At 56.1% G+C, this 137,467-nt stretch overlaps 6 protein-coding genes and 1 long non-coding RNA gene across 11 annotated transcripts in view; 2 read left to right on the top strand and 5 right to left on the bottom strand.

Moving 5' to 3' along the window:
• LSM7 (LSM7 homolog, U6 small nuclear RNA and mRNA degradation associated) overlaps positions 1 to 839 on the bottom strand; it is a 7,329-nt gene extending 6,490 nt beyond the window's left edge. The window contains exons 1-2 of the mRNA XM_003277004.4: positions 757 to 839; positions 583 to 673 (exon numbers count right to left, since the gene is read on the bottom strand). Of these exons, the coding sequence (XP_003277052.2) occupies positions 583 to 673; positions 757 to 831 (166 nt within the window). The 5' untranslated portion in view covers positions 832 to 839. The remainder of the gene's footprint in view (positions 1 to 582; positions 674 to 756) is intronic.
• Positions 767 to 25,813, top strand: SPPL2B (signal peptide peptidase like 2B). 3 transcript variants are annotated; one of them, XM_030795912.1, is made up of 15 exons: positions 767 to 976; positions 6,429 to 6,548; positions 10,063 to 10,245; positions 12,880 to 12,969; positions 13,196 to 13,335; positions 13,958 to 14,097; positions 14,207 to 14,303; positions 15,017 to 15,133; positions 17,215 to 17,296; positions 17,966 to 18,040; positions 19,139 to 19,201; positions 19,330 to 19,429; positions 20,023 to 20,100; positions 22,497 to 22,657; positions 23,959 to 25,813. In XM_030795912.1, the coding sequence occupies exons 1-15, from the start codon at positions 830 to 832 to the stop codon at positions 24,220 to 24,222; spliced, it is 1,857 nt and encodes a 618-aa protein (XP_030651772.1). In that variant the 5' UTR covers positions 767 to 829; the 3' UTR covers positions 24,223 to 25,813. The 3 variants fall into 3 exon arrangements, with proteins under 3 accessions (XP_030651772.1, XP_030651771.1, XP_030651773.1); XM_030795911.1 differs by having other exon boundaries at positions 13,955 to 14,097; XM_030795913.1 differs by having other exon boundaries at positions 13,955 to 14,097; positions 22,497 to 22,720.
• LOC115830862 (extensin-like) lies at positions 10,154 to 12,450 on the bottom strand. 2 transcript variants are annotated; one of them, XM_030795914.1, is made up of 2 exons: positions 10,791 to 12,450; positions 10,154 to 10,515 (listed from the first exon to the last, which is right to left on the bottom strand). In XM_030795914.1, the coding sequence occupies exons 1-2, from the start codon at positions 12,271 to 12,273 to the stop codon at positions 10,229 to 10,231; spliced, it is 1,770 nt and encodes a 589-aa protein (XP_030651774.1). In that variant the 5' UTR covers positions 12,274 to 12,450; the 3' UTR covers positions 10,154 to 10,228. The 2 variants fall into 2 exon arrangements, with proteins under 2 accessions (XP_030651774.1, XP_030651775.1); XM_030795915.1 differs by having other exon boundaries at positions 11,154 to 12,450.
• Positions 25,814 to 58,738: 32,925 nt separating the features above from the next.
• On the top strand, positions 58,739 to 92,757 carry TMPRSS9 (transmembrane serine protease 9). Its single transcript, XM_030795890.1, has 17 exons — positions 58,739 to 58,880; positions 65,488 to 65,615; positions 67,721 to 67,862; positions 70,637 to 70,678; positions 71,764 to 71,877; positions 74,387 to 74,558; positions 76,426 to 76,700; positions 78,624 to 78,760; positions 82,084 to 82,402; positions 83,350 to 83,521; positions 84,216 to 84,487; positions 85,636 to 85,772; positions 88,603 to 88,996; positions 90,676 to 90,844; positions 91,591 to 91,856; positions 91,958 to 92,094; positions 92,542 to 92,757. Exons 1-17 carry the CDS (start codon positions 58,739 to 58,741, stop codon positions 92,701 to 92,703), a joined length of 3,180 nt encoding a protein of 1,059 aa, XP_030651750.1. The 3' UTR covers positions 92,704 to 92,757.
• A 5,977-nt stretch (positions 92,758 to 98,734) lies between these two features.
• On the bottom strand, positions 98,735 to 100,083 carry TIMM13 (translocase of inner mitochondrial membrane 13). The gene is made up of 3 exons (XM_030795940.1): positions 99,589 to 100,083; positions 99,431 to 99,499; positions 98,735 to 99,220 (listed from the first exon to the last, which is right to left on the bottom strand). The coding sequence occupies exons 1-3, from the start codon at positions 99,706 to 99,708 to the stop codon at positions 99,122 to 99,124; spliced, it is 288 nt and encodes a 95-aa protein (XP_030651800.1). The 5' UTR covers positions 99,709 to 100,083; the 3' UTR covers positions 98,735 to 99,121.
• A 253-nt stretch (positions 100,084 to 100,336) lies between these two features.
• On the bottom strand, positions 100,337 to 129,774 carry LMNB2 (lamin B2). Of its 2 annotated transcripts, none has more exons than XR_004026372.1 (12): positions 129,478 to 129,774; positions 117,492 to 117,628; positions 109,910 to 110,066; positions 109,700 to 109,825; positions 106,190 to 106,360; positions 105,982 to 106,107; positions 105,489 to 105,709; positions 105,037 to 105,316; positions 104,593 to 104,669; positions 103,929 to 104,048; positions 103,695 to 103,805; positions 100,337 to 103,103 (listed from the first exon to the last, which is right to left on the bottom strand). XR_004026372.1 is itself a non-coding variant. In XM_030795910.1 (12 exons), the coding sequence occupies exons 1-12, from the start codon at positions 129,739 to 129,741 to the stop codon at positions 103,062 to 103,064; spliced, it is 1,863 nt and encodes a 620-aa protein (XP_030651770.1). In that variant the 5' UTR covers positions 129,742 to 129,774; the 3' UTR covers positions 100,337 to 103,061. The 2 variants fall into 2 exon arrangements, 1 of the variants encoding a protein (XP_030651770.1); XM_030795910.1 differs by having other exon boundaries at positions 104,562 to 104,669.
• Positions 129,775 to 131,744: 1,970 nt separating this feature from the next.
• On the bottom strand, positions 131,745 to 134,982 carry LOC115830869. Its single transcript, XR_004026377.1, has 2 exons — positions 134,778 to 134,982; positions 131,745 to 131,908 (listed from the first exon to the last, which is right to left on the bottom strand). It is a non-coding gene; the product is annotated as an uncharacterized LOC115830869 (long non-coding RNA).
• Between the last annotated feature and the right edge of the window lie 2,485 nt (positions 134,983 to 137,467).

The following is a 137,467-nucleotide window of genomic DNA, read 5'->3' as shown; positions in this document are numbered from 1 at the left end:
TTCAAGAGGCTGTTGAATAAGTGACGTGTTGACTGACTGCTTACTTCCTGCTGAGAGCTGCCTCAATTACATTACATGCCTGTAACCATTCATTTTCACCACCCCCTGTGAAGTGGGTGGAGTTAGCAGCCCCATTTGACAAATGAGGAAACGGAGGCTCGGAGAAGGCAGTTCACGTGCCCAGTCAAAAATGCTAGGCTGGGATGGTGGCTCATGCCTGAAATGCCAGCAATTTAGGGGGCTGAGGCAGGCAGATCGCTTGAGGCCAGGAGTTTGAGACCAGCCTGGCCAACATGGCGTCTCTACTAAAAATACAAATATTAGGCGTGGTGGTACACCTGTTAATTCCAGCTACTCGGGAGGCTGAAGCACAAGAATCACTTGAACCTGGGAGGCGGAGGTTGCAGTGAGCTGAGATAGCACCACTGCACTCCAGCCCCGGTGACAGAGCGACGCTGCGTCTCAAAAAAAAAATAAATAAATAAATAAAAGAGGTGCTTCCGCATGCATCCTCATCATCTCTGTTGCTGGGTTTATTTGAAATTTTTAAAGGGGGGGTAGCGACAGCGGGAGCCTCCTCACCTTCGCGGCCTCCCTGGAACTTTACCCGGATCGTCTTGTCGATGTACTTGGACAAGTCCAAGATGCTCTCCTTTTTCTTCTTCTCCTTATCCTGCGGGGAAAGCAGAGCGCGTGAGGCCTGGAGCGCGGCCCAAGCCCCACGCCCCCCGGCTCCAGATTCCGCCGCGCGCTCACCGCCATCTTGTCGCGCCGTGTGGCTCTCCGCAGGCACCGCCCCGCGCCCTTTGAACCCCCCCCCCACACGCGCATGCGCGGCGCATGCGTGGCCCGGGGTGTCGGGGCGTTGCTGGGAAACATCTGCCGATGGTTGCGGCGGGCACCGGCCGACATGGCGGCGTCGGTGGCGGCTGCGCTGGCGCGGCTTTTGGCGGTCTTTCTGCTCCTCGCGGCCCAGGTGAGCGCGGCACCGGTCCCGACGGCACCGCAGGCTGCGGCCCTTCGGCCTCTCGGTCCCCGGGCTACGCGCAGGAACGACCCCGCTCGGCCCGTCTTGGGGGTCCAGCCTCGGGGATCCGCGGTCCCCGCGTTGTCGGCCGGCGGTGCCGGGGCCCGGCCGTGACCTTGCGGGTCTGTCCCCGGCTCCTCTCCCTTCCCCGCCTCGGAGGCCCTCCGCCGCTGCAGCGCCCCTCACTTCCCACCGGGTCTGAAGTTTGTCTTCCGGTTCTGCTTCTCCATTTCGGGGTCTCCAGCTGCCGCCGGGGACGCCTCTGTCCGGCTCTGAGGCCTTGAGCAGGCGGCTGCCCACCCCTCTCCGAGCCTCAGTTTCCCCTTAGGCGAAACGGGCACGGTGCTAAGCTAACCTCACCCTAGGGGGTGCGGTGGGGGAACCCAGAAGGGTCCCGCGCGTCCCCCAGTGACCGGCAGCATCCTGGAGTGGCCAGGAGCCCAGCCCGCACGGGGGTCGGATCGCCGCTCCATCTTTTACTCCGTGACCTTGGACGAGGGAATTCGTCTGCAGAAGGAGGGCCGACTATGGTGTGGATTCTGGAGGTTCTGCCCGGGGTGACCAGCGCCCAGGGCCAACAGGCCTTCATTACGTTCATTGTGTGTCATTTGATGTAAAGAGTGTCAGGCTCTAGTGGGGGCGGTCTACGAGATCGCACCGTCAAAACTGCATCTTTTATTTTCTTAATTCCAAATCTTCCCTCTCTCCTGAGTTTGGTGGCTTAGGCAATGGAACCTGGAGCAGCCCCACAAATGCAGCCCTTAACCTTCACTCCCCCCTCAGAGTTCTCACTCTTAAGGCGTCGCCGCCACCCGGCTCCTCAGTTTCCACTCCTCCAGCCCCACCGCTATCCCTCTGCTGTGGCTGCCCTTGTCCCCCACATCCCCAGTCCATCCTCGACACAGCAGGAGTGACCCTTTCAAAGTATGTCAGACCATGTCGCATCCAGATGAGCGCGCCGTCCAGTTGTGACCTGGCTGCTGGGGAAGCCTGCAGCTCATTGCAGGCGCTTCACTCTCTGGTCTTTTCTCTTACCCTGCGATGCCCCTGGTCTCTGCAAGGCTGTCGGGCCCCCTCAGAAGCTTTCTGATAACCCCAACGCCACCCCCAGCTGCTCTGTCAGCCCCCTTTGGACTCCCCCCATTCTGCGGCCAGGCACCTAGAGCTCCCCAGACATTTGGAGGGAGGGGGAAAGCCAGAGGTGGAAGAAAGATCACAGAACTCTGTGGAGGGAGGGACTCAGTTTGCCTGGGAAGGCTTTTCCGAAGCAGATTTTTTTTTTTTTTTTTTTTTTTTTTGAGACAGAGTCTCGCTCTGTTGCCCGGGCTGGAGTGCAGTGGCATGATCTCGGCTCACTGCAACCTCCGCCTCCCGGTTCAAGCAATTCTGCCACCTCAGCCTCCCGAATAGCTGGGATGACGGGTGCATGCCACTACTCCTGGCTAAATTTTTTTTTTTTTTTTTTTTTTTTTAAGTGGAGACGAGGTTTCATCATGTTGGTCAGGCTGATCTCGAACTTCTGACCTCAGGTGATCCACCTGCTTCGGCCTCCCAAAGTGCTGGGATGACAGGCGTGAGCCACAGTGCCTGGCCCTGAAGCAGGTGTTCTGAATGATAAGTAGGAGTTTGCCGGGTCGGCAGGAGGGGAAGGGTGTTGGAAGCACCAGAAGCAGCATAAGCGGGGGCTGGGAGGTGTGAGAGCTGGCAGGTTATTTGGGGTTGGCAAGGGGTGGGCTGTGGCTGGAGTGTAGGGTGGAATAATGCTGGAAGGAAGGGTTTACACCCTGAAAGATGTCACCACCAAGGAGGCCTGGGGAGTGGGCCGTGGAGGGATGCTGGAGCAGGAGCACAGAGGAGGGGGCAGTGGTGCGAGTGGCCCCAGGCAGAGAGTGAAGGCAGAGCATTCAGCCTCCTAGTCTGGACGACAGGCCGTCTGGTGGAAGCCAGGCCGTGGAAGGCGCTCGGTGCTGGGGAGCGTGGACTTTAACCTGGACGGGCTGAGGAGTGCGAGCTTTATCTGGAGGGTGGGGAGTCAAAGGACGTGTCAGAGGGACGTGAGAGAGCAGGTGCTCCTTCCCCTCCCAGAACCCTGGTTGTAAATACACCCTGAGACACCTGTCCCTGGAGCGGGGCGGTGCTTCGCGGCAGTGGAAATCTGAGTCCGATTGCCCAAGAGTGAGACTTGCTCTCAGGGCAGGCGCCTGGTTGGTGACAGTCCTCAACTCGCTCGCTACCATTCTGTGACCCTGAGCAAGGAAGTCAACCTCCCCAGTGAGACACCTCCCCTCCCCCACCCCACGGAGCCCGCTCCTCAGCAGATCTGAGCTGGAGCTGGTGGCCCTGGCTGGACCCGGCCCGGCTCCTGGAACTCAGTCTTCCCAGAAAGGAGGCTCTCCCGGCCGGGACTCACTGGCCTGTTTCAAAGGCCCTTGACGTGGATGCTTTCACAGTCACTTCGAAGCAGGGTTTCTAAGCCTAGTAGTTTCTAAACCTGTGTGCAGTTGCAAAGCGTTTGTACTGCAATTGTGAAGGATTTGGAGGTCGAGGCTTGGGCCTTGAGCCTGTCCTTGTAGCCTGAGCTTTTTCTGCTCCTCCAAATTTTGGTGGGTCTGTCTAGAACTCAGGGCCCTCTTAGAGCTGTGGCTGTTGGAAGAATTGTTCCCCGTTCCTTTAACTCAGCAGGTGAGGAAACTCTTCCCAGTGAGATGCTGCGTTCTCTGGCCTTTGATAGAGGCACAGGCTTGTTTTTTTAATGGAAAACCAGTTTTACGAATTGTGGAGAGGAAAATGCATGAATGTGCCTTTGTACTTTTAAATGACCCTTTTAGAGACAAGCAGAGAAGCAGTTCTATCAGTTCCCATTTTACACAAAAGACACTTTTCACCAAAGTCCCTGATCCCATAGAGCAGAGCTCGGCAAGTGTTTTCTGGGAAGGGCTGGACAGTAGTTTTGCTGGGCTCTGTGGCGCACGTGGCCTCTGGTTTGGTTGCTTGGTCTCTCCTGTTGTTCTTCCAGAGCCGGAGAGCCTTCCTTAGGAATGGGCTTGGCTGTGTTCCAATAAAACTTTATTTACAAGCACAGAAGGTGGGCGGGACTGTGGATTCTTGGCCTCTGCCGTGACCCATAACATCCGTCCTGGAGTAGGAGCGAGGGGTTCTGAACACTGGGGGGCTGTGTTGGAAGGGGCACCCTCCGGGCTCGGCACCGGGGCCAGACTAAGGGGTGCTCTCAGGGGCAGGCAGTCTGGTGGGCAGAACTGGAGAGAAAGGGCTCCTGACTCTGCCTGGGCTCTGGGGGAGGTCACACGGGAGGTGCTTGGAGTTGGGCTGGGGCAGCTGTGGGAAGGAAGCAGCATTAGCCAAGAGCTATGAGACCCCCAGTCGATTGTGGGGACCGGGGCTCTGTGAGCTTTCACCATGCTGCCACCCCGAGGTCACCAGGGCCTTGACCCAGATGCTCCCAGACCAGGCCGGAGCCTTTGCTTGATTTCAGTGAGGGCCCGGCTGTTGGAGAGCCCATCTGTGCCTGTGTGCTGGGGTTGGTGTCTGGCACCAGGGACCTTTGGGACCTTTAGCCAAGCCAGAGCTCTCCTTCCCCAGCCCCAGCTTGGCAGAGCTGCGTCTGCACTGGGGGCCCTTGTGGCGTTGTGGTGTCGGCCCTTTTGGTGCGCAGCTCAGCGCCCGTGCAGACGTGGCTGCCATCCTGTTCCTGATGAGGCAAGTGGCTGTGGCCTGTTTGTTTCCATGGCAGGCCCCCTGGGGACCAGGGGGTGCGGCTGTCTCTCTGTCTGGGAGGTTTACAGCCTGGCAGGAGCCCTGCAGCCCCAGAAGGCCTGGCCCAGGAGCCTGCAGCGCGCAGATGAGCCCTGCAGCCCTGGAACGCTGAGGGCTGGGCGCTCCTGAGAACGGGTGGGCCTAGGGCATGGGGTGGGTCTCCTTGGTCCCTGGCACATGGTTTTTCTTCTGGGACCCCTCCTCCCTGTGCAGGCCGGGCTCCCCTGGGGACCCACACTGAGGGTCTGCAGTGTGGCACAGCAGCTGGGACCTGGGCCCCGTCGCTGTGAGACCCTCTGGTGACTGGTGTCCTGGCGAGATGGAGATGTCTTTGTCCGCTGCTGGGTGGGGGCCCTGGGCAGGGGAGCAGAAGGAAGGTGGGGATGGCAGGTGCGGGAGGCTGGACTGGGCTCTGCTGGAAGGACTGTGGTTCTGCCTAGGCCAGAGCCCTGCAGTGTCCGCCGTGGTCCCTGCGGTGGGAGGCGTGGTGAGCAGTGCCAGCATCCTGCGTGTGGAATCCGTCTTTCCTCATAGCTCCATCCTGCTCTGTTAAGCATTTAATTGAAGAGGCGGGGGTTGGCCCTTCTGGTCCAGGCCCGTCTACTCTGCGGCCCTCCTGGGAGGCGTCCAGGGCTTTGGGGCCTGGTCCTGCCCCCTACTTCGTTTTGAGAGCGTGGCAAGGGCCCCGGCCCGTTCTGTCCTGGGTGCAGTGGCCACCACCCCAGCTCCTCTTGGCCGGCTTTGGCCCCTCGTCCCCGTTCTGTGTCAGGGACTCCTGCCGGCGGATCCAGGCCTTCTCCCTGTGGCCTTCTCTGAGCCGCTGCTGCTGCAGGCTGGACAGCAGGAACTCGAAGCCCTGGCTGGCTGTTCTTTCTCCCTCCTGCGAAGTGGGAGCTGCTATGCTGGACTCTGCTGGTTTGGGGCTTCGTGGGGAACATGACACTGTCTGTCCTGCTGGTGGCAGCGTGACCTGTTGCAAACCTCAGCCTGTCCCACTCAGGACCCGGTGCCCATAGGCCCCTTGGCCCACCTGCTTCCTGCTGTTCTTCCAGTGGGAGCTGAGGGGTGCTGACCTGGGGATCCCCCTCGTCTGGGCCCCACCATGTGCCTGGGCCCCCGTGTGCCCTGGAGCACCAGCCAACAGGCAGTGCCCACGGGGCTGTGGGTCAAAGGCCACCCAGACCTGAGGGGTGCGGAGGCTGTATCCAGGCCTTCCGCCCAGGCCCAGGGCCAGGTCTGCTGGGGCCCTGCCCTGCTTCCCTGCTCAGGGCTCTGCCTGCGGCTGTCATTCTCCCACCGTGCCCACTGATCCTGGGAGGCCCAGGAGGTGGTGCGATCCTTGTTTTTTGGTGCAGAAACTCGGCAGCCACAGAGGGGTGACCTGACACACTCATGGTCACCAGCCTGGGGCTCCCTGAGGAAGGTGAGCCAGTCTGGGTCTTTGCTATAAACCACGTATGGTCACATCCCTATCTGTCCTGTCGAGAGAGGGAAGCATCCCAGACCACCTGGTGAACACAGGCGCCCTTCCTGGAGGCGTCCTCCCCTCCTTGGGCCTGTTTCTCGTGGGGCGGTGCAGCCCCGCATGTCCCGTGCTGTGGCTCTGACCGCCGGCCTTGTCCTGCAGGTGGCCTGTGAGTACGGCATGGTGCACGTGGTCTCCCAGGCTGGGGGCCCCGAAGGCAAAGACTACTGCATCCTCTACAACCCACAGTGGGCCCATCTGCCGCACGACCTCAGCAAGGCAGTGAGTACCCGCTGGCCGGGAGAATGCGGGGGCCCCAGGGCTCTAGAGACACATCCGGCTGGGGCTGCAGGAAAGATCCAGAGGCAAGAGGCAGGCCCTGACCAGGTCTGGGGGACCCTCAGCTGGCCCCCAGTTCCCCTGGGCCTCCCCAACCCTGGTCATCAATGCAAGCTGTCCATGGGGCCTTGGGGTGCAGATCCAGAGGCACCGGCCGAGCTCCATGTGGTAGATGAGGGTCTCTACTGCTCCATGCCGGGGTCCCTATCCAGTGGGCCCAGACAGAGGGGTCCTTGGAGGAGTGACAGCAGAGGGCACAGTGGGGCCCCAGGGACGAGACCTGTTCCTTTCACCATCTTCCCGACTGGGGCACTAACACGTGCTGCTGGATGGGTCCCTCCCTCAGAGGCCCCACCTCCTTTCCCACTTAGTCCTCAGGCCCCACCTCCTTTTCCACTGCATCCCTCAGGCCCCGACTCCTTTCCGACTGCATCCTTCCGGCCCTGCCTCTCCCACTGCATCCTTCAGGCCCCGCCTCCGTTCCCACTGCATCCTTCAGGCCCCGCCTCCTTTCCAACTGCATCCTTCAGGCCCCGCCTCCTTTCCTGCTGCATCCTTCAGGTCCCGCCTCCTTTCTCACTGAACCCTTCAGGCCCCGCCTCCTTTCTCACTGCACCCTTCAGGCCCCGCCTCCTTTACCACTGCACCCTTCAGGCCCCGCCTCCTTCACCACTGCACCCTTCAGGCCCCGCCTCCTTTCTCACTGCACCATTCATGCCTCGCCTATTTTCTCACTGCATTCTTCACTCTCTGCCTCCTTTCCCAATGCATCCCTCAGGCCCTGCCTCCTTTCTCACTTCGTCCCTCAGGCCCCGCCTCCTTTCACACTGCATCCCTCTGGCCCCGCCTCCTTTCCTACCACACCCCTCTGGCCCCGCCTCCTTTCCCACTGTGTCGCGCCCCCTCCTGGAGCCCTCGAGATGTGCTGGCGAAGAAGCACTAGCATCTTCCTGTCAGCTTTATGCATAGTGTGTGCGTGTGAGCACGTGTGTAATCAGTATGTGCTTGGACGTGCTCATGTGTCTGCATGTTTATGTGAGTTCACATCAGTATGTGTGCATGTGCCTGAGTGTTTTTGTGTGTGTGTGAACACACGTAATAGGTGTGTGTCAACACATGTAATAGGCATGTGAACACATGTAATAGGTATGTGTGAGGACGTGCCTGAGTGCATATTTCTGAGTGTGTGTGTGCGTGTGAGCACGTGTAATAGATATGTGCATGGACGCGTGCCTTAGTGCGTGTTTGTGTGTCAGCACACTGTGTGTGTGAGCATGTGTGTAATAGGTGTGTGGGGGCATGTGCATGGGTCCGAATGTGTATGTCTGTTTTTATGTGCACATGTGCGTGTGAGCATGCGTGCAATAGGTTTGTGTATGGATGTGTGAGTGCATGTGTGTGTCTGTGTGTGTGGTGTGTGTAAGCATGTAGCTATGTAATAGTTATGTTTGTGGATGTGTACATTGTCTGCACATGTGTGCGTGTGTACATGTGTAATAGGTGTGTGTATGTGTGTGTACATGTGGGTAATAGGTTTATGTGTGGATGTGTGTGTGCCTTTGTGTTTGGGTTCGTGTGTGTGCATGAGTGTGTGAGTGCATGTGTAATAGGTATGTGCGTGTGCTTCAGTGTGTGTGTTTGTGTGGTGTGTGTGCATGCATGTGTGTATAATAGGTGTGTGTGCCTGAGCATGAGTTCACAGGTATGTGCTTGTGTATGCACGTGTGTGCCGTGTGCTCTGGCCTGGCTGTGTGTGCATGTTTGTGTGCATGTGTGTAATAGGCGTGTGCTTGAGCATGAGTGTGCATGTGTGTGCTTGCGTGTGCAGGTGTGCCGTGTGCTCCAGCCTGGCTGTGTATGTGTGCACGTGTGCATGCGTGTGTGTGTGTGTGCGCCCCAGGTTGGCTGTGGGTGCGTGTGTGTGCACGCTGGCCTGGCTGTGGGTGTGTGCATGTGTGTGTGTGTGCACTCCAGCCTGGCTGTGGGTGTGGGTGTGTGTGCATGTATGCGTGTGTGTGTGCATGTATGCATGTGTGTGCGTGTGCTCCGGCCTGGCTGTGGATGTGTGTGTGTGTGCTCCGGCCGGGCTGTGGGTGTGTGTGTGTGCTCCGGCCTGGCTGTGGGTGTGTGTGTGTGTGCTCCGGCCTGGCTGTGGGTGTGTGTGCGTGTGCTCCGGCCTGGCTGTGGATGTGTGCTTGTGTGTGCGTGTGCTCCGGCCTGGCTGTGGGTGTGTGTGCGTGTGCTGTGGCCTGGCTGTGGGTGTGTGTGTGTGCTCCGGCCGGGCTGTGGGTGTGTGTGTGTGCTCCGGCCGGGCTGTGGGTGTGTGTGTGTGTGTGTGCTCTGGCCTGGCTGTGGGTGTGTGTGTGTGTGCTGTGGCCTGGCTGTGGGTGTGTGTGTGTGCTCCGGCCGGGCTGTGGGTGTGTGTGTGTGTGTGTGCTCTGGCCTGGCTGTGGGTGTGTGTGTGTGTGCTGTGGCCTGGCTGTGGGTGTGTGTGTGTGCTCCGGCCGGGCTGTGGGTGTGTGTGCGTGTGCTCCGGCCTGGCTGTGGGTGTGTGTGCGTGTGCTCCGGCCTGGCTGTGGGTGTGTGTGCGTGTGCTCCGGCCTGGCTGTGGGTGTGTGTGCGTGTGCTCCGGCCTGGCTGTGGGTGTGTGTGCGTGTGCTCCGGCCTGGCTGTGGGTGTGTGTGCGTGTGCTCCGGCCGGGCTGTGGGTGTGTGTGCGTGTGCTCCGGCCGGGCTGTGGGTGTGTGTGCGTGTGCTCCGGCCGGGCTGTGGGTGTGTGTGCGTGTGCTCCGGCCGGGCTGTGGGTGTGTGTGCGTGTGCTCCGGCCGGGCTGTGGGTGTGTGTGCGTGTGCTCCGGCCTGGCTGTGGGTGTGTGTGTGTGTGCTCCGGCCTGGCTGTGGGTGTGTGTGTGTGTGCTCCGGCCGGGCTGTGGGTGGGTGTGTGTGTGTGTGCTCCGGCCTGGCTGTGGGTGTGTGCGTGTGCTCCGGTGTGGCTGTGGGCGTGTGCTTGCATGCATATGTATGTGTGTGTGTGTGTGTGTGCGCATGTGTGTCTTGGCTTCAGGGGGTGTGAGGCCCCTGAGAGTTAGGGCCTTGTTCTCTGCACACTGGAAACCCTCCCCCTTCTCACAGGTGCCTGGCCATGGTGGGGCTGTGGTGGGGACCCACTCGGTCTTGCTGAGTGATCTGTGACGGCTCGCGGGGTGGCTCAGGTGTCAGGGGACAGCCATGTCTGTGAGGACTCTTGTCCCGCTCAGATGAAGCAGCCCAGCCCTCGCCCAGGGCCCGGCTGTGGGAGCCGCAGTAGGGATGGCTCTGCCCAGGTGGGCCGAGGCCACGCGGGGCTTCAGGTGAGGGCCGGGATCTAACTCAGCGCAGGCTTCAGGTGGGAGAAGGGGCAGCTGGGCCCTCCTGGTGACTGACATCACGTGAGACAACACCGTGCCCTGGCCCTTCCAGTCTTTCCTGCAGCTGCGCAACTGGACGGCCTCCCTGCTCTGCTCTGCGTCCGACCTGCCCACCCGTGGCTTCAGCAACCAGATCCCGCTGGTGGCGCGGGGGAACTGCACCTTCTATGAGAAAGTGAGGCTGGCCCAGGGCAGCGGAGCACGCGGGCTGCTCATCGTCAGCAGGGAGAGGCTGGTACGGACCTGCGCGTTCCCCGCCGGGCTAGCTCTCGGGGGCAGGAGGGGGGTGCAGGAGGCAGAGATGGCAGCAGCTGGGGCTGGTCTTCCGACTTCTCGCTAAAGGCAGGCCCCTCTGTGGGGAGGATCTGGGCCGAGTGTGACCGTGGGGAGGATCTGGGCCGAGTGTGACCGTGGGGAGGATCTGGGCCGAGTGTGACCGTGGGGAGGATCTGGGCCGAGTGTGACCGTGGGGAGGATCTGGGCCGAGTGTGACCGTGGGGAGGATCTGGGCCGAGTGTGACCGTGGGGGGATCTGGGCCGAGTGTGACCGTGGGGGGATCCGAGTGTGGGGGGGGGATCTGGCGGTGTGGGGGGGGGATCTGGGCCGAGTGTGGCGTGGGGGGGATCTGGGCCGAGTGTGACCGTGGGGGGGATCTGGGCCGAGTGTGACCGTGGGGGGGATCTGGGCCGAGTGTGACCGTGGGGGGGATCTGGGCCGAGTGTGACCGTGGGGGGATCTGGGCCGAGTGTGGGTGGGGGGGACGGCCGGTGGGGGGGGATCTGGGCCGAGTGTGGGCGTGGGGAGGATCTGGGCCGAGTGTGACCGTGGGGAGGATCTGGGCCGAGTGTGACCGTGGGGAGGATCTGGGCCGAGTGTGACCGTGGGGAGGATCTGGGCCGAGTGTGGGCGTGGGGAGGATCTGGGCCGAGTGTGGGCGTGGGGAGGAACTGGGCCGAGTGTGACCGTGGGGAGGATCTGGGCCGAGTGTGACCGTGGGGAGGATCTGGGCCGAGTGTGACCGTGGGGAGGATCTGGGCCGAGTGTGACCGTGGGGAGGATCTGGCCGAGTGTGACCGTGGGGAGGATCTGGGCCGAGTGTGGGCGTGGGGAGGATCTGGGCCGAGTGTGGGCGTGGGGAGGATCTGGGCCGAGTGTGACCGTGGGGAGGATCTGGGCCGAGTGTGACCGTGGGGAGGATCTGGGCCGAGTGTGGGCGTGGGGAGGATCTGGGCCGAGTGTGACCGTGGGGAGGATCTGGGCCGAGTGTGACCGTGGGGGGGATCTGGGCCGAGTGTGACCGTGGGGAGGATCTGGGCCGAGTGTGGGCGTGGGGAGGATCTGGGCCGAGTGTGACCGTGGGGAGGATCTGGGCCGAGTGTGACTGTGGGGGGATCTGGGCCGAGTGTGGGCGTGGGGAGGATCTGGGCCGAGTGTGGGCGTGGGGAGGATCTGGGCCGAGTGTGGGCGTGGGGAGGATCTGGGCCGAGTGTGACTGTGGGGAGGATCTGGGCCGAGTGTGGGCGTGGGGAGGATCTGGGCCGAGTGTGACCGTGAGGGGGATCTGGGCCGAGTGTGGGCGTGGGGAGGATCTGGGCCGAGTGTGACCGTGGGGGGGATCTGGGCTGAGTGTGACCGTGGGGGGGATCTGGGCCGAGTGTGACTGTGGGGAGGATCTGGGCCGAGTGTGGGCGTGGGGAGGATCTGGGCCGAGTGTGACCGTGGGGAGGATCTGGGCCGAGTGTGACTGTGGGGGGGATCTGGGCCGAGTGTGACCGTGGGGGGGATCTGGGCCGAGTGTGACTGTGGGGAGGATCTGGGCCGAGTGTGACTGTGGGGGGGATCTGGGCCGAGTGTGACCGTGGGGAAGATCTGGGCCAAGTGTGGGCGTGGGGAGGATCTGGGCCGAGTGTGGGCGTGGGGAGGGCGGAGATGAGTCGGTTTTTCCTGTGTTGCTGGCTGGGGCTGTGGAATTTTGGCCGTGGTCTTGTTGGGTGCCTGTCCTAGAGCAGCTCCCAGTGTTGACGGAGACCACACCCTCTGTGGGGATAGGATTGGGGTGGCTTCTGAGGAGCAGGTGGCCTGGCCCTGAAGCTGGTCCTTTCTGGGTACCCTGGTGCCCTTGCCCTCTAGCCGATGGGGCCGTGCTCGCCTGTGTGGTCCTAGCCAGGTGGCCTGAAGCTCGGCCCCTTTTCCATCTTCTGCAAAATGGGGCTGTGGTTGAGAGCTGGGGGCCTGGCAGGGCTGGTCACAGCACAGGGACATGCTGACTGCTGGGCTGGGCAGGGTGCACGGCCGCCCCTGCAGTGTAGTTTTGGGGTAAGAAGAAATGGAGTTCAGGAATTCCCTCACAGCCCTGCCTGTGGCTCTGGGCTGCCCCCGCTAGCGTTGCACCCTGAGCCTGGCAATCCATGGAGGCCAGGTGCGGGGGCTCAGGGCCGAGGGCAGAGCAGGCTGGGCAGAGCCGAGGGTGCCATCCCCATCTGCACGTGCTGCCGTCGTAGTTGAGAGAGGCCCTCAGTGGGTGCGGGGCTCAAGGTGGCTTAGTGGGCAGGCGTGGGCTGTGACAAGTGTCACTCAGGATGTGTATGTGTGGTTTGGGAGTCCTACGGCCGAGGGAGGGATTGGTGGCGCTTTTAGGCCTAGGGCCCTGTTGTCAGGTGAAGAAGGCTCGATGCCCTTTGGCCTCCCTGTTCTTGGGTCCTCCTGGGAGGCCGGAGGCTGCCAGCTGCAGAGGGGGAGCCGGTAGGCACCCCCAGCCTGACCCAAGCCTCGAGTGAGGGTCCCAGGAGAGGAGGTGAATGGGCACAGAGCTGGGGGCCCACCCACTGCTGCGGGTGATGCCTGCCGCTCCCTCCTCTGGGCCCCCAGGTCCCCCCGGGAGGTAATAAGACGCAATATGATGAGATTGGCATTCCCGTGGCCCTGCTCAGCTACAAAGACATGCTGGACATCTTCAGGGTAGGTCTGTGCCGGCTCAGACCCGCGCTCTCCAGGAGACGGGGCAGGGGGCTCCGGGCTGGCTGCCGGGGGGGTTGTGCCTCCGTTGGTGGGATCAGGGTGGTGGGTGAGGCGTGGCCCCTGCAGGCCAGGGTCTCCAGCTCCAGCCCCACAGCCCACAGCTGCATGTGGACCCCTGGCTGGCGGGTGGCTCTGACGCCTGCCTCCGGTGTGTTCCTTGAGGCAGCGTTTCGGCCGTGCGGTGAGGGTGGCGCTGTATGCGCCTAAGGAGCCGGTGCTGGACTACAACATGGTCATCATCTTCACCATGGCCGTGGGCACCGTCGCCATCGGCGGCTACTGGGCCGGGAGTCGGGACGTGAAGAAGTGAGTTTCGCGTCGTGCGTGTGCCGTGACGGGGGCGGGCGGCTCTGACACGGGCCAGGACGGCCAGTCCTCCCGTCCAGAACGGCAGCGAGCACTTTGGCCTTGGCAGGGCCAGCTCGCCCTGTGGAGCTCTTCCTTTCTTCCTCAGGAGCGCCTGGGATAGAATCAGGCTCTTTACCTGCCAGGGTGGGCTCCGGGCACCCAGTGGGTGTGTGGGGCTGGGCAGGTGTGGATGTGGCAGGTACGGGCGTGGCAGGTGCGGGGCTGGGCAGGTGGCTGGGGCTAGCTACCCTCTCCTGCTGAGCCACCCGGGGCTGGGGAGGCCCCATGTCCAGGGCTCTTTATGCAGATCCAAGCTGCAGTTGTTGCCCGCACGGCAGCCTCTGGCCTGGCCTAGTGGCTGCCCCAGCTCAACCCAGGGACGCGGGCCCAGCCACCCTCTGCTGTGGGGTGTCCTCTGCCGTGGGGACGTTCGGGGCGGTTCCTTGCGCTTCAGAACCCCCCCGGGTCCCCTCTTGCTCCCGGGTTTTCTGCCCCGTTCCCTCGGGTGGCTGTGGGCTCCTGGGTCCGTGTCGGCCAGCCGGCCCCAGCGCCCCACGACCCCATGGTGTCTCCCAAGAAGGTACATGAAGCACAAGCGCGACGACGGGCCCGAGAAGCAGGAGGACGAGGCAGTGGACGTGACGCCGGTGATGACGTGCGTGTTCGTGGTGATGTGCTGCTCCATGCTGGTGCTGCTCTACTACTTCTACGACCTCCTCGGTGCGCAGCCCCGGTCGGGTGGGCCGCGGCGTGGAGATGCAGCCCGCCCTGTGCGGAGGGAGGGTGGCGTGCGGGCCTGGCCCCCGGCCTCACGGCCCTGCCCCTGCAGTGTATGTGGTCATCGGGATCTTCTGCCTGGCTTCCGCCACCGGTCTCTACAGCTGCCTGGCACCCTGCGTGCGGCGGCTGCCCTTCGGCAAGTGCAGGTGAGTCTGCCCGGCTGGCCCCGACGTGCCTGACTCTGTGCAGTGATGGCCACGGCCCCTTTGCCGCCCCATAGCCCCCCATGGTGCGATATCGCTCAGAGTCTACAGCAGGCACTCCCTCAGTGCTGGCCTGGGGCTCCTAGGTCCGGGAGCAGGGTGGAGTCCGGGCGAGCTATCAATGGAGCCCGCCAGCAGCCGGGCGCCAGGGGTGGCGGGGGGAGGGTGCCCTTGTCCCCAGGAACCCTGCCCCAGGTCGCAGGCTGGCGGGGGCACGGGAAAGCACCAGGGTTCTCTGGGGAACCCAGAAGGTTCCCCACAGCCCAGAGCTTGGCCTGGCTCTTAGGGGTAAAGGGAGCTGCGGGGGGGGTCTCCGACAAAGTCACACCTGGGTCTAGGAAGCGGGGCTCATCCAGGGGGAGACCTTTTTGTGTTGCCATCCCTGGGTGAGGAGGTGGGAGGTCTGGAGCAGGCAGGGCCTTGGGCGAGGGGCTCTGTGGGTGCAGCCCATGGCCCCCAGCGTCTGCCCGGGTTGGGCTCTGCCCTGCCCTTGGGGTGCCTACTGTTGTCATCATGCGGGATGTGTAGTTTAATGAGGAGAACAGAGTGGGGGCTGCCACTCTGGAGAGGGTGCCTGGGCAGGGCCCAAGGGTGGTGGGCAGTGGGATGAGGCCGGGAGCTGTTGGGCTTGGCTCTGACTGCCCCGTGCCCCCCAGGATCCCCAACAACAGCCTGCCCTACTTCCACAAGCGCCCGCAGGCCCGGATGCTGCTCCTGGCGCTCTTCTGCGTGGCCGTCAGCGTGGTGTGGGGCGTCTTCCGCAATGAGGACCAGTAAGTGCTGCTTCCCCCGAGCCCCGGCAGGCAGTGGCGTCCTCAGACGCACCAGGGCTCCTGGGGCCCTGACTCCCTGCCCTCCCTGGAGGCCGCCCCAGCCTGGAGCTGCTTCAGCACCGCGTTATGAAAAGCCCTGGCCCCGGGCTGCCCTGACAGTGCCGTGGGGTCGTTCCACCTGGGTTTGTCCGGGTGCCATGGGAACCCTGACTGGAATCCAGGAGGAGAGGCCGGAGCCTCTGTGGCCGGGAGCCACGTCATCCAGCCTGGATGGGACTCCTTTGTGGGGCGTCGCTGCCCAGGGCCACAGTCTGTCCCCTGCTGTCCCTGTCCTGGCACCCACGTGCACACCGCAGGTTCGAGGCCCAGGGTGTGGGCACCAGGGCATCCGATCCTCTTGGTCATGACTGCTGCAGCCTCTGAGCAGCGATGGAGGTGGGGCAGGCACTGCTCCCCCCATGCTCACCTCCCACACAGCCTGGACTTGCGGCTGCCTCCCGCCGGCCGGGCCTCCCCCATGAGGCCGAGTGCCTGGCGCAGTGTTGGGAGGACAGAGCTGGCCCGTCCCCGCCCGGCCCCCACCGCTGTCGCTGATACCATCTGGCGCTTCCTCCTGGCCTTCCCGAGGCAGCCAAGTATGCTTGGCTTTGGTGTGTATTGGAGCCACGGCACGTTTAACTGGCAGAAGGAAGACGTGAAAATATTTTGAATCCTTTGTACACAAAGAGAAAATGAATCCGTTCAGTTATTTCCAAGCCAGGAAACTCGCTCCGTCACATGAAGTTTGAGCAGGCCTCAGTCAGCTGGGCGCAGGTGCTCGTGCCTGGGATCCCAGCATTTGGGAGGCCAAGGCAGAACGATCACTTTGCCTGGGAGTTCAAGACCAGCCCGGGCAACAAGTGAGACCCCCTCTCTATTTAAGAAATAACATAAAATTAGAAAAAATAACTGGCCGCAGTTCTCTGGGTGCTTGTGGCGCGTGGCGCCTGGAATTGGCTGTGCCAGCATCTCCCATGGAGGTCTCTGTTCTTAGCAGCCGCCCTGCCCGGGAGATGTTTTTATCCCATTTTCAAATGAAACCTTTGATGTTTGAGATGCTGAGGAACGCTGGGGCACTCGTCCAGCAAGTGACAGGCAGAGCCTGCATGGGGGGCAGGGGCCAGCGGGGAGGGGACACTGGGGCTTCATGGGGCCAGGAGAGAGCTGAGGTTGCGGCTGACTGCAGGGGCCGTGGCCTTGTGCAGGAGGCGGTTCTGTGCTTTGCCCCAGGGCACCAGCCGCATGGCAGCCCCACCCACTGTGGTCCCGGAGGTTCTGTGAGGAAACCTGGTGTGGCACAAGTTTTAATTTAATAAACAGTTTGGGCACGGGGGCTCATGCCTGTAATTCCAGCTCTTTGGGAGGCGGAGGCGGGCAGATCACTTGAGGTTAGGAGTTTGAGACCAGCCTGGCCAACATGACAAAACCCCGTCTCTACTAAAAATACAAAAAATTTGCCTGGCATTGTGGTGTGTGCCTGTAATCCCAGCTACTTGGGAGGCTGAAGCAGGAGAATTGCTTGAACCTGGGAGGCGGAGGTTGCAGCAAGTCAAGATCGTGCCACCAAACTCCAGCCTGGGTGACAGAGTGAGACTCCATCTCAAAAACAAAACAAAACAAAACAAAAACAGTTTGGAGGGGTCAGTGCCCAAGCCCTCCCGCACATGCACCCTCTGCCTGGCCCCTGCCTACAGCCTGTGACCCCTGCCTACAGTGTGACGCCCACCATCCAGGGACAGCGACTGAGGGGACGCAGCTGGCCAGGCCCGTGTCCACCATCCTGGCTGCAGAGTGGTGGGCTCCTCTACCTGCTTCCGCAGGGTGGGCCCTGGGGTGGGGCCAGTGCCGCCAGCCTTGCTCCAGTTGTAACAGCAGGGGTCCTCCCACAGGTCTGGGGTCCTCAGGGTCATCCCCTGGGCAGGTGGAAGGGCAGCGGGGCCGCGTGCTGGCTGAGAGCGAGGGCCCTGTGTGGCTCATGGGAGGCGGTGTCCCAGGTGGTCAGCCAGCCTCCGCCCCGGTGGGGATGCTGCTTTGTCTTGCAGATGGGCCTGGGTCCTCCAGGATGCCCTGGGCATCGCCTTCTGCCTGTACATGCTGAAGACCATCCGTCTGCCCACCTTCAAGGTGAGCGCAGGGAGGGCACGGCTGCGGGGCAGCGTGGGTAGCCGGGGGGACCTTCATCCCAGCCTGGCCCGTGCGGGGCTGTGGTCCTGCTCACTGCCCTGGGGATGGCCGCCTAGGCCCGTTGTGAAGGGTGGGGCTTGAAGATTGGGTCCCAAAGCCCCCGCTGAGGCGGCCTGGGTGGGTGGCTGCGGGGCGGTTCCCGGCAGGGGCAACTCATGTCTGGATGAGGTGGTGGGGAGAGCGGTTGAATGGGGCTGGAGGAACTGGCCTCAGGCGGTACCGGGAGCGCGGGGATGTCATCAAGTCCCAGGCGGCTGCACTCCCGTGAGGGCCCCACAGGACCCCAAGTGAGCGGCATTTGAATGCCCGGGATGGCCCTCTGTATCCCCAGAGCCGGCCCTGTGTGGCACAGGCCTCTGCCCTCCCGTCCCTGCCTTCCTGTTACGTGGAGACTCTAAAAGCCTGACTTTTGTCCTTAAATCCCGACCTGGTGTTGCTTCCGAAGCTCCTCCTGCGTGGTGCATCGCTGGCACTGGGTGCGCTCTGCTCAGCTTCCCTTAAAGGCTTCCTCCCGGGAGGAGGCGCTGGGCCTCATGACAGGGGAGTGGGAGTAGGGAGTGGGGGAGGCACGGGCCGGCGGGGGGCCGCCCTCAGCCATGGGCTTCGCAGGCCTGCACACTGCTGCTGCTGGTGCTGTTCCTCTACGACATCTTCTTCGTGTTCATCACGCCCTTCCTGACCAAGGTAGGCGACCGCCGGCCCCCTCCACCCCACCACCCCGCTCCCCTCATCACCCTCCACCCCACCACCCCGCTCCCCTCATCCCCCTCCACCCCACCACCCCGCCCCTCATCCCCTCCACCCGACCACCCCGCTCCCTCACCCCCTCCACCCCACCACCCCGCCCCTCATCCCCTCCACCCCACCACCCCGCCCCTCGTCCCCCTCCACCCCACCACCCCGCCCCCTCGTCCCCCTCCACCCCACCACCCCGCCCCCTCGTCCCCCTCCACCCCACCACCCCGCCCCCTCGTCCCCCTCCACCCCACCACCCCGCCCCCTCGTCCCCCTCCACCCCACCACCCCGCCCCCTCGTCCCCCTCCACCCCACCACCCCGCTCCCCTCATCCCCCTCCACCCCACCACCCCGCCCCCTCGTCACCCTCCACCCCACCACCCCGCTCCCCCTCGTCCCCCTCCACCCCACCACCCCGCTCCCCCTCGTCCCCCTCCACCCCACCACCCCGCTCCCCCTCGTCCCCCTCCACCCCACCACCCCGCTCCCCCTCGTCCCCCTCCACCCCACCACCCCGCTCCCCCTCGTCCCCCTCCACCCCATCACCCCGCCCCCTCATCACCCTCCACCCCACACCATGCTCCCCTGCCCCCACCCCATCACCCCGCTCCCCCTCGTCCCCCTCCACCCCATCACCCCGCTCCCCCTCGTCCCCCTCCACCCCATCACCCCGCTCCCCCACCCCCTCGCAACCCCCGCCCCATCACCCCGCCCCCTCATCACCCTCCACCCCACACCATGCTCCCCTGCCCCCCACCCCATCACCCCGGTCCCCTCATCCCCCTCCACCCCATCACCCCACTCCCCTCATCCCCCTCCACCCCATCACCCCGCTCCCCCTCGTCCCCCTCCACCCCATCACCCCGCTCCCCCACCCCCTCGCAACCCCCCCCATCACCCCGCCCCCTCATCACCCTCCACCCCACATCATGCTCCCCTGCCCCCCACCCCATCACCCCACCCCCTCGTCTCCCTCCACCCCACACCATGCTCCCCTGCCCCCCACCCCATCACCCCACTCCCTCACTCAACCCCCTTCTGTGCAGAGTGGGAGCAGCATCATGGTGGAGGTGGCCACTGGGCCCTCGGACTCGGCCACCCGTGAGAAGGTGCGTCTTCTGACCGCAGGGTCTCAGGTTGCCGTGGGTCAAGGTGTTGCGTGGAGCGGAGAGGGCTCGAGGCATCCCACGGCCGAGTGAGGGTCCTGGAGGACGTCGTCCTCTTCCTGTCTTTGCAGCTGCCCATGGTCCTGAAGGTGCCCAGGCTGAACTCCTCACCTCTGGCTCTGTGTGACCGGCCCTTCTCCCTCTTGGGTTTCGGAGACATTTTGGTGCCAGGTACTGAGGCAGGTGGGGCACACGGGTCCGCGCTGTGGGGCAGGGCCCCGGGCGGCTGAGGTTTGCCTTTGGGAGTGAGTGGCCCGCACACTGTCGGCTGGAGATACAGCCCTGAGGGTCAGAGTCGGGCAGGTTGGGGCCGTCGAGGCCTGGGTGCCTGGGCAGCGAGGGCATTGCCTGGGTGGGGTAGGGACCCCCTTGGTTCCTAGGGAGCGGGGAAGGCCCCCGATTGCAGACAGCCTCACCCCATCCTGCTCGGGGTTGTGCAGGGGTCCCTGCTGGGGCCTGGGTCCCGGGTCTTAGTGAGCTCATGTTGCTGCAGAAGGCAGAGACTGTACCCTCGCAGCCTCAGTGTCCCCAGGGTCCTGCCAGGTGTGTCTGCCTGGACTTTGCTCTCACTGTGGTCTCAGTTGACCCACTGAGAGTCATGGCAGCCCTGTCCTGAGTGAGCGTGTGGCCTGTGAAATGACAGCAGCCACCAGGCAGCGAGAGGCCCACGGCGCCCACAGGTGCTCAGGTGCCCGCCCTCCCAGGAAGCCCTTGTTCCGAGGCTCTGCGGGCCCGAGTGAGCCTCCACCCCGTGCCTCCCCCAGGGCTGCTGGTGGCCTACTGCCACAGGTTTGACATCCAGGTACAGTCCTCCAGGGTATACTTCGTGGCCTGCACCATCGGTAAGTGCCTCGGTTGAGCCCGTGCTGGCCGCTCCGGCTCCAGCCCTGCCCCGACTCAGCCTCTGTCCTGACCCTGACCCCTAACCTCAACCCCAACCCCAACCCTAACCCTAACTCCAGCTCTAACACCGTAACCATAACACCCTAATCCTAAAACCGTAACACCCTAACCCTAACCCCCGGCCACTCCGGGAGCTGGGCTTGGGGGGCTGGGCCTGTGCCTGCATCCCCGTCTTTCTCATTCTCCCTGGGCCTGTGCCTGCATCCCCGTCTTTCTCATTCTCCCTAGCTTCCATTGTTCTGTTCCTTTCCTTTTCTTTCCTGTTTTCCTCTTTTTATCTTTTTCTTCTTTACCTTGTCTTCTAATGTTTCTTTTGTTATGAACGTATTTACACAAAGTGCCGTTATCTGTTGACCCACATTGTTTAAAAAAAAGTCCCCCACCGCAGCCAGCCCTAAGGAAAGAAGCTGCAGTGCTTTCTGGTTCCTGGGCACACGGGGGCGGGCCAGGCCGCCTCTGCCGAGCCACGCCCCCGACCCCGCCCTCCACGTGGCTCCCTAAATGGGCACTCCCAGGGCCAGGAGAGTTCAGGCCGGCCTGCGGTGCCTTTGGTTTGTGTTGGTCCCCTCACACCTGCTTCTTGCAGCTGCAGGTGCCCCTGGCTTTCCCCTCGCCCCATTTTACTGTCTTCATGATTATCCTTTAAAGTCACGGCTGAGGCCGGGTGCGGGGGCTCATGCCTGTGATCCCAGCATTCTGGGAGGCTGAAGTGGGAGGATTGCTTGAGCCCAGGAGTTCAAGACCAGCCTGGGCAACATAGTAAGACCCTGTCTCTGCAGAAGAATGCAAAAATTAGCCGGGCATGGTGACATGTGCCTGTAGCCCCAGCTACTCTGGAGGCTGAGGTGGGAGGATTGCTTGAGCCTGGGAGTTCAAGGCTGCAGTGAGCCATGATCGTGCCACTGCACTCCAGCCTGGGCAACAGAGTGAGACCCTATCTCGAAAAAATAATAATAAAATGAAAGAAAAAACAAAAACACAGCTGCAGAGATTTGTCTCTCCTGAAGCATAGTTTGTGAAGTTGTCCCTGTAATTCCTGAGACTGAAGCCGCTGAGGTTTTTTAGGTGCCAGCCCTCTCCGTTTGTCTCTGCTTCTGTCGATGATGGCTGATGGACACGTGGATGGTCTAAAATGGACCAATAGGGACGCTCCCTGTGTTGTGGTGTCAGAAATGCAGAGATGAGTGTCAGAAAAAGTGCCGGGAGCAGTGTGCTTGCCGGACACAGCGGCTCTTTTTTTTAAGAGTGTTCTAGTAAAACATTAATTTTCTCAGAGCTTTATTTTGAAATAATTTCAAATGACAGTCGCAGGATCGGTACAGAGAACTCCTGTGTGCCCTGTTCTCACAGGGACTGGTCATTTCCTCACATTCGCTTGATTCCGTTCTCTCTCTGCACAAACACACTCGTGCGCTGTCCTGTGTACTGCAGTTGGCCCTCCCTAGCCATGGGTTCCGCGGCTGTGGATTTCACCAGCTGTGGGTTGAAAATATCTGGGGAAAAGAAACTGTATCTGTACTGAATGTATGCAGATTGTTTGGGCCAGTATTCCCGAAGCAATGCCATGCGACAGCCATTGCCCGCGGTGACATCGCATTTGTATTTGTAGGAACCTATGGTGATTGATGGTTTGGCAGGACGCGGGTGGGTTCTAGGCAGACACTGCGCCAGTTTACATCAGGGACGTGAGCAAGGGGGGTCCTGGCAGCCTTCCCCTGCGGGTGCCAAGGGTGGCCATGCATGCGTTTGTGTACTTACACGCACAGCACACGTATGTAAATCAGGCTGTGTTCTCAGGGGACTGGGGGCATGGCCCCAGTGGGTGGACACCATGCCCTTTGACCCCAAACATTTCACCAGGTGTCTCCTGAGAACATACTTTATACGCCCACAGCTCAGTGTTCAGGGGTTTTCTGGTCAGGCATGTGTGTCACCTTCGGCTGATTTTCTCATTAGAGGTTCATGGAAACGGTGTCCCAGACAGGCCTCGCAGCCCCCCTCCGCTATCACGTCTGCCTCCCGCTGTCCTGCAGCTGCCCGGAGCCTGCCCCTCCCTGTCCCTCTCCTCGCCCTGGCCCTTCCATGTCCTCGGTGACCCTGACGCCCCTCTCACTGGCTCCGGTGGGGTCAGGGTGGGAGTGCGGCCCAGGAGGTGCCGGAAGGATCCATGTACTTTGGGGAGCCTGTGGCCCTGCCGGCTGAATCCCCGCTCTACCTCTCCCGTCCTCGCACACCCCTGCCCTGCACCACCCCCAGTCCGCTCACGTTCTTCGCAGGGAAATGGGTGGTGGCCCTGGCCTGCCTGGCTGAGGTGATGCCTCCTCTGTCCCCACAGCCTATGGCGTTGGCCTCCTTGTGACATTCGTGGCGCTGGCCCTGATGCAGCGTGGCCAGCCCGCTCTCCTCTACCTGGTGCCCTGCACGCTGGTGACGAGCTGCGCCGTGGCGCTCTGGCGCCGGGAGCTGGGCGTGTTCTGGACGGGCAGCGGCTTTGCGGTGAATACCAGTTTGCTCTGACTGTGAGAAATACTCGCCTAGTGAGCCCTAACTAGACTTAAAGTTGAGTGAGACCTCCAGCCACAGCCAGCCCCGCCGCCGCGACGGGGCCCAGGGTCCTGGCACCTTCTGCTTTGGGTGTTGTGCGCGTGTGGCGCCAGCAGAAGGACCTGCGAGCAGCTCCCATGCTGGGTGGGACCCGGGGGTGCTGGGTGGGACCCGGGGGTGCCATGTCCTTTCTAAAGTTGCTTCCCCCGAAACAGTCACCAGCGCCCCACCTGCGTGGGCATCGGGCATCCATCTCCTCTCTTGCCAAGAGCGAGGCGCCCGACTGGGGGTGGGGCTGCAGGGCCCTGGGCAAGGGGAGCAGGCCAGGCCTGGCTGTGGAAGCCCTGTCTCCTGTCCCCCTCCACAAGGCAGGGGGCGGTTGGCAAGGGTTAAACGCGCGATGCAGGGAGGGCTTACGCCATGTCGGTTCTACTTTTGTGATTTTTGTAAACAGGAGCGGGTGGGACCCCCCTTCCAATGTGCCGCTTGGGGTGACTTCCTAGGTTCCTGGGACTGAGGCACATTGCGCCCGAGAGCTGCCCCCGCCCCTCCGGGCAGCGCCTCTCGGAGGCCATGACTGCCCAGGGAGCAGCCCTGCGCCACAGGACGATCCTCAGGCTGTTGGGCATCGGTACAGCTCCTCCCGTAGCTGGCCTCCCTCTGGGGGAGATGCTGCGCTTCTCAGTGGTGCCGGCCACGCATGGGGTCCTGCGTCATGTTTTTGTGGAGGTTAAACCACACCCGTCCCTGCCGCACTGGTGTGATGCATTGGGTCGAGCTGTGGTTCCAGTGCCGAGCTGGACTCATGGGTCCCACAGACGGGACCATGGCCTGAGACCAGGCCCAAGGGAGAAGTCTCCTGGGGCTAGCACCCCCACCCCAAAGGTCTCCCCATTCTGATGGGCATTTCAGAAGGTTCAGGAGAAGCCGGGGACCAGGCCCAGGGGCAAGAGACGGTGGTCCGGGCTTTTCTTTGAAGAGGCTTTGCACAGCTCCCAGCCTCTGCTGGCCTCAGATGGCCCTCCCATGGTGCCTGTGCCGATGGACGGGGTCCTGGGTGCCCGTGGGTCATGGAGCCAGCCCCCTCCTTGGGACACCTCTGCTTGTCCCAAGCCTGGGTCCAGAGCCTCTGGGGATGGCACCTCATTTTGACCCTGCCCCTGTGGCCTGCGGGTGCTGGGCGTCCTGGCCGCTGCCAGGGCCCTCCTCTGGGTCCCTGTCTCCACCTCACCTCTGCCTCCCTTCTCCTGTAGAAAGTCCTACCTCCATCTCCGTGGGCCCCAGCGCCAGCCGACGGCCCCCAGCTTCCCAAAGACTCTGCCACGCCGCCCTCCCCGCAGCCGCCCAGCGAAGAACCAGCCGCGTCCCCCTGGCCTGCTGAGCAGTCCCCAAAATCATGCACGTCCGAGGAGATGGGGGCTGGAGCCCACATGCGGGAGCCTGGGAGCCCAGCTGAACCCGAGGGCCAGGACCAGGCCCAGCCGTCCCCGGTAACCCAGCCTGGCGCCTCGGCCTAGGGGAGGGGTGAGACGCTCGCTGCCGTGCCCGCCACACCAAGATGTTGGGGCTGCCTGGTGCCCACTGGAGACAGACAGAGAGACGCCTGTCCCCTGGGACTGAGGCCTGTGCTGTCTCCACCCGCCCCAACATGGTGCTCATCCTTGCCGAGACCCCTGCGGTCCGTGCCCGCGCCCAGCCCCGCTGCCCCGGCTGCACGCCTGCTGCTCCAAGCTCGCCCGGCTGCCACAAGCTCTCTGCGGGTCCGTGCTCCCCACTGGGGTGCGTCCTCGCGGCCCTGCCTGGCCTCTCTGCAGACCCTCAAGCGTCGTCTGCATGAGTGAGCAGGCGTGGGTGGACTCTGGCCGCGGCCACACTTGGTGCTCACCAGCTGCTTCGTCCTTCAGGTGACCTCCTTCCCCACAGTGTCCTGTTCTCCGGGCGGAAGAGCAGCTTTCTGTCTCCCAGAAGGCATCGCTTCTCCCTCTTGAGCAGATCGGAGCCCCTGGGAGGTTTGGAAGCTGCCTCCAAGCCTAGGACACGAACTGGCGGCCGGGGCGGCCTCTGGACCCTGACGCTGGCTGAGACAGGCCTGTGGGGCAGGGTTTCGGGGCGTGAACGAGGCTGGCAGTGAGTGGACAAGCTGCTTCCCTGGCTAAGGCCCTGCCCTGCTCTCAGCCAGAGGTGCCTGGCCGTGCCTGCACACTCCTCCCCGTTTTAATAAATGGTCGCAACTTCTAGAAGTCCTGCTGGTGCCACCTGGTGGGGTGGACGTCTCTCAGACTGCCCTTCTGACAAGCAGGGGTGGGTGCCAGGCAGGCTGAGTCAGGCCCTCAGGGGTCCCTGGAGCCCTGGGAGGGAGGGACTGGGTCGTGGGAGGTCCCGGTAGCTCCCGGCACCCGACCTCGCTTCCCGTGTGGGCCCTGTGTTGCTTTTCCACTGAGAGGGGCTTGGGCCTCAGTTCTCCCTGTGGCAGCGGCATTGATGTGTGGGTTCTTAACCCTCTGGACCCAGCAGCTAGGAGCTTCTGGAACCCACGAGGACATCTGCCACTGGCGTGGTCTACTCACGGATGGGGTCCTCCTGACTCCAGGGCAGAGACATCCGTGTGGGAACTGACCGAGGCGTGGCCCCAGGCCCGGGCATCCTCCCCTCGCTGCACATGGTCACTTCCGAAGCAGCGCTCCCTGTGGCCGCAGAGACAGAGCCTGCACCCTGGCTGTCTGTGGTGCCAGGGCCCCGGCTCCTGCCCGCCACCCGCCCTGTCCACGCAGCCTCTAGACTCGAGTCCAGAATCTGTTTCTGTCAAGTCAGTCGTCCCCAGCTGCACACGGGGACTGCTGAGCGCTGCGCTCTCATGGGTCTGTTCCAGACAGAGGGTGGCAGGGGTGAGCCCTGATCCCTTCCAAAAAATACCAGCTTCCGAGGGAGTAATGGCGCCTTCACTGAAGCCATTTTGTACATGGGGATGGGGTGGGGACGTCTCTTTTTTGGTGTTGGACGTTTGACCAGTGGGGAGGGGTTCAGAGGCGGCGGTCCTGTCCTTGGCTCCGTCTGTCTGTGTGGCCTTGCGGCCCTTCAGTCTGATCATTAAACACAGCTTTTGATACACGTGGCCCGGCCTCTGCCTCTGCAGTGCATGGCTTGGGGCATCTGCTCCGTGCAGGTCCCGGTGAACAGAACTGAGAGCTGGCAGGCCACCTGGCTGTCCTGCAGAGGACGGATGGGAATTGCCACCGCAGGGCCGGCCAGTGCTGTGAGGTGCCCAGCGTCACTCCCGTGGGCTCTGTAGGCCACGTGGTCCCTGTCATGCTTCTCAGCTCTGCCGCTGTTGCTGGACAGCATCACAGACCGTGTGTAAAATGGACCAAAATACCTTTTACAAAATTTAAATAGAGATGGGGTCTTGCAGTGTTGCTGAGGTTGATCTCGAACTGCTGAGCTCAGACGATCCTCCCGCCTTGGCCTCCCAAAGCGTTGCAATTACAGGCATGAGCCACCACACCCGTCCCCCAAATAATTTTCATGCCAGACCCTGAAATTGGAACTGTATGGCATTCTCACATCTCAAAAGAGTTTATTATTATTTTTTTCTCTTTAAAAATGCAAAGACCTGTCTTAGCCGCTTTGGGACAAGGTTTGGTTTCCAGCTGCTGCTGGCTGGCCCCAGGCCTGTGGGCACGTGGGTGATGGATGCGGGTTTGTGTGCGGGCTGAGAAGCCAGTGAGTCCTGAGCATCTGCCAGGCATCAGGGACTGTGTGTGTGTTGTTCTAATCTCACAAAGTTCTCCGCTACATTAGAGAAAGTGAGACCCAGGCCGGGCATGGTGGCTCACGCCTGTAACCCCAGTGCTTTGGGAGGCTGAGGTGGGAGGATTGCTTGAGCCTGGGAGTTTAAGACCAGCCTGGGCAACGTAGCAAGACCCCATTTCTACAAAAATTACCTGGGTATGGTGGCACACACCTGTAGTCCCAGCTGTTCAGGAGGCTGGGGTGGGAGAATTACTTAAGCCCAGGAGGTCAAGGCTGCAGTGAACTGTGATCGCACCACTGCACTCCAGCCTGGGTAACAGAGCGAGACCCTGTCTAAAAAAAAAAAAAAAAAAAAAAAAAAAAAAAAAAAAAAAAAAACACCAGCAAGCCTCTGAGGCCACATGGCTGTAAGGGATCAGAGACGTGGATTTCTCCAGGCCCTGAGCCAAACCACGACTGCCTGGCGGCGTGACGCCCTTGGCCTCAATGGGAAACGGGGTAAGGACGCAGCGGGAGACTGAGGCCCAGGCCTTACCACTCACAGCAAACCTGAATGCAAATCCACTGGGGAAGGGGCGGCTTCATCACAGAAAGCGAATTCCAGAATACTTGAAGTCACACATATGTTTCGGTTTTTTAACTTGAGCAGTTCATCGATACGCTCCAGAAGGAGCGCCCCCAATGGCCTTTCCGCGGGGGAAATCACTGCTCAGAGGCCACTCGGCGACGGCTCTGAACACCTCCCCTGTGTGCCTCTAGTGGTGATTTGTCCTGTCCAGGAACAGAAAAACTCGCTATGTCATTAGCTCCGGTGGACTTGAGACCCAGGGCTGAAGGTTACAGTCAGGGCTCAGCGCGTGGAGCCCTGGGCTCACACCATGTCCACCTGTGACCTCCTGCGGTCATGGGCAAGTCCCTCCGCCTCCAACTCCCTGTCCTCTGGAAAGAGGGTTAGTAATGTACCTACTGCAAGGCACGGCAGCCAGGATGTCCCCAAATCAGCCGTCTGGCTGGACGCTTAGAAGCAGTTGTGACTTTTGTGTTAGTGACACACTTGGTTCGGGAAGACAAAGGGGCTCCTGCCAGGCTCAGCAGGTGCCCAAGCTCGGGGGTGTGTGCACACCTTGACTGCCCAGGTCATACACGGCCCAGGGATGTCAGGGAGGGGTAGAGCTGGGGAAACGGAAACAGGCTGCTTGTTGGCACTGGGGAGGATATTTTGTTTCTTTTTGTGGGGAGCACCCCTCTGTCTTGCAGTTTAAGTTACAAAGTGGAACAATATGGTAACAATAGTGATTTTCTTTCACTAAGCTGACCAGAGCTTACACATTTTTTATCCACTCACCTATCCATCCATTTATCCAACCAGCCATCCACCCACCCACCCACTCATTTATCTAACCATCCATCCATCCATCCATGCATCCATGCATCCATCCATCCATCCATCCATCCATCCATCCATCCACCCACCCACCCACCTACCTACCCACCCATTTATCTAACCATCCATCCATCCATCCATCCATCCATCCATCCATCCATCCACCCACCCACCCACCCACCCATCCATCCACCCATCCACCCATCCACCCATCCACCCATCCATCCATCCACCCACCCATTTATCCAGCCATCTGTCCACACATTTATCCATCTGTTCATCCACACACCCCACCATTCATCCACCTATCTGTTCAGTTATCCATCTATCCACATACCCTCCATCCACCCATTTATCCAACCATCTATCCACATACCCATCCACCCATTTATCCACCCATCCACCCATTCACCTATCTATCCACTCATCCATTTATCACTCATCCATTTATCTACCCATCCATCCACTCATTCATCTGTCCACCCATCCATTTATCCAACATCCATCCACACACCCACCCATCCACACACCTATCCATTTATCCAACCATCCATCCACCTATCCACATACTTATCCACCCAGTTATCCAACCATCCATCCACTTATCCACATATCCATCCAGCCATCCATTCATCCAGCCATCCACCCATCCACACACCCATCCATCTACCTACTTATCCACCCATCCATCTCCATCCATTGATCGACCATCCATTTCTCCATCCATTTACCCATCCACACATCCATCCATCCATCCATCCATCCATCGATCCACCATCCATTTGTCCATCCATTTACCCATCCACACATCCATCCATCCATCCATCCATCCAGCCAGCCAGCCAGCCAGCCACACACCCACCCATCCACACACCCATCCATCCACCTGTCCATCCATCCATCCATCCATCCATCCATCCATCCATCCATCCACTCATCCATCCATTTGCCCATCCATTCACCCACCCACTCACCCATCTATCCACCCATCTACCCATTCAGCCACCCACCCACCCATTTATCCATCCATTCACCTATCCACTCACCCACCAATCCATCCATTCATCTACCTGCCCATCTAGCCATTCATCCATCTACCCACCCCTCCACTCATCCATCCATTTGCCCATCCATCCACCCATTATGTACCCCCCACCCATCCATCCATCTTCCCACCCACCCATCCATCCATCTACCCACCCACCCATCCATCCATTTGCCCTTCCATTCAACCATCCATCCACCCACCTTCCACCCACTCACTCATCCATTTACCCATCAATCCACCCATCTACTCACCCACCCATCCCTCTATCCATCCACTCATCCATTCATCCATTCACTCACCCACTCACCCACCCATCCACACACATACCCATCTATCCATCCACCCATTTACCATCCGTCTGTCTATCCATCCATCCATCCCTCCCTCCACCCAACCACCCATCCACCCATCCACACACACTCATCCACCCACCACTCTTCACTGCTGTGTGCTAGGTCTTCTACTAAGGACCCCCTCTGGCCCAGGCAGAGAGCTGCAATAGCTGCACGAGGAACCAGGACTCAGTGTTTGGGGCCAGGTGGGAAGTCATCAGAAGGTGAGAGGGTGGAGTTCTAGAAAGAGTCCACGAATGGCCCTGAGGAAGAGAGGAGGGGGTTCCCGTGGGGTCACAGGCTCTTCTCCACACGGCTCAGAGCAGGTTAGAAATGCCTCTTGGGAACCAACCGCAGCCCGCAGCCTGACAGGAGGGTGGGCAGGAGAATGCAGCAATGGGAGGCCCTGGGTGTGGAGCCCCAGCTTGCATCCCAGGAGCTGGATGACTGGCTCTCAGGGCTGTAGCCACCTCTTCTGCCTAAAAGGAGGTGACAGCTACTTTTGTGAGGCCATCATGAGAACCTAGTGGAGTCCCTGCTGAGTGCCGGGCACACAGCACATGCTCAATAGACTGGACCATTCTGCAGGCGACTGGGGAAACGTGGAACCAGGAGCTGGATCCTCCAGGATTGCTCTCCCTCCAGCACCAGGCTTGGCTCCCCAGGGCTTGCAGCACTTCTCAAAAGCGAATCACCAACAAAGACGTTGCTGTCAATGGAAATAAAATGAGGCTGGTCTCTAAAGACAGTTCCAAAAAAAATGTCCCCAAAGTATCTTGACATAAGAGATGAGACAGTGGTTCTAACGAAGTGCACCGTCTCCGACGGCACGGAGGAATGTGAACAACCTCGTGACCTAAGCAGGAGGGGCGGCCAGCATGGCAGCGGGTGGTGCATCAAAACTGAGGCCACCTGGTCTGACCATGAGGGAGAAAAGCACCAGACAAACCCACTTGAGGGGTGTCCTGCAAAACACCTGGCCCGCCTTCCCCAGGAGCGGGCAGGGTGTCAGAAACAGGAATGTCTGGGAAACTGCGACGGCCCAGAGAGATCCAAGGAGGCGCGACGCCTAAATGCCGTGTGGGATCCCAGGTGGGGCCCTGAGCAGGAAAGGGCATTGGGGGAAACTGAGGAAACTGGAATCAAGTGTGGACTTCACAGTGGTGCATCAATATTGGTTCATTGATTGTGACAAATGTATCACAGTGGCCTGGATGCCAGTAACAGGGGACCCGGGATGTGGCACACAGGGGAGTTCTGAACTATCTTTGCACATTTTGTGGGAATCTAAAACTCTTCTAAAACGTTTAGGCTGGGCATGGTGGCTCACTCCTGTCATCCCAGCACTTTGGGAGGCCGAGGTGGGAGGATGGCTGGAGCCCAGGAGTTTGAGACCAGGCTGGGCAACATGGCAAGATCCCGTCTCTATTTTTTAAAAAAATTAAAAATGTATATTGAAAAATACTGTAGTTCCCTCCCGGGCAACATGGTGAGACCCCCATCTTTACAAAAAATACAAAAATTAGCCTGGCGTGGTGGCGGGCGGCTGCAGTCTCAGCTACTCCAGACTCTGAGGTGGGAGGATCACCTGAGCCCGGGAGGTCAAGGCTGCAGTGAGCTAAGATCGCGCCACTGCACTCCAGCCTGGGCGACAGAGAGTGAGACCCTGTCTCAAAACAAAACACACACACACACACACACACACACACACACACACACACAACGGTTACACCAGTGCCCTAGAAAACGCCCTCAGCACCTCGCCCCCAGGGCTGTCCTGGGCACACCCCTCCCTGCGCCCTGTCCTGGGTCACCTGCCCAGGTGGGCACACCTGCCCACAGCGCCCACTCTGCCGGGAACCCCCACCCCGTGGCTCCCAGCCGCAGGGCCCACTTCCATCCCTGGCTACCCCCAACCCCTCCCGTCTCCATCGTCTTCCACTGTGGGCTGGCTCCTGCCACGGGTGGGAATCCAGGGTGGAGGTCGCAGAGCCCTGGGACCCCTGTCCTCCGGAGACTCCAAGCCTGGGCGGCACCTCCGGACCGGAGCAGGCGGCACTGGGGAAGGGGCTTGGCAGGGGGCGGGGAGAGGGCGGCTCCCCCACCCGGCCCCGCCCCGCCCCTCCCTTTCTCCAGCCCCGGGCCCAGCTCCGGCTTCTGCTCCACTTCGGGGTGGGCGGGATCCGGGCAGCAGCGGTGCAGCCTCGTCGTCCGTCCCGAGCGCGGTGAGTCGGGGTCGCCTGCGGGCTCAGCCTCCCCTCGGAACAGCCCCCACTTCCTCCAACCCCGTTCGCCAAGCCCGGGGGCTGGTTGCCTCTGGGGCTGTGTAGACGTGGCAGGATTGTGTAGATGCAGCCAGGCTGTGTAGACACCACCGGGGTTGTGTAGAGGCAGCCGGGGCTGTGTGGACGCCACTGGGGTGTGTAGACATGGCCAGGTTGTGTAGACGCGGCCGGGGTTGGGTGGACGCAGGTGTGGTGTGTAGATGTGGCCGGGGTCGTTTGGAGTCAGGTGTGGTGTGTAGATGTGAGAGGGGTTGTTTGGAGTCAGGTGTGGTGTGTAGATGCGGCTGGGGTTTGTGGACGCAGGTGGGGTGTGTAGATGCGGCCGGGGTTGTGTGGACACAGGTGCGGTGTGTAGATGTGACAGGGGTTGTTTGGAGTCAGGTGTGGTGTGTAGATGCGGCCGGGGTGTGTGGATGCAGGTGCGGTGTGTAGACGCAGCTAGGGTTGTGTGGACGCAGCCAGGATTGTGTGAATATAACTAGCATGTGTAGATGTGGCTGAGGTTCGTAGACGAGGCCAGGCTGGGTAGATGCGGCCAGGGTGTGTGGACGTAGCCGGGATTGTGTGGATGCAGCTGAGGTGTATAGATACAGCCGGGGTGTGTAGATGCGGCCTGGTTCCTGGAGGGGCCTGGGACCACCGAAGCCCTCCCCATCCCTGTTCCCACCCGGAGTCCTCCCTTCTTTTCTACCCGTGAACTTCACCTAAAGCAAGAACCAAGCATCAGCCTGGAGCCCTCCCGGGTGAGAAGCGGCAGGAAAAGGGCTGACACCTACTGGGGTGGGGTGTGGGGCTGGGGTGGGAGGTGAGGCTGGGGTGGGAGGTGGGGCTGGGGTGGGGTGGGGCTGGGGTGGGAGGTGAGGCTGGGGTGGGGTGGGGGCTGGGGTGGGGGTGGGCTGGGGTGGGAGGTGGGCTGGGGTGGGGGTGGGCGGGGTGGGGTGTGGGGCTGGGGTGGGGGTGGGCTGGGGTGGGGTGGGGGGCTGGGGTGGGGTGGGGGGCTGGGGTGGGGTGGGGGGCTGGGGTGGGGTGGGGGCTGGGGGGGGGGGGGGCTGGGGTGGGGGGGCTGGGGGGGGGGGGGCTGGGGTGGGAGGTGAGGCTGGGGTGGGGTGGGGGGCTGGGGTGGGAGGTGAGTCTGGGGTGGGGTGGGGGCTGGGGTGGGGGGGTGGGTGGGGGGGGCTGGGGTGGGGGGGGCTGGGGTGGGAGGTGAGGCTGGGGTGGGGTGGGGGGCTGGGGTGGGAGGTGAGCTGGGGTGGGAGGTGAGTCTGGGGTGGGGGGGGCTGGGGTGGGAGGTGAGTCTGGGGTGGGGTGGGGGCTGGGGTGGGAGGTGAGTCTGGGGTGGGAGGGGGGCTGGGGTGGGAGGTGAGTCTGGGGTGGGAGGTGAGGCTGGGGTGGGGGTGGGGGTGAGCGGGTGGGGGGGGGCTGGGGTGGGAGGTGAGTCTGGGGTGGGAGGTGAGGCTGGGGTGGGAGGTGAGTCTGGGGTGGGAGGTGGGCTGGGGTGGGGTGGGGGGCTGGGGTGGGAGGTGAGTCTGGGGTGGGAGGTGAGTCTGGGGTGGGAGGTGAGTCTGGGGTGGGGTGGGGGCTGGGGTGGGGTGTGGGGCTGGGGTGGGAGGTGAGTCTGGGGTGGGGTGGGCTGGGGTGGGGGTGGCTGGGTGGGAGGTGAGTCTGGGGTGGGAGGTGAGCTGGGGTGGGGTGGGGCTGGGGTGGGGTGGGGGCTGGGGTGGGAGGTGAGTCTGGGGTGGAGGTGGGCTGGGGTGGGAGGTGAGTCTGGGGTGGGGGTGGCTGGGGTGGGGGGGGGCTGGGGTGGGGTGTGGGGCTGGGGTGGGAGGTGGGGGGGGGGGGGGGCTGGGGTGGGAGGTGAGCTGGGGTGGGGGTGGGGGGGGGGGGGGGGGGGGGGGTGGGGGGGGGGGGGGTGGGGGGGGGGGGGGGGGGGGGGGGCTGGGGTGGGAGGTGGGGCTGGGGTGGGGGGGGGCTGGGGTAGGGTGCAGGGTTGGGATGGGGTAAGTGGGGCTGGGGTGGGGTGGGGCTGGGGTGGGGTGGGGCTGGGGTGGGGTGCAGGGCTGGGGTGGGGTGGGGGCGAGTCTGGGGTGGGAGGCGGGGCTGGGGTGGGTGCCGGGCATCTGATGGAGCCTCTCCTTCCACCCTGGTTCTCACCTTCCGAGCCGCTTCTGAGTAAACACTCACTGGGGTGTAACAATTGGAGGTGGGTGAAGGGCCTGAGATGGGGTTGGTTGTTGGTATTTGCCTGAGGGAGGGTCCTCCTGGATTCAATTAGCCCGGGCAGGAAACCCAGGCTGGGGACTGTGGCGTTATCCCCGCATGACCAGGAATGACCCACATTCTGGGAATTAGGGAGGGTCCCCGGGACAGGTGTCCGAGCTCGAGGGTCCTCTGTGGCCCAGCGACCTTCCGTTTCCTTCCCTCATTTTATAGGGGGTCAAACCAGGCCTCAGACCCAGGCATGGGCTCCAGAGCTTCCCAGAGGTTTTGGGGACTTGCCAAAGGGTTCAGGCCCTGCCCCGCAGGACTGCATGGCCCGAGACACCTTGTGGGTTGCGTAGGGGCCGCCGCCTTGCAGGTCAGGGATGCCCGCAGGACAGCTGTGGTCCTGGCTTCCTGACGCCTTCCTAGGGCCTGGCTGGGTGGGGCTGTGTGAGATTCTGCGTGAGTTGTCTGTGTGGCTGTGTGTGATTGTGTGTGATGTGTGGTTGTGTGTGGCAATATATATAATTGTGTCTGTGGCTGCGTATGGCCATGTGGTTTGTGTGTGTTTGTGTATTATATGTGTGTGGTCATGAGTGATCGTTTATGTTGTGTAATTGTGTGATTGTGTGTGGTCGTGTGTCATGTGGTCATGCGTGATTGTGTATGGTTGTGTAATTGTGTGGTTGGGTGGGATCATATATGGTTGTGTGTTGATGGCTGTATAACTGTGTATGGTTGTGTGGTCGTGTGGTTGCATATAGTTATGTCATGATGTTTGATTGCATAGGATTGTGTGTGGTTGTGTGTTGTATGGGAGGTTTCGGCAGCTGTGTGGTTATAGTGTACGGTTGTGTGTGTGATTGCATGATGAGATTTGCATGATTTTGTGGATGGCTTTGTGTGGTTGTGTATGGTTGTATAATTGTGTTTGTGTGTGATTGCATATGATTGTGGCAATATGTGTAATCGTGTCTGTATGACTGTATATGGTGGAGTTGTGATTGTATCAGTGTATGACTACATGTGTGAAGTTGTGTTTGGCTCTATGGTCATTGTATGTGAGATTTGTGCAGTTGTAACGTGTGGTTGTGTGTGTACTTGCATGATGAGATTGTGTATGATTTATGGATGGTGGTGTGAGGTTGTGTGTGGTTGTATGTTTGTGGTTGTGTGAGGTGTGTTTTGTGAGGGTGTGTGTGGTTGTGTGTGGTGTGTGGTGTGAGGTTGTAATGTGTGGTTGTGTGTTGTGTGGTTGTGTTGTGTGAGGTTGTGGTTGTGTGTGCAAATCCCCTCTTCCTAGTCTTCTCATCTGGGGCATGGGGATGAGGGTCCCAGCGCTCAGGCTGGCCTGACCATGGGGTAATTGGGCCCCGCAGAGCCGCACGCAGCCTGCTTGTCCTGCCACACGGAATGGGAGTCCGTGTGTGCCCCGCTGCCCACAGCACGTGAACGTGAGCCAGGGACCGTGTGGCCCACTGCGCGTTGGGTCCCGTCCCTAAAGAGCATTCATGGACTGTCTAAAGTTCTCTTCGCAGAATGTTTAGGGTGTAAAATACGGAGCTTGGAGAGTCCTTAGGCAAAAGGTGTTGGTGGCCGGTTGCCCAGGCTGGGGACTCTGTCCGTGGGGTGTGAGCTTGCAGGGACACTGGAGCATCGGAGTTCAAACCCTGTTGTCACTGTGATTGGTTAAGGGCTTTGCGGCGACGTGGAGGCATCGTAGATGGATCGCAGGTGAGGGCGGAATGAAGGCAAAGGCGTCGTTTCTCTGATAGTGGACACATGGGTGGAGATTCGACATGGGAGCAGTTGGCGGCGGGGGGGGGGGGGGGGGGGCGGGGGTGTGTGTGTGTCAGGGGACAGGCGAGAGTGTGGGAGGGAGTGAGGGTGCGTGATTCCCCGTGCACCTGTGCGTGCAACTGTGGGTGATGGAGCTGGTGCTTGGGGAGGCAGGACTGGACCCTGGGTGCCGACACTGGGGCAGGGTTTAGAGCTCCCGGCTCTGCACCCCTCGGTCCCCAAGGCTCACCTGGCTTAGCTGGGGAGCAGGGTTCTCGGGGAGCATAACAGAGAAGCTGCCCAGCAATGTAGAGGAGTCACTGAAATTCCAAGAACTCTGTGTGTGTGTGTGTGTGTGTGTGTTGTGTGTTGTGTGTGTGTGAGAGAGAGAGAGAGAGGGAGGGAGGGAGGGAGGGCGAGGCAGAGAGAGCCTTAATCTCCTCTGTAAATGGGCATTACTGATACTAGCTGGACCTGTCTCCTGTATACCCTGGGATTATTGGGAGGACTGGATCAACTCTCATAAGCCTGTGAGCCCTACACCCTACACCAACAGGATGCTGTTGGCATAAGCACATCTCAGCCTACCGGTAGTCCTGTAGACCCAGCACCTGTAGTCCCAGCTACTCAGGAGGCTGAGATGGGAGAATCGCTTGAGCCCAGGAGTTGGAGGCCAGCAGTGAGCTGTGATCACACCACTGCACTCCAGCCTGGGTGACGGAGTGAGACCCTGTCTCAAATAAATAAATGAATGAATGAATGAAAGACAGAGAAATAGAAGAAATTTAGAGCCCAAGAATGAAGGTGAGGCGAACCTTGGGGTTTTATTGAAGTTGATGGTGGACGCAGCCCTGCAGGCTGTTCTAAGCCTTTGATGTTTCTATGTGTGGCTCTGAAATGGATGCAGAGGGTAACATTCTGGGTGATCCACTCATAACTCATAAGGCTTCCTTTGTTGTTGTTTTGCAGAGATGGGGTCTCGCTATGTTGCCCAGGCTGGTCTTGAATTCCTGGGCTCAAGGAATCCTCCCACCTTGGCCTCCCAAAGTGCTGAGATTACAGGCGGGAGCCACAGCACCCAGCCCTTTGTTGTTTTGTTTACATGTTACCTTTATTAAAAAAAAAAATTGGAGGGGGATAATTTTAGTTGTGAAGATGGTGCAGAGAGTCCCCACACACCCACCCTCCACCCAGTGTCCCCTTGCATTGACACCTTTGACCACAGAACAAAGAGCAAAACTGGGCCGGGCGCGGTGGCTCACGCCTGTAATCCCAGCACTTTGGGAGGCCGAGGCGGGCGGATCACGAGGTCAGGAGATCGAGATCATCCTGGCTAACATGGTGAAACCTCATCTCTACTAAAAATACAAAAAAAATTAGCCGGGCGTGGTGGCGGGCGCCTGTAATCTCTGGAGGCTGAGGCAGGAGAATGGCGTGAACCTGGGAGGCAAAGCTTGCAGCGAGCCGAGATCGCGCCACTGCACTCCAGCCTGGGCGACAGAGCAAGACTCCGTCTCAAAAAAAATAGGAGCAAAAATAAGGCACAACCGTGGGTGCCACACTCAGTCTTCCACCAATATTTCTGTTCTACGTTGCAGTCCAGGATCCCACATTGCATTTAGGAGCTGTATTAATTTTAAATGGTACAACTCGTAAGTGATTGGAAGGTTATTTTTTAATCTCTGCATTTTCCTCTGGTTCCCTTGGTATCACTCATGTTTATCGGCGTTTTCCCTCCCACTCGATTACTGACTCCATTCTCCTCTGTCCACATTATAAAGCTAAAAGAACACAAGATACCATTGCGCAAATAGTTTTCTCACAAACACCTCTTCCCATGAAAACCTAACAAAAAGACCATAGACAAAATGAAAAAAAAAAAAAAAAAAAAAAAAAGGAGACCAAGCTTATTAAGTTTCCTGTAGGCTTGCTGAGTGATTTATTTCATGATGTTGGGGCGACGGAGGAGGGGAGGATTTCCTGGCTAGATTCAGACCCGAGGACAGGACAGGGGACAGGAAGAAATAAGAGAGGCCGTGGCATAGACAACAGCTGTCTGTTCTATAAACGGGCTTTGGCTGCCGTGGGACCAAAGATGGGGAATCAAATGGGATGGAGGTGTCTGAAAACTGTGATCATCTTGGATTAAGTGAAGGAAAAAACAAACAAAAAAAACTACACAGACAGGTGGGCAAGACAGCTAAAGAGCCCAGACGGAGGCTGGGGGGCGTGATGGTGCAGGCTTGTAGTCTCAGCTGTTTGGGAGGCTGAGGCAGGAGGATCACTTGAGCACAGGAAGTTGAGACCAGCTGGGCAACATAGCAAGACCCCATCTGTACAAAAACTAAAAAATTAGCCAGGCATGGTGGTGTGCACCCATAGCCCCAACTACTTAGGAAGCTGAGGTGGGAGGATGGCTTCAACCCAGGAGTTGGAGGCTGCAGTGAGCCGTGATAACACCACTGCACTCCAGCCTGGGTGACAGAGTGAGAGACTGTCTCAAAATAAATAAATAATTATAGAAAAAGATGGAGAAAGAGAAGAAATTTAGAAGCTCAAGAATGAAGCAGGCTGGGCGCGGTGGCTCACGCCTGTAATCCTAGCACTTTGGGAGGAAGGCCACAAGGCGGGTCGGAATCAACGAGGGTCAGGAGATCGGAGACCCATTCCCTGGTTAAACACGGGTTGAAAACCCCGGCTCGTCTCCGTACCTCTTACTAAAAAATACAAAAAATTAGCTGGGCGAGGTGGTGGGCGCCTGTAGTCCCAGCTACGCGGGAGGCTGAGGCAGGAGAATGGTGTGAACCCCGGGGGGCGGAGCCTGCAGTGAGCCGAGATCACGCCACTGCACTCCAGCCTGAGTGACAAAGCGAGACTCCATTTCAAAAAAAAAAAAAAGACAGACATGGGCCAGGGCTGCCTCATCAGAAAGCTCTTCTGGGGCTGGAGGGGCCACTCCCAAGCTGCTGCCCTCATGTGGCTGTTGGTGGGAGGCCTCAGTTCCTCACCACGTGGTAATCACCATAGTGCTGCTTGAGCATCCTGACAACATGGCTGCTTGCTTCCCCCAGGGCTGGTGATTCAAGGGAGAGAAAGAACAAAGCCATAGTACTTCTATGATCTAACCTCAGAAGTCTAGCTCCATTGCTTCTGGTACATTCTATTCATTACAAGTGAGTCAGTAAGTCCAACACGCACTCAAAGAGAGGGAAATTAGGCTCTGCTAGGTGAGGAGAGCAAATAATTTTTGGAGATATTTAAAAACCACCACATCTGTAACCCTGGGCAAGTTACCTAACTCTTCTGTGCCTCCAGTTCGTCTTTGGTCAGAATAGAACCAGTCTCACAGGAGAATTGTGGCAATAAATGAGATGATGACTATAAATATTGTTTAATACAATGCCTGTCGGCCGGGCGTGGTGGCTCAAGCCTGTAATCCCAGCACTTTGGGAGGCCAAAGCAGGCAGATCACGAGGTCAGGAGATCGAGACCATCCTGGCTAACACGGTGAAACCCTGTCTCTACTAAAAAATACAAAAAATTAGCCGGGCGTGGTGGCGGGTGCCTGTAGTCCCAGCTACTCCAGAGGCTGTGGCAGGAAAATGGCATGAACCCGGGAGGTAGAGCTTGCAGTGAGCGGAGATCACACCACTGCACTCCAGCCTGGGGTACACAGCAAGACTCCATCTCAAAAAAAAAAAAAAAAAAAAAGAAAAAGAAAAAAAATACACGCCTGTCACACAGAAAATGCTTATCTACTTTTGTTTTTTCTAAGACAGAGTCTTGCTCCATCGCCCAGGCTGGAGTGTAGTGGTAGAATCTCGGCTCCCTGCAACCTCTGCCTCCCTGGTTCAAGTGATTCTCCTGCCTCAGTCTCCCAAGTAGCTGAGATTACAGGCACGTGCCACCATGCCTGGCTAATTTTTTTTTTTTTTTTTTTTTGAGAGGGAGTCTTGCTCCGTCACCCAGGCTGGAATGCAGTGGTGCAATCTTGGCTCACTGCAAGCTCCGCCTCCCAGGTTCACGCCATTCTCCTGCCTCAGCCTCCCGAGTAGCTGGGACTACAGGCACCCGCCACCACGCCCGGCTAATTTTTTTGTATTTTTAGTAGAGATGGGGTTTCACTGTGTTAGCCAGGATGGTCTCGATCTCCCGATCTTGTACTCCGCCCTTCTCGGCCTCCCAAAATGCTGGGATTACAGGCATGAGCCGCTGCGCCTGGCTCATGACTGGCTAATTTTTGTATTTTTGGTAGAGACAAGGTTTCACCATGTTGGCCAGGCTGGTCTCGAACTCCGGACCTCAAGTGATCCACCTGCCTCAGCCTCCCAAAATGTTGGGATTATAGGCATGAGCCACCATGCCTGGCCTTATCCACTTATTTTTATTAAAGGCACATTTTTCAGTGTCATAGCTCTTGAGGAATGATGTGCCAGCTATAATTATCAAATTGTAACTCTCTGGATTTGTGGGGCCAGAGGGGCAGAGGGAAATAACTTGTTCTTTCAGGAAGCATTAGGCTACGGAACGGAGAGACCACACATGGTGGCTGTGTTTTTCCTGGCTCTCCTTTTCCAGTGGTTAAGACGAGTGGGAATTAAGCAGCTCCAGGCTCTGCATGTGGCAGAAACCATCCTACCATCTACTCCCGTGGGTTCAGTTTGCAAAATTTGAGAGACAAAAAAAAAAAAAGTAATGAAGCAAAGAATGTGAAGGACACAGTAGGGTGACTGCCAGGAGGATATAGCTGAGGATGTCAGGCAGGAGACACAGCCTGTGCAAAGGCCCTGAGGCTGGACCATGCTGTGCGTGTTTGGGGATCAGCAAGGAGGCCAGTGCAGCTGGGGCTGAGGGAGGGAGGGGTTGGAGATGAGGACAGTTAGACCCAGTTGCTGTGCGGAGGTTTGGGCAGAGGCGAGACGCCACCTGACGCGGGTCTTAGCTGTCTCCCTGAGGCTCCCCGTTGGGAACAGACCCAGGGAGGGGAAGAAGGAAGTGGCATTTTGTGAGCCTGAGCGATGCTCCGCTTAGACCAGGCTAGACATGGCATAGGGGCCCAATTCTAGATCTACCCTGCAGACAGTCTGACAACGTTTTTGGATGGACTGGGTTTGGGATGTGCCAGGGCATCAAGGATAAACCCAGTTTTTATTTTTTGGTTTTTTTTTTTTTAAGACAGAGTCTCACTCTGTCGCCCAGGCTGGAGCACAGTGGTGCAATTTCAGCTCACTGCAACCTCCGCCTCCCGGGCTCAAGCAATTCTCCTGCCTCAGCATCCTGAGTAGCTGGGATTACAGGCGTACGCCACCATGCCCGGCTAATTCTCTTTTTTTTTTTTTTTTTTTTTTTTTGAGACAGAGTTTTGCTCTCGTTGTCCAGGCTGTAGTGCAATGCTGTGATCTCGGCTCACTGTAACCTCCACCTCCCAGGTTCAAGTGATTCTCCTGCCTCAGCCTCCAGAGTAACTGGGATTACAGGTGCCTGCCACCACACCCAGCTAATTCTGCATTTTTAGTACAGATGGGGTTTCACCATGTTGGCCATGCTGGTCTCAAACTCCTGACTTCAGGTGATCCACCCACCTCCCAAAGTGCTGGGATTACAGGCATGAGCCACTGCGCCCGGCCAAACCCAGGTTTTTAAAAAAAAATTTTTGTATCTGAGTGACTATAAAAGTGGAGCTGCTGTCTGAGCTGAGAAGACTGTGGGAGGAGCAGGCATTTTTGTGAAGATGAGAAGAGTGAGGAGGGATATGAGAGCTCAGTTTGGTCAGTGTCAAGTTTAAGAAGCCTGTTAATGATTGTATTAGCTTTTGTTTGTTTGTTTAAGACAGGGTCTTGCTCTGTCACTCTCACCCAGGCTGCAGTGTAGTGGCTTGATCACAGCTCACTGCAGCCTCAACCTCCTGGGCTCAAGTGATCCTCCTGCCTCAGCCTCCCAAGTAGCTGGGACTACAGGTGTGTGCTCCCACCCTGGCTAATTTGTATTTTTTATATTTTTTTTTTTGTAGAGATGGGTTCTCATTATGTTGCCCACACTGATCTCAAACTCCTGGGCTCAAGCGATCCTCCTGCCACAGCCTCCAAAAGTGCTGGGATTACAGACCTGAGCCACTGCACCTGGCCTAATTTTCTGCAAATTACCACAAACGTAGCAACTTGAAACACCTCCTGTTTACTGTCTCATGGTTTTGTGGTTTCTGTGGGTTGGGTGGCTGGGCATGGTTTGGCTGGATCCTCTGCTCAGGGTCTGACAAGGCTGCAGTCAGATTGTTGGCTGGGCTGTGATCTCATCAGAAACTCACCTGGGGATGGCCAAACGCAGTGGCTCATGCCTGTAATCCCAGCACTTTGGGATGCCAAGGCTGGCAGATCATTGAAGTCAGGAATTCAAGACCAGCCTGGGCAATATAGCAAAACCCCATCTCTACTGAAAATACAAAAATTAGCCGGGCATGGTGGCGGGCACCAGTGTAATCGCAGCTACTTGGGAGGCTGAGGCAGGAGAATCGCATGAACCCAGGAGGCAGAGATTGCAGTGAGCTGATATTGTGCCACTGCACTCTAGCCTGGGTGACAGAGACTTCATTTAAAAAAAATATATACACATCCTGGCTAACACGGTGAAACCCTGTCTCTACTAAAAATACAAAAAATTAGCCAGGCTCAGTGGCGGGAGCCTGTAGTCCCAGTTACTCAGGAGGCTGAGGCAGGAGAATGGTGTGAACCCAGGAGGCGGAGTTTGCAGTGAGCCAAGATCATGCTACTGCACTCCAGCCTGGGCGATAGAGTGAGACTCCGTCTCAAAAAAAAAAAAAAAAAAAAAAAGTGGGTAGGTTGGCCAGATGTCCCAGGTTCCAGGTTCTACCACGCCTGGCTAATTATTTTTATTTTTTGTGGAGATGGGGGTCTCGCTGTGTTGCTCCGGCTGGGCTAAACTCCTGGCCTCAAGTGATGCTCTCTCCTTGGCCTCCAAAGGTGCTGGGATTACAGGTATGAGCCACCGCACCCAGCCAGAAACTTGGGTTTAAATGGACTTTGCTTATAATGAGATGGGTAATTCACCCAGGATGAATCCAGCCTTCAGCTTTTGCTTTCTTTTGCTTTTGCTTTCTCTCTCTCTCTCTCTCTCTGTCTCTCTCTCTCTCTGTCTCTCTCTCTCTCTATATATATATATTGCCCAGACTGGACAACATAGCAAGACCTCGTCTCTACAAAAACTTAAAAAAAAAATTAACCCAGCATGGTGGCATGCACTTGTAGTCCCATCTACCCGGGAGGCTGAAGCAGGAGGATCAGTTAAGCCCAAGAGTTCAAGGCTGCAGTGAGCCGAGATCATACCACTGTACTTCAGCCTGGGTGACAGAGCCAGACCCTATCTCAAAAAAAAAATGCGTGACAATATTATGTATCTTGATGACTGAGGTTTTTGGAGCTCACTTTAATTTTTCTCCCAAGGCCAATACCTCCCTCCTGTCACCCTACACCCTGGCCCCGGATGTCCTCTGCAAAGGCTCTGAGCCTACAGCTCACTCCTGTTTGAAAACAGACACTGGCAGGTCTCAGAGTGGCATTAAGGACACGCTGGCCCTGAACCAAGACTCTCCCCGGCTGACCTCATCTGGAGGATCTGGAGGCTGGAAACAGACATTGCTCCTGCCTCGTTCACAGTTGGTCACTCATTCACTGTGACTCATGGCTGTACTCACAAAGTCCTTGCTTAGTCCCTCCTTGGGGGCCCCCACACGGCTCCAGATGGTTCCTGACAGATGAAGACGGAAGTGGGTAGGTTGGCCAGATGTCCCAGGTTCCAGGTTAAAACTGGAATAGCTGCCGGGCGCAGTGGCTCACGCCTGTAATCCCAGCACTTTGGGAGGCTGAGGCAGGCGGATTGCATGAGTTCAGGTGTTTGTGACTACCCTGGGAAACACGGCAAAACCCCATCTCTACTAAAATACAAAAGAAAAAAAAAATTAGCTGGATTTGATGGTGGGCACCTATAATCTCACCTACCTGGGAGGCTGAGGCGGGAGAATCGCTTGAACCCAGGAAGTGGAGGTTGCAGTGAGCCAACATCGTGCCACTGCACTCCAGCCTGGTCGACAGAGCAAGACTCCATCTCAAAAACAACAACAACAGCAACAAAACCAAGAAAAAAAACCAAACTAGAATAGCCTTGAGCAAACCAGGGCCAGGACAACTGGTCACCCCAAAGCAAACTGAATCACTGGGTGACAGGGACTCTCACCCCATCACCACCGCGTTGGGATGAGTCGGACTTCCTGCCTCCCACCTGGGCCAGAGGATGCCGGCAGAGTGACGTCTGTTGGGCTGGAAGCTGGGTGAGCCTCAGGCTCAATTTGGAGATACCAGTGCTGATGGTTCATAATTTTGGTGCGATCTTGGCTCACTGCAACCTCCGCCTCCCGGGTTCAAGCTGGGATTATAGGCGCCCGCCGCCATGCCCGGCTAATTTTTATATTTTTAGTAGAGATGGGGGCCAAGCTGGTCTCAAACTCTTGACATCAAGTGATCTGCCTGCCTTGACCTCCCAAAGTCTGGGATTATAGGCGTGAGCCACTGTGCCTGGCCCCTTCTTTTTTCTTCCCTGTATCTTGGTGCACAGTTCGGATCTGAGATCCCACGTCCATCCTTCTGGAAGCTTTTTCCTGTAACGCAGGCGGGCGAGTCTCCTGCTGCTGATCTCTTTGGTTTTATAGCTACACATTTTTCTTTTTGGTTTGCCTGGGGGCATTCTCACATATCTCTCAAACCCGGCCGGTAACTTACCCTCCTACGTTGCTTTAAAAAATAAATAAATGATGCCTCCTCTTCTCAAGGGCTTCCTCCCACCTCAGGGTCACCTGTGAACCTCCGTCCCCACTCTTGTTTCTCAAAATGGGCTATCTTCCCTCCTTCTACCTGTGTATTTCATTCTCTCCCACCCCCAGTCTTTGGAAAAAAAGATAATAAAACTCTAGAAGATATTTTGTACTCTGAGATTAACAGTGTGAAGGACCTTCCAGAACCTTCTCTCTCTGCCTTTCTCTGAATGAAAACGCCTGCTTGTCTGAGGCCGACTGTCTCCATTGCATCTGAGTGATAAGAGAAGGATTCATCGAAACAGGCCGGTTTTATTTTTGGTCTGCCCAGCACTAAATGATTTTGTTTTGGCTTTTTTTTTTTTTTTAACCCTAAACGGACTTTGCAGCTTAGTAAGAATTTATTTCAATTTAGAAATATGGATGTTCTAAACATTTTTTAATTTAAAAAATTTATTTTTTCCTGAGACAAAGTCTTGCTCTATCACCCATGCTGGAGTGCAGTGGCACAATCATGGTTCACTTCAGCCTTGACCTCCTGGGTACAAGTGATCTTCCTGCCTCAGCCTCCAAAGTAGCTGGAACCACAGGCGTGCACCACCACGCCTGGCTAATTATTTTTATTGTTTGTGGAGATGGGGTCTCGCTATGTTCCTCAGGCTGGTCTAAACTCCTGGCCTCGAGTGATCCTCCCTCCTTGGCCTCCCAAGGTGCTGGGATTACAGGTGTGAGCCACCACGGCCAGCCAGAAACCTGGGTTTTAAATGAACTCTGCATTATAACGAGATGGGTAATTCACCCAGGATGAATCCAGCCTTCAGCTTTTGCTTTCTTTTTTTTATTTTTATATATTTATTGGTTTTTGAGACACAGTCTCACTCTGTCACCCAGGCTGGAGTGCAGTGGAGCAATCTGGGCTCACTTCAACCTCCGCCCCCCAGGTTCAAGTGATTCTCATGCCTCAGCCTCCCAAGTAGCTGGGATTACAGGTGCACCACCACACTTGGCTAATTTTTTGTATTTTTAGTAGAGATGGGGTTTTGTGATGTTGGCCAGGCTGGTCTCAAACGCCTGGCCTCAAGGGATCCTCCCGCTTTGGCCTCCCAAAGTGCTGGGATTACAGGCGGGCACCACCATGCCCAGCTAATTTTCATATTTTTAGTAGAGACGGGGTTTCGCTGTGTTGGCCAGGGTGGTCTCAAACTCCTGACCTCAAGCGATCCACTCGCCTCAGCCTCTTAAAGTGCTGGGATTACAGGCATGAGCCACAGTGCTCGGCCAACTTTTGCTTTCTTTGCCATACACATGGCCTTGGGAGGTTGCAGCTTGGAGGTTTTCAGCCAACTTTTTGCGAAGCTAATACACACCATGCTGATTTATTGTTTAGTAAACTTGTCAGCTTTTCACTGAAGCAACAAATGCTTTTATCTGTACCAACTATTTGCAAAGTACTTTACAGGGAGATCTGAGCAAGGCAGTGAGGTAAAGAAGGCTCGTGTCTATCCTTGAGGAGTTGAGAGGAGTCTAGAAGGTTCTGTACATTGGGCAAATCTGGGCAATGCCTTATAACATTTTCCCGAGCTACAGAGCTCTGACCCCTCTGCAACTTCACTGCTTCTCAAGTTATCAGCACCAAAGATTCCTTTTTCTTGTATTCACGGTGACAAGGAGAGGCTCAAAGTCCTGCCTGTCCATTAATTTCATGCTGATTTCTCTCAACAATCTTTTTTTTTTTTTTTTCAATAGAGGTAGGGCACGGTAGCTCACGCCTATAATCCCCACACTTTGGGAGGCCGAGGCACCTGAGGTCAGGAGTTCGAGACCAGCCTGACCAATATGGTGAAACCCTGTCTCTACTAAAAATACAAAAATTAGCTGGGTGTGGTGGTGGGCGCCTGTAGTCCCAGCTACTTGGGAGGCTGAGGCGAGAGGATCGCTTGAACCAGGGAGGCAGAGCTTGCAGTGAGCCAAGATTGTGCCACTGCACTCCAGCCTGGAGACAGAGCGAGACTCCTTCTCAAAAAAAAAAAAAAAAAAAAAAAAGAAGAAAACAAAAACACCCCTCAAAAACCCAGAGACCGTGTTTGAGGCCCCTGCATTGCTCTGGTTGTCTCTGGGGAGCCCCTAACCAGGCTTGGAAGAAGTTCTTGGAGGAAGGTTTCTCCTCTGACCCCCGGCTGGCTCTGGCCCCTTGGCCATGAGCCTCTATGGCCTTGGTGAGATGGGCGCTGAGTGCATACGGTGGATAAGCCTGATGTCGTGTTGATTGTCTTGTGTTCTTCTCTAGACAGCAGCAAAGGAGGCGAAGAGCATTTCCTTTAGGGACCATCCTTGTAGAAGTTCCTGCTCTCTGCTTCGGTTTGTTCACAAACTATATATCCTGGCACCAGCTGGCACAGAACTTGGCTCCATGACTAAACAGGTCCCGTGGAGGAGCTGGTGCTGGGCGGGGCTGTGCCTGATTCTGGTGTCTGCTGAGGTCCTTCCCTGGTGAAGACTCCTGCCCCCCACTCTGTCCCCTTCTGGTCTCTTCCTCCACGACATCGACCTCATCCTTTCCTTCTGTTGGCCACCAAGATGGCGGCCAATGGCCCCACGTCTACACGTGGCAGTTTAGGAGCCCCACTGGGAAGAAGGCGTCTCTGTCTCTGCTTCTGTTAGTTGATCCATAAGAAACTGATCTTGTTCTATAGACTTTGGTCTTAAAAAGTGACAGTCTTATAAAGTTGAATCTCAAGGATCCAAAAGAACTTGGTGGCCTGCTTGGGTGATATGCAACCTCTTGGGTCCATCACTGATGGGGATGGAGGGGTGGGCACTGTGATTGGCAGGCCAGGGTCTAGTGTGGACCAATCAGTGGGTGGAGATGGAGGGGTGGAAGCTGTGATTGGCAGGCTTGTGTTCAGTGTGGACCAATCACTGATGGGGAGAGAGAGAGAGTAAACACTGTGATTGGCAGACCTGGTAGCTAGCACCATGATCGACCACCCCACCAGGACAGCAGGGATGAAGTGGACCTTCATTGAAGAAAGGGATGCTGGGCAGATAAAAATGACATTGTCACCACACATACCCTAGAAAAATTACAACTGAAAGGACAAAGCTGATCAATGACCTGGGGAAACTGAGGCCTGGAGAATTTCATTGCCTTGCTGGGACTCCTGGAAGTCTCAGGGTGAAGTGAGGATCTGGATATTATGAGTTGGGCAGCTCCCATTTGCAGGGTGCTCCTCCTGTAAAGATGCCAGATGGCCAGTAAACCATTCGGCTCTCTCCGAAGCCGGCATCGAGTAGCATTGCCCCAGGGAGCCTGTGTTGGCTTCCTGGTGCTGCTGGAACAAGACGGGCCTCCCTGGGCCAAAGTCAAGGTGTGGGCAGGGCTGGTCCCTCCTGGGGGCTCCAGGCGAGAATCTGTTCCCTCCTTTCCCAGCATCTAGAGGCACCCACATCCCTTGTTCGGGGCCCCTTCCTCTCCCTTCACAGCCACAGCACAGCACAGCCTCTTGCAGTCTCTCTCTGACCCTCACCCTCCCACCTCCTCTCATGAGGACACTGTGGGGATATGAGGCCCCCCAGATCATCAGGATTATCTCCCGTCTCCATATCCTTCACTCAGTCCCACCTACAGAGTCGCTTTGGCCGTGGAAGGCACCAAAGTTACAGATTCTGGGGATTAGGACCTGGATATCAGAGTCATTATTCTGTGGCCACAGGACCCACCTGAGATGTCATTTCTTTTTCTTCTTTTTGAGACACAGTCTTGTTCTGTTGCCGAGGCTGAAGTGCAGTGGCGTGACCTTGGCTCACTGCAACCTCCGCCTGCCAGGTTCAAGCGATTCTCCTGCCTCAGCCTCTTGAGTAGCTGGGATTACAGGCATGTGCCCCCAAGCCCGGCTAATTTTTGTATTTTTACTAGAGATGGGGTTTCACCATGTTGGCCAGGCTGGTCTCAAACTGACCTCAAATGATCCGCTCTCCTTGGCCTCCCAAAGTGCTGGGATTACAGGCGTGAGTGGCTGCGCCCGGCCCCAAGATGCATTTCTAGGAACGTACCCAGAGACACTGTCAGTTTCTCTGGACCGAGGAGTCAAGGCTCTTTCTGAGCTTTGCTTGGTTCAAAGGAAGATTCTGCCGCCTGATTTCTGCCTGCTCTCCACCAGGCCTGCTAGCTGCCAGGATGCAATTTCTCTGGCCTCCAAGCAGGGCCAGGCAGGGTCACGCCGGGGCAGAGGCACACCAGCACGCGTCTGGCCCAGTATGCCCAGAACCCGAGAAGCTGGAGTGGCTGTGGGTGGGCGGCCCCCTCACGCTGGCTTCTCCTGAGTCCCTTTCTGTTCACAGATCCCCACCCCTGGCTATCCGCATGCTGGTCATTTCTGCTTGGAGACAGTTCAGGTGTGTCCCACAGTTGCTGTCACTGGGGTTCTTGGCTCTATTGTTACTGGCCATCGGCTCTCACGGCTCACATTTCAGTCCTGCATATGTCAGTTCCTCGTACTTTCTTTCTTTACTGTATGTATGTATATATGTATGTATGTACGTATTTGAGATGGAGTCTCACTGTGTTGCCCAGGCTGGTCTCAACATCCTGGGCTCAAGCAGTCCTTCTGCCTCAGCCTCCCAAAGTGCTGGTATTACAGGCATGAGCCACCACACCTGGTCTTCCTTTCTTTCCTTCTCCCCTCCCCTCTCGCCTCCCCTCTCCCTCCCCTCTCCCCTCCCCTCTCCCCTCCCCTCTCCCCTCCCCTCTCCCTCCCCTCTCCCCTCCCCTCTCCCTCCCCTCTCCCTCCCCTCCCCTCCCTTCCCCTCCCCTCCCCTCCCCTCTCCCTTCCCCTCCCCTCTCCCTCCCCTCTCCCCTCCCCTCTCCCCTCCCCTCTCCCCTCCCCTCTCCCTCCCCTCTCCCTTCCCCTCCCCTCTCCCTTCCCTTCCCCTCCCCTCTCCCCTCCCCTCTCCCCTCCCCCTCCCTCCCCTCCCCTCTCCCCTTTCTCCTCTCCCTCCCCTCTCCCCTCCCCTCTCCCCTCCCCTCTCCCTCCCCTCTCCCCTTTCCCTCTCCCCTCCCTCTCGCCTCCCCTCTCCCCTTTCCCCTCTCCCCTTTCCCCTCTCCCCTTTCCCAGAGTCTCACTCTGTCACCCAGGCTGGAGTGCAGTGGTGTGATCATAGCTCACTGCAGCCTCGACCTCCCAAGCTCAAGTGATCCTCCTGCCTCAGCCTCCCAAGTGGCTGGGACTACAGATATGTGCCACTATGCCTGGCTAATTTTTACAGATTTTTTTGCAGAGACAGGGTCTCCCTCTGCCACCCAGGCTGGCACAATCATAGCTCATTGCAGCTTCGATCTCCTGGGCTCAAGTGATTAACCCTCCTGCCTCAGCCTCCTGAGTAGCTGAGACTACTGGCATGCACCACCATGAAAGGTCAATTTTTAAATTTTACATTTTGTAGAGATGGGGTCTCACTATGTTACCCACGCTGGTCTCAAACTCCTGGCCTCAAGCGATTCTCTTGCCTTGGTTTCCCAAAGTGTTGGAATGACAGGTAAGAGCTGCCACACCTGACCCCCCTTTTCCTTATAAATCACCCAGTCTCAGGTATTTCTTTACAGCAGGACAAAAATAGACAACTGTGTTTAGGCATCACTTAGAGGGTGACAACTGTCCTGATTTGATTGGAATTGAGTGGTTTCCTGAGACATAAGACTTTCAGTGCTGAACAGGGACAGTCCTGGGCAAACTGGAACCACTGGTCCCTGTAAGTGTTGATGGGACACTGTGCCAGTCTGTTCTCATGCTGCTAATGAAAGCATACTCAAGGCTGGGTGCAGTGGCTCAAGCCTGTAATCCCAGCACTTGGGAGGCCGAGGTGAGTGGATCACGAGGTCAGGAGTTCAAGACCAGCCTGGCCAATATGGTGAAACCCCGTCTCTACTAAAAATACGAAAATTAGCTGGGCGTGGTGGTGCACGCCTGTAGTCCCAGCTACTTGGGAGGCTGAGGCAGAAGAATTGCTTGAACCTGGGAGGCAGAGGTTGCAGTGAGCCGAGACTGTGCCACTGCACTCCAGCCTGGGCGACAGAGCAAGACTCTGTCTAAAAAAAAAAACCTACCTGAGACTAGGTAATTTATAAAGGAAAAAGAGTTTTAATGACTCACAGTTCAGCGTGGCTGGGGAGGCCTCAGGAAACTTAGAGTCATGGCGGAAGGAGAAGCAAACATATCCTTCTTCACATGGCAGCAGGAGAGAGAAAAATGAAAGCCCAGCAAAGGGGATGCCCCTTATAAAACCATCAGCTCTTGTGAGAACTCACTATTACGAGAACAGGATGGGGGAAAGCATCCCTATGATTTAATGATCTCCACCTGGTCCCTCCCATGACACGTGGGGATTATGAGAACTACAATTGAAGATGAGAACTACAATTGAAGATGAGATTTGGGTGGGGACACAGCCAAACCCTATCAGATACCTGGAGGGAGAAGTCAAGAATGTAGGTGGCAAAACTTTCTAAATGTGCTTGATGTGGAACAGCTCTCCAGCAACGTGTGTCCTAAGACAAAACCTGAGCATCTGAGTGTGGTGCACAGCAGCCTTCCAGATGGGGCTGTTGGGCCTTCCTGCCTCACCTCTCACAGTTCTACACCCCGCCCCACACTAGGCCCTGACGTTCCCTAAACTAACTTTCTTTCTTTCTTTCCTTCTTTCTTCTTTCTTTCTTTTCTTTCTTTTTTCTTTCTTTCCTTTCTTTTTTTCTTTCTTTCTTTCTTTTCTCTTTCTTTCTTTCTTCCTTCCTTCCTCCCTTCCCTTCCCTTTCTTTTTCTTTCTTTCTCTTTCTTTCTTTCTTTTCTTTTCTTTTCTTTTCTTTCTTTCCTTCCTTCCTCCCTCTCTCCCTTCCTCTCTCTTTCTCTTTCTCTCTCTCTCTTTTCTTTCTTTCTTTCTTTCTTTCGTTCGTTCGTTCATTCCTTCATTCCTTCCTTCCTCCCTCCCTCCTCTCTCCCTTCCTCTCTCTTTTTCTTTCTTTCTTTCTCTCTCTTTTCTCTCTTTCTCTTCTTTCTTTCTTTCTTCTTTCTTTCTTTCTTTCTTTCTTTCTTTCTTTCTTTCTTTCTTTTCTTTCTTTCTTTCTCTCCTCTTGCCCATCTCAAGTGCAGTGGCACAATCACACCTCACTGCAGTCTCGACCTCCTTGGCTCACTGATCCTCAGCCTCCTGAGTAGCTGGGACTGCAGGTGCATGCTACCATGCCCAGCTACTTTTTCTATTTTTTATAGAGATGGGGTCTTATTATGTTGCCCAAGCTGGTCTCGAACTCCCATGGTGCTGGGATTACAGGCATGAGCCACTGCACCTGGCGGGTTATAATTAACTTTAGTTTTAATAGCCACAAGGGGCCAGTGGCTGCCATTTTGGACTTTGCTGGTGTAGTTGTGTGACTGTTTATGCTCTCAGCTCCCACTTAGTGGGAGAATCATGCAGAGAGTCATGAGACTGAGGCAAGAGGATCATTTGAGCCCAAGAATTCGAGGCTGCAATGAGCTACAATTGTGCCACTGCACTCTAGCCTGGGCCACAGAGTGAAACATTGTCTTAAAAAAAAAAAAAAAAAAAAAAAAAGCCAGGTACGGTGGCTCATGCCTGTAATCCCAGGACTTTGGGAGGCCGAGGTGGGTGGATCATTTGAGGTCTGGAGTTCAAGACCAGCCTGGCCAACAAGGCAAAACCCTGTCTCTACTAAAAATAAAAATAACAAATTAGCCAGGCATCATGTCATGCACCTGTAATCCCAGCTACTGGGGAAGCTGAGGCAGCAGAATCGCTTGAACCTGAGAAGCAGAGGTTGCAGTGAGCCAAAGTCGTGCCACTGCGCTCCAGTCTGGGCAACAGAGCAAGACTCCACACACACACAAAAAAAAGACAGTGGATTCTTCTCCAGTCGAGCCTCAGATGAGAATGCAGCCCAGCTAACACCTGGATTGCAGCCTCATGAGATGCTGAGCAGAAAGCCCAGCTAAACCCTGTCAGAATCCTGACCCCAGGAAATGAGGAGGTAACAAGTGCATGTTGTTTGAAGCTGCTAAGTTTGTGCTGATTTGTTACACAGCAATAGCTGACTAATACACTTTCTCTACGTTAGTCTTGACTTCCTTGCTCCTGCCACAGGGATTCGAGATACTTTATCCCTGCCATGTAGAATCCGTTCCTTCCACTGGATGCTTACTCAATTCCTATTTATCCTTCCGAACTTGAATAACTCATCACTCTCTCAGAAAACCCTCCCCTGACTGCGTGTCTAAATCAAAGACCCCTGTACACAGATTCAAAGTTCCTGGTTGTACCTCTAGTTTTGAGCCATTCTTGTAGCATCTTGTTAATGGATCTGGGCCTCTTCCACTCGGATTAAAGCTCTCTGAGTTCAGAGAATCCTATCTGTCTCATTCAGGGTTCAACACAGCCAGGCCTGGCCCATCATAAAGGTTGGCTGGATGGAGAGAGTGAAATGAATGGCGCTTCTATGTTTGATGCTAAATAGCCGTGGAGTCCTTTCTGTGAAGCAATGATGGTGATGACAAGACCATTTAGAGAACACAGGAATCCTTAGAAAACCCGCGGGGCAGGGTCAGCAGAGGCAGCTGGGGTCGAGTGAACAGTGTGTGTGTGTGTGTGTGTGTTGGGGAGTGAGCTCATACTCTAAATGTGCCTTTCCAGCTCTAATCACAGAAGTGAATCTTGGTGTCTTTTGTTTCTAAACCATCCATCAAGTGATTCTTGGAGATTCTCTGGCTCCTCTGAAGGCAGTTCAACTCAAGTGTAAGAGTAAATGGGAAAGTGTGGTGCGGCTTCACTGCCCACTGCCCCAGCTTCCCCACCGCCCCTGCCTCGCTCCCCACCGCCCCTGCCTCGCTCCCCACCGCCCCTGCCTCACTCCACGCCACCCCGGTACATCTCTCCTTTCTCATTGGCTCTGGATAGTAGCGGCCAGGCATGAAGTGGCCATTCCCAGAGAGACACGTTCCTCTGAGGAGGGAACATTCTGGCTGGGCCCCAGCATAGGGTTGCCAGACTCAACAATAAAACATTCAGCACACTCGGAGACATTAGAATTTCAGATACGTATTCATTCATTCATTCATTCATTCATTTTGAGATGGAGTCTCGTTCTGTCGCCCAGGCTTAAGTGCAGTGGCGCAATCTCGGCTCACTGCAGCCTCTACCTCCTGGGTTCAAGAGATTGACCTGTCTCAGGCTCCCGAGTAGCTGGGATTACAGGCGTGTGCCACCACGCCCAGCTAATTTTGTATTTTTAGTAGACACAGAGTTTCACCATGTCGTCAGGCTGGTCTCGAACTCCTGACCTCAGGTGATCCACTTGCCTCAGTCTCCCAGACTGTTGGGATAACAGGCATGAGCCACTGTGCCCGGCCAGAATTTCAGATTAACAATCAAAATGTTTCGTTTTTTTAAACAGGGTCTCACTCTGTGTCGCCAAGACTGGAGCGCTCACTGCAATCTCTGCCTCTGGGGTTCAAGTGATTTTCCTGCCTCATCCTCCCAAGAAACCATGTGCCACCATGCCTGGCTAATTGTATTTTTGGTAGAGACGGGGTTTCGCCATGTTGGCCAGGCTGGTCTCAAACTCCTGACATCAGGGGATCCGCCCACCTTGGCCTCCGAAAGTGCTGGGATTACAGGCGTGAGCCACCGCGCCCGGCCAAAACATTTTTTTAGTAGGAGAATGTCCTAAATTTTGCACAAGAGAGACATACTTATACTAAAATACAGATTAGAGACAGAATTCTCCAGAGAAACAGGACCAATTGAGTGGATACACAGACATATACGCACAGATGCACACACAGACGCACATGCACACACACACACAGACACATGCACACACAAACGCACACATGCACACATACACAGATGCACACATGCACACACAGATGCACACACATGCACAAACGCACACGTCCACACATGCACACACACAGATGCACACATGCACACACAAACGCACACATGCAATGCACACAGATGCACACACATGCACAAATGCACACGCCCACACATGCACACACACAGATGCACACATGCACACAAACGCACACATGCAATGCACACAGATGCACACACGCACACACAAACACACACGTCCACACATGCACACACAGATGCACACACATGCACAAACGCACACGTCCACATATGCACACACACAGATGCACACACGCACACACAAACGCACACATCCACACATGCACACACATACACAGATGCAGACATGCACAAACACATGCACACAGATGCACAGACACACACACACACACACACCTATGTACACACACACAGATTGAGATTTATTTTAAGGATTTGGCTCATACCATTGAGGGGCTGCAGGTCTGGAATCTGCAGGGCAGGCCAGAGACCTAGGGAAGAGCTGATGCTGCAGTCTCAAGCCCAAAGGCTATCTGGAGGCAGATTTCTTTCCTCTTGGGGAACCTCAGTCTTTTAAGGCCTTCAACTGATTGGGTGAGGCCCACCACATTATGGAGGGTCACCTGCTTTATTTAATATCTACTGATTTAAATGTTAATTGGGCTGGGCGCAGTGGCTCATGCCTGTAATCTCAGCACTTTGGGAGGCTGAGGCAGGTGGATCACCTGAGATCAGGAGTTCCACACCAGCCTGGCCAACATAGCAAGACCCCGTCTCTACTAAAAATACAAAAATTAGCCAGGCATGGTGGCAGGCACCTGTAATCCCAGCTACTTGGGAAGCTAAGGCAGAAGAATTGCTTGAACCTGGGAGGCAGTTTGCAGTGAGCCGAGATTGCACCACTGCACTCCAGCCTGGGGGACAGAGTGAGACCCCCCCATCTCAAAACAATAAAAATAAATAAATAGATGTTAATTGTATCTAAAAATTACCTTCACAGCAACAGCTAGAATAATCTTTGACCAAAGAACCAAAGCCCGGCCAAGGTATTGCATAGAGTGAACCATCCCAGGGACACACTTAGGCTATAAAAGGATGCTTGATTGTCTGAAACTCAAGCTCCATGCGGTGTTCTGTATCTTATCTGCCCACGCAGGCCTGGTTTTCATCCCCACGGGCGTCCAGAGCAACTCCACTCCCTCCAGAGAAGCCCTCGGCCACGTGGGCACGTCCAGGGGACCCCACCCGGGGAAACAGAATGGCATTGTTCCCCCAGCTTCCTTTTCTGTGGGTTTCTAATGGGGAAAAGTGTTGGAGGCCAGGCATGAATCATTCTCCACCCACGCAGGAGACCCAGCATCCCAGAGGAGCTGAGGAGGAGGGGAGGCAACGAGATCCACCTTTGCAGACAATGTGGAGGTGATTCCCCCCCTCTGCAGAGAAAGGCGTCCCTGCAGGCTGAGAACATGCAGAGTTTGAGGTTAAGGTCTGTTGGGGTTTCACGAGCGTAAAAGAATGTAAGCTAGAGAACCAGGTGTGGTGGCTCCCGCCTGTAATCCCAGCACTTTGGAAGGCCGAGGCGAGCAGATCAGCTGGGGTCAGGAATTCGAGACCAACCTGGCCAACATGGTGAAACCCCATCTCTACTGAAAGCACAAAAATTAGCTGGGTGTGGCTGGGCACGGTGGCTCATGCCTGTAATCCCAGCACTTTGGGAGGCCGAGGCAGATGGATCATGAAGTCAGGAGATCGAGACCATCTTGGCTAACACAGTGAAACCCCGTCTCCACTAAAAATACAAAAAAATTAGCCGGGTGTGGTGGCATGCCTGAGGTCCTAGCTACTCTGGAATCTAAGGCAGGAGGATCGTTTGAGCCTGGGAGGTAGAGGCTGCAGTGAGCTATGATAGCACCACTGCACTCCAGCCTGGGTGACAGAGCAAGACCTTGTCTCTAAAAAATAAAAAAAAGATTACGTATCTATTCCAGGGGTCAGGAAACAACATCCTGTGAGCCAGAGCCAGATCTGGTCTGCAGAATTATTTTTTCATTTTATTATTATTACTAGAGACTGGGTGTCACTCCGTCACCCAGGCTGGAGTGCAGTGGTGTGATCACAGGTCCTTGCAGCCTCAACCTCCTGGGCTCAAGCAGTCCTCCCACCTCAGCCTCCTGAGTAGCTGGGATCACAGATATGTGCCTCACCACACCCGGCTAATTTAATTTTTATTTTCTGTCGACATGGGGTCTTGCTGTGTTGCCCAGGCTGGTCTCAAACTCCTGGACTCAAGCGATTGTCCTGCCACGACCTCCTAAGGAGATGGGATTGGCCGGGAGCGGTGGCTCACGCCTGTAATCCCAGCACTTTGGGAGGCCGAGGCGGGCGGATCAGGAGATCAGGAGATTGACACCATCCTGGCTAACACGGTGAAACCCCGTCTCTACTAAAAATACAAAAAATTAGCCGGGCATGGTGGCGAGTGCCTGTAGTCGCAGCTACTCGGGAGGCTGAGGCAGGAGAATGGCGTGAACCCGGGAGGCGGAGCTTGCAGTGAGCCGAGATTGTGCCACTGGACTCCAGCCTGGGCGACAGAGCGAGACTCCGTCTCAAAAAAAGAAAAAAAAACCAAAGATAGGGTTACAGGCGTGAGCCACTGCGCCCAGCCAGGATTTGAACTTTAGTGTCCATAAAGTGTGAGGAGAACATAGTTGTGTCTAATTCTTTACACGTGGTCGGCTGCTTTAGCGTGACAATGGGAGAGTGAAGGGACACAGTCCTCACTGCCTTGTGAGCATGAAAATATTGACTGCTGCCAGCGCAGTGGTTCACGCCTGTCATCCCAGCACTTTGGGAGGCCCAGGTGGGAGGATCACATGAGGTCTGGAGTTTGAAAACAGCTTGGGCAACATAGGAAGACTCCCTCTCTACAAAAAAATAAATTAGCCGAGCGTAGTGGCACACGCATGTGGCCCCAGCTACTAGGAGGCGGAGGTGGGAGGATCGCTTGAGCCCAGGAGGTGGAGGCTGCAGTGAGCTGTGATCACACCACTGCACTCCAGCCTGGGCAACAGAGAAAGACCCTGTCTCAAAAAAAAAAAAAAAAAAAAAAAAAAGACGGGAGGATGACAGACAGAGAGAGACTGGAAGAGGCCGCACAGTGGCTGTGAAGAGGCAGGAAGGGGCACTGAGGCTTGAGACGCTGGGAAAGGTGGAAAACGGATTCTCCCTTGGATCCCCCAGAAGGGCCCAGGCCTGCCCACAGCTTGATGGTGAGCCCTATAAGATGGATCTCAGACTTCTGACTTTCAGAACTGTGAGATAATAAATCAGTATTCCATTTTTAAATTTTCTGAGACAGGGTCTGGCTCTGTCATCCATGCTGGAGTACAGTGGCACAATCACAGCTCACTGCAGCCTCCACCTCCTGGGCTCAAGCGATCCTCCTGCCTCAGCCTCCTGAGTTGCTAGGATCACAGGCATGAGCCACCACATCTGGCTAATTTTTGCTTATTTTTTTGTGGAGATGGGGGTCTCACTATATTGCCCAGGCTGGTCTCAAACTCCTGGACTCGAGCAATCCTCCCGCCTCAGCCTCCCAAAATGCTGGGATTACAGGTGTGAGCCACCGCGCCTGGCCAATAACTCAGTGTCCCTCTAAGCCCCCAAGGGTGGGGTCCTTTGTTGCAGCAGCTGTGGGAACCTCAGACTTACTCTTTCTAGCAATGGACCACAGCGACCCACGGGAGCCCCTCACCCTCACTCAGCGGCCCAGCCAGCAGTCACGTTCCACCTTTTTTTTTTTTTCTGAGGCGGCGTCTCGCTCTGTCGCCAGGCTGGAGTGCAGTGGCGCTATCTCAGCTCCCTGCAACCTCTGCCTCCCAGGTTCAAGTGATTCTCCTGCCTCGGCCTCCTGAGTAGCTGGGATTACAGGCGCCCACCACAACGCCTGACTAATTTTTTGTATTTTTAGTAGAGACGGGGTTTCACCATGTTGGCCAGGCTGGTCTCAAACTCTTGACCTCAAGTGATTCACCCACCTGGGCCTCCCAAAGTGCTGGGATTACAGGCATGAGCCACCACATCCGGTTTTTTTTTGTTTGTTTGTTTTTTGTTTTTTTTTAGTCTCGCTCTGTCACCCAGGCTGGAGTGCAGTAGCGCGATCTCGGCTCAATGCAGCCTCTGCCTCCTGAGTTCAAGCGATTCTCCTGCCTCAGCCTCCCGGGTAGCTGGATTACAGGTGTGCACCAACATGCCTGGCTAATTTTGTATTTTTAGTAGAGATGGGGTTTCACCATGTTGGCCGGGCTGATCTGGAACTCCTGACCTCAAATGATCCGCCCGCCTCAGCCTCCCAAAGTGCTGGGATTACAGGCGTGAGCCACCGTGCCCGGCCATTTTTAAGGGCATAGTTGCAACCCTTGCTTATGGGAAGAGAAGCACCTTCAGCCTCTGACCCCATGTTTCTGTCTTGCTGTGTGGCATCCAGCTTGCTGTCTGCGTGTCTCTGAGCCATGGAGCCCACTGTGGCTGACGAACACCTCGTGCCCAGGACAACCAAAGAAGTCTCTGCTCCGGATGCCGCGTGCTGTCGAGTGGCCACCATTGGCGTGGTGGCCACCAGCCTTGTCGTCCTCACCCTGGGAGTCCTTTTGGGTAAGTGGCTGTGGGATTGGCTGGGTTCACAAAACAAGGGACGTGTGCAGTCACCGGGAAGTGACTTGATGGTGTCTCCACGGCCATCTTAGAATCAAAGGGCAGTTAGTCTAGGCATGGAAATGAAGGCTGCCCTAGGTCAGGCGGGTGGGCGGGGAGTGGAGCAGATGAGTTCCTGTGTGTGTCAGTTTTCCTGATTAAAGAAGCTCCCAAAGGAAGTTTTCACAGCTGGGGTGACAGAGAAACAGAGATAAGGAAATGAGATTGTTTTAAATTTTGGCAAATCAGCAAAATACCCAAAAGTATTTTTTTTTTTTTTTTTTTTTTTGAGACGGAGTCTTGCTCTGTCGCCCAGGCTGGAGTGCAGTGGCGCGATCTCAGCTCACTGCAAGCTCCACCTCCCGGGTTCACACCATTCTCCTGCCTCAGCCTCTCCGAGTAGCTGGGACTACAGGCGCCCGTCACCGCGCCCGGCTAATTTTTTGTATTTTTTAGTAGTGACGGGGTTTCACCATATTAGCTAGGATGGTCTCGATCTCTTGACCTCGTGATCCGCCCGCCTCGGGCTCCCAAAGTGCTGGGATTACAGGCGTGAGCCACCGTGCCCAGACCCAAAAGTATTTTTATAAAGCGGAGCAATTGGGTTGGGAGTGGTGGCTCATGCCTGTTAATTCCAGCACTTTGGGAGGCTGAGGCGGGAGGACCATCGGAGCCCAGGAGTTTGAGAATAGCCTGGGCAACATGATAAAGCCCTCCATCTACAGAAAATACAAAAAATTACCCAGGCGTGGTGGTGCCTGTAGTCCCAGCTACTCAGGAGGCTGAGGCAGGAGAATCGCTTGAACCCGGGAGATGGAGGTTGCAGTGAGCTGAGATCGCACCACTGCACTCCAGCCTGGGGGACAGAGTGAGACTCCATCTCAAAAAATAAAAAATAAATAAAAAATAAGGCCGGATGCAGTGGCTCACACCTGTAATCTCAACATTTTGGGAGGCTGAAGTGAGCAGATCATGAGGTGAGGAGTTCGAGACCACCCTGACCAACATGGTGAAACCCCATATCTACTAGAAAGAAAGAAAGAGAGAAAGAGAGAAAGAGAGAAAGAGAAAGAAAATAGCTGGGTATGGTGATGCACGCCTGTTATCCCAGCTACTTGGGAGGCTGAGGCAGGAGAATTGCTTGAACCCAGGAGGAGGCAGAGTTTGCGGTGAGCCGAGATCATGCCCTTGCATTCCAGCCTGGGTGACAGAGCGATTCCATCTCAAAAAAAAAAAAAAGTTAATTTTAACATTTAAACGATGATAATAAACAGCAATTTGGGGAGAAATGCTCTTGTGTAGCAAAATAGTAAGTTCCCGATCCTATGAGAATCCTTTTTTTTTTTTTTTTTTTTAAAATATTTGTGGAACTTCTGGAAACTCCCAGAGCCAGACACGTTTGACTGAGGCCCTCTAGTGGCCGTGGGTACCAAGTGCAATACAATTTGGATTCCTCGTGTGAGTGTATTTGTGTGTGCATGGTGCACACGTGTTCATTTGCATGCATTTGTGTGTGCATGCATGTGTGTGTCTGCGTATGTATCTATGTGTGCATGGTTGTGTGTGTGTGTGTCCGTCCTCACACTAGTGAGAGGCAGGGACGGGGCAGAGTTTCTCATCTGCATTGTAACAAATACATTTTGGGAACAACAGATAAATATAATTTCCATCAGGACCCCCCTGAAAGGAAGTCTTTTTTTTTTTTCTTTTGAGATAGAGTCTCACTGTCTGTCTCCCAGGCGCGACAGAGTGCAATGGCACGATTTCAGCTCATTGCAACCTCCACCACCCAGGTTCAAGCAATTCTCCTGCCTCAGCCTCCTGGGTAGCTGAGATTACAGGTGTGTGCCACCATGCCCAGCTAATTTTTGTATTTTTAGTAGAGATGGGGTTTTGCCATGTTGGCCAGGATGGTTTTGAACTCCTGACCTCAAGTGATCCACCTGCCTTGGCCTCCAAAAGTGCTGGGATTACAGGCCTGAGCCACGGCGCCCCACCAGGAAGTCTTTCAAGAAGCACTTAAGGCCAGGTGTGGTGGCTCCCGCCTGTAATCACAGCACTCTGGGAGGCTGAGGCAGGAGGATCGCTTGAGCCCAGGAGTTCGAGACCAACCTAGGCAACATAGCAAGACCCCATCTCTACAAAAAATTAAATAATAAAAACAAGCAGCATTTAAAATTAAAAATTTTAAATGTTTTAAGTGAAAATGAGTGTTGTGCATGCCTGTAGTCCCTGCTACTCGGGAGACTGAGGTGGAAGGATTGCTTGAGCCGAGGAGTTTGAGCCTGCAGTGAGCTATGATCACACCACTGCACTCCAGCTTGGGAGACAGAGCAACACCCTGATAAAAAATGAAAAAGAAAAAAGGACATGATGCCAGGCGTAGTGGCTCACACCTGTAATCCCAGCACTCTGGGAGGCTGAAACGGGAGGATTGAGCCCAGGAGTTCCAGTTCAGCCTGGTAACATGGCGAAACCCTGTTTCTACAAAAAATGCAAAAAATTAGCCGGGCAGGGCGAAGCCAGCTGGGCTCCTGAGTGGAGTGGGAAGTTGGAGAACTTTTATGTCTAGCTGGAGGATTGTAAATGCACCAATCAGCACTCTGTATCTAGCTCGAGGTTTGTAAACACACCAATCAGTGCTCTGTGTCTAGCTAATCTAGTGGGGACTTGGAGAACTTTTACCTCTAGCTAAAGGTTTGTAAATGCACCAATCAGCACCCTGTGTCTAGCTCAAGGTTTGTAAACGCACCAATCAGTGCTCTGTGTCTAGCTAATCTAGTGGGGATTTGGAGAACTTTTGTGTCTAGCTAAAGGATTGTAAATGCACCAATCAGCACTTTGTGTCTAGTTCAGGGATTGTAAATGCACCAATCAGCCCCTGTCAAAACGGAGCAATCAGCTCTCTGTAAAATGGACCAATCAGCCCTCTGTAAAATGGGCCAATCAGCTGTCTGTAAAGTGGACCAATCAGCATGATGTGGGTGGAGCCAGATAAGGGAATAAAAGCAGGCTGCTCCGGCTAGCAGCAGCAACCCATTCCGGTCTTCTTCTGCGCTGTGGAAGGTTTGTTCTTTTGCTTGTTGCAATAAGTCTTGCTGCTGCTGTTTGTTTGGTTCCATACTGTCTTTATGAGCTGTAACACTGTAAGGGTGTGCAGCTTCACTCCTGAGGCTAGCAAGACCACAAACTCACCGGGAGGAATGAACAACTCCAGACAGGGCGCCTTAAGAGCTGTAACACTCACCGCGAGGGTCTGCAGCTTCATTCTTGAAGTCAGTGAGACCAAGAACCCACCAATTTCGGACACAATAACATGGCGAAACCCTGTTTCTAATTAGTCAGGGCCGGGCATGGTGGCTCACCCCCGTAATCCCAGCACTTTGGGAGGCCGAGGCAGGCAGATCATGAGGTCAGAAGTTCGAGACCAGCCTGGCCAACATGGTGAAACCCTGTCTTTACTAAAAATACAAAAAATAGCTGGGCAGACTGGTGTGCGCCTCTAATCCCAGCTACGCAGGAAGCTGAGGCTGGAGAATTGCTTGAACCCCGGAAGTGGAGGTTGCAGTGAGCCGAGATCTTGCCACTGCACTCCAACCTGGCCAACAGAGGGAGATCATGTGTCCAAAAAAAAAGAAAAAAGCCAGGCGCGGTGGCTCCCGCCTGTAATCCCAGCACTCTGGGAGGCCGGATCGGGCGGATCACGAGGTCAGGAGATTGAGACCATTCTGGCCAACATGGTGAAACCCCGTCTCTTCTAAAATACAAAAAACATTCGTTGGGCGTGGTGGCACGTGCCTGTAGTCCTAGCTACTCGGGAAGCTAAGGCAAGGGAATCGCTTGAAGCCAGGAGGCAGAGGTTGCAGTGAGCCAAGATCGTGCCACTGCATCCCAGCCTGACAACAGAGTGTGAGACTCCGTCAAGAAAAGAGAAAGAGAGAGAGAGCCAGCCAGCCAGGCGTGATGGTGGGCGCCTGTGGTCCCAGCTACTTGGGAGGCTGAGGCAGGAGGATCACCTGAGCCCAGGAGGTCCAGGCTGCAGTGAGCTGTGATCGCACCACCGCACTGAAGCCCGAACAATAGAGACCCTGTCTCAAAAAAAAAACATTTTAAAAAATAAAAATGAGAATTCAGCCCTTCCCAAACAGCTCACCATTTTAGTTGGAGATGTCAGGAGAGGCTGAGTGGAGAGCGGGAGACGTTCGGAACTATTTCTGCAACTTCCTGAATCTGCAGTTGTTTAGAGTAGAAACAGAGTGAGGTTGGGACACAGGCGGGGCAATTCAGTCCGCCCACCAGGGTGCTTGTGTTTCTTTATTTTTAGTTTCTTGAACGAGAAAACATACCGTTTTTAGAACTGGTTCAGAATATTCTATCTACTGAATATATGGCTGTGTAAATACCCATCCAGCATATCTATCCATTTAGGATAAACGGAATTGGGACCCAGCTTTCACGGTTTACACGGTTGCTATTTGCATCGTTTAAATGTAATTACGGCCATTTTTTTTGCACTGGTGTGCACTTCTGGTAGTTTTTTTTTTTTTTTTTTTTTTTTTTTGAGACAGAGTCTTGCTCTGTCGCCCAGGCTGGAGTGCAGTGGCGCAATCTCGGCTCATTGCAAGCTCCGCCTCCCGGGTTCACGCCTTTCTCCTGCCTCAGCCTCCCAGGTAGCTGGGACTACAGGCGCCCGCCACCACGCCCGGCTAATTTTTTTTTTTTGTATTTTTTTAGTAGAGACGGGGTTTCACCGTGGTCTCGATCTCCTGACCTTGTGATCCGCCCGCCTCGGCCTCCCAAAGTGCTGGGATTACAAGCGTGAGCCACCGCGCCCGGCACTTCTGGTAGTTTTAACGTATTTTTGATCAAAACTCGTGCTCTCATGGTTTCTGTGGTTGCTCTCGTTTTTATTTAGATTTTTTTCTTCTGCTGCTTGAATCAGCATAGGAATTTTTTATGACTATTATTTTTGCTGTACTTTGGACACAACATAGCCAACAGCTAAAAACCAGTGCTTTCTGCCGGGCACGGTGGCTCACGCCTGTCATCCCAGCACTTTGGGAGGCCGAGGCAGGCAGATCACCTGAGGTCAGGAGTTCCCGACCAGCCTGGCCAACGTGGCGAAACCCCATCTCTACTAAAAATACAAAAATTAAGGCTGGGTGCGGTGGCTCACGCCTGTAATCTCAGCACTTTGGGAGGCCAAGGCAGGTGGATCACCTGAGGTCAGGAGTTCCAGACCAGCTTGGCCAACATGGTGAAACCCAGTCTCTACTAAAAATACAAAAAAACTAGCCAGGTGTAGTGGTCCAGGCCTGTAATCCCAGCTACTCAGAAGGCTGAGGCAGGAGGCTGAGGCAGGAGGATCGCTTGAACCCGGGAGATGGAGGTTGCAGCGAGCCGAGAAAACACCACTGCACTCCAGCCTGGGTGACAGAGTGAGACCCTGTCTCAAAACAAACAAGGCTGGGCGCGGTGGCTCATGCCTGTTAATCCCAGCGCGTTGGGAAGCCAAGGCTGGCGGATCATCTGAGGTGGGGAGTTTGAGACCAGCCTGACCAACATGGAGAAACCCCGTCCCTACTAGTTGGGCATGGTGGTGCATGCCTGTAATCTCAGCTACTCCGGAGGCTGAGGCGGCAAGAGAATCGCTTGCACCCGGGAGGCAGAGGTTATGGTGAGGCGAGACCATGCCATTGCACTCCAGCATGGGCAACAAGAGCAAAACTCTGTCTGAAAACAAACAAACAGGCTGGGCGTGGTGGCTCACGCCTGTAATCCCAGCACTTTGGGAGACCGAGGAGGGCGGATCACAAGGTCAGGAGATAGAAACCATCCTGGCTAACACAGTGAAACCCTGTCTCTACTGAAAATACAAAAAAAATTAGCCAGGCGTGGTGATGGCAGGCACCTGTAGTCCCAGCTACCTGGGAGGCTGAGGAGGAGAATGGCATGAACCTGGGAGGTGGAGCTTGTAGTGAGCCGAGATCATGCCACTGCACTCCAGCCTGGGTGACAGAGTGAGACTCTGTCTCAAACAAACAAACACAAACCAACCAGTGGTTTTTGAAGATGACCTCATGGGACTGTGGCCGGAGAGTCCTGACGGCCTCTGGCTGTGCTCATGCCCCTGCAGTAGGAGGTGGGGACTGTCATTTCACCATCCCTGATGCCATTCCAGTGGTTACTCCCTGAAATCAGCTCAGATCCTGGGCCAGGCACTGCATGGGAGACAGGCATGAGCAGGACCTCTTCCTGCCTTCGAGGAAAACGCGGGGGCGTCTGGGGCTCAAACTTGACGCTCATCCACCTTGTGCTGTACCTGGGGACCTCCGGGTGGGTGGCTGTAGTAGAATTCAGCTCCAAACCAGGATGCTTTTGGGAATTGAGGGAGAGCCCTGTGAGTAGCTATTCAGGGCAACCAGAGGGGCGTTGGCCACCCCACTGCGTGTCAGGAGTGACCACCAGGGGGTGTGGGTGCAGATAAGGCGGGGCCCGGGTGGCAGCTCAGTGGAGCCCTGAGCCCCCCAAAAGTGGGCTCTCTCACGGGCCCTGGTCTCGTCCCCAGCCTTCCTCTCCACACAGGGCGTCCACGTGGACCACACGGCCGAGCTGCGGGGAATCCAGTGGGCCAGCAGTTTGCGGCGGGAGACCTCGGACTATCACCGCACACTGACGCCCACTCTGGAGGCACTGGTGAGGGTGGTCTGTGTTTGGAGGCCAGGGAGGAAGAGCGGGTGGCCGGGGGCTTTGACCTGGAGCTGCTTTCCATGTGGGAGGGAGGCAGGCCACAGGCAACGAGGCTGAGGTGGAGGCTGTGAGACCGGGACGCCAGGCCATGGGGCGGGCAAGACGAGGCCAGGTGGCCAAGGCAGGTACCTGCAAGGCAGAGCTGTATCCACTGAGGACATACTCACATGGGACTTTAGGCCACATTTAGAGGTTTTGTTTGTTTGTTTGTTTGTTTGAGACAGAGTCTCACTCAGTCACCCAGGCTGGAGTGCAGTGGAATGATCTCGGCTCACTGCAACCTCCGCTGCTCAGGTTCAAGTGATTCTCCTGCCTCAGCCTCCCAAGTAGCTGGGATTACAGGTGTGCACCACCATGTCCAGCTGCTTTTTGTATTTTTAGTGGAGACGGGGTTTCACCATGTAGGACAGGATGGTCTTGAACTCCTGACCTCAAATGATCCTCCCTCCATGGCCTCCCAAAGTGCTGGGATTACAGGCGTGAGTCACCGTACCAGACCCGCCACATTTAGAGTTTTACATTTTATTCTAAATGGGAATCAGAGCCCTCATGCATAGCTGGGGGAATGTGTTTGATTTTAGTTTTTTGAGACAGAGTCTTGCTCTGTTGCCCAGGCTGGAGTGCAGTGGCAGGATCGTGGCTCACTGCAATCTCTGCCTCCCGGGTTCAAGCGATTCTCCTGTCTCAGCCTCCTGAGTAGCCAGGGTTACAGGCACCCACCACCAAACCTAGCTAATTTTTGTATTTTTTGTAGAGATGGAATTTCACCATGTTGGCCAGGCTGGTCTTGAACTCTTGACCTCAAGTGATCCACCCTCCTCAGCCTCCCAAAGTGCTGGGATGACAAGCGTGAGCCACCGCACCCGGCCTAGGGGAATGTAAAATGAGGCATCCCCAGAAAGCAGGAAAAGGGAAAAGATAACACGGTGTAGGCTGGGCGCGGGGGCTCACGCCTGTAACGCCTCCTGGGCCCAAGCAATCCTCCCACCTCAGCCTCCCGAGTAGCTGGGACTGCAGGCACACACCACCATGCCTGGCTAATTTGGGAGGCCGAGGTGGGCAGATCACGAGGTCAGGAGTTCAAGACCAGCCTGGCCAACATAGTGAAACCCTGTCCCTACTAAAAAATACAAAAAATTAGCCAGGCATGGTGGTGTGTGCCTGTAATCCCAGCTACTTGGGAAGCTGAGGCAGGAGAATTGCTTGAACCTGGGAGGCAGAAGTTGCAATGAGTCGAGATCGTGCCACTGCACTCCACCCCAGGCAACAGAGCAAGACTCTGTCTCAAAATAATAATAACAATAAAAAATTTAAAAATAAAACATAAGTCTGGGCGTGGTGGCTCACAACTGTAATCCCAGCACTGTGGGACGCCGAAGCAGGTGGATCACGAGGTCAGGAATTTGAGACCAGCCTGGCCAACATAGTGAAACCCCATTTCTACTAAAAATACAAAAAATGAGGTGGGCATGGTGGCGGGCACCTGTAATCCCAGCTACTTGGGAGACTGAGGCAGCAGAATCACTGAACCCGGGAGGCGGAGGTTGCAGTGAGCAGAGATTGCGCTACTGCACTCCAGCCTGGGCGACAGAGCAAGACTCTCTCAAAATAAATAAATAAATTCATACATACATACAGATAAAAATTTAAAAATTTAAAATAATAAATAAAAGGAAATGCTTTCTCATGGAACTTACCCCTTCTCCAGCTCCCTCCAACACCTGACAGGCCTCTGCAGTGCCGGGGTGCCCATGCTGTGGGTCTCAACATTTGATGTTCTTGTTTCTATTGCAGTTTGTAAGTAGTTTTCAGAAGACAGAGTTAGAGGCAAGCTGCGTGGGTTGCACGGTGCTAAATTACAGGTGAGTTGGCGCTTCCATTGGGTGAAGGAAACTTGGTGGACATCTGGGAGTTTCTGGAGGATTCCAGAAAAGTTTGGAAGATTCTAGAAGATTCCAGAAGATTCCAGCAGGGAGGAGCCCCTCCCTCTCCAAGGGCCTCTCCTCCATACCTCTAGGGATGGGAACTGCAGTGTCCTCGTACATTTCCAGCTGCACTTTCTGCTGCGACCCCTCCAGACGCTGAGCCTGGGAGTGGAGGAGGAGCTGTTGCAGCGAGGCATCCGGGCAAGGCTGCAGGAGCATGGCATCTCCCTGGCTGCCTATGGCACAATTGTGTCGGCCGAGCTCACAGGTGAGTGGGCAGCTGAGACCGAAACCCCATCACGAGGAGGCTGGAAGGGGGCAGGTGTTGCAAGATACATTTTGATATCCACCCCTTCCCATAAAAAGAAAATAAACTGGCCGGGCGTGGTGGCTCGTGCCTGTAATCCCAGCACTTTGGGAGGCCCAGGCGGGTGGATCACCTGAGGTCAGGAGTTTGAGACCAGCCTGGCCAACACCCCGTCTGTACTAAAAATACAAAAATCAGTTGGGCGTGGTGGTGTGCACCTGTAATCCTAACTACACAGGAGGCTGAGGCAGGAGAATCGCTTCAACCTGGGAGGCGGAGGTTGCAGTGAGCCGAGATCGTGCCATTGCACTCCAGCCTGGGCAAAAAGAGTGAAACTTCATTTCAAAAACAAACAAACAAACGTAAAAACTGACATTGCCTTTGCCTTAATGGTGTGGACCAGGGGTCAGCCATCTTGTTTTGTAAAGAGCCGGAGTGTTGTGTTGTGTTGTCTTGTCTTGTGTTGTCTTCTCTTCTCTTTTCCGTTTTTTTAATTTTTGAGACGGGCTCTCACTCTGCTGCCCAGGCTGGAGTGCAGTGGTGAAGTCCTGGCTCACTGCATCCTCTGCCTCCCGGGTTCAAGCAATTCTCCTGCCTCAGTAGCTCCCAGCTCACTCCCGAGTAGCTGGGATGACAGGCAGGCACCACCACGTCCGGCTAATTTTTGTATTTTTAGTAGAGATGGGGTTTCACCATGTGTACTGGGCTGGTCTTGGACTCCTGACCTCAGGTGATCCTCCTGCCTTGGCCTCCCAAAGTGCTGGGATTATAGCTGTGAGCCGCCGCGCCCAGTTAATATTTTCATCTTTGTGGTCTCTTGGGTTTCTGTGACAAGCACTCAGCTCTGCTATTTGTAGCACAAAAGCAGCCACAGACAATACATAAATGAATGGGTGTGGCTGTTTACCGATGAAACTTATTAACAATAAGAAGCAGTGGGCTGGATTTGGCCCATGGCCGTAGTTGGCCAACCCCCTACTGTAGAATTAAGGATAAATGCTACATTCTAATAAAATTGTATGGAAGGCCGGGTGCGGTGGCTCATGCCTGTAATTCCAGCACTTTGGGAGGCCAAAGTGGGCTGATCACTTCAGGTCAGGAGGTCGTGACCAGCCTGGCCAACAGGGCGAAACTCCCTCTCTACTAAAAATACAAAAATGAGCTGGATGTGGTGGCACGTGCTTGTAATCCCAGCTGCTCAGGAGGCTGAGGCAAGAGAATTGCTGGAACCCGGGAGGCAGAAGTTGCAGTGAGCCAAGTTTGCACTACTGCACTCCAGCCTGGGTGACAGAGTGAGACTCCATCTCAAAAAAATAAAAAAATAAAAAAATAAAATTATACAGTGCATGATTTTGTAGGCACCTGGGTTTAAAAAATAAAAAAATTGTAAGGTGCAGCAGGTCATGATTGGAGAGACAGTTGCAAGTATTGTTAAAGATTTGTTGCCAGGCGCAGTGGCTCATGCCTATAATCCCAGCACTTTGGGAGACTGAGGTGGGTGGATCACCTGAGGTCAGGAGTTTGAGACCTGCCTGACCAACATGGTGAAACCCCATCTCTACTAAAAATAAAAAAATTAGCCGGGCATGGTGGCGGGTGCCTGTAATCCCAGCTACTCGAGAGGCTGAGGCAGGAGAATTGCTTGAACCTGGTGGAGGTGGAGGTTGCAGTGAGCCGAGATCACACCACTGCATTCCAGCCTGGGCAACAGAGCGAGACTCTGTCTTAAAAAAAAAAAAAAAAAAAAAAAATGGCTGGGCACGGTGGCTCACTCCTGTACTCCCAGCACTTTGGGAAGCAGAGGCGGGTTGATCACGAGGTCAGGAGATCGAGATGATCCTGGCTAACACGGTGAAACCCTGTCTCTACTAAAAATACAAAAAATTAGCCGGGCGTGGTGGTGGGTGCCTGTAGTCCCAGCTACTTGGCAGGCTGAGGCAGGAGAATGGCGTGAACCTGGGAGGCGGAGTTTGCAGTGAGCTGAGATCGTGCCACTGCACTCCAGCCTGGGAGACGGAGCAAGACTCCGTCTCAAAAAAAAAAAAAAAAAAAAAAAAAAGAGTCACCTTGACCTTGATGTGCAGGACATTTATGGTTCCCTCCCGGCCAACAGTCACATGCTGGTTGAGGTCTTAATAACCTCTGCTCCAGCGTTCACAGAACTTCCCTTGGTGATAGGGAGGTTCCAGGCCCTGTGCAGTTTGGTGGCCGCGCGAGCCCTGGGGCTAGTGAGACTGAGAATCGGTGTTGAAGTGGATTTCATCCTCGCTGATTGAAGGTAGAATTTAAGTGACGCCAGGGTGGACAAGGCAGCTGCTCACTTTACTCCATGACCTGTCTGCAATAGGACGTTTTCTTTCTTTCTTTCTTTTTTTTTTTTGTTTATGAGATGGAGTCTCGCTCTGTCGCCCAGGCTGGAGTGCAATGGTGCGATCTCGGGTCACTGCAACCTCCATCTCCCGGGTTCAAGTGATTCTCCTGCCTCAGCTTCCCGAGTACCTGGGATTACAGGCTCCCGCCACCACGCCCAGCTAATTTTTGTATTTTTAGTAGAGATGGGGTTTCACCATGTTGGCCAGGCTGGTCTGGAACTCCTGACCTCAAGTGATCCACCCGCCTCAGCCTCCCAAAGTGCTGGGATGACAGGTGTGAGCCAGCGTGCTCAGCCAACAGGACGTGTTCAAAGGGTTTTACCGCTTATTCAATGAGCTTCTATCTTCTTTGTTTTGTTGCAGGAAGACATAAGGGACCCTTGGCAGAAAGAGACTTAAAATCAGGTATGTTTTTCTCTCTGGCCTTTTCTCTGATTGCAGTTACTGACAGAGGTTTCCTAAGACTCCTTTCAAGGAAGTGAAAGAATCCCTGGAACAAGGTTGGGCACGGTGGCTCACATCTGTAATCCCAGCACTTTGGGAGGCTGAGGCAGGAGGATCACTTGAGGCCAGGAGTTTGAGACCAGACTGGACAACATAGCAAAACCCTATCTCTACAAAAATAATAATAAAGGCCAAAAATAATTTTAAAAATTATTATTAAAAAATAATAAAAATTAGCCAGGCATGGTGGCGTATTGCCTGTACTCTCAGCTACTTGGGAGGCTGAAGAAGGAGGATCGCTTGAACCCAGGAGGCAGAGGCTGCAGTGAACTGAGATCACGCCACTGCACTCCAGCCTGGGCGACAGAGTGAAACTATGTCTCAAAAAATAATAAATAAGGCCAGGTACAGTGGCTCATGCCTGTAATCCCAGCACTTTGGGAGGCCGAGGTGGGTGGATCACCTGAGGTCGGGAGTTCGAGACCAGCCTGACCAACATAGAGAAACCCCGTCTCTACTAAAAATACAAAATTAGCCGGGCGTGGTGGCGCGTGCCTGTAATCCCAGCTACTCGGGAGGCTGAGGCGGGAGAATCGCTTCAACCAGGGAGGTGGAGGTTGCGGTGAGCCGAGGTCGCGCCATTGCACTCCAGCCTGGGCAGCAAGAGCAAAACTCTGTCTCAAAAAAAATAAAATAAAATATAAATAAATAAATAATAAAATAAAATAAATAAATAAAATAAATAGCCTGGGTTGGTGGTGTGCACCTGTGGTCCCAACTACTCAGGAGGCTGAGGCAGGAGGATTGCTTGAACCTGGAGTTAGAGGCTGCGGTGAGCTGTGATCGCACCACTGCCCTCTAGTTTGGGTAACAGAGGCAGACCCTGTCTCAAAAACAAAAATAAAAACAAGAAAAGGAAAAGGAAAAAAAAGGAGAGAGAGAGTTTCCACGTTTCCATACCCTGGGTGTACTAAGTATAGCTGGTGCTTTACTGCAACCAGGAGATGTAGCACGAGGTCAGAAAGTCGGTTCTTTTCTGTCCCCAGGTCGCTGTCCAGGGAACTCCTTTTCCTGCCAGAACAGCCAGTGTGTGACCAAGGTGAACCCGGAGTGTGACGACCAGGAGGACTGCTCCGATGGGTCCGACGAGGTGCACTGCGGTCAGTCTGCCTGTCCGGCCTGGTCTCTGGGCCCCTTCCCTTTTCCAGGGTCAGCTGTTGGCTCTGGTCTATGGTCACCGTGCTTATTTCACTCGGGCATACGGGCCTGGCATTTATGGGGGCTGGGCAGAGAAAAGAAAGGGGCCCCCACGGTGTGGGGAGAAACGTGAGCAAACAGCAGAGTAAAGGAAAAGTGCAGGTGTGTGATGGGAAGAAGCCTGGGGAGAGGAGGGAGAAGATATCAGGCTGAAAACAGAGGTTGTGGCCAAAGCCTGGGAAGTCTTGAATACCAGGGACTGGAGCTCTGTCCTGTAAGCAGCGTGGTGTGGCCACAGGGATTTGAGCAATGGAAAGAGACAGTTAAAATGCAGGGGGAGATTAGCTGGGCACGGTGGCTCACACCTGTCATCCCAGCACTTTGGGAGGCCAAGGCAGGAGGATCACTTGAGGCCAGGAGTTTGAGACCAGCCTGGACAACATAGTGAGACCCCATCTCTACTAAAAATAAAAAAAAATTGGCTGGGCACGGTGGCGCACACCTGTCATCCCAGCACTTTAGGAGGCTGAGGTGGGCGGATCACGAGGTCAGGAGATCGAGACCATCCTGGACAACACGGTGAAACCCCATCTCTACTAAAAATAAAGAAAATTAGCCGGGCGTGGTGGTAGGCGCCTGTAGTCCCAGCTACTTCGGAGGCTAGGCAGGAGAATGGCGTGAACCCGGGAGGTGGAACTTGCAGTGAACCGAGATCGCGCCCCTGCACTCCAGCCTGGCGACAGAGTGAGACTCTGTCTCAAAAAAAAAAAAAAAAAAAATTAGCCCGCGTGGCAGTGTGTGCCTGTGGTCCCAGCTACTCAGGAGGCTGAGGTGGAAGGATGGCTTGAGCCCAGGAGACTGAAGCTGCAGTGAGCTATGATTGTGCTACTGCACTGTCCAGCCTGGATAATAGAGTGAGAACTTATCTCAAAAATAAAATGCTGGAAGAGTAGCCAACATTTTTCTAGCAATGCTAGCCCATGCATTAAGGTAAGGACAGCAGTTTAACTATTGGAAAGGAAGAGGAAAATCTTAATTCATTTGAAATCATTGTCTGTCTAAAATAAATCAATATCCAAACAGAAGGAGAGAAGCTGGAAGAGTAAAATAAAATGAATCCAGAAATTGACTAAAAAGCTATTTAAAATAAAGGCTGGGTGTGGTGGCTCATGCCTGTAATCCCAGCACTTTGGGAGGCTGAGGCAGGAGAATCCCTTGAACCTGGGAGGTAGAGGTTACAGTGAGCCAAGATCACGCCACTGTACTCCAGCCTGGGCTACAGAGCAAAACTCTGTCTCAAAAAAAAAAAGCTGTCATTTTGCTTTATACAGTAATAATACATTAGAAGATACAAAGGAAAAAATACCTTTCATGATCAGTAGTGACAAAAAATAAAATATCAAGACTAGGCCGGATGTTGTGGCTCAGGCCTGTAATCCCAGCACTTTGGGAGACCGCGGCAGGCGGATCACTTGATGTCAGGAGTTCGAGACCAGCCTGGCCAACTTGGTGAAAACCCGGCTCTACTAAAAGTACAAAAAATTAGCCAGGTGTGGTTGTGGGCGTCTGTAATCCCAGCTACTCAGGAGGCTGAGGTGGGAGAATCCCTTGAACCTGGGAGGCGGAGCTTGCAGTGAGTTGAGATCGCGCCACTGCACTCTAGCCTGGACGACACAGCAAGACTCCATCTCAACAACAATAACAAAAAAGAAATATCAAAGACTAAACTTACAAACGTGCCATGCCTGTGATAATAATTATTATATATAATTATAGAATTACAAAATTTTGGGGCCGGGTATGGTGGCTCAAGCCTGTAATCCCAGCACTTTGGGAGGCCGAGGCGGGCGGATCACAAGGTCAGGAGATCGAGACCATCCTGGCTAACACGGTGAAACCCCGTCTCTACTAAAAATACAAAAAAAATTAGCCGGGCGTGATGGCGGGCGCCTGTAGTCCCAGCTACGCGGGAGGCTGAGGCAGGAGAATGGCGTGAACCCGGGAGGCGGAGCTTGCAGTGAGCCGAGATCGTGCCACTGCACTCCAGCCTGGGCGACAGAGCGAGACTCTGTCTCAAAAAAAAAAAAAAAAAAAAAAACAAAAAAACAAAGAATTACAAAATTTTGCTGAAGGACATAAAAGTAGACTAAATAAGCAAAGAGACACAATATCCTACACAAACATGTACGTGTGGTCATCGCCCCTTACCCACAGCTAAGAGACCTTTCTCTGCCACTCACTGGTGCACGTGACCTTGGATGCTTGACCTACGTGCCAGGATGGGGGAGCCAGAAGAGCTGAAGAGGGAGGGATGGGGAGACCCCCGAAGAGTTAGAGAAGCCAAGGAGGGGCCCCCAAGCATCTCTTTGAACCCAGGGAATGTAGATGAGAGACTCAGAGATGCATGTTCTGGGAGTTTAGGGTGAGGTCCTGCCTTCGTGGGGTCCTGGCTGGTGACCTGCTGTCTTGCAGAATGTGGCTTGCAGCCTGCCTGGAGGATGGCCGGCAGGATCGTGGGCGGCGTGGAAGCGTCCCCGGGGGAGTTTCCGTGGCAAGCCAGCCTTCGAGAGAACAAGGAGCACTTCTGTGGGGCCACCATCATCAACGCCAGGTGGCTGGTGTCTGCCGCTCACTGCTTCCATGAGTAAGCCCCCATCCCGAAGCGCCAAACCCGAACCCTCTGTATTTCTCCTGCCTTCCCGCGTGCACTGCGGGCGTCACTTCTGGTTTCCTTAGAGCCCTTTGAAGTAATTTTTTCTTTTCCTTTCTTTTTTGCTTTTGCTGTTGTTGAATCTGAGGGCATTCTTTTTTTTTTTTTTTTCTTTTTGAGACAGAATCTGGCTCTGTCACCCAGGCTGGAGTGCAGTGGCGCAATCTCAGCTCACTGCAAGCTCCGCCTCCCGGGTTCACGCCATTCTCCTGCCTCAGCCTCCCGAGTAGCTGGGACTACAGGTGCCCATCACCACGCCCGGCTAATTTGTTTGTATTTTTAGTAGAGACGGGGTTTCACCGTGTTAGCCAGAATGGTCTCGATCTCCTGACCTCGTGATCCGCCCACCTCGGCCTCCCAAAGCGCTGGGATTACAGGCGTGAGCCACTGTGTCCAGCCTCTTTATTTTATTTTATTTTTTCTTTTGAGACAGAGTGTCTGTCGCCCTGGCTGGGGTGCAGTGGTGTGATCTCAGCTCACTGCAACCTCCACCTCCTGGGATAAAGCAATTCTCTTGCCTCAGCCTCCCAAGCAGCCGGGACTACAGGTGCACACCACCACACCTGGCTAATTTTTTTTTTTGTATAATTAGTAGAGATGGGTTTTCGCCATGTTGTCCAGGCTGGTCTCGAACTCCTTGACCTCAGGTGATCCTCCTGTCTTGGCCTCCCAAAGTGCTGGGATTACAGGCACATCCGACTCTAGCATTTCACATTCCCACCAATGGTGCACAAGGGTTGCAATTTCTCCACATCCTCCACTTGCTTTTTTTTTTTTTTTTTGAGACAGAGTCTCGTTCTGTCGCCCAGGCTAGAGTGCAGTGGCACGATCTCGGCTCACTGCAAGCTCCGCCTCCCGGATTCACACGATTCTTCTGCCTCAGCCTCCTGAGTAGCTGGGATTACAGGTGCCTGCCACCACGCCCAGCTAATTTTTTTGTGTGTAATTTTAGTACAGACAGGGTTTCACTATGTTGGCCAGTCTGGTCTCGAACTCCTGATCTCGTGATCCACCCGCCTCGACCTCCCAAAGTGCTGGGATTACAGGTGTGAGCTGCCGTGCCCGGCCCACTTGCTGTTCTTTTGAGAGTAGCCATCCCAGTGGGTGTGAAGTATAGCATCTCCCTGCGGTTTTGACTTGCATTCCTCGGTGACTAATGACATTTTGTTGATGTTTTGCTCATTGTGGACATTTTTTGCATTCACTTTGATTTTTTAAAATATTGTGATATCCTTTTTTTTTTTTTTTTGAGACAGAGTCTCACTCTGTCACCCTGCTGGAGTGCAGTGGTGGTTTTGGCTCACTGCAACCTCTGCCTCCTGGGATCAAGCGATTCTCCTGCCTCAGCCTCCTGAGTAGCTGGGATTACAGGCGCCCACCACCATGCCCGGCTAATTTTTGTATTTTTAGTAGAGACAGGGTTTCGCCATCTTGGCCAGGCTAGTCTTGAACTCCTGACCTCATGATCCACCCGCCTCAGCCTCCCAAAGTGCTGGGATTACAGGCGTGAGCCACCGCGCCCGGCCTGTTTTTTGTTGTTGTTTTTAAAGACTGCGTTTCGCTATGTTGCCCAGGATCGTCTTGAACTCCTGGGCTCAAGTGATCCTCCCGCTTCAGCCTCCAAAAGTGTGGGATTACAGGCACGAGCCACTGTGTCCGGCCTGATTTTTATAAATACTGTTACTAATTATGAATGTAGGGGGGATACCCCTTACATTTTGCACCCAAGGCGAGTGTCCCATCTGCCTCCCCCAACGGCTCTGACCCTCGGTGACCTCTGAGCTGGGGTTTGCTCCTGCAGGTTCCAAGACCCGACGGAGTGGGTGGCCTATGTGGGTGCCACCTACCTCAGTGGCTCGGAGGCCAGCACCGTGCGGGCCCGGGTGGCCCAGATCGTCAAGCACCCCCTGTACAACGCGGACACAGCCGACTTCGACGTGGCAGTGCTGGAGCTGGCCAGCCCTCTGCCTTTCAGCCGGCACATCCAGCCCGTGTGCCTCCCGGCTGCCACACACATCTTCCCACCCCGCAAGAAGTGCCTGATCTCAGGCTGGGGCTACCTCAAGGAGGACTTCCGTAAGCATCTTCCTCGGCCTGCAAGGGAGCTCAGGCAGGCAGGCGGGCAAATAACGCAGAAAAGGGCCGGGCGCGGTGGCTCACGCCTGTAATCCCAGCACTTTGGGAGGCCAAGGCGGGTGGATCACGAGGTCAGGCGTTCAAGACCAGCCTGGCCAACATAGTGAAACTCCATCTCTACTAAAAAATACAAAAAAAAAAAAAAAAAAAAAAAAAAAGCCTGGCATGGTGGTGCACGCCTATAATTCCAGCTACTCAGGAGGCTGAGACAGGAGAATTGCTTGAACCCAGGAGGCAGAGGTTGCAGTCAGCCAAGATTGCACCACTGGACTCCAGCCTGGGTGACAGTGGGAGACTCCATCTCAAAAAAAAAAAAAAAAAAATAATAATAATAATAATGCAGAGGGCCAGGCACGGTGGCTCACGCCTGTAATCCTAGCACTTTGGGAGGCCGAGGCGGACAGATCACGAGGTCAGGAGATTGAGACCATCCTGGCTAACATGGTGAAACTCCATCTCTACTGAAAATACAAAAAATTAGCCGGGTGCGGTGGCGGGCGCCTGTAGTCCCAGCTACTCGGGAGGCTGAGGCAGGAGAATGGCGTGAACCCGGGAGGTGGAGCTTGCAGTGAGCCGAGATCGCGCCACTGCACTCCAGCCTGGGGGACAGAGTGAGACTCCGTCTCAAAAAAATAAAAATAAAAAAAAATAATGCAGAAAAACACAATGGGTCTGCATTGTTCTCTGATTCTGTATTTACAAATTCCACTGCTTGCTAAGATATATTTATAACCCGTCATTGATGCTACTGCGATTTTTTTTTTTTTTTGAGATGGAGTTTTGCTCTTGTTGCCCAGGCTGGAGTGCAGTGGTGTGATCTTTGCTCACTGCAGCCTCTGCCTCCGGGTTCAAGCGATTCTCTTGCCTCAGCCTCTGAGTAGCTGGGACTACACACCACCACACCCGGCAACTTTTTGTATTTTTAGTAGAGACAGAGTTTCACCATGTTGGCCAGGCTGGTCTCGATCTCCTGACCTCGTGATCCTCCCGCCTTGGCTTCCCAACGTGCTGGGATTACAGGTGTGAGCCACCTCACCCAGCCAAAGAAATTGATCTTAATGTACTGAAATGCACATCTAAATAGCCGCGTGTGGCCCGTGGCTACTGTATTGGGTGGTGCAGTTCCAGGAGGTGGTCAATCAGCCACAAGATGACTGACAGAGGGAAATGAATCCAGTGGAAAAAAATAAGGTGGGGGTGGGGACTGCAGCTTTAAATAAGGAGGTCAGGAGATGCCTCCTGGAGAGAGGAGAGGAAGGAGGAAGTCCGGCAGATTCTGCAGGGACAAGCATTTCAGGCAGCAGGAACAGCATGTGCAAAGGCCCTGGGGTGGGAGGACAGCAAGGCAGCCCCTGGGGCTGGAGTTGATGTGACCTGATTTAATATTTAGCAAGGGTGGTGCTGGCTGCCAGGTTGGGAATGGATTTCAGTAGGGTGAGACCAGAATAAGAGAAGGCAGTGAGGAAGAGCTGTAATGACCTGGGCAAGGATGGGCGTGAGACGGGCTGATTCTGGGTATATTTGAGGGCTGACTTGAGGCCAACTTGGAATTTGAGGACTGTGGACCTGGAAGGAGGGGCCTGAGATCCCCGAGATGGGGAATGCTGAGGGGTGGAGCTTGCGGAGGGGAGATGAGGACCTCCGGCTGGGGGTGTTGTCTGATGCCTCTTCCTTGTCCAGGCAGAGAGTGTTGCCAGGTGGGGAGTTTACCTTTTGCAGTTTCAGAGCCAGGTGTTGTAGGCAGCCACGCTTGCAGCTGGGAAACTGAGGGAGGCTCGAAGAGATGTCCTTCAGCCTCCCAGCTCAAAGTGGCTGCCAGGGCTCCGGCATTCTCACCCTGCTTTTCTCTCCCCATCGGGCCAGTGGTCAAGCCAGAGGTGCTGCAGAAAGCCACTGTGGAGCTGCTGGACCAGGCCCTGTGTGCCAGCCTGTACGGCCACTCCCTCACTGACAGGATGGTGTGTGCTGGCTACCTGGACGGGAAGGTGGACTCCTGCCAGGTAAGCCCCCGATGCCCCAGACCCCAGAAAAACACAAAAATAGACACGAACGTGTTCAAATGCTGAGCAATGCACAGATATCTGGATGCCCGTTGTGAGCCCCCAACGCCCCAGACCCCAGAAAAACAGAAATAGACATGAGCCTGTTCAAATGCTGAGCGATTCACAGATATGTGGATGCCCATTCTTGAGGAATTTTAAAGCAGTTGGGACTGAGAGGCAGTTGCTGCTTAGAGGATCTTCCTGAAGCTCTAACCTGACTTCACTCCCTCCTCTGCCCTCCATGGCTCCCTGCTCCCTTCCAGTGGGCCCCAGGTGCGTGCCACAGAGCCTGCGGTCCCTGTGTAATCTCCCTGGCTACAATGGGGTCCCTGTGTAAATCCCCCTAGCTGCCCTCTAAACCGGGACTTGTGTGGGGACACAGACACTGTTCCCAGCACTGGGCCTGATACAACGTGGCACCCAAGAAACACTTCTTGTATGAATGAGGCCAGCACATACCCTGGGCATCAGATTGTCTCCATCTGTACAGGAAAGGTTGGTCTATGGGAACCCCATGGACTCTTGCCCCTGGCTGGTCAGCTGGGCCATGAGCGAGCTGCAGGCTCAACTCAAGAAGGTTCCAGGGCTGGGCGAGGTGGCTCACGCCTGTAATCCCAGCATTATGGGAGGCCGAGGTGGGTGGATCACTTGAGGTCAGGAGTTTGAGACCAGCCTGAGCAACATGGCGAAACCTCGTCTCTACTAAAAATACAAAACTTAGCTGGGCGTGGTGGCGGGTGCCTGTAATCCCAGCTCCTCCTCGGGAGGCTGAGGCAGGAGAATCATCTGAACCTGGGAGCTGGAGGTTGCAGTGAGCTGAGATTGCGCCATTGCACTCCAGCCTGGGCGACAAAGCAAGACTCTGTCTCAAAAAAAAAAAAAAAAAGAGAGAGAAAATCAGGGGTCACCCAAAGCTGCCTCTGCTGTATACCTGGAACCTTCTTTTTCTTCTTCTTCTTTTTTTTTTTTTTTTTTTTTTTTTTTTGAGATGGAGTCTCGCTCTGTCACTCAGGCTGTAGTGCAGTGGCATGATCTCAGCTCACTGCAACTTCCGCCTCCCGGGTTCAAGCGAGTCTCCTGCCTCAGCCTCCAGAGTAGCTGTGATTACAGGCATGCGCCACCACACCTAGCTAATTTTTGTATTTTTAATTAATTAAGACAGTGTCTTGCTCTGTCACCCAGGCTGGAGTGCAGTGGCACCATCTTGGCTCACTGCAACCTCCGCCTCCCGGGTTCAAGCGATTCTCATGCCTCAGCCTCCCGAGTAGCTAACAGGTGCCCACCACCACGCCTGGCTAATTTTTGTATTTTTAGTAAAGACACGGTTTCGCCATGTTGGCCAGGCTGGTCTCGAACTCCTGGCTTCAGGTGATCTGCCCACCTTGTCCTCCCAAAGTGCTAGGATTACGGGTGTAATTACAGGATTACCGGTGTGAGCCACCTCGCCCGGCCGATAATTATAATTTTTGTTTTCAAGGTATTTCATTGTTCTTTCTTCTTTCAGCCACCTGGTCTTGTTTGCAGTGTCCTGTTCTTGTTTCGTGGATGCCATTTCTTTCTTTTTCTCTGAGGATCGTAATTTAATCCCAGTTATGGTTCTTCTATATTCTATATTTGTGGTTAACTGTATTTCAGGCCAACATAAGTTACTCTGTTGTAACTGAGTGTCTTTATTTCATGGAGATTGGAATCCCTCAACTGGTGCTTAAGAATGAAAGGCTGGGTGCAGTGGCTCATGCCTGTAATCCCAGTACTTTGAGAGGCTGAGGCAGCCAGGTTGCTTGAGGCCAGGGGTTTGAGACCAGTCAGGGCAACATAGCAAAACTCTGTCTCTACAAAAACAAAAGCAAAAATTAGCTGGGTTTGGTGGTGCATGCCTGTAGTCCCAGCTACTTAAGAGGCTGAGGTGGGAGGACTATTTGAGCCCGGGAGGTGGAGGTTGCAGTAAGCCCCACTGCACTCTAGCCTGAGTGACAGAGTGAGACCCCGTCTCAAACAAAATTGAAAATTTAAAAAATGTCTCTCAATTCTTGATGTGATCTTATATTTGCTATTCACTTTCTCTCAGTGGGGGACAGTAACAGTTTGTGTTCTTGGATTCTATGTCCCCTTTCAAGGGACCAAAGGCCTCCTGGTCTCATTGATCCTTTGTGGTTGCCCAAATCCCTTTTCTACCCCAACCAACCCAGGTCCTCTTGAGAAAGATCTCTCTTTTGTCTTGAGCTTCTGCACAGGGGCTGGGCGGCCGCTTCCTCTCTCAGCCTCTCGTGAGTCTTCGTGGTTTCTGGTCCACCACCAGGATCTCCCCTGCCTAATTTTTTTTAGCATGGCTGTGGATTCCTGTCTTTTTTGTGCATACCTTTGCTCTTGTTTCTAAGGCCTGGTGGGTGAGGAAGAGATAGGGAGAGACTCCTACATGTGCTTAGATTGCAATATTGAAACCAGAATCTGGAGAAAATGCTAGGAACTAATAAGAGAGGGCTCCTGTTTAAGAATGTAAGAGTCGGCCGGGCACGATGGCTCAAGCCTGTAATCCCAGCACTTTGGGGGGCTGAGGTGGGCAGATCACTTGAGGTCAGGAGTTCAAGACCAGCCTGGCCAACATGGTGAAACCCCGTCTCTACCAAAAATACAGGAAAATTAGCCGGGCGTGGTGATGCATGCCTATAATCACAGCTACTTGGGAGGCTAAGGCAGGACAATCGTTTGAACCCGGGAGGCGGACGTTGCAGTAAGCCGAGATCGCGCCACTGCACTCCAGCCTGGGCAACAGAGTGAAACTCTGTCTCAAAAACAAAAACAAACAAAAAGGCGATACACAGAATGTAAGAGTCAAGGTAAAAAATGGTGAGGCCGGATGAGTGAGAGCAGATGAAGCACTTTGGGAGCAGTGCCACAGCTACCAGTGAGATATCTGGAGGCACCCGCGTGGCAGCCATACTGTCAGCCTAAGCAAGTGGTGACATTATCAAAGGTGTACTGAGTTAGGAGGAGGAGGGGATGTTATTTATGTGGGTCACGTTTTGGCCTGCCAGAGATAGGACTGAAAGACATCTTAGAGATCCCCACAGTCCAACTGTCTTGGGTTTTGTTTTTTTTTTTCCTCCGCAGAAGAGGAAACCGGTTCTGAGATGTGACTGATCAGCCCCCAAGTGCTTTGTGAGCTTGTGTGGAGAGAGGTCCTGGCAGTCCCAGCTCAGAGCACCTTCTTGGGCCTCGTAGCACTGGTGTTTGGACTGGCTGCTGCCGACCCATCCTGAGGGTGTGTGTTGGTTTCCTAGGGTGACTCAGGAGGACCCCTGGTCTGCGAGGAGCCCTCTGGCCGGTTCTTTCTGGCTGGCATCGTGAGCTGGGGAATCGGGTGTGCGGAAGCCCGGCGTCCAGGGGTCTATGCCCGAGTCACCAGGCTACGTGACTGGATCCTGGAGGCCACCACCAAAGCCAGCGTGCCTCTGGCCCCCACGGTGGCTCCTGCCCCCGCCGCCCCCAGCACGGCCTGGCCTACCAGTCCTGAGAGCCCTGTGATCAGCACCCCCACCAAATCCACGCAGGCCCCCAGCACTGTGCCTCTTGACTGGGTCACCGTTCCTAAGCTACAAGGTATTTTGGGGGCAGAAAGGTAGAAGATGATGTAGGCTCCTATCTTGATTTAGGGAGAATTGATATCTTCATAGTATCTTCGTAATTTTGGATCTTCCTGTTCAAGGAAAGGTCACGTGTATCCATTTATTCCCATATTATGTTGCGTGTACCCTCATGGTATCTTTCTGTCCACAGGTCTTGCCCATGTCTTTTTAACTATGGCGATCTATCAATGGGATACTTTTTTTATTTTTTATTTTTGAGACGCAGTCTTGCTCTGTCGCCCAGGCTGGAGTGCAGTGGCACGATCTCGGCTCACTGCAACCTCCGCCTCCCGGGTTCAAGTGATTCTCCTGCCTCAGCCTCCTGAATAGGTGGGATTACAGGCGTCCACCACCATACCCAGCTAATTTTTGTATTTTTGGTAGAGACAGGGTTTCCCCATGTTGGTCAGGCTGGCCTCAAACTCCTGACTTCATGATCTGCCCGCCTCGGCCTCCCAAAGTGCTGGGATTACAGGTGTGAGCCACCGCGCCCGGCCATGCTTCATTTCAGTTCACCTATACCCCCACTCTGTTCTGAAACCCCATAACAATCATACCCTCCCTTTTCTCAGCCGCCCCATGGGTCTCCTGGAGTGCAGCCCCGTCTTTGCAAGGAGCCTGTAAACCTGGCTTTGTGGGCTGCGGGTCTGCGGTGGGGTCTGTTGCGGGGGGTCCTCAGGCTGACTGGGCCGCTGTATGTTGCTTTCTTAACTTCTGTCCCCCGAGCTAGGCCACGAACTTGCTACAAGACCTTGGGCAAACTACGGACACCCCGAAGCCTCCACGGCTTCATGTGTGGAATGGGAGGGATTGTAGCACCTTTAGGGCCTGGCTGCAACCAGTGTCCTGGGACCACCCCACCAGATGCTCCCATCCAAGCAGGCCAAAATCCCCAGACCTGGTCTTGTGTCCCCCTTCCAGAATGTGGGGCCAGGCCTGCAATGGAGAAGCTCATCCGGGTCGTGGGCGGGTTCGGAGCTGCCTCCGGGGAGGTGCCCTGGCAGGTCAGCCTGAAGGAAGGGTCCCGGCACTTCTGTGGCGCAACCGTGGTGGGGGACCGCTGGCTGCTGTCTGCCGCCCACTGCTTCAACCAGTAAGGCCCGCCTCCTCCGGGAAGGCTGCTCGGCTTCCCCTCCTCACCAGCCCCTCCCTGTCAGAAACCATCCTGCTGGGGCTGCTGCATGGACCCCCTGGGGAGCAGCCCTTCCTCTCCTGAGGGCAGCTGAGAGACAGGAGGGAGCCGGTGCCAAGGCTTCTAAGGACAAACAGGGCATAACCAGGGGAGGGGGAGGAGGGTTTCTTGCCCATTGCTTGCTACCCAGGCAGCGTTTATCTTGGAGATTCCCAGGCATGGTGGCCCGCATCTGTGGTCCCAGCTACTCAGGAGGGTGAGGCAGGAGAATTGCTTGAGACCAGGAGGTCGAGGCTGCAGTGAGCCTGATGGTGCCACTGCACTCCATCCAGGGCAACAGGGTGAGACCCTGTCTCAACAAAAAAGAGACTCATAAAGCTGTAGGGGGTTGGGGGGGCATTGGCACAGGTATAGAAAATGAAGCCTGAGGGTCCCCTGACTTGCCCAAGGTCCCCCAGTGCAGGATCCTTTTCAGGAGGAGCCCAGCAGCCCCTCTTCCCCTGGTCCTCCTCCCTGGAGCCGAGGGTGAGAGGAATGGTCTTGGGGCCCAGGCAGCCCTGTGTGGCTTCCTGGGGGTGTGCATCAGCCCCGTCCCTCCCCAAGAAGGCGGGCATGCGCTGGAGGGCGGGCACGTCTGAGGGCCCTGTCTCCATAGCACGAAGGTGGAGCAGGTTCGGGCCCACCTGGGTACTGCGTCCCTCCTGGGCCTGGGTGGGAGTCCGGTGAAAATTGGGCTGCGGCGGGTGGTGCTGCACCCCCTCTACAACCCTGGCATCCTGGACTTCGACTTGGCTGTCCTGGAGCTGGCCAGCCCCCTGGCCTTCAACAAATACATCCAGCCTGTCTGCCTGCCCCTGGCCATCCAGAAGTTCCCTGTGGGCCGGAAGTGCATGATCTCTGGATGGGGAAATACGCAGGAAGGAAATGGTGAGCCCTGCCCCGTCAAGGGGAACAGTGGATTTATTCTCCAGGGCCTGGCCTGGGGAGGGTCAGGATGGGCATCTCTTAGCTGGACCCTAAACCAATTCCACTGCACAGGGACCTCTGTGGCTGATCCCTTTGTCTTTGGTCCCACTGCCCACACACCACTCACCTCCCCATTCCATCTGGGGGCAAAATCTGGCCGTTGCCTGTTTGTATAAATAAAGTTTTATTGGAACAGGGGCCACGTTCACACATCAACAGATTGTCTATGGCTGCTCTCCTGCAATAGCAGCAGAGTTAAATACTTGTGATGGAGACTGGCCCTTAAAGCTGAAAATATTTAATTCTCTGACTATTTATAGAAAATGTTTGCTGGTGGCCACATGTGGTGGCTCACACCTGTAATCCCAGCACTTGGGGAGGCCTCAGCTGGTGGATCTCTTGAGGTCAGGAATTCAAGACCAGCCCGGCCAACAGGGCAAAACCCCATCTCTACTAAAAAAAATACAAAAATTGGCTGGGTGCAGTGGCTCACGCCTGTGATCCCAACATCTTGGGAGGCCGAGGCGGGTGGATCACTTGAGGTCAAGAATTCGAGACCAGCCTGCCAAACATGGTGAAAGCCCCTCTCTACTAAAAATACAACAATTAGCCGGGTGTGGTGGCATGTGCCTGTAATCCCAGCTACTTGGTAGGCTAAGGCAGGAGAATTACTTCAATCTGGGAGGCGGAGGCTGCAGTGAGCCAAAATTGTGCCACTGCACTCCAGCCTGGGCAACAGAGCAAGACCCTGTTTCAAAAAAAAAAAGCAAATGCTCACTGGTGCTTGCTTGTGCTAGTCTATCCCGAGACCCCTCCCACCCCAACAGTTAATGCTTCCCTTGACCTCAGAATGGCCTCCGACACATTACCCAGGTGCAAGGGCAGCAGCCCTATGGGGACAGTGGGGAGACTCTTGCGCTCTGAGAGAGGAATCTGAGGCCCACCTCCTTCTCACTCTGTGGCTTTGTGCGATTCCTGCAACTCTGTGAGCCCTGGTTTCTTCGTCTGTGGGGTGGGGATGCTGCATCTTGGGGCTGTTATCGGAGCTGAACTAGAGCTGCTCTGATGATCACTCTGCAAGCGGCCTTTCTGGGCTCTTTCCTTGGTAGCCACCAAGCCCGAGCTCCTGCAGAAGGCGTCCGTGGGCATCATAGACCAGAAAACCTGTAGTGTGCTCTACAACTTCTCCCTCACAGACCGCATGATCTGCGCGGGCTTCCTGGAAGGCAAAGTCGACTCCTGCCAGGTAAGCATTCATTCAAAGGGGGAAACCAGGCAGTATTTCCATGAAATGCCCACAGCCATTCACCTGGCGGTTGTGTGTGTGCAGACCTAGATTTCTTCCCTTACTTTCCTTCCCTCCCTCCTTCCCTCTTTTTCCTTCCCTCCCTCCCTTTCCTTCCCTCCCTTTCCTTCTCTTTCTTTCTGACAGAGTCTGGCTCTGTCGCCCAGGCCGGAGTGCAGTGGCGCCATCTCGGCTCACTGCAACCTCTGCCTCCTGGGTTCAAGCGATTCTCCTGCTTCAGCCTCCCAAGTAGCTGGGATTATAGGCACGTGCCACCATGCCCAGCTAATTTTTGTATTTTTAGTAGAGATGGGGTTTCACTATGTTGGCCAAGATGGTCTCGATCTCCTGACGTCGTGATCCGCCCACCTGGGCCTCTCAAAGTGCTGGGATTACAGGTGTGAGCCACTGCGCCCAGCCTAGATTTTTTTCTTTTTTTTTTTTTTTTGAGATGGAGTCTTGCTCTGTTGCCCAGGCTGGAGTGTAGTGGCGTGATCTTGGCTCACTGCAACCTCTGCCTCCTGAGCTCAAGTGATTCTCCTGTCTCAGCCTCTGGAGTAGCTGGGACTACAGGCATTTGCCTCCACGTCCGGCTAATTTTTGTATTTTTAGTAGAGACATGGTTTCACCATGTTGGCCAGGCTGGTCTCGAACTCCTGACCTCAGGTGATCCACCCGCCTCGGCCTCCCAAACTGCTAAGGATGGCCGGCCTGAGCCACTGCACCCAGCCATAGCCACCATGCCCAGATTTCTGAAGGGCTCAACTGTGCACGCAAAGACAGGTTAATTTTCAGGCTGGGTGCAGTGGCTCATGCCTGTAATCCCAGTGCTTCAGGAGGCTGAGGTAGGATCAGTTAAGGCCAGGATTGCATGACCAGTCTGGACAACACAGTGAGACCCCGTCTCTACAAAACTTAAAAAAAAATTGTCAGGCAGAGTGGCAGGCGCCTGTGGTCCCAGCTCCTTGGGCAGCTGAAGTGGGAGGATCTCTTGAGGCCAGGTGTCTAGGCTGCAGTAAACTGTGATCACACCGCTGCACTCCATCCTGGGCGACACAGCAAGACCCTATCTCAGAAAACAAAGAAGGGCGGGTGCGGTGGCTCATGCCTGTAATCCCAGCACTTTGGGAGGCTGAGGCAGGCAGATCACCTGAGGTAGGCAGATCACCTGAGGTAGGCAGTTCAAGACTGGCGTGGCCAACATAGCGAAACCCTGTCTCTACTAAAAAAAAAACAAAAATTAGCCAGGTGTGGTGGTGGGCGCCTGTAATTCTAGCTACTCGGGAGGCTGAGGCAGAGAGAATTGCTTGAGCCCAGGAGGTAGAGGTCACAGTGAGCTGAGATCACTGCACTCCAGCCCGGGCAACAGAGCAAGACACTCCACCTCAAAAAAAAAAAAAAAAAAAAAAGGCATCAGATTTCAATAGTAACTCTCAACGTTAGATGCCATTATTAATATCAATACAAAATATCAATGACAGTGTGAATGCCCATTCACACACAGTAGTTAAAAGGAAGGTGGTAAATAACCTGCAATGGGAACCTATGCAGCTCAAGTTCTTGAACGAGACTCCTGAGTTCAAATCTTGCTTCAACTACTGTGTGACCCCAGGCAAGTGCCTCAACCTCTCTGGGCCTCTGATCCTCATATGTAAAGTGGGAAGCATAGCAATGCCTGTCTTCTAGGAGTGTTGTGAGATCAGTGTCTTGCATAGTCTTTCCTTCCTATATATTCATTATATTTGTTCTTTATATCTGACAATAAAAATAGAATAATAGATATTTATAATACCTATTATACTACTTACTCTTTATATAAATGGGCAATTCATAATAGCTTTTTATCTTGAAAAGAATATTGAGGCCAGGCCAGGTGGCTCACATCTGTAATCCCAGCACTTTGGGAGGCTGAGGCGGGTGGATCCCCTGAGGTCGGGAGTTGGAGACCAGGCTGGCCAACATGGTGAAACCCCGTCTCTGCTAAAAATACAAAAATTAGCCGGGTGTGGTGGCGGGCGCCTGTAGTTCCAGCTACTCGGGAGGCTGAGGCAGGAGAATCACTTGAACCCAGGAGGTGGAGGTTGCAGTGAGCTGAGATCGTGCCACTGCACTCTGGCCTGGGCAACAAGAGTGAGACTCTGTCTCAAGAAAAGAAGCGAGCATGGCGGCTAGTGGTCAGGGGCTACTTCTACATGGTGGGACTATTCGTGGCTGTTATTGTTGTTATTATTATTATTATTTTTTTGAGACGGAGTCTCGCTCCGTTGCCCAGGCTGGAGTGCGGTGGCGCGATCTCGGCTCACTGCAAGCTCCGCCTCCCAGGTTCACACCATTCTCCTGCCTCAGCTTCCCGAGTAGCTGGGACTACAGGCGCCCGCCACCATGCCGGCTAATTTTTGTATTTTTAGTAGAGATGGGGTTTCACTGTGTTGGCCAGGATGGTCTCAATCTCCTGACCTCATGATCTGCCCGCCTCGGCCTCCCAAAGTGCTGGGATTACAGGCGTGAGCCACCGCGCCCCGCCTTATTGTTACTATTTTTAGAGTTTTTCTGCACTGTTTTACCGCCCCAACACAAAAGCAGGAATGATGGAAACTCAGAGAGGAGAAGTGACTCACTCCAGGTCACACAGCCAGGCACGGGGCTGCAGTCAGGTCTCCAGACCCGCGCTGTGCCCTCTCCCCGCCACCCTCAATGGCTCCCACCCACTGTAGGAATGCAGGAGGGTATGGCAGTGCTGGGAAGAGAGGGTCCCTGCAGGACCAACCAGTGCTCTTTTCTTGCTTTCTAGGGTGATTCTGGGGGCCCCTTGGCCTGCGAGGAGGCCCCCGGCGTGTTTTATCTGGCAGGGATTGTGAGCTGGGGTATTGGCTGTGCTCAGATTAAGAAGCCGGGTGTGTACACGCGCATCACCAGGCTACAGGGCTGGATCCTGGAGATCATGTCCTCCCAGCCCATTCCCGTGTCTCCCACCTCGACCACAAGGATGCTGGCCACCACCAGCCCCAGGACGACGGCTGGCCTCACAGTCCCAGGGGCCACACCCAGCAGACCCACCCCTGGGGTGGCCAGCAGGGTGACGGGCCAAGCTGCCAACTCAACCTTATCTGCCGTGAGCACCACTGCTAGGGGACAGACGCCATTTCCAGACACCCCGGAGGCCACCACGCACTCCCAGCTACCAGGTACTGGGAGAGACGGAGGGACCCCTGGGAGTGGAGGGGCCCATGTTAATCAGCCTGGGCTGCCTAACAAGACATAACATCCTCCACTTTGGGAGGCCGAGGTGGGCGGATCACGAGGTCAGGAGATTGAGACCATCCTGGCAAACATGGTGAAACCCCGTCTCTACTAAAAAAATACAAAAAATTAGTCGGGCGTGGTGGCGGGCGCCTGTAGTCCCAGCTACTCGGGAGGCTGAGGCAGGAGAATGGCGTGAACTCGGGAGGCGAAGCTTGCAGTGAGCCGCGCGCCACTGCACTCCAGCCTGGGCAACAGAGCAAAGCTCCGTCTCAAAAAAAAAAAAAAAAAAAAAAAAAAAAAAGATATAACATTCTCTCTGGCCGGGCGCAGTGGCTCACGCCTGTAATCCCAGCACTTTGGGAGGCCAAGGTGGGTGGATCGCCTGAGGTCAGGAGTTCCAGACCAGCCTGGCCAACGTGGTGAAACCCCATCTCTACAAAAAAATAAATAATAGCCAGGCATGGTGGCAGTTGCCTGTAATCCCCGCTACTCGGGAGGCTGAGGCAGGAGAATCGCTTCAACCCAGGAAGCAGAGGTTGCAGTGAGCCGAGATTGTGCCACTGCACTCCAGCCTGGGCAACAGAGTGAGACTCCATCTCGATAATAATAATAAAAATAAAAAGCCAGGTGTGATGGTACATGCCTGTGGTTCCAGCTACTGGGGAGGCTGACACAGGAGAATCATTTGAGCTCAGGAAGCAGTGGCTGCAGTGAGCCGAGATCATGCCATTATACTCCAGCCTGGGTGACACAGCCTGTCTCTAAAAAAATGAAAGCAGGGGCTTTGATGGTTCACAGCTGTGCCATGTCCTTGGGTGCGTGTTTCTTGCTAACTTGGCAGCTGTCCTCATGTGGGTCTGTCCCCGCAGCCTGGGGGCTCTCACTGTCTCAGTCTCAGCTGATTTTGACTTTTGGTCTTAGGTCAGGGCCAAATGGTGCCAAGGCTGGTGGGGAACTGGCACTTCCCCTTGCTGGCCTTGGTAGCTGCTGTGGGTTGGACGGCGGCGGGAGGGGGGGTAGGGGTGGGGGAACCCAGGGAAGCCAGCTGGGTGGTGATAGAGGGCGGGGAGGGGGGCTTGCCCCTCTGGAGACAGCAGGTGGGTATGGTACCCCCTCCATGGGTGGTAACAGGGTCCCTGAAGCCCCCTGGAAACCACCCACGTGTTCTTTCCACAGCTGTGTTCTGAGGAAGGCCTTTGCCCTTGGCACCGTCTGGGGAGGGCTTGGAGGCGATCAGGGATCCAGGCAGAGGGCAGCAAGGCAGGGCTGGGGCCTCTGGGGCAGCGCCCTGGTGTGTGCAAAGGCCTTGGGGTGGGAGGGACCTCCTGGAGGGCGGAGATGTGGGAGGCTGCCATGAGAGTGGCCTCCGGCAGGGGAAAGGTGTAGTCCCAACACCGAAGTCATAGGAAGCAAATGCATTTCCAAAGTTATTTGAGAAAAGCCCAAAGACCAAGCAGCAGGCCCAGTGTCCTTTCCTGCCGAGTTTTCCTGGGGCACGTCCCCCCTTGCATCTTACTCCCTGGGGCTCCCAGGGGGATTCGCGGAGAGGCGGCACCCGGGGGGGGCCTTCGTGGAGGAGGCGCCCTGGGTCCGCCTGCCCACGCTCCTGGCTCCCCCGCAGACTGCGGCCTGGCGCCGGCCGCGCTCACCAGGATTGTGGGCGGCAGCGCAGCGGGCCGTGGGGAGTGGCCATGGCAGGTGAGCCTGTGGCTGCGGCGCCGGGAACACCGCTGCGGGGCCGTGCTGGTGGCAGAGAGGTGGCTGCTGTCGGCGGCGCACTGCTTCGACGTGTGAGTCCCAAATGCCCCTGCACGTGTCTGTAGCTCACCCGGAACCGAACTGTTGCCCGAAAACGCACCGTGACCCCCTCCTTTGTCGGGAGTGCCCTCCCCAACCCCAGCTCCCACTGCCCCAGGCCACTCCTCCCACCCCCCCACCCCCCCATCCCCGCTCCCTGCAGCCCTCCCCTGACCACCCACCCACTAGCCTGACCACACGGGGCTGGGGCTGCGAAGGCCGAGTCCTACCCCGCGGTCCCCACCTAACCCGGGGGCTGTGCCCCCACCCCCCAGCTCCAGGCCAAGCCCACGGGGACATTGGGGTTACTTCTTCCCCCAGCCCTCGCCCCTGGGACTTGGCTCCAGCCCCCCAAAGCCCACCCAGTAGAAAGCTGCCCTCCCCAGGGCCCAAGCCCTGGCAGGCGAGAGGTCTGGTCTTCCAGAGGAGACACCTAGCTCTGGGCCCTGCGGCGGCTCGAGGTCAGAAGGGGAGGGCAGGCGGGGGAGCGGGACCCTCACGGCCACTAGACACCCTTTCAGAGCACTAATACTAGGTGGTGATGGCTGCAGTTCCTGGTGCCGCCTCGGTGCCTGGTGGGAAACACTGAGGCCATTCCGAGACCGGCAGCCAGAGACCAAGAGGCCAAGAACCCTGCCCAGGGTCCCAGCTGGCCGCTGGGGGACACCGCAGGGGTGCAGGGGCCAGGAGCCAGGGGCGTGGGGGCTCGGGCCGACACCTATCCTTGCGCGCCCCGCAGCTACGGGGACCCCAAGCAGTGGGCAGCCTTCCTAGGCACGCCGTTCCTGAGCGGCGCGGAGGGGCAGCTGGAGCGCGTGGCGCGCATCTACAAGCACCCCTTCTACAATCTCTACACGCTCGACTACGACGTGGCGCTGCTGGAGCTGGCGGGGCCGGTGCGCCGCAGCCGCCTGGTGCGTCCCATCTGCCTGCCCGAGCCCGCGCCGCGACCCCCAGACGGCGTGCGCTGCGTCATCACCGGCTGGGGCTCGGTGCGCGAAGGAGGTAGGTGCGCGAAGGAGGTAGGCGCGCCCGGGGCCGCGGTGGTGCGGGACTCGGGGGCGGCCGGACGCGGTCCCCACCCGCCCGGTCTCACTCGCCCGCAGGCTCCATGGCACGGCAGCTGCAGAAGGCGGCCGTGCGCCTCCTCAGCGAGCAGACCTGCCGTCGCTTCTACCCGGTGCAAATCAGCAGCCGCATGCTGTGTGCCGGCTTCCCGCAGGGTGGCGTGGACAGCTGTTCGGTGAGCCCCGGCCCGGCCCAGGCGACCTGGGGACCAGGTCCCGCTCAGCCGCCGGGGAGGGCGGGTTCCCGCTGCAACGAAGCCCACCATCCGGGCGCCACCCTCGGGGCAGACTTCTCCAGCGGATCCAGCAAGCGGCCTTTGTGGCTCTGGAGGAATTTCCACTCCACAACCGTTTACTGGGCGGCCCACCGCATCCCCCCACTCCCCCGGCCTGGCGGCAGAGCAGGCAGAGGCTGCAGTGGGAGGCCCCGTTCCACTCGGGGACCACGTGGCGGGTGTCCATAAATGTCTGCCACCTTTGCATTGAGCCCATTTTCCAGATAGTGAAAATGCGGCTCCCAGGGGAAGTCTCTCACTAGGGTCACTCCTACAGGGGCCAATGACCCAAGGGCCGCTGTAGGGGAGGTACCGGCCTCTGAACCCCCTTTCTTCTCTCCCCAACAGGGTGATGCTGGGGGACCCCTGGCCTGCAGGGAGCCTTCTGGACGGTGGGTGCTAACTGGGGTCACCAGCTGGGGCTATGGCTGTGGCCGGCCCCACTTCCCAGGTGTCTATACCCGGGTGGCAGCTGTGAGAGGCTGGATAGGACAGCACATCCAGGAGTGACTGCCACATGACTGCCCAGGCCGGGACTGTCAGGCCTCTGAGCCCAAGCTAAGCCATCATATCCCCTGTGGCCTGCACGTACACATCCAGATGGCTGGTTCCTGCCTTAACTGATGACATTTCACCACAAAAGAAATGAAAATGGCCTGTTCCTGCCTTAACTGATGACATTGTCTTGTGAAATTCCTTCTCCTGGCTCATCCTGGCTCAAAAGCTCCTCTACTGAGCACCTTGTGACCCCCACTCTGCCCGCCAGAGAACAACCCCCCTTTGACTGTAATTTTCCTTTACCTACGCAAATCCTGTAAAATGGCCCCACCCCTATCTCTCTTCGCTGACTCTGTTTTCGGACTCAGCCCGCCTGCACCCAGGTGATTAAAAGCTTTATTGCTCACACAAAGCCTGTTTGGTGGTCTCTTCACACGAACACGTGTGAAATTTGCTGCCGTGACTTGGATCGGGGGACCTCCCTTGGGAGATCAATCCCCTGTCCTCCTGCTCTTTGCTCCGTGGAAAAAGATCCACCTACGACCTCAGGTCCCCAGACCCACCAGCCCAAGAAACATCTCACCAATTTCAAATCCGGTAAGCGGCCTCTTTTTACTCTCTTCTCCAACTTCCCTCACTATCCCTCAACCTCTTTCTCCTTTCAATCTTGGCACCACACTTTAATCTCTCCCTTCTCTTAATTTCAATTCCTTTCATTTTCTGGTAGAGACAAAGGAGACATGTTTTATCCGTGGACCCAAAACTCTGGCACCGGTCATGAACTGGGAAGGCAGCCTTCCCTTGGTGTTTCATCATTGCAGGGACGCCTCTCTGATTATTCACCCACGTTTCAGAGGTGTCAGACCACGCAGGGACGCCTGTCTTAGCCCTTCACCCTTAGTGGCAAGTCCCGCTTTTCTGGGGGAGGGGCAAGTACCCCAACCCCTTCTCTCTGTGTCTCTACCCCTTCTCTGCTTTTCTGGGGCAGGGGCAAGAACCCCTCAACCCCTTCTCCTTCACCCTTAGCAGCAAGTCCTGCTTTTCTGGGGGAGTGGCAAGTACCCCAACTCCTTCTCTCCGTGTCTCTACCCCTTCTCTGCTTTTCTAGGGGGCAAGAACCCCCAATCCCTTATTTCCGTGCCCTAACCCCTTTCCCACTTTTCTGGAAGGTAAGAACCCCCGAACCCCTTCCCTCTGTGTCTCTACTCTCTCTTTTCTCTGGGCTTGCCTCCTTCACTATGGGCAACCTTCCACCCTCCATTCCTCCTTCCTCTCCCTTAGCCTGTGTTCTCAAGAACTTAAAACCTCTTCAACTCACACCTGACCTAAAACCTTAATGCCTTATTTTCTTCTGCAATGCTGCTTGACCCCAATACAAACTCAACAGTAGTTCCAAATAGCCAGAAAACTGCACTTTGAACTTTTCCATCCTGCAAGATCTAAATAATTCTTGCCGTAAAATAGGCAAACGGTCTGAGGTGTCTGACGTCCAGGCATTCTTTAACACATCAGTCCCTTCCTAGTCTCTGTGCCCAATGCAGCTCGTCCCAAATCTTCCTTCTTTCCCACCTGCCTGTCCCCTCAGTCCCAACCCCAAGCGTCTCTGAGTCTTTCTAATCCTCCTTTTCTACAGACCCATCTGAACTCTCCCCTCCTCACCAGGCCGAGCTAGATCCCAATTCTTCCTCAGCCTCCGCTCCTCCACCCTATAATCTTTTTATCACCTCCCCTCCTCACACCCAGTCCCGCTTACAGTTTCGTTCCGTGACTAGCCCTCCCACACCTGCCCAGCAATTTACTCTTAAAAAGGTGGCTGGGGCTAAAGGCAGTCAAGGTTAATGCTCCTTTTTCTTTATCCCAAATCGGATAGCGTTTAGGCTCTTTTTCATCAAATATAAAAATCCAGCCCAGTTCATGGCTTGTTTGGCAGCAACCCTGAGACGCTTTACAGCCCTAGACTCTAAAAGGTCAAAAGGCCGTCTTATTCTCAATATGCATCTTATTACCCAATCTGCTCCTGACATTAAAACTCCAAAAATTAGAATCTGGCCCTCAAACCCCACAACAGGACTTAATTAACCTCACCTTCAAGGTGTACAATAATAGAAAAAAGTTGCAATTCTTTGCCTCCACTGTGAGACAAACCCCAGCCACATCTCCAGCACAAGAGAATCCAAACGCCTGAACCACAGCAGCCAGGCGTTCCTCCAGAACCTCCTCCCCCAGGAGCTTGCTACAAGTGCCAGAAATCTGACCACCAGGCCAATGAATGCCTGCAACCCAGGATTCCTCCTAAGCCGTGTCCCATCTGTGCGGGACCCCACTGGAAATCGGACTGTTCAACTCACCTGGCAGCCACTCCTAGAGCCCCTGGAACTCTGGCCGAAGGCTCTCTGACTCCTTCTCAGCTTAGTGGCTGAAGACTGACACTGCCCGATCGCCTCGGAAGCCCCGTAGACCATCACAGATGCCGAGCTTCGGGTAACTCTCACAGTGGAAGGTCCCCTTAGTCAATACGGAGGCTACCCACTCCACATTACCTCCTTTTCAAGGGCCTGTTTCCCTTGCCTCCGTAACTGTTGTGGGTATTGACGGCCAGGCTTCTAAACCCCTGAAAACTCCCCCACTCTGGTGCCAACTTGGACAACGCTCTTTTATGCACTCTTTTTAGTTATCCCCACCTGCCCAGTTCCCTTATTAGGCCGAGATATTTTAACCAAATTATCTGCTTCCCTGACTATTCCTGGACTACAGCCGCATCTCATTGCCGTCCTTCTCCCCAACCCAAAGCCTCCTTCGCATCTTCCTCATATCCCCCGACCTTAACCCACGAGTATGGGACATCTCTACTCCTTCCCTGGCAACCGATCACATGCCCGTTACCATCCCATTAAAACCTAATCACCCTTACCCCGCTCAACGCCAATATCCCATCCCACAGCACGCTTTAAAAGGATTAAAGCCTGTTATCACTCACCTGCTACAGCACGGGCTTCTAAAACCTGTAACTCTCCTGACAATTCCCCCATTTTACCTGTCCAAAAACCACACAAGTCTTACAGATTAGTTCAGGATCTGCGCCTTATCAACCAGATTGTTTTGCCTATCCATCCCGTGGTACCCAACCCATACACTCTTTTGTCCTCAATACCTTCCTCCACAACTCACTATACCGCTCTCAATCTTAAAGATGCTTTTTTCACTATTCCCCTGCACCCCTCGTCCCAGCCTCTCTCTGCTTTCACTTAGACTGACCCTGACACCCATTAGGCTCAGCAAATTACCTGGGCTGTACTGCTGCAAGGCTTCACAGCCCCCGTTACTTCAGTCAAGCCCAAATTTCATCCTCAACTGTTACCTATCTCAGCATAATTCTCATAAAAACACACGTGCTCTCCCTGCTGATCGTGTCCAGTTAATCTCTCAAACCTCAATCCCTTACAAAACAACTCCTTTCCTTCCTAGGCATGGTTAGTGCGGTCAGAATTCTTAAACAAGAGCCAGGACCGCACCCTGTAGCCTTTCTGTCCAAACAACTTGACCTTACTGTTTTAGCCTAGCCCTCATGTCTGCGTGCAGCGGCTGCCGCTGCTTTAATACTTTTAGAGGCCCTAAAAATCACAAACTATGCTCAACTCACTCTCTACAGCTCTCATAATTTCCAAAATCTATTTTCTTACTCACACCTGATGCATATACTTTCTGCTCCCCGGCTCCTTCAGCTGTACTCACTCTTTGTTAAGTCTCCACAATTACCATTGTTCCTGGCCCGGACTTCAATCCGGCCTCCTACATTATTCCAGATACCACAGCTGACCCTCATGACTGCATCTCTCTGATCCACCTGACGTTCACCCCATTTCCCCACATTTCCTTCTTCCCTGTTCCTCACCCTGATCACACTTGGTTTATTGATGGCAGTTCCACCAGGCCTAATCGCCACACACCAGCAAAGGCAGGCTATGCTATAGTACAAGCCACTAGCCCGCCTCTTACTTCTCATTTCCTTTCCATGGTGGAAATCTATCCTCAAGGAGATAACTTCTCGGTGTTCCATCTGCTATTCTACTACTCCTCAGGGATTATTCAGGCCCCCTCCCTTCCCTACACATCAAGCTCAAGGATTTGCCCCCACCCAGGACTAGCAAATGAGCTTTACTCAACATGCCCCGAGTCAGAAAACTAAAATACCTCTAAGTCTAGGTAGACACTTTCACTGGATAGGTAGAGGCCTTTCCTACAGGGTCTGAGAAGGCCGCCGCAGTCATTTCTTCCCTTCTGTCAGACATAATTCCTCAGTTTAGCCTTCCCACCTCTATACAGCCTGATAACAGACCAGCCTTTATTAGTCAAATCAGCCAAGCATTTTTTCAGGCTCTTAGTATTCAGTGACAGACTAATGGTCTATTAAAAACACACCTCACCACGCTCAGCCACCAACTTAAAAAAGACTAGACAATACTTTTACCACTTTCGATTCTCAGAAGTCAGACCTGTCCTCGGAATGCTACAAGGTACAGCCCATTTAAGCTCCTGTATAGACGCTCCTTTTTATTAAGCCCCAGTCTCATTCCAGACACCAGGCCAACTTGGACTGTGCCCCCAAAAACTTGTCATCCCTACTATCTTCTGTATAGCCATACTCCTATTCACCGTTCTCAACTACTCATGCATGCCCTGCTCTTGTTTACACTGCCAGTTTACACTGTTTCTCCAAGCCATCACAGCTGATGTCTCCCGGTACTATCCCCAAACCGCCACTCTTAACTCTTAAAGTAAATAAATAATCTTTGCTGGCAGGACTATGCTGAACCTCCTTAGGCACTCTCTAATTAGATGTCCTAGGTCCTCCCAATTCTTAGTCCTTTAATACCTGTTTTTCTCCTTCTCTTATTCCGTTTAGTTTTTCAATTCATACAAAATTGTATCCAGGCCATCACCAATAATTCTACACGACAAATGTTTCTTCTAACAGTCCCACAATATCACCCCTTACCACAAAATCTTCCTTCAGCTTAATAGCTCCCACTTTAGGTTTTCACGCCGCGCCTAATCCCGCTCGAAGCAGCCCTGAGAAACATCACCCATTATCTCTCCATACCATCCCCCAAAATTTTCGCCGTCCCAACACTTTACCACTATTTCGTTTTATTTTTCTTATTAATATAAGAAGACAGGAATGTCAGGCCTCTGAGCCCAAGCTAAGCCATCATATCCCCTGTGACCTCCACGTACACATCCAGATGGCTGGTTCCTGCCTTAACTGATGACATTCCACCACAAAAGAAGTGAAAATGGCCTGTTCCTGCCTTAACTGATGACATTATCTTGTGAAATTCCTTCTCCTGGCTCATTCTGGCTCAAAAGCTCCCCTACTGAGCACCTTGTGACCCCACTCTGCCCGCCAGAGAAAAACCCCCCTTTGACTGTAATTTTCCTTTACCTACCCAAATCCTATAAAACGGCTCCACCCCTATCTCCCTTCGCTGACTCTCCTTTCGGACTCAGCCCACCTGCACCCAGGTGAAATAAACAGCTTTATTGCTCACACAAAGCCTGTTTGGTGGTCTCTCCACACGGACGCCCATGAAAGGGACTCTAGGTGAAAGCAACAGGAGCAGCAGGCCACCCAACACCCCACCCCATCGTACCCTACCCAAGGACGGGTGTGGGGGGCTGTGGGTCATGGGGATGCATTTTGGTAGCACCCTTTGTTCCAATAAACACAGCCCCTCCACCCTAGCTCACTGGCTCAGCACCTCAGTGTCACAGCAAGGACCACCTGCCTGGCGCTCCACCAGGACCCGGGGTGGAACGAAGCGGGGTCAAAGCAAGCCCTGACAAGGGGAGGGCTGTCCTCCTTAGACTTTGGGGCAGCGGTGGCGGCAGCAACACATTCCTCGTGACTCAGCAGCCCGGTGGCACTAAGGGGAAAGATGGTTTTCTCCCAACCCAGGGGAGGCTGAGACCCTCCGGGCTGGGGTTCCAGGGACACGCGTCACCTCTTCCCAGAGACCCCTCAGAAGGGAAACAAAGAGGTTTCTCTCCGTCCTCCACCAATTTATTTGACCATCCGCAGGAGGTGACAGCTCCCGTGGGGTCTGACCACCCCCAACTCCAAAGTCCAGACGAGTTGTCCGCCCAGAATACGAGGCTGACCTGGGCACACTAGGGGAAGAACCCAAAGGCCTGAAGGAGGTGCCACTGGGCTGCCAGCACTTTGGGAAGCCACAGGGCCCCACACCCCCGAGATCCAAGCTGCACTGGCTGGCAGGGGGCAGGGCGGGGGGTGGCGAGGACACAGTCCCGTCTGTCCCAGCACCGGTGCCACCCTCCTAAGCCCCGGGCAGGCAGTACGCACGTGCGGAACCCGCCTCTCAAAGCACGTTTATGGAAATAAACAGGGTGGGGTGGCCCGCGGGCTCGCCGGTCACATGTTGGCTCGTTCCCGCTGCAGCCGCGAGTTGTAGGCGCGGGACACGGTGTTCCAGGCGTCCATGTAGCGGTCCATGCACATGGCGATGCACTTCTGCGGGAGCGGAGAGGCGCACGGCTCAGCTCGGGACCTCGCGCCCCCCGGGGACCGCCCTCACCCCGGCTCCAGGCCGCCCGGGCTGCAGACTACGCACATGCGGTGGCCGCTCCGTCGCACCTCCCCGTTAGTCTGCGCACGCGCAAACGCCTCCCCCCTCGAATCTAGACCCTCGCGACCCTTGCCCCGAACCTCCGCCGGTCTCACCTGCTCGGAGTTGTCCAGAGAGCCCCCAGGTTTCCCTATACACTTCCGGAAACACTTGTCCGTCATCCTCTGTGGAGACACGCGAGGCTTTAAGCCGCGAGTCCGCCCCCAGGGGTGGCCCTGTTGCCCCCAGCGCCCGTCCCCGGCCAGCCCCGCACCTGCAGCAGCTCCTGCGCGTTGGCCACGGCGATCTGCACTTTCACCTGCTCCATTATGAGCCCTGGGTCCAGCTTCCCGCTGCCGGAGCCCCCGAAATCGGAGCCGAAGCCGCCCTCCATGGCTCCGCAAAGTCAACCGGACCGAGGCCGCGTGCGCCGACCCGTAGCTGCGCCGGAAGCGGGCCGCCCGGGGCACCACGGGAAACGGAGTCCGCGCGGGCGGGGACGGAGGACTACAACTCCCACATGACCGCGCGCGCCCGGGCCATTCCAGGTCGCGCGGGGGGCCTTCCGCTCATGCGCAGGCCTGGACCTGCCGTTACCTACACGGGCTACCCGTGGTTGCGACTCGGCGGGAAGAGGGCGGCCCTGACTTGGCCCGGGGAGTAGGGGGGCTACTGCGTGCGGCCGAGGCCGATCACTTTGTACTCACGCTCTGCCTCCGGCTCGTCCCGAGGGGCCTGCCGCGCATGCGCACGAGGCACCGGGCGCCTCTATACCGCGTCCTGCCGCCGGGGCGGAGCCCGGTCGCATCACGTGACAAAGAATCCGCTCGTGCGACAGCGTCGGAGGCTCACTAGAAAAAAACGGGCAGGGTCCCATGCATCGCCTGGGCCCTGGTTACACTCGATACACTCGCCAGTGACCTTTTTCCTTGGGGGTGGAGGGGTCTTAGACATCCGCTTCATTAGGGACGGAGGCCCCGGCTCGAGCTTCCCCGCGCAGGGATAAACTCAGAGGCAGAACCTAAAATCAAAATGTTTATTGGAGTGTTGTACAAAAAAGTTTCCAGTCATAAAATGTATATTACAAATCATTGGAAAAAAAAAAAAAAAACACATTTGGCATGCATCTTTTTAAAAACCGAATCTCTGAAATGAAAGTCCATGCCAGCCCGGCTGCAGCCCCAGCTCCGTTTGCAGGTTGTGCTGTGACGCTCGCTGGACGCAGGGCTTGGAAGAGGCTGCAGGCGGCGACGCCCCAGGACTGAGTCCCTCGGATCTTTAACAAAGAACTGCCGCGTGCAGGCCTCAGACCAACCCCAGCCAAAGCCGCTGGCATGAGGACAGGTGCATGATCGGATTCTGGGTCAGCCCGCAGGCCTCCCGGCTCCTGGGCTCAGCGGGGCAGGCTTCAGCGTTAACCTGGCGCTGTGCACCCCAGAACCCGCGTTGGTCCAGCAGCCGTGGGCCTCCCCCCAGGGCTGGGTGGCGTCTGATGCTTCGCAGGGAGGGTGCTAGGCTTCGCGTCACACTGCATGGGCTTACACACAGGGATGGCTTCGCATCGTTTTAAGCGGCACACAGCTAAGCGTATTTGGGGACAAATGCAAATTGTTTCCCAGGCCATAAATAACTTTTAAAAATTTGATTTTTTTAGTGTTTCCAAAGACTCAATTCTCAATGAACCTCCAATCACCCACAGGCTGCCCAGTCCACGCTTCTCCCCACCCCGTTCAGCTAAGGGCACCCGCAGTCCTAGGACAACCCCCAGCTCCACCCAAGGCAAATGTAGGGTGGGGGGTTCTGTGGGCCTGGGGTGTGCTGTGTTCAGGACAGGACTGGGCAGCGTCTGGACATCAGGACCTGCGGGTTTTAGGGGGGACTTTGTCCCTGAGCCCAGCCTGTAAGGCTGTCGGCAAATCACAGACCAACTCCGGGATACAGCTTTGCTCCTCCAGGGCCAAAATACATAGGATGTGTCTGAGAACACTGCAGACTCCCCACAGGATAAGATGACCAAGACCCATCCCCAGAACACTCGCTGGCACGAAGCCCAGCCAGTCGGGTCCGGGTGATTCCTGCCATGAAGGTGGGAAGAGGACACAGTCTGTTGCCAGCATTCCCACTTCCAGCGGCTGGCAGAGGGTATCCCTGGGGCAGGCAAAGCTCCCTACCAGCCGCCTGACTGGCAGCACAGCGGCGTAGCCTCCAGGAGGAAATGCTTTGCTAAGATGCGGCCCCCTCTATCTACTGAAAGCAAGGACAGCGAGCGGGGCTACATGGAGCAGCGGGTGTTTCTGCTTTGTCGGCCGCTGGCTCCTTCCCGGCCTGGGGCTGGGGCCACCCATTCCTTCCTCCCACAGGCAGGTCCCCAGGGAGGTGGGATGCACAGTCACAGGGGAGCGGTGCCGCCCCCGCCCTGCAGTGAATGCCATGGTCGGGAGACGGCGCGTGCCCATGGCTCAGTTTTGGTGTCTTTAAGACTTGAGCTGCACTTTCTGAAGGAGGCTCTGCCATCAGAGGGTGCCCCAGCCCCGCGCCACCCCGGGGAGGAGGGTCAGCTTGTCCTCAAGGCCCTGGCGTGAGCTCCTGACCTGCATACTGACCAATGTAAAAAAATAAATATCCATTAAAAAAATAACTTCTGTGTATCTATGAGGGAGGGTGTAAACGGTGAGCTATTGCCAAAGGGGGGTGCCAGGCGTTGGGAAGCTGGACTGAGGGGCTTGGGTGCATCGTGATAGGAGTCAGGTGGCCTTGGCCTGTCTGAGAAACATGGTTTCAGCGAGAAAATCACAGATAAAAGCTACAGTATGGATAGACGCATGTGTATATATAGGCGCAGGGCAGACGCAGCTGGAACACGGGAGGGGCTCCACAGCGCCCTCCTCCAGAGCGTCAACACGGTGGCATTCCCTGCAGACAGCTGTTCTGAAACTCAGCCTCTGCCTCCAAGGCAACCAGATGTGTCCCCTCCATGTCTCCCCTCCCTGCTTATCGTTGTGACAGGTCTTATGATGGGACTGTCCTCATTCTTCCTTCCCCGGATCTTCCCCTCCCCTGCCTTGTTGGCCCTGCACAGTCAGGAACTGAACTGCGGGAAAACTCCCCCAAATAAAGTCAAAGGTCCAAGAACTGGCCAGTGCGCTGTCAGAACAGGAATCTGGAAGCCCAGGCAGCGGACTGAAAACCTGCCCTGGGGGGCCACGCCATCCCCATGCTGGTCCACACCCGCTGTGTGGCTGCCTGAGGAGTTCCCGCTGTCCCAAGCTGGGCAGCCAGAATGCAGGCTTGGCCCCTAGCCCCACCAGGTTGACGCCTGGATTCTGAATTTGGTTTTGTAGAAAGCCTTAAAAAAAACCCACCACCATTGAATTCCTACACAGTTTCTGCAGTCTGTCCGCATCAGGGCCGTCCCCTGTCCCCTCTCTAGCCTTGCCGGCCCTCCCCCCTCCAAGCCTGAGCATCTTCTAAACCTCGGGGTCCTGGCCCTGGGCTTCCAATTTGACCAAATGGTGAGATGGGGAGTGGAGTGGGATTGAAAAGTCTCCGGGGCAGCGGTGAAGTGGCAGCGAAGTGAGGCTGGGGAGACCCGCCGGGAGGGAGGGCTGGGGGAGACCCACCCACACGTTCTGGCAGTTCGCTTAGAAATTCTCTAGAAATGTATCAAGAACTAAAGAAAGCCAATGATATAAAAATAGTTTTCAGTGGCTCTAGGTAAAGAAAGGTGTGTGGATGAGGAGTGTGGGTTCACATCACGTAGCAGCCTCTCGAGGTGGTCCTCGGATCCCCCTGCAGGAAGGAAGGAAGGAAGGATGGCCACGATCAGGGCCAGCCTGAAGGCGGCCAGCAGGTAGATGGCTGCCCGCACCTCCCCACCAGGGAGGGGCTGAGCGACAACAGTGTCTATTTCTAGAGCCTTCCATTCCACTTCCATTTCCCCATGAGCCCGCCTGTGAGCTACATGTTCTGTGTTGGGTTCCAAGACAATCACAGAGATCTTGCGACGCGCGCATTTAACGCAGCTGTGGTTTCTGCGCTCATCTTCTCCCCAGAGGCCAGCACTGAAGGGACCTGTGTCTTCGACTGAGGGAGCCTGGTTGACCAGAGAGCATCTGGGGAGCTGTTCAACACCCACCTCTCAGGGGACCCCCTGGCCAGCTACCCTGAGGTCTGTGATGTCGCAAATCCACACGACGGGCACGACCCAGGAGGCGAGAACAGGTCTCTGCCGTGCCCGTAACAGCCAAGGCTGGCTTCACCCTGAGCCAGGCAGCCAGATGGAGCTCCCGCCGGGAACGCGGCCAACACGCGCGTGTGTGTGCACGAGCTCACTCTGCCCCAGAGGCTGCCCCCAGCCGCAAGTGGGCACAGGGGTCCTACCTGTTGGTGGAAAAGGTCCTCCTCGCCGAACTCGGCTTCCTCCTCCTCTTCCTCCCCATTCTCATTCTCACGCACCACAGAGGACTGCTTCACGGTCCTCATGGCCACTTCCTGTGTGGGACAGGACACGGCAGCGCGTCCCGGGATCAGGCCCAGAGCTGCTGTGGCGGCCCCGAGGGTCCCCAGACCCTGCCCAGGACTCCAGCCGAGCACCCCCCCAAGCCAGACACCCACCTCGCCGTCCGCGTTAACCAGGACGGTGCGGAAGCTCTCGCCGGTGCCCCAGCTGCTCTGGCCCTTCCACACCAGCGTCGAGGGGGGGCTGTGGGCCACCCCCGCACCAGCTGCCCACACCTGGGGACCCAAGAACAATGGCCCCATCAGGGTCACCTCTGGTTCCAGGGACGTGGGCTAGCCACTGGCCCCTACCACACGGCCCCCTTCAATGCCCTGGGCGTTCAGTCCTTCCAGCCCGACGCAGGCTTATCCAGGGTGATGGTCCCCAGGATACACAAGAAGAGACCAGGGTTCACAGACGCCAAGGGCTCTTGGCAAGCAGGGGCTGCACTGGGATGTGACACCCACCAGGCTCCACGGCCCATGCGCCTGACTGTTAACACTTCACGGGGATGCCGGCCAGCCCCAACAGCCTGGACTCAGACCCGGGGCACACCACTCAGGCTCCAGGGAGGCCCAGTGGGATGACGCCGGCACATGGAGGTTCTATCACCGCGGCAGCTGCTGTGAGATGGTGCCTGGTGCCACCACCATCCCCACCCACCGCCGCCAAGTCCTGCGCTTCCAGTCCCCTGACCCCACCTCACACCACATCCGTGGCCACCCTCGCCCTCCTGCCCCACCACCTACCGTGACCATCTGGCCAGCGCGCAGGACGTACTTGGGCGTGAACTTGTAGGCGATCTCCTCCCCCTCCAAGATCTGCCTCTTGATTCTCCAGTTCCCCAGAGACTGATCCTGGAAGACACGGCACACGCCTGACCCTCAACCGCCAGGACTGTGACGCTGCCCCAATCGCCCTGGCTGGTGGCCCCCTCACCCTGACCCTGGTCACCCCCACCAGCTAGGTCACCCCACTACCCCCATGCCCCGGTCATTCCAGTCCCCTGCCTTGCCCTGGCCAGCGGCCCCATCACCCTGACCCTGGTCACCCTGATCCTGGTCACCCCCATCAGCTGGGTCACCCCATTACCCCCGTGCCTCGGTCTTTCCGGTCACCTTGTCCCCTGCCTCGCGTTGGCCGGCGGCCCCATCACCCTGACCCGGGTCACCGCCACCAGCTGGGTCACCCCATTACCCCCCATGCCCAGGTCATTCCAGTCACCTTGTCGGAGTTGTTCTTGAGCTGCACGAACTTGCCCTCCAGGTCGATCTCCTCGATGCTGACGTTGCCCGAGGCCGAGGCCTGCTGGGCCAGGTGGAAGCCACCGCTGCCACCCGTGCCCGTGCCCAGGACGCTTGGGCCGCTGCCCAAGGGCTCCTCCACCTCCAGCCGCTTCCGCTTACTGCGGCCCAGGCGCCCGGTGGCCGACATGCTGCCGCTGCTGCTCGAGGTGGCTCGTGAGACCGTGACGCGCGAGGATGGGCTGGGGGACAGCTTCAGCCTGTGGGGAAGGCAAGGAGGGCAATACTGGTAGTGGGAGCCCCAGACAGCCCAGGGCACGCAGAGTGGCAGCCGCGGCCCGGCCCCACCTCCACCCCTGCCCAGCACTCCCAGCAGCCTCGTCCCGCCTCTCCTCCTCGCTCCATGCTCCCAAGCCTCCTGGCCTGCCGCACCTCTCCTCCTCGCCCTCCAGGAGCTTCCGGTAGGCGTTGATCTCCATGTCCAGGGCCAGCTTCACGTCCAGCAGCTCCTGGTACTCGGCCAGCTGCTGCTGCATCACGTCCCGCATCTCCGTCATCTCCTGCTCCTTGGCGTCCAGCATCTTACGGAACTTGTCCCGCTCCCCAGCCATGGCCTCCTCCAGCTCCCGGATGCGATCTTCAGCGGCACTGGCCTGCGGAGGGGGCGGGCGGCGAAGGTCAGGGCAGCCCGTGGGTCACAAGGCCCAGGTGATCCTGGGACTGCGGGAGACGGGTCCTCAGCGCAGACTGGGGCAGAGACCAGGCCTGGGCATGGGGCGCACGGGAGGGGAGGGAAGGGGCATCGCTGGGTGCCCCGAGGGCTGCATCCAATGCCAAGAGGCCAGAGCCCCAAGCCCTACACATCCAGGGCAGGACCCAGAGGTTGGGCCAGGAAGACGGCGGGTGGTGGCGCCGTGCTCCTCACCTGCTTCTGGAGGCCGGAGAGCTGGTAGCTGAGGGACTCCAGGCGCATGCGGGCCTCCTTCAGCTCCTCGCGAGCCGCACTGGCCGCCTTGTCGTTCTGGTCAGAGCTCAGCTTGGCGCTGTCCAGCTGCGGGGAGACGGGCGGGTGAGCGCGGGCGCGGGGCGGGGGTCCCACCGGCCGCCCCCGCCCACGCGCCCGCAGGCCACACCTTGGCCTGGTAGGTCTGCTCCAGCTCCAGCTTGTAGAGCCGCACTTGCTCGTCGTGCTGGCTCCGCAGCTCCTCCAGCGCCTGTGCCATCTTGAAGTCGTACTCCTGCTGCCGGCTGCTGTCCACCTCCACCAGGCGCCGCTCGTGCCGCCGCCGCGTCTCCCGCACCTCCTGCGGACCGAGGCTTCGTGACCCTCCGGTCCCTCCTGGGCCCCAGGCACCAGGCCCAAGGGAGGGCTCAACAATGTGCCAAGAGGAACCTCCAGGCAATTCCTGGTTCCTTGTGCACAAGTTACAAACCGATACACGTGCAGGTCAGAGGCGACCCAGGGACCGTCCACGCGCTAGAACGTGACTCAGCCACGAAACGGAGTGAGGCTCTGACACCGCCACGGCATGGATGCACCTTGAGGACGTCACACTCAGTGAGAGACGCCAGACACAAAAGGCCACACAGCGTGTGATCCCATTTCCAGGAAATGTCCGGAAATGTCCAGGACAGGCCCATCCACAGAGACAGGGCGGGGGCTGGGGAGTGACTGCTGATGGGGAGGGGGTTCTTTTTCAGTGATGGAATGTTCTAGAATTAGAGGTGGTGGTTGCACAACCCTGTGGATATCCTGCCACTGCTGAACTGTACACTTTCAAAAGGTGGACTTAAAATAGCCAGGCGAGGTGGTGGGCGCCTGTAGTCCCAGCTACTCAGGAGGCTGAGACAAGAGAATCGCTTGAGCTTGGGAGGTTGCAGTGAGCCAAGATCGCACCACTGCACTCCAACCTGGGCAACAAAGCGACACTGCGTCTCAAAAATAAAAGGGGCTGTCTCTCATAAAAGCCATTACTGAAGAAAGTGGGCCAGGCGTGGTGGCTCATGCCTGTAATCCCAACACTTTGGGAGGCCGAGGCAGGCAGATCACCTGAGGTCAGGAGTTTGAGACCAGCCTGGCCAACATGGAGAAACCCCGTTTCTACTAAAAATACAAAACTTAGCCAGGTGTGGTAGCGGGCGCCTGTAATCCCAGCTACTCGAGAGGCTGAGGCAAGATAATCACTTGAACCCGGGAGGTGGAGGTTGCAGTGAGCTGAGATCATGCCACGGCACTCCAGCCTGGGCAACAAAGCAAGACTCCGTCTCAAAACAAACAAACAAAAAACAAAACAGAGAGTAAATTACTGATGTTCCCATCTCAGGGCCCAAATCACAGGGGGGCAGCAGACCCGGCCCTGACAGTGATGGGATGCCCGGGCCACAAGGCAGGGGAGCCACGGGGCAGCTGTCCCGACACAGGGCGGGGTCACACCAGGGCAGAGGCACCAACTGGAGCTCACATGGATCTCAGGAAGGAAATAGCCCCTTCCTCCTCTTCCCAGCTCCCCCAGCTCCGGGACAGAAACCATGTCACTTATCACCATGGAACTGGTTTATAAAAACAGCAGAGGTTGGGCATGGTGGCGCACACTTGTAATCCCAGGACTTTGGGAGGCTGAGACGGGCGGATCACGAGGTCAGGAGTTCGAGACCAGCCTGGCCAACATGGTGAACCCCATTTCTATTACAAATACAAAAATTAGGCCGGGTACAGTGGCTGAAGCCTGTAATCCGAGCACGTTGGGAGGCTGAGGCAGGTGGATCACGAGGTCAGGAGTTCAAGACCAGCCTGACAAACATGGTGAAACGCCGTCTCTACTAAAAATACAAAAATTAGTCGGGTGTGGTGGTGCACGCCTATAATCTCAGCTACTCAGGAGGCTGAGGCAAGAGAATCGCTTGAACCCAGGAGGCAGAGGTTGCAGTGAGCTGAGATCACGCCACTGTACTCCAGCCTGGGTGACAGAGCAAGACTCCGTCTCAAAAAAAAAAAAAAAAAAAAAAAAAAATTAGCTGGGTGTGGTGCCGCGCACCTATAATCCAGCTACTCGGGACGCTGAGCCCAATCGTGGGCCACAGAGCAAGACTCCCTCTCAAACAAAACAAAACAAAACAAAACAAAACAAAACAAAACAAAACAAAACAAAACAGCAGAAACGCTTCTGAAGGAAGCTGGCCACCTTCGCAGTCAGCAAGGCGGGTGGCCCAGCCAAGCAGAGCTCTGCGAACCGCCCCCCCGCCTCCGCGGCCGCCCTCTCTGGGACTCTGCACCCTGTGGGCTGCACAGGACATGCCTGCGCCAGGCTCCCTACCGCAGCTCCCTGTGAGGGCCCCTCCGGGGCCTCTTCCCGGCCCCTGCACCGCCTTCGTGGGTCTCTTCCCAGGTGCCCTGTGGGTTCCACCTGGGGCACGTTCCTGGGCCCCTGCACAGAAGCCCTCGTGAGTCTCTTCACCGGCTGTCTCACAGGATCCCCCACAGGCCCCCTCACAACTGCCCCGGCCGCCTCCCTTCTGGCGCCTATGGGGGCCCCCGCACTCTCTGGGCCTGGCGGGAGCGGGGCGTGGCTCCTGAGCAGCCTGGACATCCCTCCACCAGCAGCCAGCAGCTCTCCCTGGGCAGTGAGTGTGGGCCCGGCAGGCCCCGGCATCCCACCCTGCACTGTGACATCACAATTGGTTCTAAGGGACACAGGCCGACGCCTTCCCTCCCCACTCTCCCCTCCGAGCCCCCGGAGGCGGAGGCCCCAGGTGAGGGGTGCAGGTCGGGGAAGGAGGCTGGGTGGGGAGCGCAGGCCTCACCCTCGCTTTGGACAACGAGGCCCTGTGGGAGGCTGGACAGGGGCCCCCAGAAGATGCACCTGACGCCTGCCTCATGGTGTAGCGGTTAGGATCCCAGGCGGCCAGGGTTCAGCTCCCAGGGTGGGAACACCAAGCTTTTGAAAGACAAGAAATCAAAGTAGACCTTCCTTGACACTGAAGAGATGCGTTTTGGCTGGCCATGGTGACTCATGCCTGGAATCCCAGCACTTTGGGAAGCCGAGGTGGATGAATCACCTGAGGTCAGGAGTTCGAGACCAGCCTGGCCAACGTGGTGAAACTCCGTCTCTACTACAAATACAAAAATTACCTGGACATGATGGTGCATGCCTGTAGTCCAGCTACTTGGGAGGCTGAGGCAGAACAATTGCTTGAACCTGGAAGGTGGAGGTTGCAGTGAGCCGAGATCGTGCCACTGCACTCCAGCATGGGCAACAGAGTGAAACTCCGTCTCAAATAAAAAAAAAAAGATGTGCCCACGTCCCGATCCCCGGCAGCTGTGAATGGACCTTATTTGGAAATGGGGTCTCTGCAGATGCCATTAGGTCACTCTGGATGACCCAGGCAGGCCCCAAATCCAATGACAAGTGATCTTGTAGGATACACAGAGTACGGACACAGAGGGGAGGCAGCCGCGGGAAGACAGAGGCAGACACTGGGAGATGCAGCCGAAGCCAAGGGCACCCTGAGAAGCAGGAAGGAGCCTCCCTGGAGCCGTGGGAGGGACCCCGGCCACACGGTGCCCTCAGGCTTCCGCCCTCCACAGCCGAGGGTGGGCTTTGCGTTTCCGCCGTGCCAGGCTGGAGGCCAGGCCGCTCACTCACCTCCTCAAACACACTCTTGCGGAAGTCCAGCTCCTCCTGCAGGCTCTGGCAGCGGTTCTCCAGGTCCACACGCATCAGCGTCTCCTTCTCCAGCTGCTTTTTGGCCACTGCATGACCATCCTCGGCCTGGGAGACAGGACAGCGAGCCGGCGTGACCATCTGTCTGCTGCATACACCCTGCTGGGGCATCCCGCGGCCCCTGGCACCTACCTTGGCCAGCTGGGCTCGCAGCTCGGCCACGTCACTCTCCAGGCCGCGCTTGTCGCTGAGGGCGGCTGCCAGCTCCACCTCGCTCCGGTGGAACAGGGACTCCAGGTCCTTCACACGGCCCTGGGCCACCGTGAGCTCGCCCTCCCTCTTCTTGGCGCTGAAAGTCAAGAGGGCAAGTGAGCTGGGAGGGGCAAGGTCCATGGGGCCACAGGGAGCACCTCAGGGGCCTCAGGCAAGCCCAAGGACAAGGTCACGGGGCCTCCGAGCCCCAGACCTTCCTGTCCCGCAGATGACGCAGCCCCGCGCGCCCAGGCAAAGGCACACGTGCCCTCATCATCTGCCCTGCACTGTCAGGAGTCCAGCAAGTGACAGGCACCAGTGCTTGGGACCACCCTGGAGGCGTGGGTTTTCCCAGCCTTTCCTGCCTGTTCTGGACCCAGGACGACCATTTGGGGAGAAATTAATGCATCCTCTGCTACAATGTTACAAAGGAAGACCCTGGCCTTTGAAGAGTCGGCCTTGTTTGTAAACTTAAGCTGTCTGAAGTAGGATCACCTGGTCTTCCACTAAACCAAATTAGCTCCAACATTACATATTTAAGATAGCAAACTCAGGCTTTTTAAACACACAAATACTACCAGTGTGGACTGTAGGCACTTAAGGTTTTTTTTGTGTTTTTTTTTTTAAGAGACAGGGGTTCACTTGTTTGCACAGGCTGGTCTCGAACTCCTGGGCTCAACGAATCCTCCTGTCTCAGCCTCCCAAAGTGCTGGGATTACAGGTGCGAGCCACCGCGTACAGCTGACTCTTAAATGTTTTTAGGCATAATTATAAGTCTTGGAGCTGAATTTCACCCCCTCCCCGCAGTGAACTAACTATATCCTCCCAAGCAACAGTGATGACACCCAGGGTTCCGCAGCGTCACAACTGCTGACATTTGGGGTGGTCCTGAGTGAGGGCACCCACGGTTTCTCAGCATCACAACTGCTGACATTTGGGGTGGTCCTGAGTGAGGGCACCCACGGTTTCTCAGCATCACAACTGCTGACATTTGGGGTGGTCCTGAGTGAGGACACCCAGGGTTCCGCAGCGTCACAACTGCTAACATTTGGGGTGATCCTGAGTGAGGGCACCCACGGTTTCTCAGCATCACAACTGCTGACATTTGGGGTGGTCCTGAGTGAGGGCACCCACGGTTTCTCAGCATCACAACTGCTGACATTTGGGGTGGTCCTGAGTGAGGACACCCAGGGTTCCGCAGCGTCACAACTGCTAACATTTGGGGTGATCTTGAGTGAGGACACCCACAGTTCCGCAGCGTCACAACTGCCGACATTTGGGGTGGTCCTGAGTGAGGGCACCCACGGTTTCTCAGCATCGCAACTGCCGACATTTGGGGTGGTCCTGAGTGAGGGCACCCACGGTTTCTCAGCATCACAACTGCTGACATTTGGGGTGGTCCTGAGTGAGGGCACCCACGGTTTCTCAGCATCACAACTGCTGACATTTGGGGTGGTCCTGAGTGAGGACACCCAGGGTTCCACAGCGTCACAACTGCTGACATTTGGGGTGGTCCTGAGTGAGGGCACCCACGGTTTCTCAGCATCACAACTGCTGACATTTGGGGTGGTCCTGAGTGAGGACACCCAGGGTTCCGCAGCGTCACAACTGCTAACATTTGGGGTGATCCTGAGTGAGGGCACCCACGGTTTCTCAGCATCACAACTGCTGACATTTGGGGTGGTCCTGAGTGAGGGCACCCACAGTTCCGCAGCGTCACAACTGCCAACATTTGGGGTGGTCCTGAGTGAGGGCACCCACGGTTTCTCAGTGTCACAGCTGCCGACATTTGGGGTGGTCCTGAGTGAGGGCACCCACGGTTTCTCAGTGTCACAACTGCCGACATTTGGGGTGGTCCTGAGTGAGGGCACCCACGGTTTCTCAGCGTCACAACTGCTGACATTTGGGGTGGTCCTGAGTGAGGGCACCCACGGTTTCTCAGCATCACAACTGCTGACATTTGGGGTGATCCTGAGTGAGGGCACCCACGGTTTCTCAGCATCACAACTGCTGACGTTTGGGGTGGTCCTGAGTGAGGGCACCCACGGTTCCGCAGCGTCACAACTGCCGACATTTCGGGTGGTCCTGAGTGAAGGCACCCACAGTTTCTCAGTGTCACAACTGCCGACATTTGGGGTGGTCCTGAGTGAGGACACCCACAGTTCCGCAGCGTCACAACTGCCGACATTTGGGGTGGTCCTGAGTGAGGGCACCCAGGGTTCTGCAGCGTCACAACTGCTGACGTTTGGGGTGGTCCTAGGCACTGTAGGGTGCTGAGCACTGTCCCTGGCCTCCACCCACTTCAGACCAGGAGCCCCTCGCTGCCCAGTTTTGACAACCACAAATGTCCCCAGGAATCACCCAGTGTCCCCTGGGGACAGAATTACCCCAGGATGGGGACAACTGGGTGCATCTGGAATAACACAGCAAAGGCTGCTGGCTGGACATTAAAAGAACATCCACATCCAGGCGGCTCCAGCCAGTGGCCAGAGGTCAGAAGTGACAGGGATCTCTCCCGCCCAGCAGAATGCACTCCCGACTCTCCCCAGAGCCCTTTTTTTTTTTTTTTTTTTTTGAGTTGGAGTTTCGCTCTTGTTGCCCAGGCTGGAGTGCAATGGCGTGATCTCCGCTCACTGCAACCTCTGCCTCCCGGGTTCAAACGATTCTCCTGCCTCAGCCTCCTGAGTAGCTGGTATTACAGGCATGCGCCACCAGGCTCCACTAATTTTGTATTTTTAGTAGAGACGGGGTTTCTCCATGTTGGCCAGGCTGGTCTCGAACTCCTGACCTCAGGTGATCTGCCTGCCTCAGCCTCCCAAAGTGCTGGGATTACAGGCGTGAGCCACTGCGCCCGGCCCCCAGTGCCTTTCAAAAGACCACTTAGGCATTTGCCCAAGAACTGAAAGTGACCCATAGCTGAAAGTGACCGTATGTCTGTCTATCTCCATCAATAACTGCATTTATCTATATAATCTATGTCCGTATATATCAATCTACAGATAGCTATATCTTTTTTTTTTTTTTTTTTTTTTTTTTTTTTGAGATGGAGTTTCACTCTTGTTGTCCAGGCTGGAGTGCAACGGTGCCATCTCAGTTCACTGCAACCTCCGCCTCCCGGGTTCAAATGATTCTCCTCCCCCAGCCTCCCAAGTAGCTTACAGGCAAGTGCCAGCACGCCCAGATAATTTTGTATTTTTAGTAGAGACGGGGTTTCTCCATGTTGGTCAGCCTGGTCTTGAACTCCCGACCTCAGGTGATCAGCCCACCTTGGCCTCCCAAAGTGCTGGGATTACAGGCATGAGCCACTGCGCCCAGCCTTACAATAGCTTTATCTATCTATTGCTCTATCACTGTCTGTCCATCTACCCATCATCTATCCATCCATCCACCCATCATCCATTCATCCATCTACCCATCATCCATCCATCCACTCATCCGTCCATCTACCCATCATCCATCCATCCATCTACCCATCATCCATCCATCCATCCACTCATCCGTCCATCTACCCATCATCCATCCATCCATCTACCCATCATCCATCCATCCATCCACTCATCTGTCCATCTATCCATCCACCCATCATCCATCCATCCATCTACTCATCCATCCATCATCTATCCATCATCTCCATCCATCCATCCTTCCATCCATCCCTCCATCATCTATCCATTCATCCATCTACTCATCCATCCATCATCTATCCATCCATTATCTATCTATCCATCATCCATCCATTCATCCATCTACTCATCCATCCATCATCCATCCACCCATCCACCCATCCATCCATCCACCCATCTCTCTCTCTCTCTCCCACTAGCTGCCAAGCTCTCATTCTCTGTGGGACTCTTCCTTCCTTCCTTGTGTGACCCGGGGAGGGAGGGCTGCCTTCCCAGCTCACAGTGCCCTCCCTGCCCAGGATCTGTAATAAATCTTCAAACTTGTTTCCTATCGCTGTGCTGAATTTGCACCTTCCGTCAGAAGAACCAGGAGCTACCCCAGGCTGGGATCCCAGTGCCAGAGCGATGGTCGGGCAGGCAAACCCTGGACACAGGTCAGACACGAGCTACAAGGCAGCCGCTGTGTAAACAGGTCTCTCCTGTGAGGGGTCCCTGGTCGGGGGTCAGACAACCAGGTCTAAGGCCACCTGCCAGGTAAAAGCATCCATGGCAGGTACACTGAACCCCGGGTCTGGCTCCCGTCGTGTCCCGCCAGGGCAGGGCTGCCAGCCGCTCTGGCGCTGGACCTGGTGTAGCCAGGGCTCTCCACACACTGGAGGTGCAGCATCTGCTTACTTTCGAGAGGCGTGAAGGCCAGAGACTTCGGCCACAAAGCTGATGCGCCCCCGTCCGCAGCCCTCAGGGACACTAAGCTCTACTTCCCCACATGGAGCAGATCTCCAGCAGGGTCTGGGGTGCAGATACCCCATCTCTGAGCACATGTCACACAGGCCAGGCCCTTCCGCTCAGAGGGCTGTGAGCCCCGCCGCCCTGCTGGGGATTTTTGCAGGGGTTTGGGGGAAGCTGGAATCTGTTGGGCAAATCCTGAGTGCCCGCTGTGTGGAAGGCACTGCTCTCACACCAGAGGTGCATCTAGAACCCTTGCCTTACACTGCGGGACGTCCTTGCGGAGGGAGGCATCAGCGACACAGGCTGCCCACCAGACGGGAGGCTGCCTGTGGGCAGGGCTGGATTGGGGCTGGGAGACAACGCTGGGGGCAGAGACCTGAAGGAGCAGCACTGGAGGAGCCAGGGCCACCGCTGCTGAAAGATCCTTCCAGGCAGGCGAACAGCAGTGCAAAGGCCCAGGGGTGAGGTGGAAGAGGCAGGCTGCAGACCAGTTCAGAGGACTGGAGCAGAGATCAGGGAATCTGGGAAGCTCCTCAACAATTCGGTCTAAACCACAGGGTTCCGCAGGACTGCAGGGCACGCCCAGAAGGCAGGGTGCTGGCTCCCAGGGCTCAGACCCGTTTCCTAAGAGCACCAGGCGCTGAGTTAGAATCTTCAGCTGGGTGCCCGGGGTTTCGTGGCAGGCTCTGGCCTGTTAGGTCCTGCATGCTGCCTCCAGTGTTTCTCTCATTGTGGGGTTTTGGAGATAAATTTGTTAGGATAAGAAAAACATTAGGCTTGGCCCACCGACTCATACCTATACCCAGTGCTTTGGGAGGCCGAGGTGGGTGGATCACTTTAGCCTGGGAGTTCAAGACCAGCTCGAGCAACATAGCAAGACCTCATCTCTACAAACAATAAAAAAATTAGGCCAGGCATGGTGGTTCACACCTGGAATCCTAGCACTCTGGGAGGCCAAGGAGGGTGGATCACTTAAGTCCAGGAGTTTCAGACCAGCCTGGCCAACTTGGTAAAAAAATTAGCCAGGCAGGGTGGTGTGAGCCTGTAATCCCAGCTACTCAGGAGGCTGAGGCAGGAGAATCGTTTGAATTTGGGAGGTGGAGGTTGCAGTGAGCCGAGATTGCACCACTGTGCTCCAGCCTGGGTGACAGAGCAAGACTCTGTCTCAAAAGTAAATAAATAAAAAATAAAAAATATTAGCTGGGTGTAGTGGTACGTGCCTGGGGCCCCAGCTACTCGGGGTGGGGCTGAGGCAGGAGGATCACCTGAGCCTGGGAGTTCGAGGCTGCAGCGAACTATGATTGTGCCACTGAACTCCAGCCTGGGCAGCAGAGACCCCGCCTCAATGAAAAGAAAAGATGGGCCTCACTGTAGATGCCACGCACTGCTCGGGAGATTGTGAACTGGGAATTCCTCAACACCTAGGGCGGGCACTGTGTAGCATTCTCTTTTTTTAATGTTTTAATTTGAGGTGAAACTCACATCCTGTACATTTCAACGTTTTAAAGTGAACAGTTGAGAGGCGCGTGGTGTGGGGCCAGCCAGCAGCAGCTCTGTCCCATCTGCACGGTGCAGTTCTGACATTTCAGAGCTCCGTGCACCCCTGTCCAAGCTCTAGTCATCCCAGAGCCTGCATGGCTCCACTGATGAACCTGCTTATTAAGCACGGTGGGTGCTGGAGGCAGAGAACTCAGAGCTGCTGCCTGAGCAGGTCCTGGCGTGCACCTGTGCTGTGCGGGATGTGCTGAGAGTGGGCAGCCTGTCCTGGCTCGTGCCTGGCCCCAGGGTCCCCGGCTCATGGCCACTGTCAGGGTGCAAATGGTCCCTCCTGGAGCCCCAGGCCCCAGGCCCCAGGCAGGCGGGCAGTGGTCCCTGGGCCGACCTGGAGGGTCTCCTGTTGGGGAAGGGAAGTCAGCTCTCCACGGGAGCAGCGCCAGCCCAGGCAGAAGGAGGGCGTCGGATGGAGAGGTCACCTGCAACCACACATGGGAGCCCCGGCACTGCTGGACATGGGGTCCCCGGTCATTCCTCCAGCCACACTCCAACTCAGGGACAACGTAGATTCTCAAGCCACTGGCTGCTGTGACCCCCGTACCAGGTGGCCGAGGTACCACCCCTCCTGCCAGCGGGTCCCTCCAGGCTGAGCCAGGCCTGCGTGGCTCTGGGAGAATGAGCAGCGTGGGAAGACCCTGACCCACCCCAGCCTGAGGAAATCCGAGGCACCTGCAGGTGCCTGAACACTTGTGGCCGGAGACCACGGAAGACAGTGTCCACACACAGGGCACCAGAGACCTCGCTCTAGCTGGAGACCACGGAAGACGGTGTCCACACGCAGAGGGCACCAGAGACCTCGCTCTAGCTGGAGACCACGGAAGACGGTGTCCACACGCAGGGCACCAGAGACCTCGCTCTAGCTGGAGACCACGGAAGACGGTGTCCACACACAGGGCACCAGAGACCTCGCTCTAGCTGGAGCCTCACAACAAGAAAAGCCTTGAGCTCAGTGTTTCAGTGGCCTCCTGGCCCCTCTGAATAAATATTCCTTTCATCATCATCGTTCTGTTTAAACTGCCGCCCACCACATCCCACGCCCAGAATCAGGCAAGATTCACTGCCAGGCTGAGAGGGGAGATCGTTTCTCCCGACGGACACAGTTGTCACCCAGAAGGACTGTGCAGCCAACCATGGGGCAGCCCAACAACCCATGAGCACCCTGGTCACACACCACACACCCGAGTGTCCCGGCAGCCCCGGCACCAAGAACATCCGACCACAGGGAAATGCCCACGATGGGCCCTGAGGTCAAACGTGTCTCACGGTGTTCACTGGGCGCCGCCCGTGGCCCAGGTGAGTGTGTGCAAGCACGTGTGCACACTAGGGAGACAGGCCAGGCTGACCAGGAAGCCCTCTTTGGGGAGGCTCGCGGGAGATTCTACTTGTGAGCTTAAGCTGCCCTGCGCTTCCCGCCGTCCCACATGAGCATCTATCACTTTCCTCAGCACAGAAAAAGTGACGTGGCAGCCACTGGTGGGGGAGAGAGGATGGGAGCTGTGAGCTCCAGGCTGTGCCCGTATCAGAGGGTGTCCCGCACGAGCCCAACGCCCACCTGCCCCCGTCCACCCCGTGGTGCCGGGATCAGGGTGACGTCGTGCCCAGGCGTGACCACTCACCTCTTGTTGACCTCGTCCAACTCTGCCCTCAGCTTCCCAATCTCTATCTGCAGCCGGGCACGCTCTCGAGCCGTCTCATCCAGGACTCTCCGGGCATCAGCCAGCTCCGACTCGTACAGTGCCTTGATGCCACTCACCTGGGGAGACCCAGGACAGGGTGAAATGAGGAGGGACCCTTCCCCTTTGACTACAGCAGCCTGGGGGCCTGGCCACTGGCCCTGCTCAGATTCCCGGGGACTGGCACGCAGAGAGAGAGGATGGCAGCCTGGGGACACTGGGACACCCTGTGTTGCCCATCTCACAGACACAGCAGAGGGAGCCCCCTGTCGGGGAGGGGCCGGCACCCAGGAGGAAGCCAGGTGGCCCTGGGTCCCAGCCATCCCAGGAGCCTCCTCCTCTGCTGCAGCCCCCTCTGGAATGATCGTCTCTCCACAAGCTCCAGCTCCTGGCACAGTGGCGCCCAGTGCCAGAGACCAAAGGCCCTGGGCCTGGACCAGCACAGCAGCTGGATAGAGCCTGTCCCCTTCCCCTGAGGACCAGCCACACCCGGACATGCAGCCCCTTGGCTGCTATCATAGCGACATGATGCCTGGCCATTAGGTGCATTTTTCACACTCTCAGTTTCAGAACCAGAAAATGGGTGGGACGTTTAATCAAGGATCTCTCCCGCTGGGCACCACGGACACTGGGCTGATCACTCTCGGACAACTGGTGATGACAGCAACCCGGGGCCCTCCCAGATCCCACTGGGCCCAAGAGCCCCCCGCCCCCACCAGCATCTGCAACCTGGGGTCCCCTCCCAGACCCCTCTGGGCCCCTGAGACTCCCCCCAGGCCTCTGCAACCCGGAGACCCCGCTTTCAGACCCCGCTGAGCCCAAGATCCCCCACTTCTGCCAACCAGGGGCCAGCCTGTGCCCCTCTGTGCCCCCACCTCGCACACAGGCACATGGCCCAGGCTCAGGCTGGGCTGCTCCCTGGGATGGAGGGAGGAGCATCTGGCCTCCCCGTGCCGTGTCCCCCGGACAGGCCAGCTGCCAATGTGGTGGGTCTGAGGCTCCAGGACAGAAGCTCCCACCCCTCGATCACAGGGATCTGCAGTCAGAGTCCTCAGCTCCCCACCCCACCAGCGGCCCTCACCTTTCCCCCCGGAGACCCGGCCCAGCCAGCAAGGACACGGGGAGGGGCTGGAGAGCCAGGGGTCACCAGGGCAGGCAGAAGCGACTGGAACACCCTCTGGACCGCCCAGCTAAAGAAAGCCCCTCCCTAAGCCCTGAGCAAAGCCCCCAAACCCGCCCCTCTCGAGGGCCTCCAGGTGAACTCAAGGCACACGCGGTGCCCGGGAAGGCGACCTCTTCACTTCCTACTAATCCTGCTGCAACAACAGCCGCCACCTGCCCGGCCTCTGCACGCGCCAGCTGGGGGCACGGCTCAGGCTTCGCGTGGCCTTCTTGCCTCCCCTCCTCCCACAGGGCCATGCACTCAATGAGTTTAAAAATATGTGGAAGCAAACTGCAGTTAGATGTTACTTCGCACCCGCCAGGGCGTCCGTCAGGAAGACAGACGGTCACAGGTGCGAGTGGGTACACAGAGAAATCGGAACCTCACAGGCAGCGGCAGGAACCTGAGCTGAGGCAGCCCTACAGAAAACAGCCCAGGGGCTCCCCCGAGTCACAGAGCCACCCCGTGACCCGGTAACTCCACTCCCGGGTGTGGACCCAGAAGACATGAAATTCACATCCATGCATGTTTGAAAACTACACACAGGCCGGGCCGGTGGCTCACGCTTGATCCAGACTTGGGAGGCGAGGGGCGGATCACGAGGTAGGAGACGAGACACAGTGAACCCGTCTTACTAAAAAAAAAAAAAAAATAGCGGGGTGGGGGGGCGTACTCCCAGCACTCGGAGAGGCGAGGAGGAATGGCGTGACCCGGGAGCGGAGCTTGCATGAGCGAGATCGTGCCACTGCACTCCAGCTGGTGACAGAGCGACCCGTCAAAAAAAAAAAAATAAAAAAGAAAACTACACAGTGCCGGGAGCGGTGGCTCACGCCTGTAATCCCAGCACTTTGGGAGGCCGAGGCGGGCGGATCACGAGGTCAGGAGATCGAGACCATCCTGGCTAACACAGCGAAACCCCATCTCTACTAAAAATACAAAAATTAACCGGGCGTAGTGGCGGGCGCCTGTAGTCCCAGCTACTCGGGTGGCTGAGGCAGGAGAATGGCGTGAACCCGGGAGGCGGAGCTTGCAGTGAGCCGAGATCGCGCCCCTGCACTCCAGCCTGGGAGACAGAGTGAGACTCCATCTCGAAACAAATAAATAAATAGAAAAATAAATAAAAGCAATGCAGTCCCTCCACCATCCACACACAGGAACATGACCCAGCTGTGTAACGGAGCGAGGTTCTGACACCACAGTGTGGATGCACCTTCAGGATGTCACACTCATGAGACGCCAGACACTAAAGGCCACACAGTGTGTGACCCCATTTCTATGAAATGTCCAGGTCAGGCCAGTGCACAGACACAGGAAGGGGGTGTGTGGGCAGCGGGGCTGGAGAAGGGGACGGGGAGTGACAGCTGATGGGGATGGGCTTCTTTTAGTGGGGATGAATGTTCTAAAATTGGACGCATTGGTGGTGGCACAGCTGTGGATATATGAAAACGCAAAACCTATGGGTGAGCTGGGTGAACCGTATGAGGCGGAAATTAACTGCTCCAGCTCCGGCGCTGAGGAAAAGGAGGACCGGAGGATGGCAGGCGGAACCAGTCCCAGCACGGCCCGCTACAACGCTGTGACGTTCCCACAGCCCTACAGGGCCACAGGCGTCTGTGCAAGGTGGGTACAGGGTCGGCCTGCATCTGGAGGGCCATGCCCCTATCTTACAGGCAAGGCTCCTGTGCAGAGGGCTGGGGGCCTGCCAGGACGCACCCCTTGGCAGTGACTGGGCCTCTTCCGAGGTGGGGCCCTCAGCCTCAAACCAAAGCATCCTGGGCAATCTGGACAAGTCAAAGTCTGAGGCTGCCCCAGCACCGCAGCTCCGAGTCCTGTCAACCTACAATGGCGCGGGATAAGGGTTCCCAACCCGATTTTATATATGGGGAAACTGAGGCACGGATCAGTTAAAAAGCCTCCTCCTGACCACCACTGGGTCCTAGACATATCAGGTCTGCGGGGACCAATTGCAGGACGGGGACCCACAGAGGCAGCAGCAGTGCAAAGCGAGCTCCTCCTGCGGCACCCCGGCCACCCCTGAGCCCTCCCTCCCATGCAGGCGATCATCTGGGCTATGCCCTCCACATCTGTGTCCTAGGAACAGACTTCTAGAATAACCCAGGTCAGGAAAAAGCGGCTAGCTCCACACTGCAAACAGCTGGGTACCAGGTGCAGGCATGGTGGTGTCTGCCCCTCCCTCGAAGCTCCCAAATGCCCCTAACCTCGAGGGAGGGGCCGACAGGACACCTTCAGGATCGGGGTCACACGCGAGCTCTCCTGTCCCCACAGAGAGAGAGCTGACTGCGGCTCACGAGGCAGAGGGGCCAAGATGAACAAAACAGCAGTTTCCAACAAAGACAAGATCAGTGCTGGGACACACAGGAGACCGTTCAAGGTGAGAAAAAGCAGCGACTCTGCAACAGCAGCCAAGCACAGCGGCATGCTGGGCACCCCCAGACCGTGCGCACGGCAGTCCTGTAAGATGTAATGCAAGCCTAGTGTGGGGGCTCATGCCTGTCATCCCAGCACTTTGGGAGGCCGAGGAGGGCGGATCACGAGGTCAGGAGATCGAGACCATCCTGGCTGACATGGTGAAACCCCGTCTCTACTAAAAATACAAAAAATTTAGCCAGGCGTGGTGGCGGGCGCCTGTAGTCCCAGCTACTCGGGAGGCAGAGGCAGGAGAATGGCGTGAACCCGGGAGGCGGAGCTTGCAGTGAACTGAGATAGCACCACCATACTCCAGCCTGGGTGACAGAGCAAGACTCCGTCTTAAAAAAAAAAAAAAAAAGACTAATGCAAGCCCAGCGTGGGGGCTCATGCCTGTCATCCCAGCACTTTGCGAGGCTGAGGCGGGTGGATCACCTGAGGTCAGGAGTTCGAGACCAGCCTGGCCAACATGGAGAAAGCCCATCTCTACTAAAACTACAAAAGTTAGCTGGGCATGGTGGCAGGCACCTGTAATACCAGCTACTTGGGAGGTTGAGGCAGGATAATTGCTTGAACCCAGGAGGCAGGGGTTGCTGTGAGCCGAGATTGGGCCATTGCACTCCAGCCTGGCAACAGCGAGACTCCACTTCACAAAAAAAAATAAAAATAAAAAGAACCTAATACCATATTCTTACTGCACCTTTCTTGTGTTTATTTACTTATTTTGAGACAGAGCCACACCCAGGCTGGAGAGCAATGCCGCAATCACAGCTCACTGCAGCCTCAACCTCTGGGCTCAAGCAATCCTCCTGCCTCAGCCTCCCCAATAGCTGGGACTATAGGCACACGCACCACCATGCCCGCCTAATTAGTTTTTAATTTTTTTTTTTTTAGACATGGGGTCTTGCTATGTTGCCCAGGCTGGTCTCAAACTCCTGGACTCAAGCAATCTGCCTGCCCCAGCCTCCCAAAGTGCTGGGATTACAGGCGGGAGCCACTGCGCCCAGCCCTTTCTCGTGTTTAAATGCCCACATACTTACCATTGTGTGACAGGTGCCCACAGCATTCCACAGAGGAACAGGCGGTGTGGGTCTGTGGCCTGGCAGGCCACGCCAGAGCCCGGGTACGTGGTGGCTTCCACCATCCAGGAATGTGAGTGCACGCTATGATGCCGACACAAGGGGGACGTCTCCTAACGACATGCTTTCCACAAGGTATCCCTGTCACTAAACAACACCTGACTTGAATTAATATTTTGTTCATTTTAGATTTTTTGAATTAATTGATTTTTTTAAAATATTCCATTAGGGCCCGGTGCGGTGGTGCACGCCTGAAATCCCAGCACTTTGGGGGGCTGAGGCAGGTGAATTACTTGAGGTCAGGAGTTTGAGACCAGCCTGGCCAACATGGTGAAACCCTGTCTCTATTAAAACACAAATTAGCCGGGTGTGGTGGCGGGTGCCTGTAATCCCAGCTACCTGGGAGGCTGAGGCAGGAGAATTGCTTGAACCCGGGAGGTGGAGGTTGCAGTGAGCCGAGATCACGCCACTACGCTGCAGGCTGGGTGGCACAGAGAGACTCTGTCTCAAAAAAACATATACATATGGCCGGGCGCCGTGGCTCACGCCTGTCATCCCAGCACTTTGGGAGGCTGAGGCGGGTGGATCACCTGAGGTCGGGAGTTCGAGACCAGCCTGACCAACATGGAGAAACCCTGTCTCTATTAAAAATACAAAATTAGCCGGGTGTGGTGGCGCATGCCTGTAATCCCAGCTACTCAGGAGGCTGAGGCAGGGGAATCGCTTGAACCAGGGAGGTGGAGGTTGTGGTGAGCCAAGATCACGCCACTGCACTCCAGCCTGGGCAACAGAGTGAAACTCCATCTCAAAAAAAAGAAAATAAAATACATATACATATATATATACACACACACGTATATATGTATATATTCCATTAAAACATTACTTATCCCATCACCCCAGCGTGACCATAAGCAAAACAACACACAAACCCCCACTGAGGAACGTCCTACTGCACACCTGCCCAGCCCGCTCAGGACCAAGCGGAACCTCTAACCAGGAACGTGGAGGAAACTATCAGCCTGGAGGAGCCTGGGAGACAGGGACGTAGTCATTAAATGTCACGAGATAGTGGATGGGGTCTTGGGGCAGGAAAGGACATCGGGGAAACTGAGGAAGTCTGAATACATGATGGATGTTGCTGGGAGCAGTGGCTCACAGCTGCAGTCCCACAACTTCGGGAGGCTGAGGCAGGAGGATCAGCCTGCCTCAGCCTTCCAAAGTGCTGGGATTACAGGCACGAGCCACCGCACCTGGCATAAGATGATGGGAGGCTGAGGCGGGCAGATCACCTGAGGTCAGGAATTTAAGACCAGTCTGGTCAACATGGTGAAACCCCATCTCTACTAAAAACACAAAAATTGCACCATTGCATTCCAGCCTGGGCGAGCACAGGGCAAGACTCTGTCTCAAAAAAAAAAGTAACCCAAGATTTTTCTTTTTTTTTTTTTGAGACAGAGTCTCACTGTGTTGCCCAGGCTGGAGTGCAGTGGCACGATCTGAGCTCACAGCAACCTCCACTTCCTGGGTTCAAGCGATTCTCCTGCCTCCCAAGTAACTGGGACTATAGCCGTGCGCCACCACGCCCAGCTAATTTTTGTATTTTTAGTAGAGACGGGGTTTCACCATGTTGGCCAGGATGGTTTCAATCTCCTGACCTCGTGATCCACCCGCCTCAGCCTACCAAAGTGCTGGGATTATAGGTGTGAGCCACTGCGCCCAGACAGTTTTTACATTTTTAAATGGCTAGGGGTAGCCAGGAGAGGTGGCTCACGCCTGTAATCCCAGCACTTTGGGAGGCAGAGGCTGGCAGATCACCTGAGGTCAGGAGTTCGAGACCAGCCTGCCCAGCATGGTGAAACCCCATCTCTGCTAAAAATACAAAAATTAGCCGGGCGTGGCAGTGCAAACATGTGATCCCAGCTACTGGGGAGGCTGAGGCACGAGAATCGCTTGATCGCTTGAATCCGGGAGGTGGAGGTTGAAGTGAGCGGAGATTGTGCCACTGCATTCCAGCCTAGACAACCAGACTGTCGCAAAAACAAAAACAATAAAGCCTAGGGGAAAAAGATGAAGATACTTTGTGACACAGGCAGATTCTATGCACTTCACAGTTCCATATGTATAAATAAGGTTTTGTCAACACATAGCTGCACCTATTTATTCACCTATGGTCTAAGGCAGCTTTCACCCTATGGCAGAGCTGAGTGGTTCAGATGGAGACAGTCTGGCCCTTTTTAGAAAAAGTCGGCCAACCATGCCTGGTCTGCTGTGCTGTGATGATGAGGAAAGCTCTTGTCTAGAGGCCGGGGCACCTCACGAAGACCCTTTGAGCCTGCGGAACAGGTGTGCCGGGGCAGGACGGCCTCCCTGTACTTGTAAGGCACTGCAAAGGGCTGGGGACAGGCTGGGCCTTTTGTTCCATCTTTCACGGCATCTAGCAAGTGCTAGGCTTGAGGGATGCCAACAAGTGTGTCCACACATGTGGGCCTGGCAGGGCTCAGATGGCCTGAGATGGCCTTTGCCTGGGAATCCTCAGACACACAGAGCAGCACAACTCTGCTGGAGGAGGCCACGGTGGGACAAAATGGCCTGGCTAAGAACTACAGCTCTGTGCAGAAAATGCAAACACCGGCTTGGGGTCACTTCCAAAACGGACTCCATCCTCCACACTCGCCTGGGCTGCCTCCGAGACCCCCTCCAGCAGCCCTGAGCAGCCAGGGGACACCGGGGCGGGGGAAGACAGAAGATGCCGACGCCAGGTCTCCTCCCTTGGGAACGTTAAGGCCTGGCAGGGAGGTACCTGGAGTACCTGCCTCTCCCGCGCCTGGACACCGGCCACGGTGCTGCCTCCCTGCACCCGTCCCCGCCCCCAGCACCCAGTGATCCTCCTTCAACAAATACCCATCTGGCCAGCCCCCACCCCACCCTTCCCCAAGCCCTCCAACAACTCTCGTATATGGTGATTCATCCACCGTCAAAAGACACCCCCTAGTGTCACACGGGAATGTGGAACCCATGCTTGGCCTGGTTTTATACGAGTGTGCAAGGGTGAGCTCCTGCGGGCAGGAAAGAAGTGAGCAAGTTAGCCGGGCATGGTGGTGCATGCCTGTAATCCCAGCTACTTGGGAGGCTGAGGCACGAGAAGCTCTTGAACCCAGGAGGTAGAGGTTGCAGTGAGCCAAGATCACGCCACTGCACTCCAGGCTGGACGACAGAGAGAGACTCTGTCTGGAAAAAAAAAAAAAAAAAAAGGCCAGGCATACTGGCTCACGCCTGTAATCCCAGCACTTTTGGAGGCTGAGGCGGGCAGATCACAAGGTCAAGAGATAAGACCATCCTGGCCAACATGGTGAAACCCCATCTCTACTTAAAATACAAAAATTAGCCGGGTGTGGTGGTGCACGCCTGTAGTCCCAGCTACTTAGGAGGGTGAGGCAGGAGAATTGCTTGAACCTGGGAGGCAGAGGTTGCAGTAAGCCGAGATTGCACCATTGCACTCCAGCCTGGGCGACAGAGTGAGATTCCATCTCAAAAAAGAAGTGAGAAAGGCGTGTGTGAGGACCTCGGGGGCCACCACACACCAGGATGCTGTGAGTCGTGTTACGAGCCTGAAAAAATCTGAACTGAGTCCCTCCCGCCTCCCAGCAGGCTCCTCGGCCTGGCCACTGTCATGGCTGCGTAAGCCTCATGGAGGCTGGGTCATCCTCATGGGGAACAGCTAATTCTCTTTTCGGGGCGCTGAGTAGCACCCCAGCCTCCACCCACTCTATGCCAATGATGTCTCTCTCCCAGTGTAACAACCAAAGGCATGCCCAGCCTTGGCCAAGAGTCCCCTGGGGGCAGAACCTGGCCAGGTGAGAGAGGCCCTGCTGTCCAGGGACCTGCATGCTCTGAGGCCTGACACCCCAGGTCCCTCCTCATTCAGAGCTCCCTCCCCTGCCCCCATCCTGCCAGCCTGAGCCTGAGGCTGCTCTCTGAACCCCACCTGGCCCACCTGTGTCTAGAAGGCCCCCAGCTATTCCAGGTCACTCCCTCCATGTGGGCCCACGTGACGCCCCCCCACCAGCGGCCCCCACCCCAGCAGGCTTCCAGTTCTGCTCCCCACTAGCAGGGTTCCTGGCCCACCAGTCGCAGGCGGAACTCCCAGCTGTCCCCTGCCACATGCCCTGCAGACACGGCTGGGTGACAGGGCTCATGGGGGGGTGGGTGGGGGGCAGTGTGTCACCTGCTGAATGGCTGCCTTCACCGGAGTCAGACCCGCATTTCACCCAGCCTGAGTGAACTGAGTTGTAAAGGACGCTGCTGCGGCCCCGAGAGGTGGCTGGGCCAGGCTCCCTCTAGGGCACAGGGCCAGTCCAACAGGGTGTCAAGTGGGGCTGGGGCTGGTATCTCCCCAGCACTCACCAGGCCCTGCACCCTCAAAGCTCCCTGCAGCTATTCGTCCCATTGGCAGGTGGGACAACAGAGGCCCAAAGACAAGAAACCAGCTCTAACCCTGCATGCCACGGGTCCAGCAGGCGGCCTTTAAGTTGGGACAATGCTATCCCCACTGGACAGATGGCAAGATGGAGGCTCCAAGAGACACAGGGGCCTGCCCAAAGCCACACTAATTGAAAAGCAGGGGACTGGCCGGGCACGGCGGCTCACACCTGTAATCCCAGTACTTTGGGAGGCCGAGGCAGGCGGATCACCTGAGGCCAGGAGTTTGAGACCAGCCTGACCAACAAGGCCAAATCCTGTCTCTACTAAAAATACAAAAATGAGCTGGGCATGGTGGTGAACACCTGTAATCCCAGCTACTCGGGAGACGGGGGCAGGAGAATCGCTTGAACCCGGGAGGCAGAGGGTGCAGGGAGCTAAGATTGCACCACTGAACTCCAGCCTGGACGACACAGTGAGACTCCATCTCAAAAAAAAAAAAAAAAAGGAAAGAAAGAAAAGCAGGGGACCCCACCAAGCACTGATCTTCCTTCTACCTGCCTGAAGGCACCAGCTACATTCTTTCAGGTTTCCGGTCCCCAGGGCACTGTGACAACAGAACCCACAGGGAGCCACTAAACAAAAGTTAACCTGCTGTGGCCCCACACACAAGAGGTGGGTATTATAATTACACCCATTCCAAAGGCGAGGGCACTGAGACCCAGAGAGGGTAAGTGACTAGCCCAAGGTCACACAGAGGGTCAGTGGCTCCCAGAAATGACTCAACCCCCTCAACCAGCAGCTCTTCTCCCAGAAGCCCACCACGTCCTCTGATCTCCAGATGGGCGAGTGGGGGCTGGGCACTGCAAATCCCGACTTCAGCACCCGGCTCTCCCAACAGGACGCTGGAACCTGGGGACCCCAGGACTCCAACCCATGGCAGGAATCAAGTGGGTGCTCCTGCCTGCCCCCCATTCTGGAGTCCTGTCCTTGGATTGGGCATGGCCAGAGGGAGGGACAAAGAGCCTCCCCAGGGCTGGGTTAGGGGGCAGGACAGATTGCACCCAGACCCCAAGACACCCCGACCTCACATCCCCTTGGTGGGCAGACTTTCCCGCCTCTTCTCCTTCAGTCTGCACTGAAGCCTCGGGGCCCATTCAGAACCTCAACACTTTCCACTGGACCCAAGATCCCAACTCTCACCCTTCCTTCATATTCCCTTGGGGGCAGAAACTGCCAGGCCACCGGTGACCCCAGGGCACAAATAAGGGCCTCCCAAATTTCCCGTGGGACCCCAAGGCATCAGAACCTCTCCCTCGGCCCCCTACCCACCCTGGGCCCGGGTGAGAGATGAGGGGCCTAATTCCCACCCCAGTCACCAGTCTCTTCTGGATTCATCAGGGAACTCGATAAAGCTCCAGGGAGAACTGAGACCACATGACTCACCCCAGAGACTCCAGGAAGACGCCCCCACACCCCATCTTGGGCCTCCTCAGAGGGCCTGGACCCCTCAGTCACCTTGGAGCCCAGAGACCACCCCATTCCCCCCGGATACCCCAATACCCAGCTCCATCCCCAGAGACTCCCACTCCCAGAATTGGGGGGTATCCACCGATTCTCCTTGGAATCCTTTGAGGGACGAGGCATATGGGGGGCTGCAGCCCAATACTCATGGAGCCCCCAAATCCCCAGGACCTCTCTTTGGTGGGGAACCCTAGTCTGTAACCCTCATGGCCCCAAAATGCATCTCTCACGGAAGGGTCCCCAGAGCTAGATGGAGGCCCCTCTGCAGCCCTCACTCAGGGACCCCCACCATAGGTGGGGCATTCCTGGTCTGCACTTTTCACTCAGTGCCCTAGAAACCCCCTGGGGGTCCCCGAGAGAATGGGCCATTCTGGTCTGCACCCCTCCCAAGGGGTCCCCCAAGATCTCAGAAATTGCGGTGGGCAGGGCCTGCCCAGGTGGCACCCCTCACTCAGGGTCTCCCCCTGGAGATCCCCGAGGCCAGGCTGTCCCCACCCCTGCTCAGGGTCCCCCGCGATCGCGTACCCCGCGGTGGGCTGGGTCTGGCCAAGCTGTACCCCTCACTCAGGGACCCCTTGAAACCCCCTGGAGACCCCCAAGCTGGGACCCGTCCCGGTCTGCACCCCTGCCCAGGGTCCCCGCGTTCGCGCACCCCGCGGTGGCCAGGACCTGCACCCTTCATCCAGGAGCCCCCCCAAACCCCCTGGAGACCCCAAGCCGGGAGTCGTTCAGACTCCCCCGCGATCGCGCACCCCGCGGTGGGCGGGGCCTGGCCGAGTAGCACCCTTCACTCAGGGACTCTCCGAAACGCGGCGGAGATCCCCGAGGCCGGACTGTCCCCGTCTGCATCCCAGCACAGGGTTCCCCGCGATTGGGAGCCCCGCGGTGGGCTGGGCCTAGCCGAGCAGCACCCCTCACTCAGGAGCCCCCAAACCTCCTGGAGACCCCCGAGCCGGAGCCTCTCCCCGTCTGCACCCCCGCCCAGGGTCTCCGCGACAACGCACCCCGCGGTGGGCGGGGCCTGGCCGAACTGCACCGCTCACTCAGGGGCCCCTCGAAACCGCCTGGAGACCCTCGAGACCCGGGCCCGTTCCTGTCTGCACCCAGGATCCCAGCGATCGCGCACCCCGCGGTGGGAGGGACCTGGCCGAGCTGCACCCCTCACTCAGGGGCCCCCCGAAACCCCGCGGAAACCCCCGAAGCCGGGTCCCGTCCCCGTCTGCACCCCCGCCCAGGGTCCCCGCGATCGCGCGCCCCGCGGTGGGCGGGGCCTGCCGGCTGCACCCCTGCCCGGCCCCTAAGCCCCGGCGCCCACCTCGCGCGTGGTCACCTCCTCCTTCTCTGAAATCTTGAGCAGGAGCCGGTCGTTCTCCAGCTCCAGCGCGCGGACGCGGTCAATGTAGTGCGCCAGGCGGTCGTTGAGCTCGCGCAGTTCCTCCTTCTCCTGCAGCCGCGACAGGCGCGTGGGCGACAGCGGCGTGGCGGGCCCGCCCGCGCGGCCGGGCAGCGGCGTGGCCATGGTGGCTGCGGCTCGCGGCCTGCGCTGCTCCCGACGGCGGCCCGGGCTCGGCGGGCTCATTCAATCCGCGCCGCCGGCTGCAAGATGGCGCCGCGCCGCGCCGCGCCCGCCGCCCGCCGCGGCGGGGCAGCCTGGGACTGGTAGTCCGGCCACCGGGCGCGCGCGGGGCACGCCGGAAGTTGAAGTCTCCGTCCAGCTCCCGCTTCGCAGAGGCGCTGACTCCAGAGACAGACTGCATGGCTGCAAACTCCCAGCTCCGCCACGAGGAAACAGCATTGGGTTGCTTTCTAGTACCTGTTTCCCCACTTAGAGAACCTCAAAACGTGTTCAAAGAACCAGACACAAAAGGCCACACAGGGCCGGGCGTGGTGGCTCACGCCTGTAATCCCAGCACTTTGGGAGGCCAAGGCTGGTGGATCACTTGAGAAAAGAAGTTCGAGACCAGCCTGGACCACATAGGGAGACCCCCCACCACCACCACCATCTCTACTATGGAGATGCGCGCCAGTAATCCCAGCTACTCGGGAGGCTGAGGCAGGAGAATCTCTTGAACTCGGGACGTGGAGGTTGCAGTGAGCCAAGATCGCAGCACTGCCTTCCAGCCTGGGCAACAATGAGAAACTGTCTCAAAAAAAAAAAAAAAAAAAAAAAAGCCATATAGTGTAGAATGCCACTGGTATAAAATGTCCAGAAGAGGCTGTCAAGGAGTATGAATTTCAACAAATTCAGTTTAATGATCTCATTGGCTCTTATTAGCAATTCATGAATCGGACAGCATTCAATCTATTAAATAGGCACTCCAGTGAGCTGAGCAGAGAGGATGGGCATTCTGCATTATAGGCAGAAAAGGCTGAAGAAAAGAGAAATAAGACATAAAATAAAAGCCAGGCCAGGTACAGTGGTTTGCTCACGCCTGTAATGCCAGCACTTTGGGAGGCCAAGGTGGGAGGATCGCTTGAGCACAGGAGTTTGAGACTGGTCTGGGCAACATAGCAAGACCTCATTTCTAAAAATAAAAATAAAAAATTAGCCAGGTGCAGTGGCTCACACCTGTATTCCCAGCACTTTAAGAGGCCAAGCCGGGCAGATCATGAGGTCAGGAGTTCGAGACCAGCCTGACCAATATGGTGAAACCCCGTCTCTACTAAAAATACAAAAATTAGCCAGGCATGGTGGCTCATGCCTGTAGTCTCAGCTCCTCGGGAAGCTGACGCAGGAGAATTGCTTTAACCCGGGAGGCGGAGGTTGCAGGGAGCCAAGACTGCACCACTGCACTCCAGCCTAGGCAACAGAGTGAGACTCCATCTCAAAAAATAAAAATTAAAAATTAAAAAATTAGCTGGGCTCCTATAGTCCTAGGTATTTGGGAGGCTAAGGTGGCAGGTTTGCTTGAGCAAGAGAGGTCAAGGTTGCAGTGAGCCATGGTCACATCACTGCATTCCAGCCTGGGTGACAGAGCAAGACTTTGTCTCAAAAAAAGTAAAAATAAAAATATGAAATAAAAACCAATTGGTTGTTTCAAAGTTACTTTTTTCATAGGGTGTGTTTTAACCCCCTCTATTTTGAGGGGCCTTCCTTATCAGGTTAACCGGGTCCCTTTGGCTTGGTGGCTGTGAATGGTTTTTTTGGAAAACCTGCACCCTTTAAAGTTCAGTTTGAGGCCAGGTACGGGTGGCTCTCAGCACTTTGGGAGGCTGAGATGGGGAGATCGCTGAAGGCTAGGAGTTTGAGAACATCCTGGGCAACACAGTGAGACTCTGTCTCTACAAAAAAAAAATTTTTTTTTTTGAGACGGAGTCTCGCTCTTGTCACCCAGGCTGGAGTGCAATGGCGTGACCTCGGCTCACTGCAACCTCCACCTCCTGGGTTCAAGCAGTTCTCTGCCTCTGCCTCTCGAGTAGCTGGGATTACAGGCGCCCGCCACCACGCCCAGCTAATTTTTGTATTTTTAGTAGAGACTGGGTTTCACCATCTTGGCCAGGCTGGTCCTGAACTCCTAACCTCATGATCCACCCACCTCGACCTCTCAAAGTGCTGGGATTACAGGCATGAGCCACCGCACCCAGCCAAAAAAATTTTCAATAATTAGCCATGTGTGCTGGCACGCACCTGTAGTCCCAGCTCCTCGGGAGGCTGAGGCAGGAGGATGGCTTGCATCCAGGAGTTCAAGTCTGCAGTCAGCCATGATTGCGCCACTGCACTCCAGTCTGGGCAGTAGAGCGAGACCCTGTTTCAAAAAATAAAAAAATAAAAGTTCAGTTTGACTACGTGGCACCTAGCACTAGTGACTCCATTCCAATTTTATCTGGTCTGCTGGGGACTAGAGACCGTATTGTCTAAAACAATGGCCTGCCATACATTTTATTTAACAAGGCCAGGCGCGGTGGCTCATGCCTGTAATCTCAGCACTTTGGGAGGCCGAGGCAGGCAGACCACCTGAGGCCAGGAGTTCGAGGCCAGCCTGGCCAACATGGCAAAAACCTCTCTCTCCAAAAAGTACAAAAATTAGCCAGGCGTGGTGGTGTGTGCCTGTAATCCCAGCTACTTGGGAGGCTGAGGCACAAGAATCGCTTGAACCCAGGAGGCAAAGGTTGCAGTGACCTGAGATCACACCACTGCACTCCAGCCTGGGCGACAGAGCAAGACTCCGTCTCCAAAAAAAACCCCAAAAATGTAATTTAACAAGACAACCTGTACAGCAGTGTTTCTCCAACTCTGCACTAGATATTTGGGGCCAGATCACTCTCTGTTGCAGGGGGTTGGAGTCAGGAGATGCTGTCCATTACAGGGTGTTGAGCAGCATCCTCGGTCTCCACCCACTCCATGCCACAAGCATCCCAGTCTCCTACTTATTTTTTATTTTATTTCTATTTTTATTTGAGGCGGGGTCTCGCTCTGTAGCCCAGGCTGGAGTGCAGTGGCACAATCTCGGCTCATTGCAACCTCCGCCTCCCAGGTTCCAGCGATTCTCTTGCCTCAGTCTCCCGAGTAGCTGGGATTACAGGCACGTGCCACCATGCCCGGCTAAGTTTTTGTATTTTTAGTAGAGACATGGTTTTGCCATGTTGGCCCGGCTGGTCTTGAACTCCTGACCTCAAGTGATCTGCCCGCCTTGGCCTCCCACATTGCTGGGATTACAGGCGTCAGCCACTGCGTCCGGCCCCAGCCCCCTAGTTGTGACAACCAAGTATGTCTCCAGACATTGCCATATGTCACCAGAGGGGCAAAATTGCCCCAACTGGAGAATAACTTCCTCCTGACCTAGAACTGGCCCGGTCTTCCTTCTGCCTGGGGAACTCCTCCTTTTCACACATCTCACCTTGGGGGTTTGGCTCAGCCTCCGCCAGAGACCCCAGTAAATCACACACTGAGAATCTAATGCCCTTTCCAGCCTACTGAGGACACTGGGGGAAAGAGCCCACCTGCCTCCAACAGCCAACATTCACTCGCTAATATTCCCCTCTTACCAGATAGACCCCCAGCCTTAGAACCCAGGCAGGAAGCCTGGCATGGTGGCTCACACCTGCAATCCCAGCCACTTTGGGAGGCTGAGACAAGAAAATGGCTTGAGCCCAGGAGTTCGAGACCAGCCTGGGCAACATAGCAAGACCCAACTCTACAATACTCTACAATTTTTTTTTTTTTTTGAGACAGAGTCTTTCTGTCCCCCAGGCTGGAGTGCAGTGGCCCAATCTTGGCTCACTGCAACCTCTGCCTCCTGGATTCAAGAGATTCTCCTGCCTGAGCCTCCTGAGTAGCTGGGATGACAGGCATGCGCCACCATGCCCGGCTGATTTTTATATTTTTGTAGAGTTTCATCATGTTGGCCAGGCTGGTCTTGAACTCTGGACCTCAAAATGATCTGCTCACCTCGGTTTCGCAAAGTGCTGGGATTACAGGCGTGAGCCACTGCACCTGGCCTCTACAAAAAAAATTTTTTTAATTAGTTGGTCGTGGTGGCGTGCATCTGTATTCCCAGCTACTTGGGAGGCTGAGTCAAGGAGATCGCTGGAGCCCAGGAGGTGGAGGCTGCAGTGAGCTATGATTGCATCATTTCACACCAGCCTGGATGACAGCGCAAGACTCTCTCTCTCTCTTTTTTTTTTTTTTTGGCAGGGGGGACAGGGTCTCACTCTGTCACCCAGATTGGAGTGCAGTGGCTCGATCTCGGCTTACTACATCTTCCACCTCCCAGGATCAAGTGATTCTCCTGCCTCGGCCTCCCGAGTAGCTGGGATTACAGGTGTGCGCCACCACGCCCAGCTAATTTTTGCTAGAGATGGGGTTTCACCATGTTGGCCAGGCTGGTCTTGAACTCCTGACCTCAAATGATCCGCCCACCTCGGCCCTACAAAGTGCTGGGATTACAGGCGTGAGCCACCGTGCCCAGCTGCAAGACTCTTTCTCAAAACAAACAACAAATAAACCAGCCAGGTAAGAGGGAGCTAAGCTGTGACTGTGTATTTAGAGAACTGATACTGTTTTCGTTCCTCATAAAGAGAGGAATATAAAATATAAAGACAGATGGTAAAGCACAATGGGAAATAAATACTACTACAGGAGGCGGGGCCGGAGGGGAGAAGGATTATTGAGGTTTGGGTGGGAAATGGGGTCACTTTTTTTTTTTTTTTTTTTGAGACAGAGTCTTGCTCTGTGGCCCAGGCTGAAGTGCACGATCTCAGCTCACTGCAACCTCCGCCTCCTGGGTTCTTGTGATTCTCCTGCCTGAGCCTCCTGAGTAGCTGGGACTACAGGCATGCGCCACCACGCCCGGCTAATTTTTGTATTTTTAGTAGAGACGGGGTTTTGCCATGTTGGACCAGGCTGGTCTCGAACTCCTGATCTCACGTGATCTGCCAGCCTCGGCCTCCCAAAGTGGTGGGATTACTGGTATGAGCCACCACGCCCGGCCGGGTCACTTCCTATTCTCCACCCTCAGACTGATCTGAAACCCCCTCCCCAACAACTTCTCACTGACCACCGGCCTTGGCCACTGGCTGACCTAATCCCCCAACTCGCCCGTCATTGGAGGCCCTACGGGGTCCCGCCCCCAACCCCGTCGCGCTGCCCCTCTGGGCACTTCCATCCCCACATACCCCCATACCCAGCCTTTGCCTGTGCTGTTCCATCCGCCAGGAGCGCCGTTTCCTGCCTGCCTGAGCGGGCCTGGGCCTCAGTCTTGCGCTCTGCAAACCGGGGTCTCGAATCTAGCCCCGCCCTCCTGCCTCGGCGCTGGGGAGGGGCTTCGGGTGCCCAGAGCCATCCTCGCGGGACCCCCAGGGACTGGACTCCAAATCCCAGAAAGCCCCGCGCTTCCCGTGGGTGGGGCCCGGGGCTTTCCCCCTCCCAGCGCGCAGTTTGGGAGGCGCTGGGCAATTTTCAAATTTTGGCGCTGAGCGGGAGGGGCGGTGACAGCTGAGACCGTGGTCCCCCCGGGGGCACCCACTCGCAGGCTGCTGCTGGCAGCTGCGCCCGGAGTCCGAGGTCTGGGGCATCCCGCAAAGCTGCCCCGTCCATTCCGAGGGGCTTCCCCAGGCACGACACGCGCCAGGGTGCTCCGGGCCCATTTCCATTATGGGCAACTGAGGCACAGGATGGTTAGGGACCGGTCGGGGGATCCGCACCAGGGGCGTAGCGGAGGCGGGATTCGAACGTGGGACCCGAACGCAGGACCCTCTTTCCCCCGGGAGCTAGAAATTAGTGACCAATTGGCCGGGCGCGGTGGCTCACGCCTGTAATCCCAACACCTGGGGAGTCCGAGGCGGGCGGATCACCTGATGTCAGGAGTTCTAGACCAGCCTGACCACCATGGCGAAACCCCGTCTCCACTTAAAAAAAAAAAAAAAAAATTAGCCGGGCGTGGTGGCAGGCGCCTGTGATCCCAGCTACTCGGAAGGCTGAGGCAGGAGAATCGCTTGAACCAAGGAGGCGGAGGTTGCAGTGAGCCGAGATCGCGCCATTGCACTCCAGCCCGGGCTACAAAAGCGAAACTCCGTCTCAAAAAAAGAAAGTTAGTGACCAACTGCTGTCTGCTTTTGGGGAGAGGGTGCGGGGCCGCGGGAGAGAAATCCCGGACCCTGGGACTATGCAGCCCGTGAGGGCCCCAGTCCCGACCGGTCCATTCCACTGACCTCCACCCGGCACCGCCACTCCCACCAGGGGAGTGGATTTTGGCGCCAGATTTTAAAAATCTCAGCCTAACGGCTGTGGCTGGCTCCGGCCCAGAATGCGAGCCTGGAGCCCGGATTCCGGAACCTGGATCTGGAGGAGCCCGGATTCCGGAGCCTGGATCTGGGGGAGCCCGGATTCTGGAGCCTGGATCTGAGCGAGCTCGGGTTCCGGAGCCTGGATCGCGGGGAGCCTGAATTCTGGAGCCTGGAGCCTGGATTCTGGGGTCTGGGTCTTGGGAAGCCGGATTCTGGAACATAGATTCCAGAACTTGAAGGCCAAACCTGGTATCTAAGATCAGAATTCAGGCCCTTGGAGTTGGAACCTTGTGACCCCCAACAGAACCCCAACAGGCGAGCAGAGCTCTGAGGCCGTGGCTGGCAGCTGCCTGTTAAATGAGCGAATGGAGAAGTGAAATCAACACATACCTGCAGGGCTTCTACTTTGCGGCAGGCACTGGGGGGACAGAGGAGAAGCGAGTACACATTATAAATAAGTGAATTAGGCGGGGCGCAGTGGCTCACACCTGCAATCCCAGCATTTAGAGAGGCCGAGGCAGAAGGATTGCTTGAGGCGAGGAGTTCGAGACCAGCCTGGGCAATATAGTGAAACCCCATCTCTACAAAATATACAAAAATTAGCCAGGCGTGGTGACTCATGCCTGCAGTCCCAGCTACTTGGGGGGCTCAGATGGGAGGATCACTTGAGCCCAGAAAGTGGAGGCTGCAGTGAGCAGAGATTGAGTCACTGCACTCCAGCCTGGGTGACAAGAGTAAGACCCTGTCTCAAAAATCAATAAATAGGGCTGGGCGTGGTGGCTCATGCCTGTAATCCCAACACTTTGGGAGGCCGAGGCGGGCAGATCACCTGAGGCCAAGAGTTTGAGACCAGCCCAGCCAACATGGTGAAACCCCGTCTCCATTAAAAATACAAAAATTAGCCAGGCATGAGGGAGCACACTTGTAATTCCAGCTACTCAGGAGGCTGAGGCAAGAGAATTGCTTGAACTTGGGAGGCGGAGGTTGCAGTGAGACGACATTGTGCCACTGCACTCCAGCCTGGGTGATGGAGTGAGACTCTGTCTCAAAAATAAATAAATAAATAAACAAATAAATGAATTGTATGGCATGCTAGAGGATGGGGAGCATGGGGAAGAAAGAAAGTGGGGTAAATGCTGGAGCATGTGTGGAGTAGGGGCAGAGGTGAGCCTCTTAGAAAAGGGCGAGACAGGGTCTCGCTATGTTGCCCAGGCTGGTCTCAAACTCCTTGGCTCAAGTGATCTGCCTGCCTTGGCCTCCCAGAGTGCTGGAATTACCAGCATGAGCCACCATGCCCAGCTTATATTCACTTTTCTTGTCTCACAGTTTCTGTGGGTCAGGAATCCAAATGTGGCTTAACTTTGGCATCCTCTGGCTCAGGGCTCTGAAAGGTGGCAACCAATATGTCTCTGGGACACAGTTCACTTCTAGACTCACTCACACGTGGTCAGAAGGATTCTGTTCCTGGCAGACTGTTGGAGCAAGAGCCTCAAATCCTGGCCCACTGCTGTCCAGGGACTGCCTCCGTTCATCAGGAGGGGCTGGGGGTTAATTAGTCAGGGTTCACCAGAGAAACAGAA

The sequence above is a fragment of the Nomascus leucogenys genome, chromosome 17, assembly GCF_006542625.1.
Source record: "Nomascus leucogenys isolate Asia chromosome 17, Asia_NLE_v1, whole genome shotgun sequence".
Lineage (NCBI taxonomy): Eukaryota > Metazoa > Chordata > Mammalia > Primates > Hylobatidae > Nomascus > Nomascus leucogenys.
Note: the sequence above shows the minus strand (reverse complement) of the source record. Positions and strands in the feature narration are given on the sequence as shown.

Coding starts and splice junctions, on each gene's coding strand:
- SPPL2B (XM_030795911.1), top strand. CDS start 830: ATGCGCGGCGCATGCGTGGCCCGGGGTGTCGGGGCGTTGCTGGGAAAC. Junction 12,970..13,195: donor ACATGCTGGACATCTTCAGG/GTAGGTCTGTGC, acceptor TCCTTGAGGCAG/CGTTTCGGCCGTGCGGTGAG. Junction 19,430..20,022: donor CGGAGACATTTTGGTGCCAG/GTACTGAGGCAG, acceptor TGCCTCCCCCAG/GGCTGCTGGTGGCCTACTGC.
- LMNB2 (XM_030795910.1), bottom strand. CDS start 129,741: ATGAGCCCGCCGAGCCCGGGCCGCCGTCGGGAGCAGCGCAGGCCGCGA. Junction 117,629..129,477: donor AGGAGGTGACCACGCGCGAG/GTGGGCGCCGGG, acceptor GGGTCTCCCCAG/GTGAGTGGCATCAAGGCACT. Junction 110,067..117,491: donor TTGGACGAGGTCAACAAGAG/GTGAGTGGTCAC, acceptor CTTGACTTTCAG/CGCCAAGAAGAGGGAGGGCG.
- TMPRSS9 (XM_030795890.1), top strand. CDS start 58,739: ATGGAGCCCACTGTGGCTGACGAACACCTCGTGCCCAGGACAACCAAA. Junction 78,761..82,083: donor GGAAGGTGGACTCCTGCCAG/GTAAGCCCCCGA, acceptor TTGGTTTCCTAG/GGTGACTCAGGAGGACCCCT. Junction 84,488..85,635: donor AAATACGCAGGAAGGAAATG/GTGAGCCCTGCC, acceptor TTTCCTTGGTAG/CCACCAAGCCCGAGCTCCTG.
- LOC115830862 (XM_030795914.1), bottom strand. CDS start 12,273: ATGTCCCTGTGCTGTGACCAGCCCTGCCAGGCCCCCAGCTCTCAACCA. Junction 10,516..10,790: donor CACGCCCACACTCGGCCCAG/ATCCCCCCCCAC, acceptor CACTCGGCCCAG/ATCCTCCCCACGGTCACACT.
- TIMM13 (XM_030795940.1), bottom strand. CDS start 99,708: ATGGAGGGCGGCTTCGGCTCCGATTTCGGGGGCTCCGGCAGCGGGAAG. Junction 99,500..99,588: donor ACGCGCAGGAGCTGCTGCAG/GTGCGGGGCTGG, acceptor GTGTCTCCACAG/AGGATGACGGACAAGTGTTT. Junction 99,221..99,430: donor CTCTGGACAACTCCGAGCAG/GTGAGACCGGCG, acceptor CCGCTCCCGCAG/AAGTGCATCGCCATGTGCAT.